The 137,962-nt window shown below is 52.4% G+C and overlaps 29 protein-coding genes across 30 annotated transcripts in view; 15 read left to right on the top strand and 14 right to left on the bottom strand.

Annotated features, from left to right (window-relative positions):
* Positions 1–24,766: 24,766 nt before the first annotated feature.
* On the bottom strand, positions 24,767–28,577 carry IUM83_01076 (putative C2 domain-containing protein; the record flags this gene model as incomplete). Its single annotated transcript, XM_067924905.1, has 6 exons — positions 24,767–24,960; positions 25,564–25,693; positions 27,919–27,975; positions 28,057–28,227; positions 28,308–28,391; positions 28,467–28,577. The coding sequence occupies 6 exons, from the start codon at positions 28,575–28,577 to the stop codon at positions 24,767–24,769; spliced, it is 747 nt and encodes a 248-aa protein (XP_067797251.1).
* A 15,235-nt stretch (positions 28,578–43,812) lies between these two features.
* IUM83_01075 (uncharacterized protein) lies at positions 43,813–45,041 on the top strand (the record flags this gene model as incomplete). Its single annotated transcript, XM_067924904.1, has 2 exons — positions 43,813–44,647; positions 44,716–45,041. 2 exons carry the CDS (start codon positions 43,813–43,815, stop codon positions 45,039–45,041), a joined length of 1,161 nt encoding a protein of 386 aa, XP_067797104.1.
* Positions 45,042–45,334: 293 nt separating this feature from the next.
* On the bottom strand, positions 45,335–46,537 carry IUM83_01074 (uncharacterized protein; the record flags this gene model as incomplete). The annotated part of the gene is made up of 1 exon (XM_067924903.1): positions 45,335–46,537. One exon carries the CDS (start codon positions 46,535–46,537, stop codon positions 45,335–45,337), a length of 1,203 nt encoding a protein of 400 aa, XP_067797184.1.
* Positions 46,538–47,261: 724 nt separating this feature from the next.
* IUM83_01073 lies at positions 47,262–51,458 on the bottom strand (the record flags this gene model as incomplete). Of its 2 annotated transcripts, XM_067924901.1 has the most annotated exons (3): positions 49,906–49,930; positions 49,990–50,602; positions 50,684–51,458. In XM_067924901.1, 3 exons carry the CDS (start codon positions 51,456–51,458, stop codon positions 49,906–49,908), a joined length of 1,413 nt encoding a protein of 470 aa, XP_067797395.1. The 2 variants fall into 2 exon arrangements, with proteins under 2 accessions (XP_067797394.1, XP_067797395.1); XM_067924902.1 differs by having other exon boundaries at positions 47,262–51,458.
* A 4,873-nt stretch (positions 51,459–56,331) lies between these two features.
* Positions 56,332–57,954, bottom strand: IUM83_01072 (Major facilitator Superfamily; the record flags this gene model as incomplete). The annotated part of the gene is made up of 5 exons (XM_067924900.1): positions 56,332–56,419; positions 56,496–56,552; positions 57,213–57,595; positions 57,684–57,853; positions 57,918–57,954. The coding sequence occupies 5 exons, from the start codon at positions 57,952–57,954 to the stop codon at positions 56,332–56,334; spliced, it is 735 nt and encodes a 244-aa protein (XP_067797106.1).
* Positions 57,955–58,257: 303 nt separating this feature from the next.
* Positions 58,258–59,891, bottom strand: IUM83_01071 (Major Facilitator Superfamily; the record flags this gene model as incomplete). The annotated part of the gene is made up of 4 exons (XM_067924899.1): positions 58,258–58,372; positions 58,437–59,545; positions 59,617–59,795; positions 59,876–59,891. 4 exons carry the CDS (start codon positions 59,889–59,891, stop codon positions 58,258–58,260), a joined length of 1,419 nt encoding a protein of 472 aa, XP_067797392.1.
* Positions 59,892–62,670: 2,779 nt separating this feature from the next.
* Positions 62,671–63,092, bottom strand: IUM83_01070 (Major Facilitator Superfamily; the record flags this gene model as incomplete). The annotated part of the gene is made up of 2 exons (XM_067924898.1): positions 62,671–62,758; positions 62,851–63,092. 2 exons carry the CDS (start codon positions 63,090–63,092, stop codon positions 62,671–62,673), a joined length of 330 nt encoding a protein of 109 aa, XP_067797105.1.
* Positions 63,093–64,534: 1,442 nt separating this feature from the next.
* Positions 64,535–66,207, bottom strand: IUM83_01069 (Major facilitator Superfamily; the record flags this gene model as incomplete). Its single annotated transcript, XM_067924897.1, has 4 exons — positions 64,535–64,652; positions 64,733–65,844; positions 65,924–66,093; positions 66,153–66,207. The coding sequence occupies 4 exons, from the start codon at positions 66,205–66,207 to the stop codon at positions 64,535–64,537; spliced, it is 1,455 nt and encodes a 484-aa protein (XP_067797497.1).
* Positions 66,208–66,568: 361 nt separating this feature from the next.
* IUM83_01068 (Major facilitator Superfamily) lies at positions 66,569–68,251 on the bottom strand (the record flags this gene model as incomplete). The annotated part of the gene is made up of 4 exons (XM_067924896.1): positions 66,569–66,680; positions 66,755–67,863; positions 67,933–68,111; positions 68,179–68,251. The coding sequence occupies 4 exons, from the start codon at positions 68,249–68,251 to the stop codon at positions 66,569–66,571; spliced, it is 1,473 nt and encodes a 490-aa protein (XP_067797498.1).
* Positions 68,252–71,776: 3,525 nt separating this feature from the next.
* Positions 71,777–73,153, top strand: IUM83_01067 (uncharacterized protein; the record flags this gene model as incomplete). The annotated part of the gene is made up of 4 exons (XM_067924895.1): positions 71,777–72,256; positions 72,324–72,677; positions 72,749–72,976; positions 73,070–73,153. The coding sequence occupies 4 exons, from the start codon at positions 71,777–71,779 to the stop codon at positions 73,151–73,153; spliced, it is 1,146 nt and encodes a 381-aa protein (XP_067797729.1).
* Positions 73,154–73,794: 641 nt separating this feature from the next.
* Positions 73,795–74,771, bottom strand: IUM83_01066 (uncharacterized protein; the record flags this gene model as incomplete). Its single annotated transcript, XM_067924894.1, has 5 exons — positions 73,795–73,826; positions 73,899–73,978; positions 74,049–74,083; positions 74,163–74,261; positions 74,328–74,771. 5 exons carry the CDS (start codon positions 74,769–74,771, stop codon positions 73,795–73,797), a joined length of 690 nt encoding a protein of 229 aa, XP_067797596.1.
* A 658-nt stretch (positions 74,772–75,429) lies between these two features.
* Positions 75,430–79,079, bottom strand: IUM83_01065 (uncharacterized protein; the record flags this gene model as incomplete). The annotated part of the gene is made up of 8 exons (XM_067924893.1): positions 75,430–75,816; positions 75,879–76,190; positions 76,259–76,445; positions 77,806–78,005; positions 78,082–78,287; positions 78,370–78,399; positions 78,486–78,503; positions 78,974–79,079. The coding sequence occupies 8 exons, from the start codon at positions 79,077–79,079 to the stop codon at positions 75,430–75,432; spliced, it is 1,446 nt and encodes a 481-aa protein (XP_067797597.1).
* A 3,621-nt stretch (positions 79,080–82,700) lies between these two features.
* On the top strand, positions 82,701–83,321 carry IUM83_01064 (Myb domain-contaning protein; the record flags this gene model as incomplete). Its single annotated transcript, XM_067924892.1, has 1 exon — positions 82,701–83,321. The coding sequence occupies one exon, from the start codon at positions 82,701–82,703 to the stop codon at positions 83,319–83,321; it is 621 nt and encodes a 206-aa protein (XP_067797119.1).
* A 5,430-nt stretch (positions 83,322–88,751) lies between these two features.
* On the top strand, positions 88,752–90,066 carry IUM83_01063 (uncharacterized protein; the record flags this gene model as incomplete). Its single annotated transcript, XM_067924891.1, has 4 exons — positions 88,752–89,180; positions 89,269–89,601; positions 89,668–89,736; positions 89,848–90,066. The coding sequence occupies 4 exons, from the start codon at positions 88,752–88,754 to the stop codon at positions 90,064–90,066; spliced, it is 1,050 nt and encodes a 349-aa protein (XP_067797223.1).
* A 2,408-nt stretch (positions 90,067–92,474) lies between these two features.
* IUM83_01062 (uncharacterized protein) lies at positions 92,475–93,884 on the top strand (the record flags this gene model as incomplete). Its single annotated transcript, XM_067924890.1, has 2 exons — positions 92,475–93,404; positions 93,465–93,884. 2 exons carry the CDS (start codon positions 92,475–92,477, stop codon positions 93,882–93,884), a joined length of 1,350 nt encoding a protein of 449 aa, XP_067797730.1.
* A 1,802-nt stretch (positions 93,885–95,686) lies between these two features.
* IUM83_01061 (uncharacterized protein) lies at positions 95,687–97,126 on the top strand (the record flags this gene model as incomplete). Its single annotated transcript, XM_067924889.1, has 3 exons — positions 95,687–96,292; positions 96,365–96,580; positions 96,662–97,126. 3 exons carry the CDS (start codon positions 95,687–95,689, stop codon positions 97,124–97,126), a joined length of 1,287 nt encoding a protein of 428 aa, XP_067797499.1.
* Positions 97,127–98,737: 1,611 nt separating this feature from the next.
* On the top strand, positions 98,738–99,477 carry IUM83_01060 (uncharacterized protein; the record flags this gene model as incomplete). The annotated part of the gene is made up of 2 exons (XM_067924888.1): positions 98,738–99,376; positions 99,466–99,477. 2 exons carry the CDS (start codon positions 98,738–98,740, stop codon positions 99,475–99,477), a joined length of 651 nt encoding a protein of 216 aa, XP_067797598.1.
* Positions 99,478–99,544: 67 nt separating this feature from the next.
* IUM83_01059 (NAD(P)H:quinone oxidoreductase, type IV) lies at positions 99,545–100,147 on the bottom strand (the record flags this gene model as incomplete). Its single annotated transcript, XM_067924887.1, has 1 exon — positions 99,545–100,147. The coding sequence occupies one exon, from the start codon at positions 100,145–100,147 to the stop codon at positions 99,545–99,547; it is 603 nt and encodes a 200-aa protein (XP_067797214.1).
* A 249-nt stretch (positions 100,148–100,396) lies between these two features.
* On the top strand, positions 100,397–101,857 carry IUM83_01058 (uncharacterized protein; the record flags this gene model as incomplete). The annotated part of the gene is made up of 2 exons (XM_067924886.1): positions 100,397–101,639; positions 101,712–101,857. The coding sequence occupies 2 exons, from the start codon at positions 100,397–100,399 to the stop codon at positions 101,855–101,857; spliced, it is 1,389 nt and encodes a 462-aa protein (XP_067797213.1).
* A 424-nt stretch (positions 101,858–102,281) lies between these two features.
* Positions 102,282–102,842, top strand: IUM83_01057 (ADP-ribosylation factor family; the record flags this gene model as incomplete). The annotated part of the gene is made up of 1 exon (XM_067924885.1): positions 102,282–102,842. One exon carries the CDS (start codon positions 102,282–102,284, stop codon positions 102,840–102,842), a length of 561 nt encoding a protein of 186 aa, XP_067797209.1.
* A 258-nt stretch (positions 102,843–103,100) lies between these two features.
* IUM83_01056 (uncharacterized protein) lies at positions 103,101–104,999 on the bottom strand (the record flags this gene model as incomplete). Its single annotated transcript, XM_067924884.1, has 2 exons — positions 103,101–103,877; positions 104,010–104,999. 2 exons carry the CDS (start codon positions 104,997–104,999, stop codon positions 103,101–103,103), a joined length of 1,767 nt encoding a protein of 588 aa, XP_067797208.1.
* Positions 105,000–107,010: 2,011 nt separating this feature from the next.
* On the top strand, positions 107,011–107,970 carry IUM83_01055 (Acyl-CoA desaturase; the record flags this gene model as incomplete). Its single annotated transcript, XM_067924883.1, has 1 exon — positions 107,011–107,970. The coding sequence occupies one exon, from the start codon at positions 107,011–107,013 to the stop codon at positions 107,968–107,970; it is 960 nt and encodes a 319-aa protein (XP_067797211.1).
* A 305-nt stretch (positions 107,971–108,275) lies between these two features.
* On the top strand, positions 108,276–109,791 carry IUM83_01054 (M96 mating-specific protein family; the record flags this gene model as incomplete). The annotated part of the gene is made up of 4 exons (XM_067924882.1): positions 108,276–108,908; positions 108,975–109,286; positions 109,357–109,475; positions 109,590–109,791. The coding sequence occupies 4 exons, from the start codon at positions 108,276–108,278 to the stop codon at positions 109,789–109,791; spliced, it is 1,266 nt and encodes a 421-aa protein (XP_067797210.1).
* Positions 109,792–109,837: 46 nt separating this feature from the next.
* IUM83_01053 (uncharacterized protein) lies at positions 109,838–118,616 on the bottom strand (the record flags this gene model as incomplete). Its single annotated transcript, XM_067924881.1, has 5 exons — positions 109,838–110,436; positions 110,519–110,551; positions 110,623–110,635; positions 117,705–117,881; positions 117,954–118,616. 5 exons carry the CDS (start codon positions 118,614–118,616, stop codon positions 109,838–109,840), a joined length of 1,485 nt encoding a protein of 494 aa, XP_067797217.1.
* Positions 118,617–119,554: 938 nt separating this feature from the next.
* Positions 119,555–121,028, top strand: IUM83_01052 (Protein kinase; the record flags this gene model as incomplete). The annotated part of the gene is made up of 2 exons (XM_067924880.1): positions 119,555–120,157; positions 120,222–121,028. The coding sequence occupies 2 exons, from the start codon at positions 119,555–119,557 to the stop codon at positions 121,026–121,028; spliced, it is 1,410 nt and encodes a 469-aa protein (XP_067797260.1).
* Positions 121,029–121,657: 629 nt separating this feature from the next.
* IUM83_01051 (uncharacterized protein) lies at positions 121,658–123,319 on the top strand (the record flags this gene model as incomplete). Its single annotated transcript, XM_067924879.1, has 3 exons — positions 121,658–122,407; positions 122,482–122,802; positions 122,876–123,319. The coding sequence occupies 3 exons, from the start codon at positions 121,658–121,660 to the stop codon at positions 123,317–123,319; spliced, it is 1,515 nt and encodes a 504-aa protein (XP_067797212.1).
* A 498-nt stretch (positions 123,320–123,817) lies between these two features.
* IUM83_01050 (uncharacterized protein) lies at positions 123,818–125,332 on the top strand (the record flags this gene model as incomplete). The annotated part of the gene is made up of 3 exons (XM_067924878.1): positions 123,818–124,432; positions 124,498–124,821; positions 124,895–125,332. 3 exons carry the CDS (start codon positions 123,818–123,820, stop codon positions 125,330–125,332), a joined length of 1,377 nt encoding a protein of 458 aa, XP_067797273.1.
* Positions 125,333–125,414: 82 nt separating this feature from the next.
* Positions 125,415–126,839, bottom strand: IUM83_01049 (uncharacterized protein; the record flags this gene model as incomplete). Its single annotated transcript, XM_067924877.1, has 2 exons — positions 125,415–126,224; positions 126,303–126,839. 2 exons carry the CDS (start codon positions 126,837–126,839, stop codon positions 125,415–125,417), a joined length of 1,347 nt encoding a protein of 448 aa, XP_067797176.1.
* An 8,317-nt stretch (positions 126,840–135,156) lies between these two features.
* Positions 135,157–137,962, top strand: part of IUM83_01048 (uncharacterized protein) — a gene marked incomplete at both ends in the record, with an annotated part of 10,618 nt that continues 7,812 nt past the window's right edge. Inside the window, 2 exons of the mRNA XM_067924876.1 lie at positions 135,157–135,239; positions 135,541–135,593. Coding sequence (XP_067797539.1) covers positions 135,157–135,239; positions 135,541–135,593 — 136 coding nt within the window. The remainder of the gene's footprint in view (positions 135,240–135,540; positions 135,594–137,962) is intronic.

Below are 137,962 nucleotides of genomic sequence, written 5' to 3'. Positions count from 1 at the left end.
CCTACACGCCATCCCGGCCGACAAGATCGTCCGCGATCTTGCCTGCGTCGTCCATTGCTTCAAACTCTGCATGTGATAACCACTGCTGGTGTCTTGCCTAACGTCGCTGACCCCCAGGCCGCCACCACCGTCTCGAATCGCTCTCTCTCCAGCGTGGAGGGCGTCCGCACTGCAACAAACCCCACCAACACCGTCTGTACTCATTTCATCTCGCACGACGTGAAGTCGATCTTCACGCCGTTGCGCAGCATCCAATCTTCACCGAGGAGGAACTCGTCGGCAGCTCCTTCCACCACCAACGCGTCGACCTCCATTTCCTGGCCGTCAGGAACTTGAACCTGCTCATGCCCAGCACGCGCGCTACCGCCCCCGTAAAACCTTCAACGTAGTCAACTGGCGGAAGCACTTGTTGCAACACACCCTCCTCTTTCCACGCCTCACTGGCGACGCTATACCGCGCACCCGTGTCGAGCTTGATACTCTTCCACCCCGTCCTGGCCTTCACTATCGCCGTTGGTAGGGCGTCCACCGCCGGGGCATGCACTTCCCGCAGTCGTCCGACTCTCACAGGGTAGTCACATCCGCTAATCTTCTTCACGCTCGGGTCTTGGTACACGCTGCCACTGCAGTATTCGTACCGCTTCGCGTGCCCTCGCCGGCCACGCCGCTTGGCCACCATCTCTGTCGACTGTGGGGCCACAAATCCCACAGCTTCAGCTTCCTCACGCGTCAGGGCCCGCGCTGGTGTGTCCCTGTCGCGCCGCCATATCTCGTCGAACACGAAGTACGCCTCACTGGGGCACTCTCGAGCCGCTAGCCACGCGAGCAGCTCGCGTTTCGCCTTCGCCCGGGCCTTCGTGATCATCTTCTCATATCGTCCCCGCGTCCGGGAAGCGCGCAGGGCCGTGGTTGCCGCCGTCGCTCTCCCGTCACCCTCGCCGTATATCGCGGCCTCGCCAAGACCAGCTCTCAGCTGATGCTCCGTTCGCTGCAAAGCCTCGAGCACACCGGTCATGTACTCCCTCCACTCCGCCGCTTGCCAAAATTGCTCCTTGGCTAGGGCATCGTTGCGTCCGTCTGTGACCATCTCGGCCGTGTTCACGTTCCCCGTGTCCTCGCTCACCGCGTTCCCGTCCGAGGCTTCGGTCGGCAACCGTTTGCCATTCGCCGCTCCACTGCCGCCAGCACTGACGACCGCGTGTTCTCGATCGGCTCTTCGCTCACGCCGAGCCTTCGTCCGCTCCACCCGCTTCTGCCGTCGGCGCCGCTGCGGGTCAGTCTCGTGCGTCTTTACCGCCTCGTCTTGTAATGTGCTCGCCCCTGCCAGCAGCACGCGTCTCCTCTCGACGTCCTTCGCCTGCATCTCCTTTTCCAGCGCCGCTTGGACCTTGCTCGGCGTTGTGCTGCTTCCTGCGACTCCGCTGTCACCTTGCGTGCTTACCCACGCATCCCACTGCTTCGTCACCGCCGCTGTCACCTCCTTCTCCTGCGTCCCGCCGGTCACCCCGCCGTCGTACTGGCTGCTCTCGGCGTTTGCCACCTTCGTCTCCTGGCTGGTCATTCTCTTCTTTTCCGTTGCTGGCGTCTCCGTCGTTGCGCCACGGCACTCCGTCGCCTGTGCTGCGGGCCTGGCCGGTTCGCCGGGTCCGTCGTCGCCATCCCCAGTCCGAGGTCAATCCGCCGTCGCGTTGGTGGCTCGCAGCCGAGTAGTAGCTGCTGCACCATCCCCAGACTGAAGACCCACTGCCGCTTCCGTTGTCACCTCGTGCGCAGTTTCCGCCGCACCATCCCCACTCTCAAACGTCACTCTCCGCTGCTGGCCGTCGTACCGCTGCTCCGCCGGCCGTCGTTCTCCTTGCTTCGCCCGCACGGCCGCCGGTCTTCCTCGTCTTCCCGATCCCGGTTTAGCGAGGCGTAGGGTCGGGTCCCCTACGCTCGCTGCTCGTTTCCCTGGTCGTCACCTCGCGCCTGAGGAGATCCCGCTGCCGTCGGGGTGCCACTCGCCGCCAGGTCCGCCGCCTTCAAGCCACAGTCCCGGGCAAAGTGCCCTGGCTTACCACAGTAGAAGCAGAAGTCGGCCCCTCCTGCCCCTCGCCGCCTTTTCTCGCTCAGGTACCTCTCGCGATTGCGCAGGCGGCCTTCGCGCGTGGCGAGCGCAGGGTTATTGTAGCGGTCGCCCTGCCCCGCCGTACACTGTAACGGGGTTACACGTACAAGTGGCTGCAAGCCACTTGTGAATTTAACAGATAGGTTATCTGTTAAACGTTTTGGATACTTCCTCACATTGGTGTAAGACACACCGATGGATACATTGAAGTGGACCACCACAGTGAGTGGTCCACACATACCCAAAAGATCCTATTGGTAGAAAGCAGCATCTTTCTACCAATCAGAGGCATGCATATTAGCGGGGCTCTGACAGCCAGCCGCTGCCAACCCTTTCATAGATGATAAACAGTTTTAGCAGCTTTTAGAGGAAGATCAATTTACAAACAATACAGTTCTCATTTTACCTAATCTAAGTCACTTGGAATCCTCTTCTTACTTAACTTATATTTGTGTATTCAAATATAATTAACCTAAGTAATTACTAAGTACTTACGCTTCCTCCTACACGTTGCGCAACGTGTAAGCTAAAGTAGTGAGTCAAGTTAGACCCACTACACCGGGTAGCACTTTGTAGTCCGTCCAACGACCGACTGCTTGACGTTCGTACGCGGTGTACGAACGCGGAGCCGAGAACCACATGAACACGGAGGTGCCCATGGAGAGCTCCAACACGCCTGCAACGCATGTTGCACGCGCTGACTGCCCCCACCTGTCTGACCCAGAGTGGGAGGCCCTCCAACGACTGTCAACAGTCATTGGAGAAGCGGCGATAGCTACAATGCTGCGTACGCTATCGCCGACGGAGCAACATGGTGTTGCTCTGGGGTTCATCATGAAGGAGCAGCGTGATGCTGCTTCCTCAGTGACGGCGTCGTCAGGGACGACACCGCGTGCTCAGTCGTTGAAACTGAGTGTAAGCAATTACGTGAGAAGCGAGGGCGAGCCTCTCCTCCGATGGCTTGTCGAGCTCGACACAGCCATAGCGGCTCGACGCATCGTCGACCCGCTGTCGAAGGTTGCGTTCGTCATGTCCTGCCTTTGCGGACGCGCAAGGGGTTGGGCGTATGGACGCCGACTTTCCGATCCTATGTGCTTCAGCACGTACGAAGTATTCAAAGAGGAGCTCAAACAAGCGTTTGAGCCCCCGCAAAACGAGTTCCGGTCGAGGGCGGAGTTCCTCGACCTTCAGCAGGGTAAGCATGACGTCCATGCTTACGCGCAGCGCGCACGATATTTGGTATCAAATGTCGTGACTAACCCGATTGACGAGGCGACCAAGGTCGTCACGTTCATGAAAGGGCTTAGAGATGGGCCTGTGAAGACCTATCTCTTCCGAGAGTACCCGAGTACTCTCGAAGCTGCGATCACTCTTGCCATGCAAGAAGAGTTTAGCCTGCGGCAGGCTAAACTGCATGTGAACGTGCCGAGGCCGCAACCACGCCCGGTAGCGAGGACGGGAGGTCCGGAACCAATGGACCTCTCGAGCGCAACAACTGCTGGTCACCAGCAGCAGGGAGATAACGTGCGATGCTTCCGTTGTGGAAGGATCGGTCACTTTGCACGGGAGTGCACAGCTCCCATGCCCCCTGGAGGTGGCCGTCGTGGCGATGCCGGGCATCGCCGCGAACAAACAAAAAACGCGAACATCCAGTAGGCGCGGGGCGCCCTACTGGTAATGCAGTCGCGCGTGCCGACATTGGGCACTCGACACCGAGGACTGCAGCCCCCAGTGAGACCAGATCTCGCTGCAAGAAGCAAGATGACAGACCGAACCTGGTCATCTTGAAGGTAACGTCGAAGAGAGGAGTGACTCTCTTCGAGCTTTGGTAGATTCAGGCGCGTCGAACAACTTTGTTCGACTACGAAGCCTGCCGAGACTTGACTTCGAGGAGGTAGATACACCTCGAAGTCTTCTGGAGGTACGACTGGCAACAGGTGCCATCGTGAAGACCGAGAAGCGCGTCGTGAACGTGCGCTTCTCGTACAAACAACGAGTGTTTGTCGAACACTTTATCGTCCTGGACCTGGACGATAAGTTCGACGTGGTAATGGGCATGCCGTGGCTTGCACGGCATGATCCGGTAATAGACTGGAAGAAGCGCACGCTCGTGCGCTTCGGACGCGACAGCGGAACAGAGAGCGATGGCCCTGTTACCGCAGCGCGCGCACCAGCAGGTGCGCGCGGCTCACCAGTCGAGACAGCGCTTGATGCTGCTGTCCCGGAGTGCCCAAGAAGTGCGCGAGGGCGCGCACAAGTGAGACCCACGTCGGCAATGCTGCCGACGTCAGAAGAAAAAGATATGTTGGTTCCGGGAACCAACACCCACGTTCAAGCGTGTAAGGGACAGTCCCTGACCCGAAGCGGTCAGGTCGACAACGACGCGTCGGCTCCGGGAGCCGACGCACCCTCGGTCATGAGGGGCTCCGCCAATGAATGGCGTCGAGGTGACGAAGGCGTGTCAACTCCGGGAGTTGACGCTGCAAACAGTGCGGACGGTTGCAAACGTACCGCACTGACGCAATTTGCATGCTGTCGTGCAGCCGGGCTGCACGACGAAGCGCCATGCGATCAAGCCGGGCTTGATATCGAGCGCCCGCAGACAGGGTCTGCCGGCGAAGGGACACATTTCCGTGCAGCCGGGCTGCACGAAGGAAAATGCGGTCAAGCCGGGCTTGATACCGCGCGCCCGCGGACAGGGTCCGCCGGCGAACGACTGTCCACGGCCGGGCCTGGACAAGAAGAACAACTGTGCGGAGCCGGGCTCCGCACAACAAGAAGACGGCGCAAGCGGGGAACGCTGCGCAAGTCTCGGTCCGGGACCGAGACGCAACAAGAGCAGTCTGCTGGGCAGACTGCGGCGGTGACGCCGAATGTCAAGACGCTAAGCGTCTTGACGCGCACCGATACTGGATTCCAGTATCGTGAGATGGAACTCGCTAGTCCTCCGACGATGGCGTCGGAGTTGACGTCGCTTCCAGCCATGAGCTGGAAGCGCTTCACGCGCGACTTGCACGATGGACGCATCGAACAAGTCTGCGTTCTTTCGGACAGCGAAAGAACGGCGAGCGAGAGCGAAGAGCTGAGGCAGCTCTTCATGGGAAGTACCACTGAGAGTGAAGACACTCTCAGTGCGAAGACGAAGCGAGAGCGCTTCGAGGAACAAGGTTGGGACTCGCTGAAGTCGAGTCCCTATTACAAATTGTTGAGGGAGTACAAAGACGTACTCCCGGAAGAGATTCCTACGGAGCTTCCGCAGGATAAGGGCATTCAGCACGAGATTGATCTCGTGCCGGGCACGAAGTACTGTGTCACGCGGCAGTGGCCACTGCCGCGAGAGCAAGTGAAAGCGATCGACGACTTCTTTGAAAGTCGTCGTAAAGCAGGACAAGTGCGGGAATCAAAGTCCCCGCACAGTGCTCCGACGTTCTGTGTCAAGAAGCCACAGGGCGGATGGCGCATCGTTCATGCCTACAACAAGCTGAACGATGCGACGGTACCGGCGCAGACGCCGATACCACGAAAAGATGTTATCATCGATTCGATGGCCGGGAGCACCGTTTACAGTGCTCTCGACTTGCGAGATGGATTTTATCAAATCCTAATGCGTGAGAGCGACATCCCTCTCACGGCAGTGAGCACGCCAAGCGGCATGCTCTGGGAGTGGCTAGTAATGCCACAGGGGCTTAAGAATGCCCCTGCGACTTTCAACAGGTGCGTGACGCACTTGTTGCGCTCGGTGCGCGACTTCGCACCGAGCTACTTCGATGATGTATTCATCCACAGCCGGGCTGTGGACGAGAAGACCGACGTAGAGATGCACAGGGTGCATCTCCGGCAGCTACTTGAGCTTATGCGAAAGCATAAGCTCTACGCGAACCTGAAGAAGTGTATCTTCGGGGCGAGCGAGATACCCGTCCTCGGGTGTCTCGTAGGGAAGAATGGTGTCCGCCCTGACCCAGAAAAGGTCAGAGTGATTAACGAATGGCCAACGCCTTCAAGTGTCAAGGAACTGAGGCAGTTCCTTGGCTTGGTCACGTACTTGTGCAAGTACGTGGAGGATTATGCGGGCAAGATCCGCCCGCTGTCACAGCTTCTTAAGAAGGAAGCTGTGTGGAATTGGACAACCGATTGCCAAAATGCATTCGATGCAGTCAAGCGGGGCTTGACTGAGGCGCTGATCTTGGTAGTGGCTGACCAAGATCGCCCATTTCACGTCGTATGTGACGCATCCGACTTCGCGATCGGATGTGCATTGATGCAGCACGATCACGAGGGCCGTGATCATGTCGTCTACTACCGATCGTGTCAGCTGAAGCCAGCTGAGCGCAACTATCCGGTGCATGACAAGGAACTCCTTGCCATGAAATGCGCACTCGCAAAGTTCCGAGTGTATTTGCTTGGAAGTAGACCGTTTGCATCACTGCGCACTGCAGTGAAGTCACCACACATTTCACAAAGAATGGCGAGATGGCTCTCATTCTTTGCGGAGTACAACTTCCGGGTCGAATACAAACCCGGAAGATTGAATGTAGTGGCCGACGCGTTATCACGTCCGCCAGACTACGCAGAAGCTGCTGACGTCAATACCATTGACGTCACGCGATCGAGTAAACCCACATCGTCTCTGTTGGACGATGTGAAGGCCGCGTACGCGCACGACGCGGACGCGAAGCTCTTGCTGGCCTATGGCACAGCGCCTTCTGACAAGGCTCGTCAGAAGTTGCCCAAGCACCTTCGAGCGCGTGCACACCGCTTTCGTGTGCACGACGGACTGCTACTTTACAACGCAGTCGGCGACAACGCGGATCGCGTTGGCGTGCCGAATGACCATGACCTGCGACTCACGATCATGTACGAATACCATGATGCCCCGACTGCGGGACATCTCGGACGTGAGAAGACATACGTCCTTCTCACGCGCGACTTCTACTGGCACCACCAGTATAAGTGGGTGCGCAAGTACATCCGTGCTTGCGAGGTATGCCAACGCGTAAAGCCTGCGCCATTCGCGCAGGCTCCACTGCAATCACTACCGACTCCGTCGGAGTGTTGGAAGTCCATATCTTTGGACTTCATCTTTGGTCTTCCCCCGGACAGCGGAGGGAACACCGGTGTTGTGGTCTTCGTCGACCGCTTCAGCAAGATGGTACATCTTGCTGCGGTGCCAGCAGAGGTGACCGCGAAGCAGACGGCCCGTCTGCTCGTCGACATGGTGTTCAAACACCATGGCATGCCGTCCGACATCGTGTCGGACAGAGACCCGTGCTTCACAGCGCACCTGTGGCAAGAAGTGTTTACACTTCTTGGGAGCCAGCTTTCCATGTCGACTGCGGATCATCCGCAGACGGACGGTCAAACCGAGCGCGTGAATCGCGTGCTCGTCGATATGTTGAAGAGCTACGCTCACTCGTTCCAATACTGGAGCGAGTGCTTATCGATGGCAGAGTTTGCCATCAATAACTCAGTGCATGCCTCGACCGGGCATACACCGTTCTACGTGAATGCCATGCGGCATCCACGTCTACCGAGTTTACTCGGAGTGATGGCTCCCACTTTAAGTGGGGGAGGATCTACGACTGCAATACAGCAGCCGCAGAAAACCGCTGACACTTGCACAGTGTCAGCTGCAACAATGGACAAACCACATGAGTCTGCGCAGGGCGCAGACTCCCCCAACAACAAGGCCAACGACCACGGGTCTGCGCAGGGCGCAGACACCGCAAAGAACCACACAGAGGCCGGGCCTCTAGCGGAGAGCGACCTGAATGACTTCAGCTCGGATGCAATCAGTTTCATCACCAAAAGACAAGCCGTGATTCGGTTTGTCCAAGACACAATAGCAGCTTCTGTTGATCAACAGAAGCTGAACGCAGACAATGCGGGCAGAGGCAACACAAATGAATTTAAAGTTGGTTCATTAGTTTTGTTAGCTACACAAAACCTGCCTAGACATGCAGTTTCGGATTTCGGAGCAAGCAAGCTTGCTCCGCGCTTCATCGGGCCGTTCACTGTGTTGGCACGGCACGGCAACGCATACACGCTAGACATACCGTCTAGCATGCGCCTCCATCCGACCTTTTACGTCGGACGGCTGAAGCCATACCTGCAGCACGAGCCATCTAGCTCGGCTGACCCGAAGCCTCGGCAGGAGCCGAGGCAGAAGCGGAAGCCTTGGCCTCGGCAACGAGCAGCCTCTCCTCCAGCGCGCGGACGCGCTGGAGCAACCCCTTCATCTGGGTCCCCAGCCCGACCTGGATATTCAAGGCGGTCTGCGAGACCGCCGCGACCTGGGCCTTCTGGTTCGCCAGCTCCTGCTTCAGGGCGGCGAACTCAGCGCCCTGCAAACGCTCCACGGCGGTCACCCGGTCGTGGAGAGGCGCATACTGATCAGCCCGGGGCTGATCATACCCGGGGCGTGTACCCACCCCCGCCACCGCCGATCCGTGACGCCCGCGGCTCAACCCGCTGGATTGTTGAGCGGATTGTTTACCATAGTATCCCGAAAACGAACCCTCAAGGGGCTCGTTTTCGTATTCGTTGGAGAGGATTTCCTCCCCATCGAGATACATGGGAGCCGCGGAACGTCTTGCTGGAGGACGTTCCGGAATGGTGAGGGCGTACGAAGAGCAGTACGCGCTGGCGCAGCAGAAGTAACACGAGCGCTGCGATCATCGCTAGCGCCCGAACCCTCACGTGCTAAGAACTTAGCACGGAGCTCTTTGAGACTCTCGGGCACACGGAACGACGTGTACCCGTTCAGGTCGCGGTCGCTCAAGCGGACCGCGCCTGGAAAGCACTTCGTGCACTGAAAGCCCTCGGGCACAGCGCACGGCACATTTGCCTCCTCAGCAGCAACATGAAGTTGCTCCAGCTTTCCACGCTTCGAGTACGTCTCGAAGCGATCACGCGCTTGCTTAATCCGATCACGGTAAGCACTCGGCCTCTTGTTGAAGTTTTCAACAAAGGCGTTCCAGCTTTGACACAGTGCCTGCCATTCGGGCACTTTGCTGCGAGAAGAGGTCTTCTTGCTTTGAAACCATCGGAGCTCATGAAAGAGTCCGATGTACTAATCGCGCCTTTGATGCGTTTCCGCATCAAAGTGCAGCTCGGCAGCCACAGCGTCATCTTTGATGGCGCTGCATACAGCGGCACCTCATTCGGAGGTGCCGAGTTCTAAACCGGTCCGCGATCTCGGACGCGGACGGCATCCATGGATCGCGCGCTGCAGGCGCAGCGCGCGGAGAGCCTTGAGCTTTAACATCACGCGCTGCAGCAGCAGCGCGCGGAGTACTGAGAGCCCCAGCTGAAGCGAGTGGGGTATCACTCTCAGTACGCGAACGCTTCGAACTCGAAGCGTCCGATTCGTCCCCTTCACGCGGGCGAACGTTCTTGGCGTGAGGGTCGAGCGATTCGCTCGACACTGAGTCTTTACGCTTTGAGGGCGAGTCCTCCTCGCCCTCCATGTCTTCATCGTCGTCGTCGAAGTCGACGACGTCACCGTACTTCGCCTTCTGGCGTTCGAGTAGTCGTCGATGGAGAGATGACTCCCCATCGACTTTGCGGACTTCTTCTGAGGCGCGCTCATCGTTGAATGAGCGCGGATTTCTTCTCCAAACGCGGAGAATTGACGAATGGTCAATTCCAAAAGATTGACGTGCGGGGACCCCGCGCGTCTAACCTTAAGGGGGGGATGGTGTAACGGGGTTACACGTACAAGTGGCTGCAAGCCACTTGTGAATTTAACAGATAGGTTATCTGTTAAACGTTTTGGATACTTCCTCACATTGGTGTAAGACACACCGATGGATACATTGAAGTGGACCACCACAGTGAGTGGTCCACACATACCCAAAAGATCCTATTGGTAGAAAGCAGCATCTTTCTACCAATCAGAGGCATGCATATTAGCGGGGCTCTGACAGCCAGCCGCTGCCAACCCTTTCATAGATGATAAACAGTTTTAGCAGCTTTTAGAGGAAGATCAATTTACAAACAATACAGTTCTCATTTTACCTAATCTAAGTCACTTGGAATCCTCTTCTTACTTAACTTATATTTGTGTATTCAAATATAATTAACCTAAGTAATTACTAAGTACTTACGCTTCCTCCTACACGTTGCGCAACGTGTAAGCTAAAGTAGTGAGTCAAGTTAGACCCACTACATACACGCCCTCGATCTTCAGCGTCTTGGCCGGACGCTTCCCATCGTGTTCCGTTGCTTTCTGCCTCTTGTACCGCCCACCAGTCTGATCCGGTCCGTTGCTGGGCGTTTGAAATTTCAAACTGCTAGACGTGGTCTGATTGGTGCCGGTGGGTACCAGTTGGAACCCTGGTGGGATCGCCTTCCACCATTCGCCCGCACTGGCTTTCCCTCCGTCCACTGGTCTCCCTTCAGTATCGAACCGAGGCTGTTTCGGTGCCGTGCCCCACGCCGGGCCATATCCGGTCACCACATTCCCCAAGTTCCCGTCGAGCCCGGACTGTTCCTTGTCGTGCACACTTGGTGTGGTCGCCGCCAAGGGGCCGCGCCCTGCCGTGGCCTCCCTCGCGTCCCACGCTGCGATGGCCGCCGCCAGTCCGACTCCATAGCCTTCTCCATACTCCCCACCTGCGGGGTCGCCACGTTCAAGGCTTCGTCGAGCGTCCGGGGTCGATGGCCGCGCACGTGTGTCGCCCCCGCCACGCTGCTCATGCCTTTGAGGAACGCGCTTACCTTCCCGTCGTCGCCGATCTCCCCTCGTTCCGCGATTTCGCGCAGGGACTGCGCGTAGTCCACCAAGCGCTCTCCGCGCATCTGTCGCCGCGCATTCAGCAGATCAACCACCTCCGGGCCGGACCTCTGCGCCATATATTTCGTCCTGAGCATCCCCGCCAAGGTGTTGATCGTCTCCTCCTCCGGGGGCACCGACTCCATGACCGTCGCGAACCAGCGCTTCGCCTCGCCGTCGAGGTTCAGAGCCACCTCGTGGTACAGCTGCGCGTCGGTCCACTGCACGCCCATGGCCACCGCCTGCCGGCGCACCTCGGCCCTCACCGTCTTCAGCCACATTGTCACGGGCATGGTGTCGTCCAAACCCTTGAACTTGGTCAGCTTCAGGGACTTCGGACGCTCGCGGACCACGATCTGCTGCGGCGTCACTCCTGCCGTGCCGCCCATCGCTGTCGCTTCCACCGCCCGTCGCGCAGGTGGTGCCCAACCTGATCCAGCTCCACCGTTGCCGTACGTCGTCCTAGTTGGCCTACCGGCCGCTTCGCCAGTTGCGCCAGACGGCGCGTCCCCACCGTCACCCCCCGTCTGGGCGCCGCCTTGACCGCTCGTGGGGCGTCCACCGTGACCACCGCCGGCTTGATCGCCGCCCCGGTTACCAGACGCTCGTCCTCCGTCGTTGCCGTTTGACGCGCTGACGTCGCTAGGCCCCGCTCCGTCGCTGATCGTCACGCTTGTGCCGCTGGCAGCCCCCATCGGCGTGTTGCCGGAGGCGCCGCGGATTTCCTCCGTCTCCAACGTCACGGTGCCGCCGTCGTCCGCGTCCACAGTGATCGTAGCCTGCTGCTTCGCCCGCTCTGTCGAGCGTCGCTCGGCGCGCTGGTCGCGCGCAACCACTCCCACGTTCGTAGTCATATCTTCCGTTCCCTTCCGTTAACCTTAAATCATACAACACATTCACACTTAGCTACCCGTTTCCGTCCTCCTTACGTACTCCGGTTCGCCTGCGGGGTTAAGCCTCTGACGCCAAGCCCGCAACAACTAGTCCCCATAGTTGTGCCCGGAAGGCGCCTGTCATGACCACCATGTAGCTTTCTCCAACCGCACTTCCGTTCCCATTGCACGTCCACCGTGCCCTTTCCGTTGTCTCAGCAGAGTTGACCGTCAACACCTAGGTCAGCGAGTAGGGGCCGACTGCCAGCAAGCGCGAGCCGTAGTAGTCAACCAGACAGCTACTGGCCCATCGACCAGACGCCCTCGAGATAGGGACGGCAAGGAGGGAGCGTTTTCGGCACCTGGGCTCCGGTATCCACAGGCTGCCCCCAGCAGGTCCAGTCCGGATATACAACATGCACATGGGAGGAAGAGGTCCGTCACCACGTACCATTGCGGCTCGCTCGGGGCTCTTCCCACTCGGCCAAGGTGCTCCTCATCTCCAAGCGTTCCTCGTGCCCCCGTGGTCTCTCCCCACGGTCCCGCCACCCTATTCGACTAACATACGCTCCTTGTGCGCTGCCCGCCACTATCGCCTACCTCACTGTTACTCCGTGCGCTAGCCGACCTTCCCCGCGGTCGCAGTACCAGACGCTGGAACCCGTGCTCTTGTGGCGCAACTCTGTATTAGCTGAGACTAGTTACAAGTCTGTAACCAAATCGCAACTGAGGGTCGAGCTGCAGCCGCAGCTCGGTGCCCCCACTTAAACTACCCCCCGTCGACCTACCCACTCCTACCTACGGCGCCTTCCTACTCCTACGATCTGGACCTCTCCCTCCCGGGGTCTCATCCCCGCTCTCGTCGCTTGCTGGCCGCTCGCTGCGGTCGCCGATGTCGCCTCGCCTTCGTCGATACTCGCTCTCCGTCGCCGTCCGCCGTTCACCTCTCCTCGCGATCTTCTGCCGTCGCCGTGCTTCAACTTGGACCTCCTTGCTGTGGTTCGAGCCAGCTGGCTCGCTCCAGTCACCGTCCGCCGCCCCTGCCACTCATGTGGTCACCGTCCGTGCCGCCGCTCGCCATGTTACTCGATCGTCAAGTCGATCACCGCTGGTGTCGACTCAGACTGCTCACGTTGGCCGCCGTCACCCGAATGACGCGACTCCTGCCTACAAAGTCTTCGTTTTCGCGATCGAGCGCCTTCACAGCGATTCCAGGAAAGTTGTTCTCGATAAGTGCCGTCAGCTGCGGGGGGTCGTCCTTTGGTGGTGCGTATGTGCTGCTATCGTTGTCGATTATGAGCTTGGGCTCGCCAAATAGGTAGTTGTCGACACGGAACTCGCCAGCATACCTACGCACGAATTAACAGTGTCACTTCATGAAAAAGACAGCAAAAGATAGACGTCTGGCAAGATATTCGGACGGAGGACACGTACAGAACCGAAAATGCGGCACCCGAGTGCAGCATGTGCTTGGATAGCATGTCCTTGAAGAACGCCGCGCCAGTTTCGGAGAAATACCAGCCATTCGTGGTGATGACATAGGTAAAGAGTACAGCCTTCTCCTGGCGTCTACCGTCGCGAATGAGCTTGAAAAACTCGGCAGGCGAGGAAATCGCGCCGTACTTGGTGTTCTTCGGGCCGTGCGTGTAAATCACGGCATGCTGTGTCATTATCGCCTATCGAAGCACGGGCGACGCTGGGTAATCAGGCGAGAAGATGCGCTGAATCGTCGGGTAGTTCTTGTTCCACTCGTGGTCCGTCGGCAAAAACTGCGAGACGGTGTGCAGCTGGATGTGGTACGCCAAGGATTCGATCTTGGCATCGTTGGACGTCGACATGGTCATGAGACCCGCAGTTACGCTCGAGTGCACCGAGTAGCGCACAGGTCCCACTTCGTGAAGCAAAACCCGGCGCATCGGCTCCACCGAGTGCGACTTGACCTGCAAATTCCAAAAATCACAACAAAAACTTGTATCAACTTGTGCTATCAAGAAATAAACTTCTAAAACCGCACCACCCTCAGCGACAAGTAAACCATAACTGGTCTCCGTACGAGACCGTCACCTCTTCACCAGGATAGACATCTCGCACGGTGACTGCCACCACGGTCAAATGTCGGCCGGTTTGCACTTCGTGGAAACGCGCAGCAGGGTTGTAAGAGTGATTCAGTAGACGAAGTTTCCCACCTGCGCGGCGTGTGTCGATGCCAACAAATTTGTTACGGTACTTTTCGTCTCGAAGTGCATTCGGTAGCCGTGATTCGGCGGGCCGTATTTGTACGGTCGCCCAAACAATTCCATGAGACTGAAGTACTGTCCAATGATTCCAATGATTTCGCCGGCTGGTATCGGCTTCGTGGCGGTACTTCCTCGCATCCCCGTACGAAGGTTTCTGCTAATCGCCAATGCTGGACTCTCACGTAGTGCATTCCCACAGACCCCGCCAAACGTGCAATTAGATTCGGTGCAGAATCGAGCGGATTTAGCGTTCAGGCAGGAATATGCATTGCAGCGAACGTTGCAACCACATCCAGTCGCACGACGGGTGCCCGAGCTCACAACAGGAAACTTCAAGTTACGAGGCAGAATCTGCGCTCGCAGAAACTCCACGTCAACCGGACAAGCCTCCGAGTGCCAGTCATCTCTTGCCGAGTTCAACGCCGTATCACCAACCACAATAAAACCTGGAGAACTGTCCACGGAGGTTGCCATCGAAGTACGGCGTGGTCTTGGGCAGGGCGTTGCAGGATCTTGTGACGGTGGTCGGAATGGCGCCACGGAAGGATAGGTAGACACAGGGCCAGGTTCTTGAGGAGGTGTAGCAATGAGCGCTATCGATTCAGAGTCACAACCATCAGACTCAAAGACCTCAGCGAACCACGTGGGAACAGGTTGATGGCCAGTGTATCGGTATCGATGGGGAACGTCAAGGTTCCCACGCTGAGGTGTCCACGGAGCAATAGTGGATGCCTGTGAGTCTCCAGCGTCTGAATCCCACCTCTGGGGTGTCCACGGAGCGGTAGTAGATGTCTGGGATTCTCCCGCACCAGGCGATCCAACCTCGGTCGTGCTGGTCCCTGGGGCAGCTGGTGAAGACTGTAAGGAGGCCTCCGTGGTCGTAGTTGATCGACTTGAGCTGCAGCTCACAGCGTTCTGCACGGGTGCCAACTCCAACGCCGACAAGGAGTGAACTTGGATGGTAGCAGATTCAATTTCAAGAGGATGAGCAAAGCGCGTCCGGAGCGAAGCCATGGCCACGAGACATCAGGAGGTTTGTAGGAGACCTTCGACGACTTGGGCTGGTCGGATGGCGATGCCGCCGAACTTGCAATGGCCACTTCGCCGAGAAGCTCGTCTTCGGCGTCGTTGAACACCACCTTTTCGTTTCTTTTTGGCTTTTTTTTTCAACTTACTCTCGTGCACGGACGCGAACGCTTAGCACGACTTTCAGTTCGCTGTGGGCGGTATCCTCAGTCTGGTGAGGCTGCTGTGCCTACCGGCGGTCATCATCTCTGAACGCGGTGACCGCTGTTCCGTGGAGGAAGCCGAGTGTAATGTCGCGCGATAAATCGTCAGGGCGTCTGCCATGTGCTGCCACGTCTCCATTTCTTTGGCGTATCCGCCCTTGTAGGGCTCGTCACCGATGATTTTAGCGCACCATCGGCGTCCGTGAAGTTCTTGCGCTTGCTGTCCACAATCGCAACGCGTTCACAAGTGCTGAGGTTCTGGTTGGCGAGCAGGCCGCAAGGATGGATGTTGGTGAGGGTAGTGAAAGTTGTCACCAGATTTGGCGTTTTCGCTAGGATTTTGTAGAGAAGGTTTAGGGGAAGCGGTGTTTTAAACACCGTTTTTGGTGGTAGTGGTAGTGAAAGCCCTTTCGAAACCTCTCTACTGAAGGAGGTATCTCGATTCGATCTTGGCGTCGACATGGTCATGAAACCCGCAGTGTGAACCAGAGTACAGACTACGATGCAGAAATCCGACACCACTGAATGTCATCCCCCATAGAAAAATAAATATAATTCTCCGTCCGACACCACTGAATGTCATCCCCCATAGAAAAATAAATATAATTCTCCGTCCGACACCACTGTAAAAAAAAACGTTAGCACCACATAAAGCACACATAATGTGTCATAAACTACACGGAAGTTCATAAAAATACTAAAAAGCAGATGGGATACAAAAACAAGTGTAATGATCAGTTCTGATTGGCTGGAAATGCCTTGCTGTGCATCACGACGGATTCTTTTGTGTCTGTCGGATTTCGTTGTCTCAAGTTTTGGTCCCGGGATTCCCACAGGCGTGGCGTACAACAGAACATGTAGCGCTATTGCGCGAGGAAGCCACAAGATATTTGCAGGTACATTAGCTACCACTTGATAATCTGGATCATCAACTATGATAGCATTATGCCATTACTTAAAGTCGGGCCAACGCATATTTTACAGTGGTGACCGACGGGGAATTATCTTTATTTTATTATGGGGAATGGCAATCAGTGTTGTCGGATTTCTGCGTCGTTGTCTGTACCCTGGCTCACACTGCGGATCTCTTGACCATGACGTCCAACGATGCCAAGATCGAATCCTTGGCGTACCACACGTCTCGCGGTTTTTGCATACTGATGAGGAATGTGTCACGGTAAACGATATCTTCAGGCTTGAGGCTACAGTACCGGTACCTATCCAGCCTCTTTGAAAGTCTCCCAGAATTAAAGCATGGACACTCACTAACGCAAAATCAGAGAAATGCTTACAGGGTCCAAGGAGCAGGTTTGCTTTCTACAGTACCCTGTCCGTGATTTGCATCGTGTTACAGTGAAGTATTCTGTAAGGCAGAGGTCGGAAAAAAATAGTGCAATAGAATAAATAATCAGTTTTTTCAATATAAATTTTTATTACTGGACTACACTGACCTCAATACAATATCAAATTGACCCAATTATTGGCAATAAATTTGTAAAAAGTGCCCCCACTGGCAAATACCGAAAGTCTAGCCAATAAACCTCCAGTCTATAGGCCAGGGTCACTATCACCACTGGCGCAGCACTGTGTGCGCCCTGGCTGCCGGGCTATAGGCTGCTACACATTGCTTCTTCGAGTGTGATCCCGTCCAGGTGTTGTGGCAGAACCATGGGCTCCAGATTTTCGATGCTTCCTGGGGTGAAAGCTGCTGATCTTCCCGTCAGACCGCGATCTCTATGACAAATGGCGCCATCTTCGTGAGATCCTTCTATGGCGCATCCACACAGCCATGCGTATCCGGAACGATATCTAGTTCCACGGTGAGCGTGCATTCCCCGTTTGAGCTGCTCGTTTCAGCTACACTACCAGCACCTCTATCGCCGATCAACCGAGTTTGATCTTGTTTCCCTGAACCTGTTGATGACGACGTTCAACTCCCAGCTAGCACCAATAGATTGAGCCTCCTCTCTTGAAAATTGCGATCTCAACTGCTGTATCCCTCTGTAAAGTGCTATTAGTTGTACCATTTCAGTACCAATACAATATAAATTGCGGCAATTTTTATTATTGCTTAGCTTGAAATTGCAGTTTTTATTAGTGGCAGACGGTGGACCCAATTCAATATCATACTGTATTGGCGGACCTCTGCTGTAAGGTGACGCTAGTTCATGTATTGACGCGATACTTTGGCAATTTGTCTGATGTTTCGCTATTGCAGTGTCTTTCGGCGTCGTGCGATGTTGCGCTAGCTACGTAGAAACAGTTGTAGCTATTCTTCCTTTTGTTGTGGTCAAAATTAAAGGAACGGACGAGCCGCCTCGAGGCTTGCGTTGAAGTTCGCGTCGATGAAAGGGACCTTGGCCTTTTCCCCGAAATCTGTTCCGCTCAAAGCGTTGCGTGCCTCGCCGGTCATTTGTTCCCACATGACGAGATCCTGAAGCTCGCCTTTGCTCCTCACTGTGGTCGTAGTTACCGAGCTACCATCGTAGTAGTTGTCCACTCCGTATGCGAGCATGACACTGCTGCTGTTGATATAGTCAGTGAAGGGTGGATCGCACGACCAGCGACCGCACGCTGGTGGGGCGTTCTTCAAAATACGATATCCTCCATTCGGGTCTGAAGTCGACACGGCGAGAATCATCGGCGTCTGGACAGCAGGGTTGTCAAGCCACACAACGGCGCTTACCCACTTGTGTCGGTGGCCCTTCTTCGACCAGACCCCGTAGTAGATGTCCTTGGGGAAGTACCAGGCATACATGATGGCCCAAAGATCCTTGAACCAAACAGATCGACCGTACACTTGCGAGCCTAGAGGTGACCCTTTGCAGTCTCCATCGCGTTTTCCGGTTTTCTTCAGACCCCCACTCGTCTCCCCCGCGGCATTGACAGCAGGGTATGGATGGCACCCGTCGACGATTTGGAGACTCGGTTTGAACTTGACGGCGGCCTTCTCGGATATAGTGGTGGGTTCAGGCTGTGCAAACGGCTGCACTTTATCGTGGCCGATAGGGTCGGCTACGACAACGCTGAGCGTAGCGGCGGTAATGGTGATGAAAAGCAGCGACTGCAGGTTCATGGTGTGCAGTTCGGAGGAGGATTGAAACTGAAATGGTCGCCGGTGGCTGTGCTGGCTGCAGGCAGCCACGAGCAGAAGAGAGTCGGTTGTACTGTACACCCGCGACACTTTGCAAGTTGGTAAGGTACGGGAAGGATCATCATTAGGATGGGACCTTCGTAAGTTCCATTTCTGCCAAGCTCCGTAGGGAAGTCAGTCTTACTCAAGCACGGCATTCCCCCCCCCCCCCAAATATTTTTATGACCAAGGTCTTTCTCCATTTTGGGATCAATGTTATACAACAAAGTACATGTATAATTCTAGTAGGATTGAAATATATGTTAATGGTGCATACTCTATTGGCATCCGTTTGAAAAATTATGTTGATTATGCCATTCTATACAAATGTGACTATGTGACTACCGATGGTAATCACTTTACGTTGTGCTACGGATACCGTAAACCGTGATAAAAATATGGTGGGATTGGCGAACATGCGCCAGCCCAAACAATGATCGATGCCTACTGTTTCAACAAGTAAGCTTCGAGATACCATGCGACGGAACTGAAGTGAGCCTTGCCTTTTTGAGCTGGTTCTGGAGGGTTTGCGCACATACATGTAAGGCCACTTTCATTCATCCATTGAGGATCTTGTATAATAACAACACACTGGGTTTGGTTGGGTGGTAATAATAATTCCCCCGAATGCGCGGCTTCTTACATCCACGATTCCAGGATTTCCGTATGTGTTCGCTGCAAGTCTTCGTTTTCGCGATCGAGCGCCTTCACAGCGATTCCAGGAAAGTTGTTCTCGATAAGCGCCGTCAGCTGCGGGGGACCGTCCTTTGGTGGTGCGTATGTGCTGCTATCGTTGTCGATTATGAGCTTGGGCTCGCCAAATAGGTAGTTGTCGACACGGAACTCGCCAGCATACCTACGCACGAATTAACAGTGTCACTTCATGAAAAAGACAGCAAAAGATAGACGTCTGGCAAGACATTCGGACGGAGAACACGTACAGAACCGAAAATGCGGCACCCGAGTGCAGCATGTGCTTGGATAGCATGTCCTTGAAGAACGCCGCGCCAGTTTCGGAGAAATACCAGCCATTCGTGGTGATGACATAGGTAAAGAGTACAGCCTTCTCCTGGCGTCTACCGTCGCGAATGAGCTTGAAAAACTCGGCAGGCGAGGAAATCGCGCCGTACTTGGTGTTCTTCGGGCCGTGCGTGTAAATCACGGCATGCTGTGTCATTATCGCCTATCGAAGCACGGGCGACGCTGGGTAATCAGGCGAGAAGATGCGCTGAATCGTCGGGTAGTTCTTGTTCCACTCGTGGTCCGTCGGCAAAAACTGCGAGACGGTGTGCAGCTGGATGTGGTACGCCAAGGATTCGATCTTGGCATCGTTGGACGTCGACATGGTCATGAGACCCGCAGTTACGCTCGAGTGCACCGAGTAGCGCACAGGTCCCACTTCGTGAAGCAAAACCCGGCGCATCGGCTCCACCGAGTGCGACTTGACCTGCAAATTCCAAAAATCACAACAAAAACTTGTATCAACTTGTGCTATCAAGAAATAAACTTCTAAAACCGCACCACCCTCAGCGACAAGTAAACCATAACTGGTCTCCGTACGAGACCGTCACCTCTTCACCAGGATAGACATCTCGCACGGTGACTGCCACCACGGTCAAATGTCGGCCGGTTTGCACTTCGTGGAAACGCGCAGCAGGGTTGTAAGAGTGATTCAGTAGACGAAGTTTCCCACCTGCGCGGCGTGTGATGATGCCAACAAATTTGTTACGGTACTTTTCGTCTCGAAGTGCATTCGGTAGCCGTGATTCGGCGGGCCGTATTTGTACGGTCGCCCAAACAATTCCATGAGACTGAAGTACTGTCCAATGATTCCAATGATTTCGCCGGCTGGTATCGGCTTCGTGGCGGTACTTCCTCGCATCCCCGTACGAAGGTTTCTGCTAATCGCCAATGCTGGACTCTCACGTAGTGCATTCCCACAGACCCCGCCAAACGTGCAATTAGATTCGGTGCAGAATCGAGCGGATTTAGCGTTCAGGCAGGAATATGCATTGCAGCGAACGTTGCAACCACATCCAGTCGCACGACGGGTGCCCGAGCTCACAACAGGAAACTTCAAGTTACGAGACAGAATCTGCGCTCGTAGAAACTCCACGTCAACTGGACAAGCCTCCGAGTGCCAGTCATCTCTTGCCGAGTTTAACGCCGTATCACCAACCACAATAAAACTTGGAGAACTGTCCACGGAGGTTGCCATCGAAGTACGGCGTGGTCTTGGGCAGGGCGTTGCAGGATCTTGTGACGGTGGTCGGAGTGGCGCCACGGAAGGATAGGTAGACACAGGGCCAGGTTCTTGAGGAGGTGTAGCAATGAGCGCTATCGATTCAGAGTCACAACCATCAGACTCAAAGACCTCAGCGAACCACGTGGGAACAGGTTGATGGCCAGTGTATCGGTATCGATGGGGAACGTCAAGGTTCCCACGCTGAGGTGTCCACGGAGCAATAGTGGATGCCTGTGAGTCTCCAGCGTCTGAATCCCACCTCTGGGGTGTCCACGGAGCGGTAGTAGATGTCTGGGATTCTCCCGCACCAGGCGATCCAACCTCGGTCGTGCTGGTCCCTGGGGCAGCTGGTGAAGACTGTAAGGAGGCCTCCGTGGTCGTAGTTGATCGACTTGAGCTGCAGCTCACTGCGTTCTGCACGGGTGCCAACTCCAACGCCGACAAGGAGTGAACTTGGATGGTAGCAGATTCAATTTCAAGAGGATGAGCAAAGCGCGTCCGGAGCGAAGCCATGGCCACGAGACATCAGGAGGTTTGTAGGAGACCTTCGACGACTTGGGCTGGTCGGATGGCGATGTCGCCGAACTTGCAATGGCCACTTCGCCGAGAAGCTCGTCTTCGGCGTCGTTGAACACCACCTTTTCGTTTCTTTTGGCTTTTTTTTTCAACTTACTCTCGTGCACGGACGCGAACGCTTAGCACGACTTTCAGTTCGCTGTGGGCGGTATCCTCAGTCTGGTGAGGCTGCTGTGCCTACCGGCGGTCATCATCTCTGAACGCGGTGACCGCTGATCCGTGGAGGAAGCCGAGTGTAATGTCGCGCGATAAATCGTCAGGGCGTCTGCCATGTGCTGCCACGTCTCCATTTCTTTGGCGTATCCGCCCTTGTAGGGCTCGTCACCGATGATTTTAGCGCACCATCGGCGTCCGTGAAGTTCTTGCGCTTGCTGTCCACAATCGCAACGCGTTCACAAGTGCTGAGGTTCTGGTTGGCGAGCAGGCCGCAAGGATGGATGTTGGTGAGGGTAGTGAAAGTTGTCACCAGATTTGGCGTTTTCGCTAGGATTTTGTAGAGAAGGTTTAGGGGAAGCGGTGTTTTAAACACCGTTTTTGGTGGTAGTGGTAGTGAAAGCCCTTTCGAAACCTCTCTACTGAAGGAGGTATCTCGATTCGATCTTGGCGTCGACATGGTCATGAAACCCGCAGTGTGAACCAGAGTACAGACTACGATGCAGAAATCCGACACCACTGAATGTCATCCCCCATAGAAAAATAAATATAATTCTCCGTCCGACACCACTGAATGTCATCCCCCATAGAAAAATAAATATAATTCTCCGTCCGACACCACTGTAAAAAAAAACGTTAGCACCACATAAAGCACACATAATGTGTCATAAACTACACGGAAGTTCATAAAAATACTAAAAAGCAGATGGGATACAAAAACAAGTGTAATGATCAGTTCTGATTGGCTGGAAATGCCTTGCTGTGCATCACGACGGATTCTTTTGTGTCTGTCGGATTTCGTTGTCTCAAGTTTTGGTCCCGGGATTCCCACAGGCGTGGCGTACAACAGAACATGTAGCGCTATTGCGCGAGGAAGCCACAAGATATTTGCAGGTACATTAGCTACCACTTGATAATCTGGATCATCAACTATGATAGCATTATGTCATTACTTATTAAAGTCGGGCCAACTGATATTTTACAGTGGTGACGGACGGGGAATTATCTTTATTTTATTATGGGGAATGGCAATCAGTGTTGTCGGATTTCTGCGTCGTTGTCTGTACCCTGGCTCACACTGCGGATCTCTTGACCATGACGTCCAACGATGCCAAGATCGAATCCTTGGCGTACCACACGTCTCGCAGTTTTTGCATACTGATGAGGAATGTGTCACGGCAAACGATATCTTCAGGCTTGAGGCTACAGTACCGGTACCTATCCAGCCTCTTTGAAAGTCTCCCAGAATTAAAGCATGAACACTCACTAACGCAAACTCAGAGAAATGCTTACAGGGTCCAAGGAGCAGGTTTGCTTTCTACAGTACCCTGTCCGTGATTTGCATCGCGTTACAGTGAAGTATTCTGTAAGGTGACGCTAGTTCATGTATTGACGCGATACTTTGGCAATTTGTCTGATGTTTCGCTATTGCAGTGTCTTTCGGCGTCGTGCGATGTTGCGCTAGCTACGTAGAAACAGTTGTAGCTATTCTTCCTTTTGTTGTGGTCAAAATTAAAGGAACGGACGAGCCGCCTCGAGGCTTGCGTTGAAGTTCGCGTCGATGAAAGGGACCTTGGCCTTTTCCCCGAAATCTGTTCCGCTCAAAGCGTTGCGTGCCTCGCCGGTCATTTGTTCCCACATGACGAGATCCTGAAGCTCGCCTTTGCTCCTCACTGTAGTCGTAGTTATCGAGCTACCACCGTAGTAGCTGTCCCATCTGTATGCGAGCATGACACTGGTGCTGTTGATATAGTCGGTGAAGGGTGGATCGCACGACCAGCGAGCGCACGCTGGTGGATCGTTCTTCAGAATACGATATCCCCCATCTGGGTCTGATGTCGACACGGCGAGAATCTTCGGCGTCTCGAGAGCAGGGTTGTCAAGCCACACAACGGCGCTTGCCCACTGGTGTCGGTGGCCCTTCTTGGAGACGGCCCCGTCGTAGATGTCCTTGGGGAAGTACCAGGCATACATGATAGCCCAGAGATCCTTGAACCAAATAGATCGACCGTACACTTGCGAGCCTAGAGGTGACCCTTTGCAGTCTCCATCGCGTTTTCCGGTTTTCTTCAGACCCCCACTCGTCTCCCCCGCGGCATTGACAGCAGGGTATGGATGGCACCCATCGACGATTTGGAGACTCGGTTTGAACTTGACGGCGGCCTTCTCGGATATGGTGGTGGGCTCAGGCTGAGCAAATGCCTGCACTTTATCGTGGTCGATAGGGTTGGCTACGACAACGCTGAGCGTAGCGGCGGTAATGGTGATGAAAAGCAGCGACTGCAGGTTCATGGTGTGCGGTTCGGAGGAGGATTGAAACTGAAATGGTCGCCGGTGGCTGTGCTGGCTGCAGGCAGCCACGAGCAGAAGAGAGTCGGTTGTACTGTACACCCGCGACACTTTGCAAGTTGGTAAGGTACGGGAAGGATCATCATTAGGATGGGACCTTCGTAAGTTCCATTTCTGCCAAGCTCCGTAGGGAAGTCAGTCTTACTCAAGCACGGCATTCCCCCCCCCCAAATATTTTTATGACCAAGGTCTTTCTCCATTTTGGGATCAATGTTATACAACAAGGTACATGTATAATTCTAGTAGGATTGAAATATATGTTAATGGTGCATACTCTATTGGCATCCGTTTGAAAAATTATGTTGATTATGCCATTCTATACAAATGTGACTACGTGACTACCGATGGTAATCACTTTACGTTGTGCTACGGATACCGTAAACCATGATAAAAATATGGTGGGATTGGAGAACATGCGCCAGCCCAAACAATGATCGATGCCTACTGTTTCAACAAGTAAGCTTCGAGATACCATGCGACGGAATTGAAGTGAGCCTTGCCTTTTTGAGCTGGTTCTGGAGGGTTTGCGCACATACATGTAAGGCCACTTTCATTCATCCATTGAGGATCTTGTATAACTAGTGGAGCATCACGAATACGTGTTGCTTGATGGGGCGACACCTCAAAATATGTGGACATATTTTTGGGCGACGCCGTCACGTTTCCTGGAACTAAGCCGTGCTAAAGCACGGAGAAGCTCTGGATTTTATCATGGAGCAAGTGCTGCTTCTTAGCTACACAGCCTCTCTATTTGTACTAGTACATCTTGAAGCATCGTAGGAAATCCATTCCGTTAGATAGAGTTCTTTCATCGTCTTAACTGGGGTCACATTACGGCGCCCGAACTACGGCGCCTGTATCGGACCACTATGAACAGAACCTCGTACGAATGAGAGAATGTCACCACGCTGTCAAGTGAAAGGAAAACAAACAGCCAGAGTCGATCATAGATAGAGACTTCGCTATAATTATGCAGGGCTGGAACAATACATATTGAAAATTGTATTGTCGCTGCCGGGCATCAATTTTTCAATCGTTGCAATCTATCGAACAATCCAACATACAATACACATCCGCAAGATGTACAGCAGTCTAGTCGTCAAACTCATTGTCACTTTCGTCGGACTCCACATCTGAATTGTGCCTGGCCTCGATGGTGGCTCTCGAAAGCTCGTGAAGAGAGAAGACCTTCTTGTTCTGCAGCATGACGAGCACGCGCTCGAATATCGTCGGCTCAACCACGTTTGCGTTTGCTCCGAGCTGCTCCTTGGGACTTCCATGCTGGACTATCAACATATCAAACAGGTCCCGTACGTCTGCGACCGTGAGGCGTGGTACCTGAAGTTGGTGGGTTGCATACGCAAACACCATGAGATCCTCATGCAGTTCGCACGAGAGACTCCATGCAATCTCAATCTCGCTACCGCAGCACAATCAATATTTTCATCTAATGATTACAATATATTGATGAGTGCAACAATTGTTTTTCCAGGCGCAGGTTCAACTGCATTTATCGACTAGGATACCGTACACTCGCCCTAGTAGTTGGTCACGTTGAGGTGGTCGAGTGCCATGACCTTGGCTCACGCCGAATTTAACAAGTGCCTGAAGATGCCCTCCTCCGAAGCGAACAGTTGCACCGCCTCCTTCGGCTTGGGCGCCGCCAGCAGCGCTAGGTCCGTGTCCATTGTGTACACGCCTTTCCCTCAGCCTTGTACTCCTTCTCCGGCACCTCCGTCCACGTCTCGTTCAGGAGCACATGGAATTACTCGTTCGACAGCGTGAGCGAGCCGTTGCTGTACGAGCCGCTGTAGCCCTTCGCCTTCTGCTCCGTGCGTTTCCGTTGTTGGCGTCCGTGCGTCCGCCCAGGAAGTCGATGGCCACGTTACCGACCAGGTCGGCCGGCGACAGCGTTGGGTACGACTCCTTCACAGACTCCAGCGCGGAGATGATCTTGTCCACACCACCGTTCACCGTCCAGTTCTTCTGCGGCGAGAAGCATCGTGGCGTTGCTGGGACCTGGTAATAAAGCCTAGATAGCTGAGTCCTGAGACGCGTTGCTGGGACTTGGCGAGACAGCCTGGATAGCTAGATGGGTCCTGAGACGCGTGATCATAGCCACACAATTCTGGTGTTGCTGGGATTTGGCAACAAAAACATAGATAGCTGAGCCCGGAGACGCCTGCTTGCAGCTACGGGTGCACGGGAGATCGTATACGACCGAACAACGTAGCCTCGGTTAGGGAGCATGGAATCGTAGGATTGTACTAACTGAGAATGGCATCGATCTATTTGTAGTCGGGCGAATATCTACTGCCAGGCCTCGTAACTTGAGCCCCTCATGAAAGTTAAGGCTAAGTGACTACAAACAACGTCCAGATTACCTTGTCACGCGAATGTCGCCCCTAAAAGACTCAGGCAACCCGCACTGGATAATATACTATCCGCCCATGTATAAAATCTAACAGGTTCGACCCGATACATTATTTATTCTTTTGTCATCTTATAAGTGATTCAGGGATCTGTGTTTGTATAGGGACTAGTACGCGCGCTTGTATCGCCCCAACTACTCTGGATAAAATCCAGAGAACATCATCCCCGCCATGGCGAAAATGATGACGACACCGACAGGCGGAGGCAAGCAACGGTCTGTCAAAGGAGGGGGCAGCGAACAGCTTAGCGGTGCGTACTTTGTACTATGTGGCTGTAGCGTGATACGGTGTTGCGTGACGCAAGAGCACTCGGGATCTACCGCGGCTGCTATCGAATTACTCTCGTCGCTCAAGCCGCATTCTAATGTCGTCTCTAATGGGTCTAATCATTCACTGATGCAGGGCGCTGTCGCCGAGGAAATGGCAGGCCTACATGCACAGGCAGCACTCCGCCGCAACCCCTCCTCCCTGGAGCAGGTTGCACAGTGGTGCACCTCAGTCGTAGTGCCCAGCGTGCACGATGGTCGCCGCTCGCAGCCGCAGACTTTTTACGCCTACTTCTTACGCTGCGCCGTTTTTACGAGATATATTAAGGATTGCAGCTTTTTTATGCTAAATCAGGTCCTATTAAGCGGTCTTAACAGACCTTCAATTGTGCTAAACTTAGCGATTTAAGCCATTTCTGTGGACCTCTATAGTGAAGGCGTTTTTTTCTGTTTAATAACTTCGAACCTTGCGTTAACGTCATCGGGTCACTGTCGCCGGTTCAGCTGGCGCAAGAGTACAACATTTTCAGCAAAGTGTCCCACTCCATAATGTTCGTAAACAGAGGTTTTTTGCAAAAAACGGTCTCTAGTAGACAAGATTCTAAATTGTACACCTAACCCATTCTCAAAACTGATAAGTCCCTTCGTAAAAACGTAAATCAGAATGGAAATCAGAGTAATGTACCACACACAAATCCATAAAACAGAGTCCATGATTATAGGGGGCTACGCCCCACTAACAACACACTGGGTTTGGTTGGGTGGTAATAATAATTCCCCCGAATGCGCAGCTTCTTACATTCACGATTCCAGGATTTCCGTATGTGTTCGCTGCAAGTCTTCGTTTTCGCGATCGAGCGCCTTCACAGCGATTCCAGGAAAGTTGTTCTCGATAAGCGCCGTCAGCTGCGGGAGATCGTCCTTTGGTGGTGCGTATGTGCCGCTATCGTTGTCGATTATTAGCTTGGGCTCGCCAAATAGGTAGTTGTCGACACGGAACTCGCCAGCATACCTACGCACGAATTAACAGTGTCACTTCATGAAAAAGACAGCAAAAGATAGACGTCCGGCAAGACATTCGGACAGAGGACACGTACAGAACCGAAAATGCGGCACCCGAGTGCAGCATGTGCTTGGATAGCATGTCCTTGAAGAACGCCGCGCCAGTTTCGGAGAAATACCAGCCATTCGTGGTGGTGGCATAGGTAAAGAGTACAGCCTTCTCCTGGCGTCTACCGTCGTGAATGAGCTTGAAAAACTCGGCAGGCGAGGAAATCGCGCCGTACTTGGTGTTCTTCGGGCCGTGTGTGTAAATCACGGCATGCTGTGTCATTATCGCCTGCCGAAGCACGGGCGACTCTGGGTAATCAGGCGAGAAGATGCGCTGAATCGTCGGGTAGTTCTTGTTCCACTCGTGGTCCGTCGGCAAAAACTGCGAGACGTTGTGCAGCTGGATGTGATACGCCAAGGATTCGATCTTGGCATCGTTGGACGTCGACATGGTCATGAGACCCGCAGTCACGCTCGAGTGCACCGAGTAGCGCACAGGTCCCACTTCGTGAAGCAAAACCCGGCGCATCGGCTCCACCGAGTGCGACTTGACCTGCAAATTCCAAAAATCACCACAAAAACTTGTATCAACTTGTGCTACCAAGAAATAAACTTCAAAAAAGTGTGCTCCGACCTTGATCACAATGGTGCCGGCATTTCTGCCGTTGAGCGAGATCGCCAGCTCGAATGTGGATACTGCACTGTCAGTATTAACTGCAGTGAACTGGGTCTCCCCCAGCTCGTCGTCGGCATTGACGTCCTTGCCGAACAGGTAGAGCTTGCAGAGCGAGTCTGGACGGACGTTCTTCAAATAGAACGTCTCGTTCCAGACCGGTTCCAGAGTCGAGAAGACCGGTGCGTCCAGGCCACTTTCTTGCCATCCACTTCGATGATCGCGTAAGCGTCGCTGGAGCTCAGCTGGCCTTTCATCAGGGCCATGACGCCCAAGTAGTCGCCGGCGACGATGTTCTGATCAGATCGGAGCAGATCAAGGCCGGTCAGATTTAGGGCTAAGAATGATATATGTTCTAAATTATGACGCACTTTGGCCGACACGATCTCGAGCTCCACGTCCAGCACGGCACCCTCCGGTAGGTCTAACTCGTCCGACGGCAGTGGGAACAGCGAGGGCGTCGCGTGGGCCGCGGCAGGCAGCGTGCCCTTGGTACTGGAAGGAGCCTGGCCCTGTTGAAATTTCTCGCTGTACACTGTACTGGGTCCTTGTTCGAACGCTTGCCACCAACGCGTTACCCAAGCACTGCTAAGGCTTCAAGTCTCCGTAGGCAGGAAGACTCGCCGCTGTTCCTAGCTTAGCTCGTTAACAATTGACACTCACTTGATCTGTCACTTGTTGGGTCCCTTGGGTTGCTTGTCGACTCACTTGCTGTGCACTGTACTGGATCCTTGTCCGAACGCGTACCAGCTGTGCGCTATCCAATACAGCTAAAGCTTCAAGTCTCCGTAGGCAGGGAGACTCGCCGCTGTTCCTAGCTTAGCTTGTCAACAATCAACACTCACTTGATCTGTCTCTTCTTGGGTCTCTTGGGTCGCTTGTGTCTCTTACTTACTGGCTGTTATTGCTGCGCCTTCCTTGCAGTATTAGTTAGTGGGTCGTGGCTAGTTTTACACTCCAGCAAGTGTCCCTTTGGTATATCGTATATTCTTGTTCCGCACGGGAGACACCCACGCAACAGAGGTGTTTCGTCGACCGCCGTCGACTCATCAGTCCACTCGGAATCCAACTACCCTCAGACGCATGTAAGCATAGCCTACAATATTCCCACTGAATTGAATCTTATCCTAGGCCCCCTTCGCGTGTGTAGAGTTTACCTTCTCGATCGCCCATTTCCCGTGGAGACAGACCACAAGAGCATCGACATATCTAAGCTGTCAACTCGCACCATAGTCGCGTGGGGCCGTGCCTAAGATACAATTCTACCTAACCTATCTGACTACTTGCTATTGTTTTTTATTTCCCTTTTGTGTCACCTTCGGATGCCTACTCCGTCGGCCTTTTTGACTCATTATCTTTATCTGTCTTTTTATAGAGAACCACTCCCCTTGCTTTTTTATTGGTATCTCCTTTCTTTCGGGATCTTTCTTTTCTTTTCAAACTACCGGCACGCTACCACTACTCTACTAGAGACCTGCGTTTCCATCTTGAGTCTTGCCTTGTTGTAATCCCTATATCATCCACCGAAATCATTCACTCGTAAATTTATCCATTCGTAATTCAAGTCTTGACTTTCTTCGTAAATCCATCGCGCTTATTTCAATCCCAAATTATTCTTTTCGACAATACCCATTGCCGTTCTAAACTTTTCAAACTTCACTCGGTCCAACGCTTTCGTTAGCGTATCCGCAGTCATTTCCTCGGTCTTATGGTAGGTGAGAATCACCTCCTCCTTATCAACACGTTCATGCACAAATCGAAATCGTACATCGATGTGTTTTGAGCGCTGGCTCGTTTCTTGGTTCTTTGCAATCGATATCGCGCCTTGGTTATCCGCATGTAGGCGAATGCCACGGTCAATCACATATCTTAACTTGAGATCAGCGAAAATCATCCTCAACCACAACATATTTTTCGTAGCTTCAGACAGAGAAATGTATTCAGCTTCCGCCGTCGATGCTGCCACAGTAGGCTGTTTCTTAGATCGCCACGTGATCGCTCCACCAGTCATGAGAAATAAAGAATCCAGTAACTGAGCGTCTGGTATCAACACAGTTCGCTCAGTCAGCGTCACAAAATCCTTCCAGTGAAATATTCCCCCCTCGATACCAAATCCCGTAATGCAATGTCTTTCTTAGGTATCGAAAAATTCTCATCACAGCGACCCAATGGGCCTCGCCAGGATTTTCGTTATACGAGCTGACAGCACCCACGGCTGCAGCAATATCGGGCCTAGTGCCTATTGCTAGGTACATTAGACTACCGATAGCCTGACGATACGGCACCTTTTTCATCACATCCTTCTCGTCATCACTTTGAGGGCATTGACTGACAGAAAGACGTAACTTATGTTCCATGGGTGTGTCCTTTCCACGCGCTGTTAAATGCGCAAACTTTTCGAGAATTGCTTGAGTATATGCTGTCTGACTAATAAAATATCCAGAGTTCACATTCGTAGTAGAGAGAGGTCGTCCAGCTGACGTAGCGTAACATACGTCATTGTTTTCCACATCAAATTCACACATTGAGGAGTCAAAATTGTTCATCTTAAATGGGTCAATGCCGTCACCATAGACAGCTGCCGAAGACAAAGTTTCGCCACTATAGGCGTCCGGAGAATCGAAGGCGACACCATAGTCACCAGCACCACTAGAATCAACGTCCAATTCGTGATGCGCGCGCAGTTCCCCCTGGGAACAGTCAGGTCCATCCTGACGTGAAGAATCGTCAATAGCCAAATTGGCCACAGCACTAAGTAGCTTACACTCATCAACTTGTTCATCCAGTCGATCATTCCTTGAGCTCGTAGACACCGTTTTTCCCCCTGGGATGGTACGGGCTAACCTCCTTGAATCTTGGACTTGATCTTCGATCCAGGTAAAGAGAGACTTTAAGGTTTGCGATTTCACTTTGGCCGGGTCAACTCTGTGTATTTCCATTCCCAAATAGTAAGTCAATTCACCACGATCCGAAATCTTAAATCGTCGACTGAGTTTTGCTTTAATTTTCGCAACGACGGCCAATTTGCTTGAGGCAATGATCAAATCGTCTACATATACACAGATGATGACCTGAGCACCTGAAAACTCGCCAAAATACAGAGCAGGATCGACTACGGACTTCTGGAACCCGACACTTTTCAAGAATGCATCCAGCACAGCATTCCACGCACGTGGGGCCTGTTTCAATCCATATAGGCTCTTTTTCAATTTACACACGTGTCGTTTGGACTTTTTCTCAAAGCCCTCGGGTTGTTTCATGTAAATAGTAACATCCACAAACCCGTTGTAGTGGGTCTAACTTGACTCACTACTTTAGCTTACACGTTGCGCAACGTGTATGAGGAAGCGTAAGTACTTAGTAATTACTTAGGTTAATTATATTTGAATACACAAATATAAGTTAAGTAACAAAAGGATTCCAAGTGACTTAGATTAGGTAAAATGAGAACTGTATTGTTTGTAAATTGATCTTCCTCTAAAAAGCTGCTAAAACTGTTTATCATCTATGAAAGGGTTGGCAACGGCTGGCTGTCAGAGCCCCGCTAATATGCATGTCTCTGATTGGTAGAAAGATGCTGCTTTCTACCAATAGGATCTTTTGGGTATGTGTGGACCACTCACTGTGGTGGTCCACTTAAATGTATCCATTGGTGTGTCTTACACCAATGTGAGGAAGTATCCAAAACGTTTAACAGATAACCTATCTATTAAATTCACAAGTGGCTTGCAGCCACTTGTACGTGTAACCCCGTTACACCATCCCCCCCTTAAGGTTAGACGCGCGGGGTCCCCGTACGTCAATCTTTGGAATTGACCATTCGTCAATTCTCCGCGTTTGGAGAAGAAATCCGCGCTCATTCAACGATGAGCGCGCCTCAGAAGAAGTCCGCAAAGTCGATGGGGAGTCATCTCTCCATCGACGACTACTTCGAACGCCAGAAGGCGAAGTACGGTGACGTCGTCGACTTCGACGACGACGATGAAGACATGGAGGGCGAGGAGGACTCGCCCTCGAAGCGTAAAGACTCAGTGTCGAGCGAATCGCTCGACCCTCACGCCAAGAACGTTCGCCCGCGTGAAGGGGACGAATCGGACGCTTCGAGTTCGAAGCGTTCGCGTACTGAGAGTGATACTCCACTCGCTTCAGCTGGGGCTCTCAGTACTCCGCGCGCTGCTGCTGCAGCGCGTGATGTTAAAGCTCAAGGCTCTCCGCGCGCTGCGCCTGCAGCGCGCGATCCATGGATGCCGTCCGCGTCCGAGATCGCGGACCGGTTTGGGAACTCGGTACCTCCGAATGAGGTGCCGCTGTACGTATGCAGCGCCATCAAAGATGACGCTGTGGCTGCCGAGCTGCACTTTGATGCGGAAACGCATCAAAGGCGCGATTACTACATCGGACTCTTTCATGAGCTCCGATGGTTTCAAAGCAAGAAGACCTCTTCTCGCAGCAAAGTGCCCGAATGGCAGGCACTGTGTCAAAGCTGGAACGCCTTTGTTGAAAACTTCACCACGAAGCCGAATGTTTACCGTGATCGGGTTAAGCAAGCGCGTGATCGCTTCGAGACGTACTCGAAGCGTGGAAAGTTGGAGCAACTCCACGTTGCTGCGGAGGAGGCAAATGTGCCGTGCGCTGCGCCCGAGGGCTTTCAGTGCACGAAGTGCTTCCCAGGCGCGGTCCGCTTGAGCGACCGCGACCTGAACGGGTACACGTCGTTCCGTGTGCCCGAGAGTCTCAAAGAGCTCCGTGCTAAGTTCTTAGCACGTGAGGGTTCGGGCGCTAGCGATGATCGCAGCGCTCGTGTTACTTCCGCTGCGCCAGCGCGTACTGCTCTTCGTACGCCCTCACCATTTCCGGAACGTCCTCCAGCAAGACGTTCCGCGGCTCCCATGTATCTCGATGGGGAGGAAATCCTCTCCAACGAATACGAAAACGAGCCCCTTGAGGGTTCGTTTTCGGGATACTATGGTCAACAATCCGCTCAACAATCCAGCGGGTTGAGCCGCGGGCGTCACGGATCGGCGGTGGCGGGGGTGGGAACACGCCCGGGTATGATCAGCCCCGGGCTGATCAGTATGCGCCTCTCCACGACCGGGTGACCGTCGTGGAGCGTCTGTAGGCGCTGAGTTCGCCGCCCTAAAACAGGAGCTGGCGAACCAGAAGGCCCAAGTCGCGGCGGTCTCGCAGACCGCCTCGAATATCCAGGTCGAGCTGGGGACCCAGATGAAGGGTTGCTCCAGCGCGTCCGCGCGCTGGAGGAGAGGCTGCTCGTCGCCGAGGCCAAGTCCTCCGCTTCTGCCTCGGCTCCTGCCGAGGCTTCGGGTCAGCCGAGCTAGATGGCTCGTGCTGACGGTATGGCTTCAGCCGTCCGACGTAAAAGGTCGGATGGAGGCGCATGCTAGACGGTATGTCTAGCGTGTATGCGTTGCCGTGCCGTGCCAACACAGTGAACGGCCCGATGAAGCGCGGAGCAAGCTTGCTTGCTCCGAAATCCGAAACCGCATGTCTAGGCAGGTTTTGTGTAGCTAACAAAACCAATGAACCAACTTTAAATTCATTTGTGTTGCCTCTGCCCGCATTGTCTGCGTTCAGCTTCTGTTGATCAACAGAAGCTGCTATAGTGTCTTGGACAAACCGAATCACGGCTTGTCTTTTGGTGATGAAACTGATTGCATCCGAGCTGAAGTCATTCAGCTCGCTCTCCGCTAGAGGCCCGGCCTCTGCGTGGTTCTTTGCGGTGTCTGCGCCCTGCGCAGACCCGTGGTCGTTGGCCATGTTGTTGGGGGAGTCTACGCCCTGCGCAGACTCATGTGGTTTGTCCATTGTTGCAGCTGACACTGTGCAAGTGTCAGCGGTTTTCTGCGGCTGCTGTATTGCAGTCGTAGATCCTCCCCCACTTAAAGTGGGAGCCATCACTCCGAGTAAACTCGGTAGACGTGGATGCCGCATGGCATTCGCGTAGAACGGTGTATGCCCGGTCGAGGCATGCACTGAGTTATTGATGGCAAACTCTGCCATCGATAAGCACTCGCTCCAGTATTGGAACGAGTGAGCGTAGCTCTTCAACATATCGACGAGCACGCGATTCACGCGCTCGGTTTGACCGTCCGTCTGCGGATGATCCGCAGTCGACATGGAAAGCTGGCTCCCAAGAAGTGTAAACACTTCTTGCCACAGGTGCGCTGTGAAGCGCGGGTCTCTGTCCGACACGATGTCGGACGGCATGCCATGGTGTTTGAACACCATGTCGACGAGCAGACGGGCCGTCTGCTTCGCGGTCACCTCTGCTGGCACCGCAGCAAGATGTACCATCTTGCTGAAGCGGTCGACGAAGACCACAACACCGGTGTTCCCTCCGCTGTCCGGGGGAAGACCAAAGATGAAGTCCAAAGACATGGACGTCCAACACTCCGACGGAGTCGGTAGTGATTGCAGCAGTGGAGCCTGCGCGAATGGCGCAGGCTTTACGCGTTGGCCTACCTCGCAAGCACGGATGTACTTGCGCACCCACTTATACTGGTGGTGCCAGTAGAAGTCGCGCGTGAGAAGGACGTACGTCTTCTCACGTCCGAGATGTCCCGCAGTCGGGGCATCATGATACTCGTACATGATCCTGAGTCGCAGGTCATGGTCATTTGGCACGACAACGCGATCTGCGTTGTCGTCGACTGCATTGTAAAGCAGTAGTCCGTCGTGCACACGAAAGCGGTGTGCACGCGCTCGAAGGTGCTTGGGCAGTTTCTGACGGGACTTGTCAGAAGGAGCTGTGCCATAGGCCAGCAAGAGCTTCGCGTCCGCGTCGTGCGCGTACGCGGCCTTCACATCATCCAACAGAGATGATGTGGCTTTGCTCGATCGCATGGCGTCAATGGCATTGACGTCAGCAGCTTCTGCATAGTCCGGCCGACGTGATAACGCGTCGGCCACCACGTTCAGTCTTCCGGGTTTGTATTCGACCCGGAAGTTATACTCCGCAAAGAATGAGAGCCATCTCGCCATTCTTTGTGAAATGTGTGGCGACTTCACTGCGGTACGCAGTGAAGCATGGTCGGTGTAGACCACAAATGGTCTACTCCCAAGCAAATACACTCGGAACTTTGCGAGTGCATACTTCATGGCAAGGAGTTCCTTGTCATGCACCGGATAGTTGCGCTCAGCTGGCTTCAGCTGACGCGATTGGTAGTAGACGACAAGATCACGGCCCTCGTGATCGTGCTGCATTAACGCGCATCCGATCGCGAAATCGGATGCGTCACACACTACGTGAAATGGGCGATCTTGGTCAGCCACTGCCAAGATCGGCGCCTCAGTCAAGCCCCGCTTGACTGCATCGAATGCCTTTGGCAATCGGGTGTCCAATTCCACACAGCTTCTTTCTTAAGAAGCTGTGACAGCGGGCGGATCTTGCCCGCATAGTCCTCCACGTACTTGCACAAGTACGTGGCCAAGGAACTGCCTCAGTTCCTTGACACTTGAAGGCGTTGGCCATTCGTTGATCACTCTGACCTTTTCCGGGTCAGGGCGAACACCATTCTTCCCTACGAGACACCCGAGGACGGGTATCTCGCTCGCCCCGAAGATACACTTCTTCAGGTTCGCGTAGAGCTTATGTGTTCTCATAAGCTCAAGTAGCTTCCGGAGATGCACCCTGTGCATCTCTACGTCGGTCTTTCCGTCCACAGCTTGGCTGTGGATGAACACATCATCGAAATAGCTCGGTGCGAAGTCGCGCAACGAGCGCAACAAGTGCGTCACGCACCTGTTGAAAGTCGCAGGGGCGTTCTTAAGCCCCTGTGGCATTACTAGCCATTCCCAGAGCATGCCGCTTGGCGTGCTCACTGCCGTGAGAGGGATATCGCTCTCACGCATTAGGATTTGATAAAATCCATCTCGCAAGTCGAGAGCACTGTAAACGGTGCTCCCGGCCATCGAATCGATGATAACATCTTTTCGTGGTATCGGCGTCTGCGCCGGTACCGTCGCATCGTTCAGCTTGTTGTAGGCATGAACGATGCGCCATCCGCCCTGTGGCTTCTTGACACAGAACGTCGGAGCACTGTGCGGGGACTTTGATTCCCGCACTTGTCCTGCTTTACGACGACTTTCAAAGAAGTCGTCGATCGCTTTCACTTGCTCTCGCGGCAGTGGCCACTGCCGCGTGACACAGTATTTCGTGCCCGGCACGAGATCAATCTCGTGCTGAATGCCCTTATCCTGCGGAAGCTCCGCAGGAATGTCTTCCGGGAGTACGTCTTTGTACTCCCTCAGCAATTTGTAATAGGGACTCGACTTCAGCGAGTCCCAACAAGCGCTCTCGCTTCGTCTTCGCACTGAGAGTGTCTTCACTCTCAGTGGTACTTCCCATGAAGAGCTGCCTCAGCTCTTCGCTCTCGCTCGCCGTTCTTTCGCTGTCCGAAAGAACGCAGACTTGCTCGATGCGTCCATCGTGCAAGTCGCGCGTGAAGCGCTTCCAGCTCATGGCTGGAAGCGAAGTCAACTCCGACGCCGTCGTCGGAGGACTAGCGAGTTCCATCTCGCGATACTGGAATCCAGTATCGGTGCGCATCAAGACGCTTAGCGTCTCGACGTCCGGCGTCACCGCCTCAGTCTGCCCAGCAGACTGCTCTTGTTGCGTCTCGGTCCCGGACCGAGACTTGCGCAGCGTTCCCCGCTTGCGCCGTCTTCTTGTTGTGCGGAGCCCGGCTCCGCACAGTTGTTCTTCTTGTCCAGGCCCGGCCGTGGACAGTCGTTCGCCGGCGGACCCTGTCCGCGGGCGCGCGGTATCAAGCCCGGCTTGACCGCATTTTCCTTCGTGCAGCCCGGCTGCACGGTAATGTGTCCCTTCGCCGGCAGACCCTGTCTGCGGGCGCGCGATATCAAGCCCGGCTTGATCGCATGGCGCTTCGTCGTGCAGCCCGGCTGCACGACAGCATGCAAATTGCGTCAGTGCGGTACGTTTGCAACCGTCCGCACTGTTTGCAGCGTCAACTCCCGGAGTTGACACGCCTTCGTCACCTCGACGCCAATCATTGGCGGAGCCCCTCATGACCGAGGGTGCGTCGGCTCCCGGAGCCGACGCGTCGTTGTCGACCTGACCGCTTCGGGTCAGGGACTGTCCCTTACACGCTTGAACGTGGGTGTTGGTTCCCGGAACCAACACATCTTTTTCTTCCGACGTCGGCAGCATTGCCGACGTGGGTCTCACTTGTGCGCGCCCTCGCGCACTTCTTGGGCACTCCGGGACAGCAGCATAAAGCGCTGTCTCGACTGGTGAGCCGCGCGCACCTGCTGGTGCGCGCGCTGCGGTAACAGGGCCATCGCTCTCTGTTCCGCTATCGCGTCCGAAGCGCACGAGCGTGCGCTTCTTCCAGTCTATCACCGGATCATGCCGTGCAAGCCACGGCATGCCCATTACCACGTCGAACTTATCGTCCAGGTCCAGGACGATAAAGTGTTCGACAAACACTCGTTGTTTGTACGAGAAGCGCACGTTCACGACGCGCTTCTCGGTCTTCACGATGGCACCTGTTGCCAGTCGTACCTCCAGAAGACTTCGAGGTGTATCTACCTCCTCGAAGTCAAGTCTCGACAGGCTTCGTAGTCGAACAAAGTTGTTCGACGCGCCTGAGTCTACCAAAGCTCGAAGAGAGTCACTCGCTCTCTTCGAGTAAACCTCAAGATGACTAGGTTCGGCCTGTCATCTTGTTTCTTACAGTGAGAGCTGGTCTCACTGGGGCTGCAGTCTCAGTGTCGCGTGCCCGATGTCGGCACGCGCGACTGCATTACCAGTAGGGCGCCCCGCGCCTACTGGATGTTCGCGTTTTTGTTGGTCCGCGGCGATGCCTAGCATCGCCACGACGGCCACCTCCAGGGGGCATGGGAGCTGTGCACTCCCGTGCAAAGTGACCGATCCTTCCGCAACGGAAGCATCGCACGTTACCTCCCTGCTGCTGGTAACCAGCAGTTGTTGCGCTCGAGAGGTCCATTGGTTCCGGACCTCCCGTCCTCGCTACCGGGCGTGGTTGCGGCCTCGGCACGTTCACATGCAGTTTAGCCTGCCGCAGGCTAAACTCTTCTTGCATGGCAAGAGTGATCGCAGCTTCGAGAGTACTCGGGTACTCTCGGAAGAGATAGGTCTTCACAGGCCCATCTCTAAGTCCTTTCATGAACGTGACGACCTTGGTCGCCTCGTCAATCGGAGTTAGTCACGATATTTGATACCAAATATCGTGCGCGCTGCGCGTAAGCATGGACATCATGCTTACCCTGCTGAAGGTCGAGGAACTCCGCCCTCGACCGGAATTCGTTTGCGGGGGCTCAAACGCTTGTTTGAGCTCCTCCTTGAATACTTCGTACGTGCTGAAGCACGTAGGATCGGAGAGTCGGCGTCCATACGCCCAACTCCTTGCGCGTCCGCCAAGGCAGGACATGGCGAACGCGACCTTCGACAGCGGGTCGACGATGCGTCGAGCCGCTATGGCTGTGTCGAGTTCGACAAGCCATCGGAGGAGAGGCTCGCCCTCTCTTCCCACGTAATTGCTTACGCTCAACTTTAATGGTTGAGCACGCGGTGTCGTCCCTGACGACGCCGTCACTGAGGAAGCAGCGTCACGCTGCTCCTTCATGATGAACCCCAGAGCAACACCATGTTGCTCCGTCGGCGATAGCGTACGCAGCATTGTAGCTATCGCCGCTTCTCCAATGACTGTTGACAGTCGTTGGAGGGCCTCCCACTCTGGGTCAGACAGGTGGGGGCAGTCAGCGCGTGCAACATGCGTTGCAGGCGTGTTGGAGCTCTCCATGGGCACCTCCGTGTTCATGTGGTTCTCGGCTCCGCGTTCGTACACCGCGTACGAACGTCAAGCAGTCGGTCGTTGGACGGACTACAAAGTGCTACCAGGTGTAGTGGGTCTAACTTGACTCACTACTTTAGCTTACACGTTGCGCAACGTGTATGAGGAAGCGTAAGTACTTAGTAATTACTTAGGTTAATTATATTTGAATACACAAATATAAGTTAAGTAACAAAAGGATTCCAAGTGACTTAGATTAGGTAAAATGAGAACTGTATTGTTTGTAAATTGATCTTCCTCTAAAAAGCTGCTAAAACTGTTTATCATCTATGAAAGGGTTGGCAACGGCTGGCTGTCAGAGCCCCGCTAATATGCATGTCTCTGATTGGTAGAAAGATGCTGCTTTCTACCAATAGGATCTTTTGGGTATGTGTGGACCACTCACTGTGGTGGTCCACTTAAATGTATCCATTGGTGTGTCTTACACCAATGTGAGGAAGTATCCAAAACGTTTAACAGATAACCTATCTATTAAATTCACAAGTGGCTTGCAGCCACTTGTACGTGTAACCCCGTTACACCCGTTTAGAAAAGCTGTCTTCACATCCATTTGATGGACATGCCAACCCAAACTGGCACATAGCGCGAGAACGATTCGTAAGGTGGTGAACTTGACAACGGGAGCGTATGTATCGAAGAAATCGACCCGTATTCTTGGTAACATCCTTGTACTACTAGTCGAGCTTTGAATCTCTCAACCAGGCTATTTTCCTTGAGCTTGATCTTGAACAACCACCGGCATCCTAATATATTTGCATTTTCCGGTGGAATCACTAGTTCCCACGTCTCATTCTTTATCAACGCATTAAACTCTTCCACACAGGCCGCCATCCACTCCTTCGAGTGCCTCCCAGCTAATGCCGCTCGGTAACTCTTAGGCGTCGGAATATGCAACCCGGGTAAAGCCAGTGCCTCCGCAAGCAGAGCATGGTACGTCGGAACGTCCTTCTCCGCAGTCGCGGCTGTTCGGATCCTTTTTCCAGAAGGTCTCATCATACCCTTCTCTCGGGCACGCTTGGAAGGAACAAACTCGTCGTCATCGGAGACACTCTCGACAAGACGCCCATGCTTTCCAGACACATCACTGGCCGGGACAATCTGTAAGTCCTCTGGCCCCGGGACCGTCGCTAGTACGTTCGAGGGTGTGTCTCTAGACTCCGGAACCTTTCGGTCCACCACTGCCAATTCTAAACTACTGTCTCTTAGTTTTTTGCGCTGGGAGTCTTGATCACGCGTGCCACTATCTTCAGGTTTCCGCTTTTTCTTCTTCCGCCGAACCAATTTTAGCTCAGCAGATTCATCGTTATTCTGCGGTTCCACTGGAGTGGGGCGATCAGGCATAGCATGGTTACTACCTGCAGCTTCGTCATCCGAAGAGTCAGAATCACTAGAGAAATCGCATCCTTCCGCGACCTTCTCCTGTTCAACGTCCTCTTTTAAACGCATGCTGTTCTCGTTAAAATCCACGTGCCGTCTTACGACTGTATTGCACGTCTCCAAATCATACAGTACATAGTCTCTGGAAAAACTACTGTACCCGAGGAAGAGATATTTATTAGTTCGCGAATCCAGTTTCTTTCGTTTGTCTCTTCGCTCGTTGTCTATGTAGGCGTAGGCATCACAGCAAACACCCGTAGATTTGTGATTTTTGGGTCTTTACCCGTCCAACGCCTGTACGGTTGTGCGTGCCCTATTGATTTTGATGGCAGTAAATTCCTAATTACTATCGCAGTGTTGACAGCGTCGCTCCAGAACTTGTCTGGCAGTCTAGCGTACTTGAGCATAATTCGAGCAGAATCTGCAATAGTTCTATTGAAACGTTCAGCAACACAATTTGTCTGGTGTGCGTCTTTCGCGGCATGAATCCAGCGAATACCCTTTTTAGCGCAGGCCGCAAGCAGCCTTTTGCTTTTATATTCACCACCACTGTCGCTGAGAACAGTCGCTATTTTCCTCTCATGCATCAACCCAGACCATGCCATGTACTCTAGAAACTTGTAGTACACCTGGGACTTCTCACTAAGCATGTATGCGACTCCATACCTAGTGAAATCATCAATAAAGCTGACGAAATATTTAAATCCATGGCGAGAGGTGCAACCTGCTACCCAGACGTCGGTTATGATCACTTCAAGAACTCTGTTTGATCTAGTAAGTACCTTGGGGAATCGTTTCCGTGTGGCGTGTCCCAATACGCAGCCTTCACAAAAGTCCAGGTTCCTAATGGGTGTAATCCCGAACTTCATTTTCAAGAACTTGAATAGCCTGTCACCACCGACGTGACCCAGTCTGCTATGCCACAATTTTAAATCTTTCATTGTGGTGTATGCCAAGTATGAACGGTTTACAGAGGTCGCTGGCTTTCCCATTACCAACATGACTTTATGAACTGGGTTCCATTTTGCGATGCAGGTCATTTGTCTTTATTGACCGCATACACCATCCGCGCATTCGTTTCAAGCTGATTCCCAAGTCCATCTATGTGCCCATCGAGAATAGGATGTCCGCTAATCCAGGGACATAGTAAACTTGTTCCAACAGATACTGTGTCGTTCCAAGGTCAAACATAACCTTGCCGATGCCCTCGACTGCAAGAGAGGCACCGTTTGCTGTTCGGATCGGAGGGATTCCTTCCACTCGGGAATAGCTGAACATTTTGCTTATGTCCTTACACATATGCTTAGAACTTCCTGAGTCGAACACCCAAGCAGTATCAGTCAAACCTGCCGGAGCGTCAGTTCTAGCCATGCGAGCAGCGTTAAACAGTGATCCACTGCTGTCAGAATCATAGTTTGTACCAGCGAGGTATCCTCTCTCCTCTCGCGGTTTGCGCTGCGGACAATCCTTACAGAGATGTTGGACACTTCCACAAATGAAACACCCTTTCTTGTTATCAGTCGATTTGTTGTTTCGCTTGCTTTTGTGCTTAAATCTCTTTTTCTTGCCAGTAGCCTTTGCCACCAGCGCCTTCTGTTCGGCCTCTAGAGAATTGGCCTGTTCACCACGGGTCCGTCGATTTGCTATCCTTACTCTCAAGTCGGTCCAGCTCATTCCTTCCAACTGAGTTTCGATTGTTGTGATGAACGACTCCCACTGCTGCGGCAGCGAAGTCATAGCCTTGTACATCAGAATCTCCTGCGAGAGACCTGCATGCACTCTTTTCATTTCATTAAACGTCCTCTCTAGATCGTTCAAATGTTTCTCTAGATCCTCGTCCGAATCCCACTTTGCATTGCAGAACTTAATCCAATAGCTAAAGTTTGATGACGCAGTATCCTTTCCGTAGCGGCGCTCTAGGTCCTTCCAGACCTCAAAGGCAACATAGGCCTTTTGATAGAGCGCTTTGATGTCATCCGACATATTGGTCAACAATCTTGCGAGTGCTGATCCGTTCTGCCTTTGTTGCTCTGGGGTATATATAGGGCGGGAGGTCATGATTTCTTTGTATTCAACTGTCTCATAATTCGGAATTTGATCCACAATCTCCCATTCGCCCTTACCCATCAGATAGGGTCGCATTACCTGCGCCCATTTCCTATAGTCTCTCTCACCCGTGAGAAATGGCAATGACCCTCCCATTCTGTTTGGGCTCATAACCTGTTGAAATTTGTCGCTGTACACTGTACTGGGTCCTTGTTCGAACGCTTGCCACCAATGCGTTACCCAAGCACTGCTAAGGCTTCAAGTCTCCGTAGGCAGGAAGACTCGCCGCTGTTCCTAGCTTAGCTCGTTAACAATTGACACTCACTTGATCTGTCACTTGTTGGGTCCCTTGGGTTGCTTGTCGACTCACTTGCTGTGCACTGTACTGGATCCTTGTCCGAACGCGTACCAGCTGTGCGCTATCCAATACAGCTAAAGCTTCAAGTCTCCGTAGGCAGGGAGACTCGCCGCTGTTCCTAGCTTAGCTTGTCAACAATCAACACTCACTTGATCTGTCTCTTCTTGGGTCTCTTGGGTCGCTTGTGTCTCTTACTTACTGGCTGTTATTGCTGCGCCTTCCTTGCAGTATTAGTTAGTGGGTCGTGGCTAGTTTTACACTCCAGCAAGTGTCCCTTTGGTATATCGTATATTCTTGTTCCGCACGGGAGACACCCACGCAACAGAGGTGTTTCGTCGACCGCCGTCGACTCATCAGTCCACTCGGAATCCAACTACCCTCAGACGCATGTAAGCATAGCCTACAATATGGCCCATGACGGGGGAATTCAAATCTGAGTGGCCCAAACAAGACAATGTTTACCGCTGTGCATCCAGTAAACATGGCTACATTTCAAATCTCAAACTATGCGTCATGGCTACATTTATAGGATTACCATAATAGAAATCGACTTGCACTCTACATGTACCAGTACCGTACACTATGGGGTGGATGCAAAGTTCTGTCGCTCGAATCGTCCGTCGGTGGGAATCCGTGCAGGTGGAGCTCAATGGCCACTATTCGATTGAAAGGTTCACATCTCTGAGCGAGTACAGTCGCTCTACCGGTTTTTGGCGTGCAGTGGCGATTCTACCATTGACCCCGTTGCCCAGTCTCGTCCTGGTAGCATTGATCGACGCGATGCCTCTGAAAGACATTGAAGAGGGACTGGCTCACAGCGGCACTGCGTGGGTGCGAGCTACGTTGACATGCTTCATCTACACACACTGCGCTATCGAGCAGATCCGACTGTACAGTCCGAGTCTGAAATTGCAACCGGCAGCCGCACTCGGCATCTCGATTCCAGCGGCGGTACTCACCAATGCTCTAGCGCTCGGATTGTCGTGGTTCGTGGGTTGGCCGCTGCCGTTCTCCACTGTCTTGATGTCGGGCCCGTGGCTGGGTTTCACGACCTTCTTTCTCCTACGCGTTTGTAGAGATCAGATGCGCGCCAAGCCGGAGGCTGTCAACGACGTGGTGCGGTTCGCCACGGTTTGCGGCGCTCAGGTCACGATACTGCTGATCTACGCCGGCTTCAGCTCAATTTTCACGAACCTGTCGCCGACGTACCAGCTCACGTTTGCCCTGGTGATTCCAGTGTTTAAAGTGGCGCAGAAGAACGTGCTCAGCCGAATTCTCTCCGGTCGTGACGACACCAAGCCGCAGGTGGTGATCCTGAACGTCGAGATCTTCAACTCGCTCTTCATTTCCTCCTGTATGCAGAACTCGCAATCGATCGGCACCAGCGTTACGCTCATCGCGGTGGATCTGTTGCAGGCTGCGATATCGCTGACTGATCTGTGCCGCATGATTAACGGTGTGAAGGGGATCATGGACAAGCTCGGTAGAGGCGGCAATGAGTTGATACTGACAGCCGAGCTTGTGCTCGAAAAGTATCCCGCCAAAGCGGACCGCCGCTTCACAGCGCATATGCAGAAATCTAATGCGTGGACTGCCAGCTTAGCACCTCGCCTGGCTCGAGTTTCTCTGAAAAAGAAGCAGGTGCTACCAACCATGCGCATGGAGGCTGGCGAATACGTGATTCCAATTCCGATGTCCCAGACGCTTTGTGTCCGGGATCCATCCCTCGTATCCTCTCAGCACTTCGGTTCTGTTGAGAAATTTGTTGAGGTTGCCTCTGCCAGACCGATAACCGCTTTGAGCAGGTTAACGAATCGAGAACACCATTCGTTGCTGAAGAAAGCGCTCCAAGTTTTGTTTCTAACCGAGTTTATGCTACTTGTCGAGTTCACGGAAGTTCTGGTCCCCGTTATCTACGGTAAGTATTAGAACTTGGATGTGAACATTGCTTGTTGCTTTCTGACGGCCATTTTTTTGTCGTGCTAGGCGGGTATTTGACAATCCTGTACTACCTGCCGAATCGGCGATTTTATCCGCAACTGGCTCATCTTACGGATAAAGAGCTGCAGCGTCGAGTTGGTAGTGTATTGGGATACGGAATGCTTGAGCTCGGGTCGCTGATACTCCTCATCATCGTGCTCAACCGCGTCGTGCATCGTCATTCGCTGCAGCAACTTGCCTTCGTTCTCGAGGAAGAGTTCCTCATGGTCCAGCCAAAACTTATTCTTTGGGTTACCATGACGATGCAGTCGTCGTTGCCACAGCTAGGTACGTACCGGCCGTTGATTTTTAATTTGAAGATGGCATTCTGACTATTTTGCTTGCACAGGGGTAGATTACAGCTTTAAGTTTGCATGGCTTCGCCACAGCAATACCAGTACTATCATGCAATAGACTCTGCGTAGCGATTCCAACAACAAAAATATAGCACAGCCAAAGCGATAGTGTATTTGCATTCGGTTCTAGCGTTGGCTCGTACGCATATACTATTTCGCCACTCTGCATGGGTTTCTGTACATCACGAGCAGAAGTGCACGTCGTGATACCAACATCCGTTGGTAAGTAGTCTCACTCCCTAATTGAGTCTCGTCTCTCGGTTTGACATTCAGTAGTGCTTCGCCATCACGCAGCCTGGCGTCGCCGATTTACAGACCTCGCAGATCTGGGAGCGATACGACCGCTTGCAACCAAACTTCGCTTTCGCGCAGACCTTGCTGTTCACGTAACACGGAGGGTTGCTGGCCGTGAGCGACTCCACTTTCGGTAGCGGCTTCATCACACCGCCATCGGAAGTCGTCGGATTTGCCTTAACCAGCTTGCTGTAGGCGGTCACGAGCTTCTCCGCGCGCTTGGCGTTGGCGTTGCTGTCGCCCGGGTTGGCCCAGAACTTGAGGCCGTCAATCCATGTGACTTGACTGCCAGACACCTCGACATTGAATTCGACGCCGCCGGCCTGGCAGAACTCCGTGTAGTCAGCGTAGGTCTTCCCCGTATTCGCGTTGACCATCGACGTGATACCCACGACGTCGTCCAGCGGGATGTAGCCCAGCACCTCGTACGAAAACGTGCAGGTCTCTCCATCAGGTTCAACACCGAGAGCACACATTCCGCCGGGGTATTGAGCACGACAAGCGTCGGTTTTACCGCTCCAGAGGCTTTGCGGGCAGCTATTGGGGAAGGAGAACCAGTAGTTGTGCGGGTACGGCGCAATCGGTTCGTTGTCCTGCAGCGTGCCGCCGACGCAGAAGCCCAGGTCCGGTTGGCCGTTGGCGCCGATGAACTGGTTGCACACATCGGGGAAGGTGCCGTCGGCGTTGGGGTCGCACTGGCCGCCGTCCATGGGCATGAACGGACAGTGCTCGACCGCGAACTTGTATTCGTTCGTGGCGTTGGCGTAGTAGGTCATGGCCGCGGCGGGCTGCACCACCGTCGTCTGGTAGAACACGACGTACTTGATGTTGTTCTTGCGCTTGCAGTCCGTGATAACGGGCTTGTTGATGCACTCGGCCTGCACGTACTTGAGTGCACCTTCAACTGCGGCCATGTTGACGGTGTCGAGCACGGCGCGGTACTTCTGGTCGAACGTGGTGTAGTATTTCGACACGAAGCGCTGCTTGTCGGCGTTCCACTGGGGCATGTCACCCTGGACCCGGGCTTGCAGCGACGTCACCTTCCGAAAACGGCTATCGACCGAGCCTCCGTACACGCGCAAATTGGCATTGATGGAGCTTGCAGCGTCGACAAACAGATCGGTCGTCGCAGCTATCGTCGCACAGATCGCGAGACCCAACGCCGACACGGTCTTCATGGCTGTTGTTGGTTACGTTGAAGTTGACTGGTTAGTGCAAAAGAGAATATGAGTGCGATATCCTTCCCCGGCGAACTTCGAGCTGCGCGCTTGTGAAGCACTCCATGGGATGATGGCTATCTCTGGAGGTTCGTGCCGGCTCGCCGCACAAAACCGAAGGTTGCAGTCCTATGGTTCGTTCGTTTCAGATATGTGATGGTTTACTGCCGGATGAAAGCAGTGGCCGGAGCGTTTGCAATGCCCATTGCATGGGTTTCACACTCGCCGCCAAATAAATGAACGGTCCGCCTTTCGTCGGAGTTGCAGCGCCTGTCCGCATTTGATGCATCGCCTCCACCCGGAATTCGGACACCAATTTGTCTGTTGTGAAATTTATCCCCTCAGCCCGAGAGAAACGCTCCAGTTCTGCTCAACAAGTTAGTGCGGGCTTCTATCGAGTAGTAGTTGACCCCAATGTACGAAATGATTCATTCTTCTTGCTTGACGAAGTGTGCAAGTTTCGAGCAGATCGAAATCGTTTTCTAGGAACGAAAAATAAACTTCAACTTTACGTCGCGGTGCTGAGATCACAGCATTTAGCACTGAGTGTAATAGCGTGACTCGCTTCAGTTTCGCACGACCATCGAGACGACGAGGCGTGCTTGTAGTAACGCGATAATGCATCCTTGACACCTAGTTGAATCCTGCTGTTCCGAGGGTGCGTCTGCATAACCGCCGGTTGCGGTCACTTGCGCATCGGGAGGCTGTCCTGGTGGAACCTGCGTCGCAACCAGTCCCTCACGGGCCCCAGCACCACGACGTGTTCGAACAGGATAGCGGCAGTCACGTTACCAAGAAGCAGCAAGAAATACTGCGATCGGAACCCCCACGGCATGGGGATATCTGGCAAAACCATCACATTTGTGCCACTCGAGATACGAAACAAGTCGCTGAGCTTCCCTGGCGGACCGAGAAGCAGATACGAATCCAACACAATGAGGGCTGCAAACAAAGTAACCAGAGCGTAGTTGTTCCAGATAGGCGCACGATAGCGTGAGCCGAAGCTGAACACCCACGCCGCGAGCTGTTGCTGCGTGATAATCGTGAAGAACAATGTCGTTGCTAAGTGGTTGTCGGAAAGGAGCCACCACTTAGCTAGATCAATGTTGTCGGGGCTGAACGGACAGTACCAGCGTTGCGACGTGAGCACGTGTATACCGGACACCAGGAAGGTGACGTTGATGATTTCTTGTCCCAGGATTGAAAGCAGTGTGGACGGCCCGATGAGGCTTGATGTCGGGCGTTGGTCGCCCAACTCGGGCAGTGGCTTCGACAGCGTGATCACGTAGGAAAGCCCCACGAGCGTGAAACCATCGGCCAGGATGAAGCACCACTCGGACAAAATGGTGGCGTTATACCACTGGAATAGCCGTAGTGTGGATGCGATGACGCCGTACATGATGAGGAACTTGACAGAGGCAAACGACGTGGCTAGGCTGCATCGCCCCTCACGACAAATATCCACCACGGATTTAATGGTCTTGGGTTTGCTAGTAAATGGCGACACTACTGATGCCTCCGCGTCGCTCAAAGCAATACCAGCGTGAGCAATGCGCAAAGCTCCGCAGTCATTTCCTCCATCTCCACACATGCCCGTCACCGCTCCAGCTTCCATGTGCATTTTGACGCAGTCTACTTTATCATCTGGAGTCATGCGACTGAAGATACGCACGTGAAAGAGAAGCTGGTTCATTTCTCCCATGGCCTTCAGTCGGTTGAAGGCGCTTCCAGTGACAGCGAGTTCCACGTCGTCTCCGTTCATTGCCATGTTCTTGACGGCTTGCTGATCAATTACCACTCCGCTATCCACATCTCGCCATTCGACATCGCCAACCTTTGCATTTGCTCCACTTCCAGTTCGTTCGGTGTCGCCAAGAATCACCCGCGAGTCTGCCGCCACCATGCCGCTGTTACGAGCAATGTAGCAACCACACATGGCATTGTCGCCAGTGATCATCACCACCCGAATGTCTCCAGCTTTGAGCTGGGCGATCGCATCGCTCGTGTCTTCCTTCAGCTCATTACGAAACAGAATCAAGCCTAGCAGGGACAAACCTTCGTCAATGGCGTCGCGATTCGACAAGAACGCGTCAATTTGGGCGTTGGTCCAGTTGCTTGGCAGCTGACGATACGATAGCCCCAACACGTAGCATCCCTCCTTGGCCAATTGGTCGGCCACAGCTTTGTAGTCGTGTGGAATGCTATCGGGTCTACTCAACTGCTGCATTCGCTCGTAGGAACCTTTGCAGAAGACGAAAATCTGACTGGTCTTTCGATCCCGCACCACGACACTCATGGACATGCGATGATGGTCGAAGTCGAAGCGCTTGATGAACTCGAGCTCGTCTCCGGTGGGCGACTTGGTCACTGGTTGCGATCCTTCCTGTTCGAGAAGCTCCCACCCAGTTGCCTTGAACATCCTCACCTCCACTTCGTTGCCGACTAGCTTCCCGTCTAGAGAGCCGACGGAGTGGCAAGTGGCTAACGCGTACTGGGTTGTCTTCAACATGTTGGTCGCTTCCTTGGTAATCGGAAGGAAGGAGTTCGAGATCAAATCCACGGGCTGCACTCCGAGGTAGTCCAATCCTTGTTTAGTCAGCGTTCCGGTCTTGTCGAAGCAGAAAACGCGAACTTTACCGCATAACGTGATTCGTTTCACGTTAAGAGAAAATATTCCAGCCTTCTGCAGTCTCGCACCGGCGTTGACTTGACCCACGGTGATTACTACAGGCAGTAGCGGACTCACAACCGCTGAAATCATGAAGATGCAGTAGCAGAATGCCGTCATCTTGTTGTTCAGCTTGTCGTTCCCTAACAAAAAGTTGATGCCGACCACACACGCCACTGCCGAGTAAATGAGGAGCAGCGCGATGAGAGCTTTGAGATGCTCGTCATACTTGAAGCGCATGGGAACCGGGAACAGAATCGACTGGATCAATTGGCCTTTGGTCGTGTGGGCACCGGTAGTCTGAACGACAGCATGAATTTCTTCGTTGCGGCCCGATGAAAGTACTCGAGTCCCTGAAAACAGTGTGTGTTTCCTGCCACGACCTTCAGATTCGTACACAGTGGTGCTGTGGTCCGGGATTGGGAACTTCTGGACGGGCATGGACTCACCGGTCAGCATAGATTCATCGCAAACTGTGGAGCCCTTCACGATCACCAAATCGCACGGCAGCACCCAATTCTCAGGAACTTGGACTAAATCCCCGGGAACTAGCATAGGCGATTCCAACACCTGCCACCCGTTGTCTCGATACACCGAGACCTCCGTTCGGTATCGCGTCATCTTGACGATGGCAGCCTGCATGTTGCGTTTGGTGTAGATGTTAATGATTGCGGTGCCCAGAACCACTGCAGTCATGACAATGCCCATGTTCCAGTAAGTGAAGTAGTGCCAGACGTAGTAGCACATGATTTGGTAGATGTAGAACAGCGTGAGGAATTCGTAAAGAACCGAACTCAATAGCGATGGCATGGCGACATCAACGACGTTCAAGCCAATGGTCTGAAGCCGCTTCTCCGCCTCTACGGTCGACAAGCCTGACGCTCCAGCAGCACCAATATCGGCGTACGTGCGTCCCATTGAAATCTCGGATGGGACAAACCTTCGAGCGTCGTCACTGTAAACGTATCGTAGATGCTGAAAATCCACGATGCGTTTGCCACCAACAGTCTCAACTCGCACAGTTTCCTGGTAGCCTCGAAGTTTTACTGAACTACTGAACCAATTCTCCACTTTGGCCACCAGCGCCGAGACTCCTGTGCGATCGGTGAGCATTATCTCCGTGTCGTCGCTCTTGAGGATGTGAACGAATTCACAGCTGTGCAGAGCACTTGGAACCTTGAAAAAGTTGGGCAGGTCTCTTTGATACGCCACAATCCCGATCATCCACAGTGCTGCAAAGAGCCAAACCAGGAAGAAGACGGTAGCGCTTGCGCTCAGCGGATCAAACAATGCAGGCGTGAAGCTGCCGTAGTAGTCGCAGATGATAATAATCAGCAGCACGTGAAGCAACACACTTACTACGACGAAATAGGCGAATACAGCTCTCCCCCGGCTCGACTGAGAGTACCCTGTCTGCACTAGCTGTTGAGTCTCCGTACTTGCGTCGTGGATAAGCTCATATCGCGGACGAGTGATAATTCCTTTGAGGTCAGCAACTCCACTCGACGCAAGCGTTTTCTTCTCGTCTTCATCCATCAAACAACTATTGCGGAAGATCACGTGACGGTGAAAGTTCCACCACACCAGCAGTGCGAAGCAAGTCAAGTACACGAGGTAGACGACGACGAGCGGGGCTTCAACGAAGCTCGTGAATTGAAAACCTCCCAGAAGACGATCATTCACACACGCGCTCTTGCTGTCTTCATCAACGCTCCCGTCAGCAAGCATGAGGCTGACACACTGTGCTCCAACCGGGAACGACGCGTTATTGTTTCGCGGGTTGGACGGCGACGTCCAGAAGACCGACGAGTCCTGCGAATCCTCCACGAGCGAGACATTGTCACCTCCACACTGCAGAGTTTGTTGCAGTTCTCCGGTCTCCGAATCGATCACCACTGTCTGCATACGACAGATCGACGCTGGATCGTCGTACAAGTAGCTGGGGGTGTCTGGGGTGTAGCGCACGTACGGGAAATTCACTTGTCGAGCTTGAGCCCACCCAGCCTGATAGTCCTCTTCGTAGCTGCCGCCTGTGGGTCTTCGGAACTTCGTGAACACCTCGCGGGTGCTGGTAGATGTAGAACAGCAGAAATACTCGGGCTGGTGGCGCTGTGGACACGCCGGATAGTCCATCGGGTTGGCTGCACCATCAACAGTGGTGACGATCGCCGCCAAGGCGAGAACTACCGCGACTGCAACCAACTTGTCTGGCATGGCGCACCAGTCGTCCGAACTGAGAATGGCAAAACTGTCCTAACGGCGACCCTGTCTAGGATAAGACCCACCGATCAACGGACCGACCAGCACCGCGCTGGCTACTGCTGAGCTGCGGATCGAGTGAGTGGGTACGCTGGGTATCAAAGCAGTTGAATTGTCGACAACGCGTATGGGACCGGGCTAAATGAAAAATCTATCATCACGCTCATCAACCAGTTTTGCGCTGGCCGTTTAGCGCTAACAGCATCACCGTGTTGTGACTCTGGAGATATCTACCCGTCCAATTTTCGTGCGCAAGACAGACTTCCTCAATATGCGGAAGTAGTTTGGGCTTCTAAATATATTGAATCGGGTCGACCACGATGTTATCTTCTGCAGTGGAGTGCTGTAGTTGAAAACTTGTGCTTGGACAAGAATAACGAGTCACTTTTGCTTTATTTACCGGTGCAAGCTGGGAATTCGTCTTCACTAGAGAGCTGAGCGATGGCAGACCAGCGGGAACCTCTCAGTATCTCTACACGAGACATCCACGAGTATTTGAGTCGGCGGTCGCAGGTACGCCGACGTTGACTGTAGTTTCCTACTCCGAATATGGTTCCCAACCGGGTTGTTATCTTCTGTGTTTAGCTGTGTGATTCTCGCATTGAAGACGCGTATATGCGACTCTCATCGCGCCACAGCCAGAGCAGACCAGCCTCGCCTGCTTCGTTCAATGGCTTGGAACGACGCACTTTGTCGTCTTCGAGTCTTAGTGCGCCTTCCCGAAAACACGTTACTCTGGATGAAGCCTTGCGGCCATCTTCAGCTCACGAGCGTAGACCAAACGACAGCATTTTTAATGGAAAACCGAAAGGGATTCTGAAAAAGACCGACTCCCCTGTATCCGGTCTAGGTTCGAGCCGCAACCGCATTGGAGAATCTCCGGACGAGTGGTTCCAACGAATTATGCATGTGAAAAAACTGTCACCGCTTGACCTGTGCGAGATTTTCTCGTATGGGGATGCAAGAAAGCACCCACTTGTGCCTCTGAGTCATGTGTGCGAGGTCCTCTTCGATCTCGATCCAGAATCGGCGAACGGCTCTGATCCTGTTACAGACGAAATGGAGGTAGGAAACGCGTTTCTCATGACCAAACGACATTTTTTTTATTTCTTCTATTCTGTTTCTATGATCAGGAATTCTTGTATCAATTTGCTACTGAGGAAAGTGGAGCGATCATGGTAAACGTCAGAGAGGCTTTGCGAGCGCTCAATATTTGGCAGTCTCGGGTCACTTCTTCATCTGCCCAAGTGGCCCCCTCAAAGTTGGCCGCGGACGCTCAGTCCAAGGCGATTATCCTGGAATCAAAGAACCAGAAACTCAAAGATGTCATCTCAAGCTTGCAAGACGCCAATTTACGGCTTAGTAGGCAACTGGACTCTGCAAAGCTCTCCATGAGCCCGAAATCAACAGAAGAACCGACCCCACCCGCGTGGTCACCGAGAAGTCGAGCAACTATGAGGCCATCGAGCGTCGAAGTTTCTCCTGTCAAGTTCAATGCCAAATCTCCTGCCAAACGAACGTCATTTTCACCCCTAGCTTCCCCGAAGTCCAGCACATTGCTGCAGGTTATCAACCTTCATGAAAAAGAGCTGGTTGAAATCGCGACCAAACTTCAGTTGTGAGTAAAGTCTCCGAGTGTATGCTGGTACAATTAATAGCTAACATTTCTGCACTCGTTTTGCTCTACAGCACAGGTGCGAAGCGGCTTGAGGAGCTGTTGATTGAGGCTGATGAAGATTCAACTGGATTCGTGAACTTGAAGCAGCTGTGCTACATTTTAGCGGACCAGTTCGACCTGAAAGTCAGCGAGACGCGGCTGATTGAGGTATGTTTGGGCATGAATTTCAACTCGCACGCTCAGCTCGACTTCAGGGAGTTCGTAGACGTGCTGATGGATATTCTCATCTACGCGTTACCGGACATTCGGGAGTCAGCGAAAAGAAAATCTCTCATTCGTCTAGATCAGTATTTGCAAAGTGGTTTCCCACCTGGACGCGAAGGTGCTCGACAGCTACTCGATGCACTTTGCTCGAAGTACGACCTGGAAGGAGACCAGGTTATCTCAGTGACAGATTTGGTGCGCGTGTTTCACCTGGACTTAGTAAAGCAGCACGCTCTGGAGCTGCCATTTCCGCTGGAGGAGCATGAAACAGTTCAGCTTGCACACCCATTTATCCAGCATAAGACACAAGACAAATCCTCTGATGGATTTTTATCATACTCGGAGCTGCTCGATGCGATTTTAGGTCCATTCCCGATGGAACCGAGCTCAGATATGACCGCCGCTAAATATTCAAAGAGGGCACTGAGATGGGAATTCTGGCGCGGTATCTACATGACACTGTGCGGTGGTGACACTTTAATGGAACAAAAAGTGCTGGCTCAACTAGGAAGGATCCTCACTAAGCTTGATCGCGAAGCAACGTTCACAATTTCTACGAGATACTTTAAGCGCATTTTCGAGCGTCACATTTGCTCGGATGACATGGAAGTAGCAATAGCAGCCCTCGGGTTGGATGGAACAGTTTCGGATGGCAGTGAAACTGGGGTGCTGTTGAGATACGACGTCCTATTGAAGATGGTATTCGGGTCGCCCGGACTTAATGACGATCATTTCTTCGCGAGTTCAATTCAAATGAAAGTTTTGCGCGAGCAAGATAGACTTCGGGCTTACGTAGCAGAACTGATGACAACGAAAGGGTCGTCACACAGGCTTTCGCTTCAAGATTTCCACGATACCTTCGTAGTCCAGGCAGACGAGCACCCGCTTGCGATGGCTGAACTACTTTACCTTTTCGGGAGTGTGGATTCAGGTCACGAAGGCAGTGTCGAAGTAAAAGCACTGAAGCATTTCTTGTCACGACGGTGTTGGAAGGATGATAAGCGATCTGGAGGCAATCGTACCGCTGTTACTGATGCTAGGAGCTCCGGTGGTTCATACGATGTTCAATCAATCAAGAAATTAGTTGCTAAAGGTTGCGCAGGCTACGATTTGTATCACGACCTTGACGTTCTTTCCCGTAAATCCCAGGGTTGGATTTCTCAGAGCGCCATGGTGAAGGAACTGATGAAGATGATGCACCAGTTGGGTTTTGCTGGTGTGCAGCAGGACGATCTCAAGAGTCTAGTGCAGCATATTTCTCACAAGACAGCAGTGAAGTCTTTAAACGCTTCATCGCGAGATGGCATTCATTGTGACGCATGGTTTAACGGGCTCTTCGACTGGAACTCGATGGCTAGTAGCTTGCGACTTCCTCACTCCTTAGTAGAGGTGAAGAAAGTGTTTGAAAAATTTGATTGGGAACACGTTGGCTCAATTCGGTGCGACGACTGGAACAAAGCTTACCGCCTCCTTTCTCACGACCAGCAAGCTATGGCTGACTGGGAAATCGGTGTGCTTCAACGTCGATTTCCTGGCCAGGGGCATCATCGCGAGAGAGACCTGAAAGTTGACTACGCCCGACTGATAGTGTTCTTGCTGGATTACCAGCAACGGCAGGCTAGGAAGTCTCTCCAAACCCGCGTTCTACAGCACTTCGAGGAGCGCTTCGCTATTGCCATGTCAACAGCCGAAATGGAGAGGTTGTACCGAGCCCTGGATGCAGACAACAAAGGATATTTCAATGCAGAGGATTTAAAGCTTTACTTGACTAAAGAATTCGAGCATGAGGCCGCTGAAACAAACCGGGAGCTAGAGTCTGACAGCACCACTACACTTTTGAACAACGCAGATGCGCTGGCTTCAGTAATGCGGCTTCTTGCTGGAGATAACGCCAATAGATCTCTGGGTCGTTCTCTAGGTGGAAGCTCTGCCCCACCAATTGTCGTTACGTTTGAGCGGTTCCGCGAGATAAAAAGCTCGTTTGGCTCAGTACGTCCAAAGACTCCATCTCTTTCTAACTCATCACGGTCATCAAGCCAATTTTCTCCTCCGCGGGGAGGAGTGAGTGACGATGAAGATGATAGTCACACCATATCGAGTCTTCGCGTTCTCGAGCTCACGATTTTGGAGATAGCAAGCGAGTTTTCAGATGCGAAAGGCAACGTTCTGCCAGCGCGCGCGTTTCGACATCTATCGATGGGATCTACTCCTACGACTAACGATGGCCCAAGGTCTACACCACCAGGTTCTCCGCTTAGACGTTCCTCGTTAAGTATCAGTTCTACAAGCCGCGCTACTAGTTTGTCCTCGACGGTCCATAAGAAAAAGCGCGAGTTGGAAGCCTCGACGCTCGATCCATTGACGCCTGCCAGATTGAAACAACTCCTTCAGATTTATCATCGGATTAATGTTTCTACACATCTCCTCAGCCAGTTTTTCCTACACATCGGCTCACCGTCAAAATACTTCCTCGACTTGATGCATTTCGCACAATGGGCGGCACCTCTATCGGTAGAGCTGCAAGTCAAAGTTCGAGGAGTGGTCAGGCAAATGATTGTCAAAGGAAAAGGTGGTGGCGGGAGGGTTAACCTCGACAGGTTTCTCGCTCTGCTTCAGCGACGGTTGCAGGACTCACCGCACTACGTAGCAAGCATGGGAAGTGCGGAGAATCCTCCACTCCAGTTCGTATCGATGTCGCTGCTACTGTCCAAGCTTCACCAACTCAACATTCCGCTGCACAAGCAGGAACTGATGGCCCTTCTCCGTCATTTTGGAATGGAAGACGACGTCGAGGCTGTAGACTACGCACTCTTCCTCCAGCGACTATACGAACTGAATACGGCAATGACTTCTTAACTGACATCATGTACTTTGATCGCATGATACTGACAAAGAGACTGGAATGACAACTTATTTTCTATTTGAGCATCATGACGCTGAATCCTTTCAATCTGTCGCTATTACCACTTCCTCTTGTTCGCTGTGAAGCGTGACAACCTTCGACTCGTGGGCATATCGCTTGTGTTCGCCGTCACTGATCAATCAAATCATCAGAGCGACGTTAGCGCAATCCTTTCTTACGAATACGAAATAGGGAAAACAAACCGTACAAAAAGCAGAACACGATAAACGTCGCGGTCGTCATGGACACCAGTATCCACTCTGGGCTAGAGTATAAATGCTTCGATGACTCACCATCAGTTGCACTTAAGTTTGTCCGTAAAAGTTCACTCAGAGTGGGCACCACGATAGCTGAGAGAAAATTCCCACTTAGCTGCTGAAGAGCTGCGACGGTGGCTGCGCTTGTCGGGAACGCGCACTCGACGCCTAATTCCAGTACAATTGGTTGCACTGGGCCCAGTACGAATCCAAGGAAAAGCAGACTGAGTAGCGTGGCATGTACGTGATTCTTGGGAACCAGATGAAAGAGCGCAATCCCTACGGCGATCAGCGCCAAGCAAACCTGCATGGCCGTCTTGTGATTCCGCTTCTCGTCAACATATCGGCTGATAACTTGGCTTCCAACCAGCGAACTGATAATAAACACGGACCCAAAAACTCCGATTTCCGTCGTAGAGAAGCTGGTAACGCTGAGGAACTTGGTCAGCAACGCGCACATGGCGTTGAGCACGCATTCCGCCAGGGAAAATGCCACCAAAGTGTGCCAAAATCCGTCGTGCGTGAACGCGTTTCTCCATTGACTCCAATCGTACTCGTCTCCTAGATGGGACTTTGGATGATCGTGTCGATCTTTAGGGAATGACCAGAAAAATAACAGCGCAACTGTCCAAGCCCCGCCAGCAAGCACCGCCATGGCGAAGTTGTACCGTGGAACTTCATCACTGGAAAACACAGCGAAAGGGGCGATGAGGTAGACAAGTGCAGTGCCCATCGCATTAGCGTTGACCGCAACACTCGTTGACGTCGCACGCATGGAAGGCGGGAACCAGTTCGCCGACAACACAGCGGGAGAGTTGACCATGAACGGCATCGCGATGGATGCGAGGACTTGGCCTAGTACCGTCACGTAGACTTCGTCCACTGCGTCGAAAGCGCACGCAAAGTAGCGCAAACTCGCCCCGACAGCCTGTAACAGTCCGCCGAGCAGGACACCAAAGCGAAGTCCGAACCTGTCCATGAGCCACGACCCGATGAAGGAGCACGGGATGTACGAGATGAAGTAAATGGTGATAAGTTGCTCCGTCCGGATCTGCGTGCACAAGTAGATAGCTAGAGTTTAGTTGTCATTGTCGATAAATGGGTTTGCACCAAGCACGAAAGCCTAGCTAGTTAATTACCCGCCTATGCCATCTCGCTTCGACGATGCTGTCGATCGGTGCGTACGAGTAGCAGATGGCCTGGTTGATGGCGCTGAGGACCGACAAGATGGCCAGCATGAACCATTTCTTGTACGAGTCCCCTGGTGGCACCTTTTGGGGGCTCCTCGGCAGCAGAGGACTGTAGCCTCCTGCGCAAGTTGATGCAGCGTTGATTAACCAGTTACTAGCACTATGAGAGCTGTTGCAGCGTACCTTTGCCTCTAGTCTCGTGGCGCACCGACGCGGTCATGTGTGTGCATCTGGAAGAGAGTGCTAAAGTGACAGTCGTGTGGATCGCGACCCTGCTCATTAGATCGTCCCCCGACTGATCAAAGTCAACGAGGACCGCACGTTCACAGCAAAGATCGCAGGCCTTTGGGTCCTCCGCGTTGCCTCCAATTGCCAAATATTGTCCTCCATGACCGATTGCTAGTCCCGATGATGCATTTTGAGTTGACAACGCCTGCACTTGAATTTGGGAATCATCCAGAAGATATTGGCACGTAATACTAGCTACGGACGTTGTATATAAGTTTGCCGAGCGCACTCGACATCAAGGCAAGCCCAAAATCGTGTCGTGAGGTGTCGAGGCGACCAGTACCGAGCCGTAGCTGTTGTGAGGTAAAACCATCTTCGACTCGTGGGCATAGCGCTTATACCTGCCATTGCTGTATCCAGATAGGACGAACAAGTTTAGTATGGAACAAGCATCGTCACAAGTGCAGAACTTACTAGAAGTAGAATGCAATGAACGTCGTGGTCGTCATGAACACCATGATCCACTCAGGGCTCGCGTAGAAATACCTCAGAGGCACGTGGCCACTGTCGTCCACGTGCGTTCTTCGGAGCATGCTCAAGCCTGGGATCATCACAGCCGACAGGAAGTTACCGCTGAGCTGCTGAAGAGCAGCGACGGTGGCTTCGCTGGTGGGGAAGGCACATTCCACCCCCAGCTCGAGGACGCTAGGCTGAATCGGTCCGAGTACAGCTCCAAGAAACAGCAGACTGACCAACGTGGCGTCCACTTCGACCTTGGGGACCATTCGAAACAAGGCCAGCGCAACTGCTGTCATCGTGAGGCACACCTGCAGCGCCGTCTTGTGGTTCCGCTTCTTGTCGACGTAGTGGCTGATGACTTGGCCTCCAACAAGCGAACTCACGATGAAAGTAGCGCCGACGACCCCGATCTCTGCCTTGGAAAAGTGTGCAATTCTGAGAAACTTGCCCAACAGCGCGCTCATAGCATTCAAGACGCACTCCGCCAGCGAGAATACCACAACGGTGTGCCAGAAGCCGCGGTGCCTGAATGCATTCGCCCACTGACTCCAGTCGTACTCGTCGTGAAGCTGCACGTCGGACACGAACGACTGCGTTCCACCAGATCTGGGGAAAGACCGGAAGAAGAAGAATGCCACCACCCAGAAGCCCACCGCGACCAGCGCCACGTACAAGTTCCAGGCTGGGACTTCGGTCTCCGAGAGCACGATGAACGGGGCGGTGAGGTAAACAAATGCAGTGCCCATAGCATTCGCGTTGACGGCGATACTAGTGGACGTGGTGCGCAGCGAAGGCGGAAACCAGTTCGCAGACAGCAACGGGGGAGAATTCACCATGAACGGCATCGCCAGCGACGCCAGCACTTGGCCCAGCAGCGTCACGTTCACTTCACCCTCCGGTCCGAGGAAGCACGCGACGTAGCGCAGCGTCGCGCCCAGAGCTTGCAAGAAGCCGCCGAGCAGAACTCCGTAGCGCAGCCCCCTTTGGTCCATGACCCACGACCCGATGAAGGAGCACGGGATGTACGAGACGAAGTAGACGGTGATCAGCTCCTCCGAGTGCAGCTACACACACGACAATTGGTCACTGCTCGATGACACACTAGCAACTACCAAGGTCACAGTACCTACCGTACCTGTTGCTGCCATCGGACCTCGACGATGCTGGCGATGGGCGCGAACGAGTAGCAAATTCCCTGGTTGATGGCCGTGAGCGCCGACAAAATCGCCAGCATGAGCCATTTCTGCTCGCGGTCTCGACGTGACGTGAGCTTCTGGTGGTGCGGGCGATGGAGGAGGAGAGACCCATAGTCGGCTGCGTGCAGCAAATTGACACGACGTTTTTTTACGTCAATTTCGCGAGGAAATCGTATGAAGGAAATGCTGGGGACGAACCTGCCAAGGTCGTCATGTCAGTGCGTGGCGAGCTTCCAGCAGCGGTTGAGGGTGAAATCATCATTTGATGATTTCATCAAATTTGGAGGTGGTGTAGGCAAGGATTCGTAGTAACGCAGACATCGGGGTAGTATAGAAAAGTGATATTGAACGACATGTTCTAATATATAATATTACCTATTTTAGGATGATAAAACCAATATTACTAATATTATATTGTTTTAATATGTATTAATATTTTCCGTATCATTAAGTACGATTGCAACAATTCACGAATATCAGGAGGTGCTACGCACAGCGAGTCGAGCGACAGCGGCGCCAAGTCGGTGGTCAAGCCCCTGCTGGTGATTACTTTGAGGCTAAGTGCAGACATCGGCAAGTCGCGTGCGGCAGTGTCAGTGAAGAAGCTGGCGGAGCTGAACCCTAGGTGCCTGTCCGCCGCCACACTGGCGAGATCACAGAGGAGTTCCTGCTCGGTTTTAGGGTGCGCACCTGACGATTACATCGCTGCCAGCGTCTGTGTACAATACTAACCATTTCGTGCGTTTGAAATGCTGATGTGTCATTGTGAAGGCTGTAGTTCTCGCCGCTTTCAGCGTCCTTGTCGACAGCCATCACTTGGTCAAAATAGAACGCCGAAGACTGATCCAGCGCGAACCCGTTATGCAAGAACAACTTCATGTAGTTCGTGATCTGCTAGCACGCGGATTTCTTGTGTTAGAGCACTTAGCATACCAAAACACGGCCGGTACCTTAGGGAGAGCTTTCAACCCACACGGCGTCTTTTCGGACACGGGATCGATGCCCGTCCCAACGTTCTCGCGTGGATCAGTCTCCGCTGGCGTAGTAGCCACACCCTGCTCACCACAACAGGACAAGTGTCTTTTCAGCTCGCTAACGCGCTTGAGCAAGTCCTGGTTCAACGCGACCAGCTCAGCAATCACACAGTTCTGGTTTATAAGTTTTTCTTCTCTAGTGATCTCATCACAAGCAGCATCTTTCGATATCTGCTCTTTCTTAGAAACTTGGCGTTGGACCTCTGAACCTCAGGCCAATACCCGTGAGTTCGGAATTCCAAGTGTCAACGGACACTCCCATACCCGCACAGCATACATACACATCGGGTATCGATACAGCAGTTCTGGTAGAAGCATCACAGTAGAGCCATCCACTAAATCCCGTTTTGAACATGATAAGGCCTTCTTAATAAGTCCTCCTTCCTGTCGTGAAATGCAGTGGCGCTCTAATGTTTGGGCCATCTTGAGTAACTTCTTTCTATTGAGGCTCGGTGCTTCGGGTAGCTGTCTAGCATCCAGTTTTTTACTTGCCTGTAGTAAGCATGATCGAGTTCCTTGTAAGTAGTTTGCCTCCTTGGCCCTCTATGAAAGCCAGATGAACAGCGAAGCGATCTATCGGTTTTACGAAGACAGTCCCGGTTTCATCTCTAAGCAGCGACAAAGCGATGGAGCCCACAGTGACACCTTCGTAGGCTTGACAGCGATGAAATGCGTTGATCGTAGTCTGTTTCGCGCGTTTCGAGTTGACCAGAGCAAGGTCCTGAACGCTCATGTCTTGCCCCTTGTTCTTTGGCGGACTGAATTTGAATTCTGCCGTGACAACGCCTGCACAGCTCACTATTTCTCGAAGTTATTCGTAGGCAAATGACTGAATATGCTCGTGCTACCAAATTAACTAAGATTTTGTATATAGCTCTAGCATATTTTATCGCACTTGCCGACATAATGCGTCGGCAAGACTGTCGGCAGCGGCTTACCCTAACCTTAATCAGTCCTACTGGTCGGAAAGGTGTATGTCTACGATTACCATTGGTACGTGTTGTCCGCCTTCTTCTAGTGCGAAAACTGATCTTGTTGGCAACCCGCAACTAATTCACCGCCTAGGAATTTATGCGGCAAAATAAACCGGGTAAATTCGGGTAACCGAAAATCGCCGCCGGGTCACCCTGGGAAAAGCGGTCGGGCGGGGTGGGTAACTATATGCAAACTGTGATATTTAGATACTTATTTCTAAGCCTGACCACGATCATGGAGAACGACAGAGCCAGCCGCTCCTGGACACTCCTGCTAACGTAGATCTGCCTCATCGACGGGGCGGTGCTCTTTGGGTTGTACCTGGTGCGTATGTGGGCTATAATCTACTCAGGTAACAAGAACCGCTACAGCATCAAGCGGCGACTAGGTCAGTAGATGGATCTACGACCTGAGACCGCTCTGCAAACCGTTAAGGCCACTGCCCTCCGCCGTCAAGGGTGACACCTATTAGGTGTGTCATCGCTGACGTTTAACAAACAAACTAGAGTGTCCAGTATTTTATATAGCAAGTAGTAGCAACCAGGCGTAACCAACTGAAGCTTTAGTGTCCAGAATATTACATTGGTTGATTTATAACTAAAACAATATTATCAGTATATATCTATCGATATTATATTACTAATAGTAATTCGTTGATTTTTTTAAATACTATAGTTATAATATATTAGTATTATATTACTATCGTTAGTATACATTGCAGTTACTATTAGTATTACTATTAGTACGAACCCCTGGATGTAGGTAGGTACACGAGAAGATCCACCAATTGGTATCTTGTGCGACATGTGTTGTGTTCGTCTAGTCGTAAAGATCAGATCGAGCCTCCGTTTTGACAAATGTTGGTACTCACCCACAAGATCACACTTTGCGTCGATGGTACCTGTCAACTTCAACCAGAAAGGAGCTCCTTCGCTCGCAATACGCTACGGTCTATCACACCAAAGCAAGAAAACTCACGTCAAGTCACCGATCCTTTCTTCTCGGTAGCAGTCCTCTATTGGTCTTGGGGGTGATTATGAGGCAGCACGATCGTCGTCTCGAAGTGGAAACGCTTGTGTTTGCCGTCGCAGTATTGCCAATACACAAACATAGCAGGTTAGTATTCGTGAAGCAATAAAAAAATGATTTTCAGCCATCACTGACAAGGAGCAGAACAAGAAGAACGTCACCGCCGTCATGAAGACCATGATCCATTCGGGGCTTGCGTAGAAGTGGCGGGGCGGTAATCCATCGGTCGCTGCAAAGTTTGTTCGTTGTAGGGCGCTCAGCCCAGGCACCACCAGCGCAGAGAAGAAATTCCCGCAGAGCTGCTGAAGTGCAGCTACCGTGGCTTCGCTGGTCGGGTAGGCGCACTCGACGCCCAGCTCGAGAACAATCGGCTGCATCGGTCCGAGCACGACTACGAGGAACAGTAAACAGGCGAGGGTGGCGTGTACTTCGACTTTGGGCACAAGTTGAACAGGGCGGTGGCGATCGCTGTCAGAAGCTGGCACATCTGCATCGCCGTCTTGTGGTTCCGTCTTCTGTCCACGTAGTGACTGATGACTTGGCTACCGATGAGAGAGCTGATGATGAACGCCGCCCCAACTAGACCAACGTGCACATTCGAGAACCAGGTGGCGCTGAGAAACTTGCCCAATAGTGCGCTGATAGCATTGAAAACGCACTCCGCAAGCGAAAAGGCCACGAGCATTTGCCAGAACCCACTGTGGGTAAACGCATTTTTCCCTTGACCCCAATCGTATTCGTTGTGTGCTGCTGAGTTTGGCACCGTCGAGTAGCCGTCGAGAGGTTTCGGAGACGAACGGAAGACGAAAAGAGCGACGATCCAAAAAACGACAGCGAAGACAGCCACGTACAAATTGTAGTCGGGAACTTCGTCGCTGGAAAACAAGATGAATGGGGCTGTGAGGTAGACGATGGCAGTGCCCAAATTGTTTGCGTTGAGAGCGAGACTCGTAGACGTCGCTCTCATTGAAGGTGGGAACCAGTTTGCCGAAAGCATCGCCGGGGAGTTCACCATGAATGTCATTGCCATGGAAGCTAAAGTTTGCACGAACATCATCAAGTAGACTTCCTCCACTGCGTCAAAACTGCATGCCAAATACCGCAAGCCTGCAACAACTGCCTGCAGAAATCCACCGAGCAGAAGTCCGAATCGCAGCCCCCGCTGGTCGATGATCCACGACCCGGTGAAGGAGCACGGGATGTACGTGACGAAAAAGATGGTGATGAGGTGCTCTGACGGAAGCTCCACATAAAAAATAGCAATGAAGAGAGGCTGTAATGGCCATTTGCGATCTCCAGAACGTAAGAAAATAAAGTATCGTACACGTTGTTGCCAACGATTCTCGACGATGCTGGTGATGGGGGCGTACGTGATGGGGGCGTACGAATAACAAATCGCCTGGTTGGTGGCGCTGAGGACCGACGAAATCGCCAACATAAACCATTTCTGGTAGCTTTGGGTCTAATCGTCCTTCGGGTGTCCACTCATTCGCAGCAGAGTACCATAGCCGTCTGTCGAATACAGAGAAAACGACTTCAGGCACTTTGACATCATTGAACGGGGGCATTTTGCACAGGAACCTTTAACATCAACTCCTTCGTACACCAAGGCAGTCATTCTCCTCTTCCTCCGCGAGACTCCCTCGTGCAGATCGATGATGGTCCGCTAGAAGCGGTGAACTCTGTATCTTGTGTGAAAGGTCAGACTCTCCATCGTTCATGACCGCACGTTTGCTCGAGATGCAGGCAGCTGTATTGTGTAGTAATTCCTGGGTGCTGCACAACTACGGTAGTATCTTGATAATGGATAAGACGCAGACTAGCCGAAGCATGCTGGCTCTTCAGACGTCGACGTATTGATACTCGTGACTTGGTCTTGGTCAACCCGAGGCAGGACGATCTTGGATTCGTGAGCGTACCGCTTGTACTTGCCATTGCTACACCATCAACACAAAAGAATTCGAGATCGATCCGTTAGTTCAAACAACCAGCCAGAACAGGACGAGATGACACGTACTAGAAGCAGAAGATGCCGAAAGTCACGATCGTTACGACCACCATGATCCACTCCGGGCTGACGAAGAAATACTTGAGCGATTCTCGACCTGTTGCGTCCAGGCTCATCCGTTGCAGAGCGCTCAGGCCAGACACCGCAATCGCCGACAAGAAGTTCCCACAAAGCTGCTGGAGCGCTGCCACGGTGGCTTCACTTGTCGGGAATGCGCATTCCACTCCAAGCTCAAGCACAATCGGCTGGATCGCGCCTAGAACGGCTCCAAGAACGAGTAGACAGACCAGCGATGCGTGGATCTCCGCCTTGGGAATCAGTCCGAATAGGGCGATCGACACGGCTGTCACGAGCAAAGATATGAGCGACGCCATCTTGTGGTTCCGCTTCTTGTCTACCTGCTGACTGATGATCTGGCCACCGACAAGTGAGCTCACGATGAAAGCGGCCCCGACGATGCCGATTTGCGTCTTGGAGACTGGCGCAACGCCCATAAACTTGTCCAGAAGCGCGCTGAAAGCGTTGATAATGGTCTCCGCCAGCGCGAACGCCACGAGTGTGTGCCAGAAGCCACAGTGCGTGAAAGCCGTCCACCATTGACTCCAGTCGTATGTTTTCGTTGAACTCGAGCTTGACGAAGCTGACGACAAATTCCTACGAGCTTTCGGGTCCGAGCGAAAGAAGACCACGGCGATCACGCACGAGACCAGCGACAACAACGCCAAGTATAAGTTCCAGTCCGGGATATCGTCACCGGAACGAACGATGAGTGGCGCCGTCAGATAAACCAGTGCAGTGCCCAGTGCATTGGCGTTGAGCGCCACACTAGTAGACGCTGCTCGCATGGACAGCGGGAACCAATTCGCAGACAGCAGCGGTGGCGAGTTAACCATGAACGGCATCGCCAACGACGCGATGGTCTGGCCGGCCAGCGTCACGTAGACCTCATCCAGAGGCTCGAACAAGCAGGCGAAGTACCGCAAACCAGTTCCCAGAGTCTGCAACACGCCACCGAGTATCACCCCGTAGGCCAGGCCTTTCCGATCCATGATCCACGAGCCGATGAAGGTGCAGGGGATGTAGGACACGAAGTAGACGGTGATGAGGTGCTCGGGGAGGAGCTGAGCGAACGCAAGCAACAAAACTACTAGGTTAGCCGAGCCACCTCGTTCTACACAGCAGAAATTCACGTAAACGTACTCGCTGTTCCCATCTCTCCTCGACGATAATGGAAATGGGCGCGTACGAGTAGCAAATGGCCTGGTTCACAGCGCTGAGCACCGACAGAATGCCCAGCATGAACCATCTCCGGTAAGAGCCTCGCGACAAGAAAGATCGCTTCTTCACAGGCTGCTTCTCCAGCAAAGTGGCTGCTCAAACACCGTCAGCAAAATCTTCATCCATCAATTCCAGCGGCAATGGCTCGCACCTTCCACTTCCACTTCCACTTCGACCGCAACTTCGTCCTGCAGCTCCACAGTCATGATCACTCACCAGATCTCCTGCCAACCGCCACCAAACGAATCGACGTCCTTAGTCTCGCCGTGACAAGTTCCACCAATTCCGACACCACCACCACGGTCGCTGCCAAGAAGCAGAGCCAAGATATCGAGTGCAAGACGTCGACGCACCTTTGATCGTCGCTGAAAGGCACCGATACTTGTGCCTCCCGAAGCGGTAGGCGAGATCTTTGGCCACCGACCGATCGGACGCGCTCGTGACCGCACGTTTCCACGAGAGGTTGTCTATGCTCGAATGCATCCAGGTGAATGAGGAACGATGAGCGATCCCGGCCGGTCAGTAATGGATTCAATGTTACGTGTGGATAGATGCGTATGGACTAAGTTAGAAGAAGCTCCCCGTGTCCCGGGACGTTCTAGTGATCAGGATGTGCTCGTTATTGCTGCGAGCGTTGGTTTTCTTGGACTCGTGGGCGAAGCGCTTGTACGTGCCGTCGCTGCGAGAAGCACAACGCGTTAGTGCATGAATAATGACCTTCAACACACAACACGACTGGATAACTACACGTACAAGAAGCAGAAGACGACGAACGTCGCGGTCGTCATGAACACCATGATCCATTCGGGACTGGCGAAGAAAAACTTGGGCGGCACGTGACCCGTTGCGTCCACGTGCGTCCTCCGCAAAGCACTCAGCCCAGGCACCACAATAGCCGACAGGAAGTTCCCACAGAGTTGTTGTAGTGCTGCGACGGTAGCCTCACTGGTAGGGTACGCGCACTCCACCCCCAGCTCGAGGACAATGGGCTGGAGCGGACCAAGCACTGCGCCAAGAAACATGAGACTCACGAGCGTCGCGTGGACGTTGACTTTGGGCACCAGGCGGAACGAGGCGATAGCGATCGACGTCAGCAGCAGACAAAGCTGCAGCGCCGTCTTGTGGTTGCGCTTCTTGTCCACGTACTGGCTGATAACTTGTCCACCGATGAGCGAGCTGACGATGAAGGCGGCGCCGACAATGCCGATCTGCGACTTTGAGAAGTGTGCGACGCTCAGGAACTTGCCCAGCAGAGCGCACATGGCGTTCAAAATGCACTCAGCGACGGAAAACGCCACCACCGTGTGCCAGAACCCGGTGTGCGTGAACGCAGTGGCCCATTGAGCCCAGTCATACTCGTCGCGTAGCTGGACGTCGGATACTATCGATTGAGCCACGCCAGTTCTAGGGTACGACCGGAAGAAGAAGAAGGCGACGACCCAGGACGCTGCTGCGACCAACGCCAGGTACAAGTTCCAGTATGGAACTTCGTTGCTGCTCAGCACAATGAACGGAGCCGTGAGATACACGAACGCTGTGCCCATAGCGTTCGCGTTGATAGCGACACTGGTGGATGTCGCGCGCATGGAAGGCGGGAACCAGTTCGCTGACAGCACGGCGGGCGAGTTCACCATGAACGGCATGGCAAACGACGCCAGGATCTGTCCGAGTAAAGTCACGTAGGCTTCTCCGACTGGGCTAAAAGCACACGCAAAGTAGCGTAGACCCGCCCCAAGCGCTTGCAAGAGTCCACCGAGCAAGACACCATAGCGCAAGCCTTTCTTGTCCATGATCCACGACCCGACGAACGAGCAGGGAATGTACGAGATGAAGTAGACCGTGATAAGCTCGGTTGAATGGACCTACGCACAAGGAGATTAGTCGTGATTGCTGCAAACAATGAAAAGATCGACAGTAGACACAAAACCTACTCGTTCCTCCCACCGCTTCTCGACAATACCCGCGATGGGCGCGTACGAGTAGCAGATCCCCTGATTTACGGCGGTAAGAACGGATAACATTGCCAGCATGAACCATTTCCGGTAGCAATCCCGAGGCGTTGTGGTGGGTGTCTTCAGTCGGTCCTTCTGGCCTAGAAAGCTGCCGTAATCTGCTTTGTTTTTGAGCTGTCAGTGTCGACATCTTCAACCATATGTGTAGCTTCTCTATGGACGCACCTCCGCTCTCCATGTCCTCGTAAATTACCGTCGCCATCTTCTTTTCGCCTGTCGTTTCCTGTAGCGCGAGCATGTCGCCGCTATTCAGTAGATTGCCTACTAAGCGACGCCCTGCGGAGCGCCAGCTCAGCCAGTTTTCTTTTCCGGTCGATCCCATGTTGCGCGACTAAATAAGGAGACTGGAACTGTGGAGACTGCATAGTAGCCCATTGAGGTTTCGAAACGACCAGTTGAAGCTGTACTGGATATAGTGACTCAACACGCGCAATGCTCGACGCGGGCGCCGTCACATGCCAACAGCATCTACGTCGACTTGTTGTCATCGCGGATAAGTACGAGAGTGTAGCACACGCCGATCAGACCGTGGTGAATGTGCAGTACTAAGTAGATTAAAGTAAGTGGATTTCTCGCTACAATACAAAGACTTCAGTGTCATTTAATATTTTGCCACCGTAGGAACACGCCAGGAGAGTGTATGTGTGGACCACGCACGTGGCACGCCATGTAGAGCAAGCCCGAAACCGAGTCAGGATGGATACTGCCACACCCAGAAGAAGAGATGCGACGCAGCCCAGAAGATCAACCAACAACTGAAAGCACTGCCAACTTACGGAATGGCATGTCTACCGACCAAGCGTTATCTAGTTCTGATCGGTAGCAAGCGACCACCAAACCCCATCTACGGCCCATTGTTCCTCGTGCTAATTTTTCTTGGAAGGACGCCTGATTGCCGTGCTGTTATTGTACAGGCTTGCTGTGGAGGATGAAGCTTGGCGAGATGTTCTGGATACAATGAAAGAAAGTGCTTCGACTGTGCGCGTGATGTTTACCCGTGGCGGCTTTTGTATACGAATCGTTCAACCCAGTGTGCTCCGCAGGGCTCACGAAGTCCTGAATGGCATTGATACTGGCGGATAAGCTTGAAGACTATTTCTTAACGGCCCACAAACCCTCACAGACCGAGTCATAAAATAGAAGCAAATACGATATTTGATCGCATGCGGCTAGCATTGCTGGCGCGAGTAAACATGACTGGGCGGAGGTAGTTGGATCTTATTGATGGTGGATCAGAGGCTCTTGCATTGCGTTTGTCAGCTACAGAATAGCCTGGCATATGCTGAAGCTCTAACCGAGGACATCTGCGCTCAAGACGGTTCATTGCAAGCGCAAACAGTGTTGAAACCAGGCCATGACGTAAACGGATTAGTCCTGAGTCAGCGCAGATCACAAAAGTTTTCCCGCAAAGAGCAACGACATCAGTAAAGGAAGATCTGCAAATTCGTGGATGGTCCGCATTCCTTACGCAACAACAACACATCGGGGAATCGAGCTTTTATAAGTTGCTTTCTTAGGTGCAAGTGACGGTGCCTCTTCGTTGTTCGTCCCGCTGCGATATGTGAGGTGTTCCGCTTTACCACCCGGACCGGCCCCTCGCTCCTTGGCGCTGGTTGCGAGAACACGTGGGCTTACAGTTCGCAGCAGCAACAACCACACAGCAATGCATCATACGTTATCTCGAGCATCATCATTGATTGAGCTAGGGGGGTTAGTCTTCCTTTGCTGTACCAAGCCAAATTTTGCAGTGCACGGCGTCTAGTCTCAGGTCAGAGCTACTAATCGGCGGTTTGCCCACAATTTAGCCGCTGACGATCTCAGTTCCCTACCTGCGCTGCCCCTCAAACACCTCCAACGACAAGACGAGCTATGAACACCAGCGCCCTCTACCCGCCGAACCACCGGTCCTTCAGTGACGGTGTCATCCGTGATGTGATCCAGCGCGAGAGACACACCCACGAAGTCGTTGCGGACCAGGAAGCCCATACTACTCCTTTCGTCCGTCCAGGAGCGACAGGTAGAACCGCTCTACCCAGTATCATCCACGCCGCCAACATCTCTGGTCGCAAGCGTGTGCTCCAAGCAGCGCCGAAGAGCGAGCACGTGCACTACAAGGCGCAGAAGACCCCGGTAGCTCTATCAGAAGCTGAATTGGAACAGAAGATCGCTGCCGACCTCGAGCTGCGACGGGAGCGCAACCGCATGCATCAGGCGCGATACAAGATGAAGCAGCGCAAGCTGCTGGCAGACCTGGAGGAATCCATCCAACACCTGCAGAAAGACATCCAGGAGCTCGAGGTGCAGTATCGACTCGTGTCCTACAGCGTCCCGACCACCTCGACGATCTGGGGCGTCACTGCAGAGTACTTTCGATTGTTCCGACACGGAGTCAAGGTCCCCATCACGACCCTGCCGCACACCAGCCAGTACCAGGCTCAGTGTGACTTTATCCAGGCCACGATGGCTCTGGACGTCACGGATGGCATGGTTTTCGGGGTCAAGGCGGTCATGAATAACTTGCAGCTACAGTCGCGCTGCTACCAGGAGATCGACACGTATCCTGTACGTTTGGACAACGGACCTGGAGACTCGCTGCTCGCCACCACTCGGAGCGTGCTCACCATCACCGAAGGCACGCTGACATACGGGTTCCCCCACCTGGTCCACGACCTGTCGCCCCTGGCCGCCAGGATGCTCGGCAAGCAGGTTACTTTGCACGGCTCCGTGCATTTCGTGTGGGATGCAGCAAGAGGCCGCGTCACGCAACTCCACTGGAGAGCGGACTTGTTGGCGGCCGTTCTGGGTCTGCTGGGCAACTTGGAAGACGTAGAGCGCGTGTTCGACGGTGCCCGCATCTCTCCTGACGGCAAAGTGATGGAGTAAAGGGCACTGTTAACATTTCTAAGAGACGTATGTAATGAATGCACTCGTTGATACATGTACATGAAGCGGCCCGGGTCACTAAAAACTCGCAAGTCCTATTAAGATACATACATACTTTTTCAGATGAAATTCCTCACTAAGTATTAGGCACAGCCGACTTAGACTTTTCATCAGTCCCGTGGAGGACGAGTTGGTTGCTGTGACTGTTTGTTTGCCTGAGTTGTGTTGAATGTGTGGAGGCGCGCCCCGTGTTGCGTAATGCATTAAAGGAGGAAGAATGGTCGATTACCGATTAGTGGTCTTCTCAATTTGCTAAATAGTAGTTCTATCTTCTTGTCGTTTATTCGATCAGTGTCTGGAATACGATGCCTGTCCGTTGGGTGAGATGTAGCTGAACATGACGTACTCGGAATATATCGTGGTTTCTTCGTTGGAACTCCCCGAAGAAACTGGATGTTGCCAAATGTTTGAGAATGCTTGTGAAGTTCTTTTGATTCGGCTTGTCGGTCTGTCTAAGCAGCCGACGGTAGTGAGCTCCGAATGTTGTGTAAATCGCGGCAAGGGTGGTATTGAGTGGTTCAGGGTCGATTTCCTCGAAGCAGAGCCGGTTTCGTTCTGTCCAGCGGTGGTGGAGGGTAATGCACCTGATCATTAATGGTTGCGTAATGCATTAATGAGACTCTCATCCTCTCGTTTTACTCTCAATATGAGAGTAAAACCTCTTTAAGATGCTAGTATTATATTAGCAAATACGAGAGGAAAATGTTCAGATCGCCAGCTGCGAGTCCGAAGACGAACATGCACAAAACCTCACAACGGAATGATGGTAACGTTGGGAAACGCTCACACGCGCCATTTGAAGAATTGGCATCGACAACTAATGAGTGTGGAGTTGCAATTTCCAGAGCCCGACGAGGCGCAGGCCGTTCTGCAAGACGTCCTGGCCTTCATCAACACCTGCGAAGAGCTCGACACATCCTATACTCCTGCTCGCGTTGGTGTTAAAAATTCGTTGAGCATTAGCAGAGACCGTGGCGATACCAAAAGGCAACGCGTGAAAGGCTATTCCCCAGTCTACGAGCGTCGACGACGAGAGAAGAAGAAGGCCGAGAGAGAGGAGCTCAGGACGCAGGTCCAACAATACGAGACGCAACTCGAGCTCCTGCGGCTTCAAAAGCCCGTTCGCCAAATACCCTGCAGTGAGTCCAAGTGGGGGTGGGTCCAAGCTGCTACAGCCGAAGAGGACAAGCGCCACAAGGCCGAAGAGCTGAATCAACAGCTTCGAGGACTGCTGGTTCAGCACCTGAGTGCTGCACAAATGTTCAAGGACCTGCTCACCCAAGAGTCAGGTATTCTTGAGGTATATTGTGGTAAATGGATTTCGTTTTTGGCATGATTCTCACGGTATCGTGTATGGTGAATTGCAGCGTGCTCAAACGGTTCTAGGTCGCTATCCTCTATGTGTCCCGCCGACGCCGTTGGCTACGTTCTCAGACCTGGCATCTATCGGTTCACACTTGAAGGGCATGATAGGCCAGCTTTACGCCGCGTCAGACTTCGTGTTCGACTCGGCTTCAATTTTTAAGGAAGATGCGAACTCACTAGGATCACTTGCGACCGCAGCTTCGCTCAAGTGGCAGGACCCTCTAGCTGGGCACTGTATCGAGGTGCTCAGCTCGACGCCGTTGGCGTGCAACTTCACGACAGCGGTGCAGTTGATGTGGGATATGATGGTAAGCAAGGAGGTATTTGGGCCTGCCGCAGCATGCTACAAGATGAAGGTACGCTGACAGAATTCTTTGGTTCTTTCAAAATTGGTATGTACTAAGCCTTGATGTCGTGCACTCGATAGACGAAGATAATAACGCAGAATTCGGCGGAAATGGGATATTCACTCGATTTTAAAGCTTCTGATGAGGGCGGGATTCTCGACGGCGTGACGTTGATGCATAAGTACGAGGAAGGGAACCGGGCCGTGTTGATATGGACGTCGATGATGGTGCAAGAAGGAAACCCATACTTCAGGTCGCAATGCTGGGTCTTTATTACAAGACAGTCGAGCAATCCTGAAGGAGAAGCTGTAGTTCGCATGTGCAGCCGTGTATCGGGCAGTCATTTCGGAATACCATGCAATGGAACTGGCGTTGACTTACCTGTTGCTCGAAGGAATCAGCTTCGTGCGAAGTCAAGACTGGAACGTGTTCAAATGAAAATGCTGGAGCGTGCCGAGGACCTCGTTAACCAGCCTGGTTATTAGAAAGAGCGAGTCGAAATGGAAAGTGAAATGCGTAGAGCTAACCAAATAAGTTTAGAAGTTAGTTGAAACGAGACTTCTTGTCCCTGAATTGCCGCTAATACTGTTTTATCCTGTTATCGTGGCTCCTTAGATACTTTGAAGTACTCAAGTTTATTAGATACTATGCCACTACAGTCTACTATCGACAATAACGGGGGTAGAGAGTAATACATGGTTGGACTGTTCGCCATATCTGCGGCCGTGCACGTTACTGCAAGAAACTCGCCAAGTCACCCCGACCAGTTCCCACGAGCAGTTTTTTCTGGAGCAATTGATGTTTAGCCTTCATTTTCGCTCCGATAGCTCCCAAAGCGTGGTTCCGAACTTGATCAATATGCTCGCCCTCAATATAAGTGCATCCTGTCGCTTTTTCAGCATTGAGACGGTAATTGACCCGCACTACAGACTCATCAGACGAAGGTGCTGATCGAGCCGCAGCCATCCACGAGCATTCTCGAAACGAGATTTTTCCGCTTTGATGAAACGAAATGGCAGCCCAAATGATCAGCTCGCAGTCGCCTTCGTTGTGTCTGCGCACAAGTCCTACTCCATCCAAACATTCATTAACCCTCGATCCACCAAGGTCGACAGAGAATTCTTTTTCAATTTCCCCTTCCGTGTAAGTTCTCTTCGCCTGTAGAACATGTATGTGTGTTAGGCTCAAGAATGCTGCAATACAAACTCAAGTCTGACCAGTTTAGCGTACCCGCGTCCTGCGCACTTTTAAGCTTGGCTCTGCGGTGTCCGGCATGGAGAACATCGACGACAGCAGCTCTCGTGCTAAGTCTAAGGTGCATTCCAACGGAGTCTCGGAAGTCAACTTTGTCGTAGGTCCCGCCTTCGGGTCGATCCGTACATTATAATGACATGACAGCTCCGGTATCGACGCTGCTGCTCGTGTCAACGGGTTCACCGTCGCCTTGGCTTCATAGTACAGTCTGTCCATCGTGACCATGATCTCTCTCCTCACCGCCGCGGGGTCGTCCCGCAGAGCTGCAGGATTGCGGTACATGATACTGGACGGCTTGCTCTGCGAAGAGCTCAGCATGGAGCTCGTCAACGACACCGTCTACAGAACAGGCAGACTCAACGTCAGAACCAGTCAAATCCACAAGCTTTACAATGTACTACGCACCTCCATCGTCTGGCGTTTATTCAGCACCGACAGCAGACTCTTGGACCACTTTACCTCGGCCGTCACCGCCTTCCGCAGCGACGAGTTCAGCAGCTCGGCCTCCACTCTCTGCTGCTGCAAGTCCGACGTGACGCCGGTTGAATCTCTCAATGACTCGAAGCTAGCACCACCGCCACCGCTCTCCCTCAATTGCGACAAGTACATCTCCAGGCGCTGCGCCTGCATCTGCAGCTGCAGTCGCTCCTCCTTCTGCCGCTGGCGCCGACGGAAGTCCCGTTCGCGGTTCTGCTCCTGGCGACTGCGCTTGACTCGGTTCGGGTCCTTGGCAATTGAGTCTCGTGCATCTGGTAGATCGCCCATAATGGGCATTTCATCACACGCGTCGATCATGGCCAGAGCCTCTTGCACGGTCGAGTCATCCTCCTCCAGTAGCACGAAGCTCATGCTGGTCAAAGCTGAGCTGGTCCGACACTGGCACTGTATGTTCCGAAACGTAGCTGCTCAAGACGGTACAGTGTACCGTTACAGGAGCCAGTCTCTGCTATGTGAGACACGCGCGCTTAATAAATTCTACAGTAGAGGAGCAAAATGCTCGTAAATTGTATAGGTACAGACAGTTTTACGGCGTCTGAGGAGGTGAACCCCATCCAAAGGATACTTTCGCGCACGCCACTTCGTCCGGTTGTTGCAGTTGCCGCCGCGGGAATGGATTTTGTGTGGCTGGCCTCATAAGCTTTGCCCCAGCGCTGCTGGGACAACATCAACAAAGCTTGCTTTTAGACGCTACATCCGCATTGTGTACGAAATATACTGTCCCAGGAAATAGAGAAAAATGACTAGCTTTTGTTAATCAAGATTGAGGGGAACGAGAATGATCGACCGCGTTCGTATGGATGTGTCTGCAAACTGCATTGGAAAACGCGCATATATGTATGGATGTTAGACTAATCATCGACCGAGTATTTAGAGATAACCGGTGGGCTAACGTTTAGGTTAAGCAATAATGTCGGAAAACTCTTAGCAATACGATCGCTTCATCACACCCACAGTTGCCTTTTCAGGAACAATAGTGATTAGTAAAGGGAATGGTACGAAACTCGATCTACGCTGCGAGCAGTGCTTGCTCGATGCCGCTCGTGACCGATTCAAACATTTTCTGATAGAGGGTGGCCAGCATTTCACAGGCTCGATTGAAAAAAGGCCGGGTTCCCTTGCTCAGTTGTGGAATCTGCAACGTGATACCCATGCACAGTTGCAACCGACAGAGTCCTGGTGACTCCTCGGTTAATACACACCAAGTTTTTTCCTGGCAGCAAACGCTATCCACAGCCTCCCCGAAAAGCTCGAGGAGCTCATGGTTGCCTGAAACAACGATAACCTCGCGCTTCTGCTCGTGATAATTGGTTCCCGTAAGTCGATATCGAATCTTGATATGCCCATTGACTTCCGCCGTGGTAGCGCGGGCTACAACGCTGTCCTGGAACTGAGACTACGAAACGAAAATAAGTTTCACCTCACGCATCGCTAGCGAATACTACGATGGACACCAACCTGTAAGTATTTTTCTTCACTGTTTTCCAGATTCGTCGCCATCCCACCCATTAGCGCCTTTCCGAGGACACGGAAATCGAAAGGTAACAAGTCGCACTTGAGAATCTCGATGTACGCGGTAGAAGTCGATAATAGCTGCGTGTTCTGCCGAGAAAAAGGGGTTCGAATGACGCTTAACCCATTAGACCGGAACACACGATCAGTGTCCCCAAACACGTCACCAAGTGTGCCACTAAGTTGTTGGAGTACGGAAAAGGTGTTGTCAGCATTGGTGTGCGTGCGCACGTTAAACAACCAAGCTGAACGCGGGATCTAAACACAGAACAGTCTCACCGGTCAGTGAATCACCGAAAGAAACGCGAGCGGGGTCAAACATCTACCTTGTCAATGTTCTGCCTTTGGAACAGCCTTTTCAGTGTCTTGACCGTCTTCACGTGGCCCTTGACTAGCTCTCGCAGGTTCTCGTTCTCATGCTCTGCTTCCCTCCGGAGCATCAGCTGCCTTTTCGCCAAGTTTTCACAGGCCTCGAGGAGAATTACGTCAGCCCGTCGAACCATCCCGCTGCGACTTGCAGGGGTGGCATTAGTGGTAGCACTCGTTCCTCTGGCGCGGCGTAGATCGTCTACTCGTTCTTGCAACGCCGCTGCTTCCACGCGCAACTCCAGCAGTTCGAGCTTCTGTAAGTCCCGTGACCGATTTCTTCCAGGGATCGCTAGTTTCCCTTTCATACGAGCGATTTCTTGAGCGTCAGCAGAGACTTGGTTGATTGGTGTTGTGCTCTTAGTGCTGAGGCGGCACCCTCCTTTCATGGGGATCATCTGGAGTGGGAAGGCAGAAACCTCGTGGACACTGTTTTCGCTGCAGTCGGAGAACTCATTGATCCCGTCATCGCACTCATCGATAAAGGCTAGCATCACCTCGAATGCTCTGAATTCCTCGTTATCCATATCTTGCATTGTGAATCACTTACGGTGAGTGATATGAACGCAGCGAAAGAGGAAGTGTCTTATCCGCCTGCTTGTTTTCCGATTAGGTTACGGTTATCGGCCCAAAGTATGCAGTCGTCCTCGCGCCTACATTTAAACAGGGAGAAACGATACATCTGTTGACCACTTATTTTCGATTAGTCCAGAAATGGCCACGTGTTTTTTGTGAGTCTGATGAGATTTGCCACTGATGATCCGGATCTCGCGTCTGGATTGTTTTGTTTTTCTGCGATGATAAAGCTACAGTATGTTATCGCTTGGCACTGGTGTTCAGCCGAGGGATTTCCATAATTCAGTAACAAGTACAGCTCGGCAAACTTCTGATAAAGTATTTATTGCAAATTGACATTTCCGACACCAAGTGGGCGAGCTGCATCGCAGTAGATGAACAGGATCAGACACCACCTACCGCGGTGTCGTTCGAGGTGCCAGCGAAATGCTTTTTGATGCCTGTGAAAGTTTGGCTACATGGTAGAAGCAGCTGCAGAGTTCGAGAACCAGAGCTTGCGAGATCTAGTTGAGGGTCAAGTGAAGACGACGAAGTCACTGAAAAGACTTCCAGAAACAGAATCTTGATAAGGTATGTGTTGCACATATTTGTTGGTCTATTCCTTACCAACGCTCAGCAGCTCATCTTTGTTCGACGTTGGCTTTATTTGTATCCAGACTCCGCTGAGCTTCACGAGGCTTGTAAATCCAGCTCCTCGCTATGACTCTCTGAATATCAAAATGTACCATCCATTAATCACTGGCAAACAAGTAGCTCACACTCGACATCTCGCTGAACTGAGTCGAACACTTCTTGCTTGAGACGAGCTAGCATCCCGCACAGTCTGTCGACGAATTACTGGGGCCCTGGCACCGCTGAGTTGCCTTCTACCGTCAACCCGATGCAAAGCTTCATTAAGCACAGACCTGGCGCTACTTCAGTCATCACGCACCAACACTTTTCGCTGAAGCTGACGCCATCCAGAGCGACTCCCAGTGCTTCCAAAAGCTGATTTTGGCCGGCGAGCACGAGCACTTCACGCTTGTGCTCCGAATACCTGATGCCAGCATAACGGTATTGAATCTTCACCCGTTCCTCAATCTCCACGGTCAATGCACGCGCCGCCACGTTGTGCTTTCGAGCGCCTCCCACCTCCAGTTGAAGCAAGGAAAACACAGCCTCGAATTACTACAAGTTTAGTGCAGATTACAGCGCTGAAATAACGCACCTTGTTGCTCTCGACTTCTTTCAGTCCACAACCGCTTGTTATTTTGCTGAAAAATCCTTTGGCCACAAAACGATAGTCGAACGGCATCCAAATGCACTTGAGAAGCTCAATGTACGTGCTGGTTGCTGAAAGCGGTTGCATGTTTGTCTTCGAATACGGATGCGTGATCTGGCAAAGTCCATTCAGTCGAAAGACCCGGTCGGTCTCTGCGAAGACACATCTGAGTGAGTTGCATACATTTTCTAGGACGGTTGCAGCCTCCGTATCAGCGTCGACAAAAGAATTCACGTAGAAATTCCGAGATACACATGCTGCTTTCTGGTGTAACAACGAAAGTAGACCAGGTAGTGTCAGTAGGTGATAATGGCGTGGTTTATCGTTTTAAGTGTAGATGCTACGCTTACCTTTACTGCTGCCTGCCTCTGAAACGCTCCCTTGAGTTTTTTTTTATCGTTTTCATTTGAGTGGCGTGGAGGTGTCGGAGACTATCGTTCTCTTCCTCTGCCTGTCTCCGCAGCCTCTTTTGTCGGTTAGCCAAACGTTTCCACGCGTCGTGAAGCATGGTCTCGGCACTTCGAGTTAACCCAAACTGCATTTGATGACTTTCTCCTTCGTGCTGAATAACCTTTAGAGAGAGGAGCTCATCGAGCTGTACTTGGAGTGCCGCAGCCTCCTCTCGGAGCTGGAGAATCTCCAGCTTCTGAAGGTCTCGTGAACGATTCCTGCCTGGCATGGCTAGTTTCGTCTTGATACGTGCAATCTCTTTAGCATTTGCACTGGTTTGGGTAGCAGAACTAGGCGATGGCCGGCTGTTGTCTGCATCGGCTTCTTGTATTCGCTGCGACGGTCTCTAGATGGTGCACACAGGCATCGTCGTCCTTGCTCGACCCACTGTCATCACTGCTGAGATCAGACGAAAACCCGTCGTCACAGTCGTCGAAGAAGGCCAGCGCGGCCTCAAGCGCCTTGAAGTCTTCGCTGGTCATCAGGTCCACCATGGCCGTGTTTGATTGCACGTACGTTTCGAAATATGAAGTGTGGACGCGGACAGAAGACGCTGCGGATCATAGCGCTCGACAGCCGGTTCGTTTAGGTTTATCGCAGAGAGCTTCAGAGTTGGAAACCCTTTACGCCAACAACTTACCCGGAAAGTGTCTGCACAACTGATGACCGCATGGTGTGATTAGTGCCTGGCTGTCGCCAATATTCTTGATCCCGTCAGGCTGACGGACCGTGTACATCACGTCGTCGTATTCTCGTCGAAGCGATACAAGCAGTTTCGGCCACTAGCATCTCTATTGTCAGTATATTCGTGTCAAGTTTGCATGCTTCACTGCATTTTGGCAGGACAAGAATGACAAAATCAAGGCGAAGATGCCATAACGAGCGATTACGGAGTATTGTCTTTTTTACGGATCGAGAGAATACAGATGTGCTCCGAGCAGGATTGTGTGCTGTTGCCACGCTACTACTCCAGCGTGTATCGCACGACCGTAGGTGTCACGTGGCTGTTAAGTGTCTTGAGCTCTTGAGTGAAAGTCCACAACTGAGTTTGAATTAGATGCTCGAAGTTTTATCTACGCTCCTCGTAGTCCTAGGATCTCTCGTAGTTCTCCTTACAAACTAATTCTACTTCAACATCAACATCAACATCAAGCATGTGCCAGAGCTTCGCAAAATGAAGCCTGGTAAACAGCAACTAACATGCAGCTGTGCTGGTCATCGAGACCAGCACGAGCGTCCTGAGCAGCACGTCACTGCGGCGGCTCACAGTAGGGCTCACCCGTCCACCCTATTACTAACGTAACATTGCGAGTAGTACAGCGATCCCGCAAGGTGAGCGGAACGGGGGCGATAATATCACCGCCGCCGCGAAGTGGCGGGGCTTGACTTGATAATAGTACTACACTACGATTCATATATTATTAATACAACTGCCGCGCAGCGTTGGCGCGTGGCTATTCGTGTACCGATTGTACAGTACGATGCGAGCATAGTGTCACAGGTGCGTACATGTACACACAAGGGCGCGATCGATTGAGACTTGTCCTAATCTGTCGCCTTTGGATGAGAGCATTCTCAACAACGAGTCACATAACTTTGGAGTTACCCAGTGCGAAGTCGTTATAAGTAGTAAGCGTTGCGGACTATCGCGACCTGTAAGTAACTGCGTTTGCCAATTTCGAACCAGAAGTAGAGAACAGGTTTCAATGCATGGGTAAATGAACAGGACGAAGAAGTAGACACTTTTGCTTTATCTCGCGTCGTTAAAATGCATGGGTAACACTGTCGTGTAGATTATGTGGCGAGGTATATGCAGTCTAGCACTAGTGTTTCCTAGCGTAGAAGCATTTTCTGCACACTTCGTTTGAGCGCTCTCTACACGCTGTGTTGCGGCAAGTTCGAAGAAACGAAATCGACAAAGCATGACTTCGGCTATGTCAAGTTACTGGTGCGCGGGTGCTCGGAGCCCGGTTGATATCGCAGCTCGGCGTTTTTGTGGTTGCTATCGCATTTAAAAAGCGGGCGGAAGACTGCAAGATTCCACCCAAAGCGATCACCTGGAAACCATTTCTCAGTAATGTGGAAAAATCTGATTGTATCTACGGTGAGAGTTGTGCCCAGGAATTGGTTTCATACCATGACCATAGTCGAGTCTTACAATATCGTCGCTAGCAGTTTTATTTTTTTTATGAGGCATTTTGTCTAGCTAACGACTCAGCCAATGTCCTTCAGCAGAAGCCTACACCTTCTGCCAGCTTGTTAGCTAACTGCTATGGCTGCTAGCACAGACATGTCCTTTGGACACGCCAGAGTGTGTGAGCCGGTAAGCGACGCCTGCCTCGTCAATTGGGTTCGGATGAGTGGCGAGCCAATAGTTGACGTCCCCTCAACTATGAGTTACCAGAACTCAAACTCAACTATGAGTGGCCAAATAAACTGCAACTCCTCGAAATCTGCCTCGAGCACTTGTATGCTGGTTTTGGTGCCCATTGCTTTGTTGGCAAGCACAGCAGCCATCATATGTTGGTATTTTTCGCTGTACACTAACAAACACTTTGCAAACGCTAGCGTTTGTTATACAGCCAGTGTTTGTGCGAACGCTAGTTAGATCTTCTAGCTTGCTGGTTTGTAGCGGCAAGGTGGTCAATGTATGAGGTAAAAGCCGACATGACGAGTGTGTGGCGGACAACACAGCAGAGTCCGCAAACAGAGGTTAACGGGTCACCCTACCCGACCGGCTGGTCTGCTTATCTGGTACATGTACCGGTATGGAGCTCCCGCGCCCGTCCGGCTACGAAGTTCGGGTACCTGTACCCGTTGTTTAAATAATAATAAATAAATATAGCCACCAAAACAATTTATCGCTATGGAGTAGATTATGATATGAGAAAGAAAAGATAACTTTGATCGAGAACTGACCTTTTAAAAGGCTGTAAGGTTGGGTCTCAGCTTAAATTCAGCCATCACGTCCTAACCGGGAACGACTGCAAAGCTTGGCAACCATCTGTGAAGAAGGTCGTGTATTCCTGCCGCTGTAGTGGCAATGTATACAGGCAGGGTGTACTGGGACTGTGCAGTTGCAGTTCTGTATACGGCAGTTGGCGTATAGTTTTTCAGGGTTGCCACCTTCGTGGTTTTCTCCTCCTCAATCCCAAAGTCGTTCAGTGGGAAACAAGTGTTCTTAGCGTTGTTTTCCTACCTACGCTGCTCCTACGAGCCAACACTCGTCTGCGCATCGTGCTACCATCTTCGGATCTATACCTGTCCTGGACCTACCGGGCCACCCTGCCCGCCCGCAAGGCCAATCGGATACCCGTACCCGTCCGTAGTGATTTCGAGCGGGTCGGGCCGGGCGGAACACAGACAGTAAAAATTCAATTACCGTTGGTAGGCGATACGATCAACTGAACACAGACAGTAGATACTGTAGTGAGAGCCACAACAGGCACTTGACCGAGGGCCATATGAAGACGGTGAAGCCAATTAAAAAGCTTTTCAAAAACAGAACACTTACCTAATAGCTGGTGGTAATCCGATTAGTCTGAATTTGAGATGAGACTAATCAATCAAAAATGGCCACTTGGGTTTGTCATTGTGACGTGTTGCCGTTTGAAGACACTAGAACACGGCAGATTGGGAGCTGGAACTCCCACCAAGAACAACGTGTATTGCTTGTTCCTTGGAGTGCTAGTTGAGAACTGATTCTAATCTACTACCCGCCCTCACCTGCCATTGCTGACAGTCCAGGAAAGCCAGGCAGCCAATCTCAAGCTCAATCCTACAGAATCCAGTAGTGGCGCCTAGTTAAGCTTTGCTCAGGATACAGGTACGCCAACCGTCACAGTCATGCGTGATCCGGATCTCCTGAGCTGGCCTGACTTTCGGTGATGAAGGCTCGCTTACCCCACGAGTTATAACATCTGGATAATAGCCAGGGGCGATGCATCTTCGGACGCGGCGGGTTGGAGGGGCTAAGCAAAGCACAAAGCACATGGATGCCTTCAATATGTCGGACAGCGTCTGGCAAACTCAACACGAGACTTACGAACGGGTTCTACGTGTTTGCTCTCATTTCAAAATTGACCCGTGACACGCGAAAGCGAAGAAACCCAGACATGGCAATCTCGGATATCGTCCAGAAGGGACTCTTCGAAGGGGACAGCGACGACCAACAGTTGATCCGCATCCCAATCCGCGCCGACGAAAACAATTGCACCAGACGGAGGCGCCAACTGCGCCTGGACCCTCCGAGCGAGCGCAGCCGCATGCTGTGGACCACCGACGAGCACGACCGCTTCCTCGAGGCGCTGGAGCTCTATCCCTCTGGGCCCTGGAAAGTCATCGCCGACCACGTCGGGACGCGAACCACCAGGCAGACGATGACGCACGCGCATAAGTACCGACAGAAGATCGAGCGCCGGAAGCAAAAGGAGCGTCGCGGAAGTATCGACAGTGCGCACTCCGAGTCCTCTCTGCTCAACACTGTCAACAGTACGAGCCAGACCAGAGCACCGTCCATGACGGAGCCCGTGGACGCACCACCGGCCGACGCGACGGAGCACGCCGTGTTGCTGGAGTTCCTCGACAACTTCCACCCGAGCGAGATCGACCACGCCAACCCGCTGCCATACACGCAAAATAGCGACTTCCTGCTCGACGTGAACGACGCGTGCCATGCAACTATATATCCGACCTACACGTCTGTAGACCCGAGCTTTGGATTGTGGTTCAGCTGAATATCCTTGGAATCGATACGAGTATCGTGCAAATGCGTTCCATCTCAAACTAGCGTGCCGTGTTACACAAGCAGCGTAGGGACAACTTGCAAGCGCGAACAAGTCGGTTGTTGGATCGATTGGGCACGTTCTCAGGTAGATGAACCGACTGCTGCTACGTTTTGTAGAGTAAACAGCCACAAGGCGATCAAATCTCAAACGGTGTCGATATGAAGGCTCACTTTCACGAGCCACTGCTCATTTCACGTAAATCCCGGTCCATGATATTGCGAAGCTGGCACAGGTGTAAATCTCTGTGTATGGTAAGGAGGTCACCGTATTTCAAGCCCAGCCCGAAGGGCACTCACGTCAAGAGACCTCTGCCATAACCGTAGCGACAGAGCAGTCACAAAAATGATTATGGATTGGAAACAGCTGCACATGGGATCGTTTACACTAAAGTTTTCGGTGTGTACAGTAGTGCCTCGTATTCAAATGTTTCAGGAGAAGCCATGAATGCCACAGATATGACTGTCGTCTCCGATGGCAAGGTGGACGTCCTCCAAGCGCATCCCAACGCTAGTACACACTCCTGAGCAAGACCCCCACTTTTTTCCCGGTTGATATGTGGCTTACAAAAGAGTACTTTTTTTCGTAATAAAGCTTGCAGAGAAGTAAATTAGGGTCGCCGCTATGTGCCAATGTTCTAGTAAGGCCTAATTTGCTTGCCAAAGTTGGGAGCCTGGGTGTGTTTGTTTATTTATGGGGACAGTTGTGCCTCCCCGAATGCGGAATGTATGGCTTCACAAACCTGGGCATTTCAAGTATGCCTGGTGATCCGTCTCAGGCTCTATGCAAAGTATTGTACGAGTTGCCAGTGCAAGAGGAAACAGAGCAACCTGCAACTTTTACGGTCTCCAGATACCATATGGTCCTTATTGTTCCTGGTATCGCAGCGGGCGTACTGTTCAGGGGAGCCGACACCGAAAGTTTTGTTTAGAGGAGTGGCATATCGCACAAACCGTTCACGTCCTGCTAGAGCAAAGCCCTTGTGCGAGCCGATTAGTATATTGACCTAATATGCGCTCGGACGAGTTCCTGGCTGGCAGCTTTCCAGCTGTCGCTCACCACTGGTGAAGGGATTCGTATTCGGAAGCCATACATATCGCGTGTGGTTTCGGCCGTCTTCCTTGGAAGACTTTGATACGCATTCTTGATTCTGACTTTGGCTACAACAATGGTCCTGAGCACACTTCTACCGCCCAACAGCCAGCAACTCAGCGACGAAGTTATTGGGCGTGTGTCACAACGCGCCACGCGTGCAAATCCGATTGTCGAACTAGTCGGCGACATTAGAGATAGCAAGAGTTCACCCTCCAACTTTCTGCCCAGTCAGAGTCATCCCGAATTTGAATCCTCACCGCGCAAAAGAGCTTTCGCGACAGACTCGGACCTCGTATTGTCAAGGTTCTCATGCAAGAAAGCTCGCTAGATCGATGGAATGGCCAACCCAAGCCACGACTGTGAAGAGAAGGAAGACCCTGCTCCAGAAACTAGATTGGCGAAGATATTCATCATGAAAGAAGCTCACCAACGAGAACTTCGACGTTTTCTAGCAGATACGCTACCGCAAAAAGAAGGACATTTTGGTGATGCAATTGGAAGAGACGACCGAGAAGCTACGAGAGAAGATCAAGGCGCTTGAAGAACGAAGGTCCTCTCTCGCGACTACGTTTCTGACACGCCAGAATGTGTGGGAGACTGCGCTGCAATACTTCCGCGTCGTTCGATACGGCATCCACACTGCCACCGCAGAAACTTGTGCTCAACGCGAATTCCTTTCTGCCGTCATGGCAGTTGACGTAAGTTTCAGCGTGGGGTGCGGAGTCGATACGATAGTGCAGCATTGGAGAGACCTAACCGGATTGTTCGAGGACTTCCAGCATGAGCTGACTGGTCTAGCCAAAGGACCTGATCGCCTCGACTTCCACGACCTGCATTATCACAGAACAAACGCTACAGAAGGTGTTTCCAAGGCTCTTCGAGCCTCAAGCCGGAGCCGATCGAAGGCGGAATGTGAGGCCACAACTCGCAGACACGATGATTGGTCAACGGATTGTTATGCGCGGATCAACTCAATTTGAATGTAACGAGTATCGTCGTTGAGGCGGATTTGCTCACGCTGGTGCTGCGCTTGCTGGGCAGCCTTGAAGCCGTGTCACTTGTGTTCGAGAACTCATTAATCTCCCTCGATTTTCAGTTGATAACGCAGTGAGCGTCCAAGCTCAAAATGCATGTGAATGTTTTACTTCCACCAATATTTCCTACAACATTTTTTTGCCTCTGGGAGAAGGTGACTGATTTACTTCGTGATCCGCGTGAACAATAACCACCTCGGCGGTACCTAAGTACCCACATTCAACCTATGCGGTTGTGTGATATTGCTTGCAACGTTTGAAGTCGTAATTTTTACCTGCCAGGAGCCCAATTTGGACCGAGGAGATTCTGGACTCAAAATACCTTCAACACATCTTTTAATATCTTAGGTACACAGTTTGGCGTCAATGTTTCCTGCAGCGAAAACATGTATCAGTTGGGGGCATGACCTTTCAGTGACTTTAATGAAAACCTGTCAACAATTTCACCTTTGAAAATTAAGGAACAGCACCTACAGCTTCTAGTAAGACTTTAAGGTATTGTGAGAGTGAGCTGGAGACTGCTGGCGTCAACAAGACGAAGTATTGGTGAAGCTTAATTAATATATCGCTGACAGTGACTGCGACTGGATTTTCATTTGGTTGTGGAAAAACGAATAGTTAATACACTCATTGGTGTCCGGGACTACTACCTCAGAACCTATGACCATCTTGTAATCTACTGTGTAAGATCGTGGACAATTGTTAGCGGTGCTTCTAGCGCGATAAACAAGCATATCTCCAAACTGCGTAGCTCCGACGATCACGATTTGTGTTTGGCGAAGGAACGCCCAAACCAAATAACCGCTGAAATTGGTGCCGAGGCCTTGAAATATAACTTCGAACAAATATTTTGCGGTGTCCTCTGTTCTCATTTTCGTTTGGTGCGTTCATACATGCCATTGAATTCCCGCTCTGTACAGCTGCTAAGGTTGTTTCTCTTTATGATAACACACATCATACTACATGTAGTGGAATCAAGTCCATAGGTGTTTATTCACTGAAGTTGTCGCCACTTGAAATCCGGGGAGATAAGAGCCCTCTCGAAGACGTAGGACACGTCATCCAAGTTGCCTAGTAGGAGCAGGACCGGGGTGAGCAGATCGGATTGGGTTGTTACCCTGCTGACTCGACCTAGGACGCCGTCCCACTCAAAACGCGCGGAACCACGTACAGTAATACGTTGGCCCATCAGCGTCTTTACAACGCGAGATCTTAAACCTCCTGACCGGTAACCGTTCTTCTCGCTTAGATGCGGGAAAACTTTCAGCATCGTACGCTCGGCAATGGTGAAACTTATCGTCGTGGAGGTGACCAGAGAGCTCTTGGAGCCCTTTACTAGGCTCTCTAACTCCATCTCAAAGTCCTTAAACCACAGAGTTTGACACTTCCAACCCTCCATAACAGCTTCCAAACCACGGCAGGAGTTGAACACCACGTCCTCGGTCATTGTCGCCAGTACGAGCTCGAGTTGGGGACTGGAAGAAACTGGCGGACCAGAATTGGACTTTTGATTCGACGCGCGTTCTTGGACGCCGTAGCGGAAGACCTGGTAGTACTTGAGCACAACATCCCACATATTTTGGCTAGTGGGAACCGCGATTGCGATAGCTCTCCGGCGTTGCTCTAGCTGCTCCACTTCTTCTCTCAGCTGTAGCGTGTCTTCCTCGAGCTTGAGTGTCAAGTCGAACTTCTTCTTCCGGTAGCGAATCTGCCTCAAGCGTCGGAGCTCGCGCTGGTGCTCCTCCACACTGGTGGTTGAGCTCTTTCGTGACAGGCCGCGCGTTGTCGTCGATTTGATGCTCAGAGATGGGTTTGCAACGTCGTGTTGATCGAGCACGAAATCTCTTGTAGCTCGGTGTTTCATTCTCCTCTTGCCTGTCATCTCGACCGGCCTAACGGCGTTCGGTCGGACTGGAGTGTTTTCCGATACATCCGCCGGTTGGTATTGGTTCTCACGGCGAGCTGGGGTGTACGCAGAGAACTGGGGTCTCATCGGCGGAGTGTGGAGGTCACCAGCATCCTCGAGGTTGTCCGCTTCATTGCTGATGTCACCGTCTCGCACCCAGGCGCGTTGCACGACGCTGCTGATGACGCGGTCGCTGAGGTTCTGAGTGTTGGGTGGGAAGAGAGTGCAGCTATTCATTGCTGAGGTGCGGGTGTTGGCGGATCTGAGACCTTTTCGACGGCGTTCGGATTGCAAAATGAAATCGGGCGACAGCTCGATCATGACAGGATAGCCAGTCTGAAACGACGGTGGCATGATTCGTACTACCTGGGCATACAAAACTATCTGAAGATGGCAGCTGCTGGGCAATTTTTGATTAGTACAATGAGCTCATCACTCATCACACGGTCTCGGTCCCCGCTCTGCACGTGCTGGCAAATTGCAACATTGCCAAAGGCTCGGCCACGTGTGGCTGAGATTGTCATAGTCTAGCTACTCTTCCCACGTGACTGCAGGCTACTCTCATGAATGACTTCAGTCTGCAAGGGAGTGTCAGAAGGAACTGAGTGAGCATGCTACGACCGCCCTAATTGCCGTGTGCTGCGATATCAGAGTTAATTCCCGGTTCAGGTACCGGTACGCAATATTTCAAATTTTCAATTATGCAAGTATGTGTGTAGTGACAGATCGCCGAGTACTAATACGATATGGTACTCATATTGCGCAGAGGTGGCATAAGGCTTGGGGAGCAAAAAAAACGATGACGATTTGAAGTCAAGATGCAGCTCCACTTGTTGTTGCTGTTTACCAACGCAAATACAACTCACACCGGAAGCGGTGTTCGTTCAGCGCCGACACATTCCAGTAAACGGAGTGGGCCCATAACAATGTGCTAGTTCGTTTCCATTTACTCAGTATCTGACGGGTTCTTAGTCTTTTCGAACACGACACGCTGACGACAAAATAGTGAGGACAGTTCTGGTACAAGCGTATCCTGGATAGTTGCCGACAAAACACCAAAAACGTGATAGGCGACGCTTCCGTCGTAGCTTCGAGGAAACCTAACTCATATGAAACGTTTTATAGGGCATTCGGTTTATTTGAAATGATCGATGTTGTTAGCGGTGTCAGCGACCCATACTGTGACTCGGCTGTGTCTCGACTGTTCGTACCAGAATCCGTATGGAAGGCTCCGATTCCTGAGTTCCTTCTTCCGTCAATTTCTCCAAAGCAAACTGCGGTATCCGTATGCCCAATTTCCTTTATGTGTAGTCAAAAGTTACAATAGTTTTTTCGGGCGTCTGGGCCATGATGGCCGTCTTTGAGCTGGACGAAGTCACCGCGCTGTCTCTGCTGGAAGGCTGCGACTTGGCTGAGGACGTGGAGGCCATCCCGTCCGCCGCCGTCGACCCGCCCCCGGCGCAAACTACCCGAAAGCGCCAGTGCTGGCGCCTTGCGCGGCGAGACGAAGTGGTAGCGCTGCAGCAGGCAGAAAAACAGCTGAACATACAGTTGCGGCAACTGCAGCAGAATCTGCGGCTGAAGAGTCGCGCTCGGAAGGACCACCTTCTGGACGGAGCGCACCGTGTTTTGGCATGGGAGGATTTGTGCCAGCGACAAGCGGCGAGGCGCACGGAGAGCGAGGAGCGGAACAGGAAGCTCAGGGACCAAGTGCGGCAGAAGCTATGGCAGGCCAAGGCGCTGCTCAAAGGGTTCAAGCGGCGTCTTCGAAACGAGGTGATTTTTTCTAAATCTACTTTTTTGGGGAAAATATGTGGGGAATGAAAAAAAAGATGGCATGTTCATTTTTTTTTTTTTGCGGCAGGTGGTGGGCACTTCGATCCAGTTGTGCAGACAGTATGAGGTGGACGCGAGGGGTGTCACGCCTCCGACAGACAACGAAACTGTGTTTCGAGACCTCCTGCTGGGGATGGACGAGATGTATGCGGGCGTGGACGACTTTTTTGAAAAAGTGAAGATGGACGAACTGCCGTGTCCGGGGAGGAGGAATACCACTCCTGGTAGCAGGGCGGAGGGGAAGTTCGTGGAGTTGCTGGACTCTTATGCAGTTCCGTTCGGGCTCGACGACACTGAGAAAGCCGTTTGGAGGTGTCTCGGGGAGGAGGAGCCGCAGAGTCCGAAACCCGCATTTGTTCAGGTAAACGCGCGTGTATCTTTTGGTAATGATTCCATTTCGGTATCTGATCACAGTTTTTTTTTTCAGGTCTTCGATGAGTGTGATAATACGCTCAAGCAGAGCATGTGCAGCGCCTTCACTGCTGGAAATGTTCATGTCCGTGTCATAATGCGCAAAGTGGGCCGGAAATACGTTGAGCAAGACCGAGGCGTTTTTATTTTCCGAAGGCTGATTGAACCGGTGGCTGGCGTTCCCATCGCCTTTCAGGAAACGACGCGGCTCATTGTGCAGCCTGGGCCGCCGTCTGACCTCGGTCCCACTACGGTGATTCAGTCGCATCGACAGTCAACGGCTAACCACGATGCCTACTCACTTGCCGCGCGGAGAGTGCCAAGGGCTTTCATTGACATGGGCGTTGCAGCCTGGGAAGACTCGATCACGCGCTTCAACTATTTTGTGGAAGACACGTTAATTCGAGCGCACTGACAAATTATAATAGGGTTCGAACAGGAGTGGCCTTGTCATAACGATAACAGGAGTAGCATCGTAAATTACTGCCACAAGCGGCACTTTCACATCACCCGCCATTCGTGCGGCACTCGGTTCACGCAAGTGTTTCATTCCCCACAGCCAAGCCATTTCTCCTCCACCGGGTCACATGGGGGACTCACTCCCTTTTCGTTCTGAAAACGACGCAAGTCAATATAGCTCCCGTGGGCTGAGCAAGATATAATCTGCATTCGAATATTGTAGCAAACGACTATAGCATTACTTGGCAGCCTGCACTGCCGGAACAACTTGCCTCCACACGGGTCGATCGTTTCCTTCTAACGCCACTAGAAAAGAAATCCTTGTGTCGGATGGATTTATAAAGCATATAGCCGATGAAAATTTGTCAAATGCATTCTTCGTATCGACACTCCCGAGATAAGGAAGCACGCTGTTTGTACTATTCACGAGACATGTTCCTCGGGCGGGTACACGACTTTCGGATACCCGTTGCGAGCTCTGCTCCATAAGGCAGAAGTGATTCAATTCTAAAGCTTCTTCAGCAAAAAAACAAAGTCGATGAATATATAACCCAATTTTCTTTTATTGCCAGCGGCAGCCTGGAAGAATTGTGTAGCTCGATAGCTAAAACATACCCGAATATCGAGCAGCGTGCGGGCGTGTGGGTTCTGTCTACACTATCGCCTGAGAACCTAAAATGTACTTCGAAGTAATTGTTATTCCTTACACACTAGCCAGGGTTCCTCTATTGGATCGCATCGAACACCGACTTCTTTTTCAATCTGGTAGCATCGTAAAACGATGTGGTTCTCGTCGATGAGACACGCGAAAACCTGGAAACGCGTATTATAGCGCATCCCAGTGCTATTCCCGATATGACACTGACGAACTTCCCATCGCGTATGTTGACAGTGCCCAAGGTAGGCACAGTACTCATAATTGCAGCATCAAAGGGCATTGGATGGCAGACACTAGGAGCAGACATGCCGAATGTTGCTCGAGTACAAATACTATTCATATATGTAGATGCAAGTTGCGTCACTCACGAGGCTGGTTCCGCAGATGGGATCGACTTCCGTAGACTTGTGCTTACCGTGATGCCGCTGTTGAAATCGATACTGGACATGTCGCCGCTGACGAAATTTGTTGAATTGAGTATTACACCGGGCTGATATGTTGTAACGGGTTTCTTGGAACTTGCAACTTGAGCGACTTCCACTGTCGAGGCAACCCTGCCATTGGGTGGCCAAACGATGGGAGTTATTGAAGCTGAAATATCCAGGCTAGAGACAAACCTTAAAGGTGCGGCACACCCATTAAAAAGGGAGCCTTGCCAAGGTCTCGCGAATTCCCAAATGAATCATTACCAAATTTGGGAGATCGTTGAAGATATTGTCGGGGAGCTCCCTCATGTTCATACTGCCTAGCTTGCCTTCAATATGACTGCAGAAACATACAAGTTCCATAAAAAGACGCCGATGTTCCTTTGAGCTTACAGAGTCTCGAGATCCTTTAGTCCAGCTTAGCAAACTCTGTATGTTCGAATACATTAGTTGACTAGTAAATCCGTAAAAGAATAGAACGCATCATTTGTACATCTAAGATCTTTCGAAAGCAAAATGCTAACTTACATTGCTCGGAAGTGTTGGCATTTTTGCAGTTCCTCTGGAAACGCAGTCATCCGGCGATTGATAACTTGAATGGACTCCTACATTCCTCAATATGCGACCGCCTTCACTTTATCAAATGCGTCAGGAGGATGCATCCACTATTCGTATGAGGTCAAACAAAAGATGTCCTACCCATAGCTTCCGATTCTTGCCATAGAACGACGTAAGGTCCACCCAAACGGTGTGCGCTCGTTCATAGCTAGGGCCCGCTAGAACCGACCATGTCCTCGAATCTAACGTGATCCATTCCACTTTCAAGTAGCCTTCTTTCCAGTCGCTGAAGAGAAGCTATAGCAAGGATCTTCTCGCGCCACAGAAGCATCTTCAGTGCCGCGAACAAGTAGCTCAATCTCACTCACCAAACACACAACACCCGCCGTTATCAACGTGGGGTTCGCATCAATAATTAGCCAGAACTGTCCATTGTCGTAGTCGCCCGTGTATGAGCCAGTTGACCGCTTCGTTTGGCACCACCGACACGAAAATGAGCCATGGCGTCCAGACCAGACAGAGCACAAGTATGAGCAGCATCACAACCCTGAAGACGCCAAAATGCCTGCAGAAATGTCAAATTACAATGGCGATTATTTAACAAAAGTACTGGTATTAATTTGAATTTGTTGATTGCAACAATATAATTCATTCAAGTATAAATAATATTTTTAAAACGAAATTACACCTGTTTATCTCGATAATTTCGTCACATTTGTCAACATGGACTCGACCTCCACTACCTCCATTGCAGACCTGCTCGAATCGTCGCTGGAGCTGCTGGACGACGTGGAAGGCTTCGGCCTCTGCTTCTTCGACTTCGACGATGTCCTTGACAAGGCGTATACACCAGGGCATGCAGCTCTGGACCAAGACCGCGCGCTGATGCAGCAGCTGGAGCGTAGCGGAGACCTTGACACAAACCCGTCAAAGCTGATATATACCCTTAACGGCTCAATAGAGAGCGAACAGGACGCTGCAACCGCCGCAAAGCATTCTCCAGAGACCGACAAACCACAAAAGTCGACGAGGAAGCTGCGGCACCAACGCCAGAAAAATGAACTCGAATATTTGAGAAACCAGGTCACGGAACTCGAAAAACAGCTTGAAAGTCTCAAGAATTCGAGCAACGCTCAAGCGAAAGAGCAGGGGGCTCTGATGTCCTTGGGGGGCACTGTTGGTGACGAGGTTTCTTCGCTGTGGGAACGTGTGGCCAGGAACCAGAGAAAGGAGCGGGTGAAGGCTGAAGTCGAGAACGCAAAGCTCCGAGAGAGACTCGAAGGTCAACTGAAGATCGCCAAGAGTCTGGAGAAGTTGCTGCGTAAACGACCTGCAGAGGAAGATGGAAATAGGGGGCGCTCGAAGATGAGGATGCAGAAGATGGTGGGGCTCCGCGAGGCGGAGGTGTTCGCCTTGTTGTCTGTAAGAGTGGACACTTTGGCCGAGCGAGTGGATGCTGTGATGAACGAGGCGGGGTTTGCGGTTGTAAACCGCGAGCGAAATGAAGCTCAGGTCAAGCGTGACAACTCGGGAAGGGTGTGCGTGGAGTTGGTGGACGCCAAGATCCTGCCGTTCGCTGTTCAAGACGTCGGGAAGGCGGTGTGGAAGACGTTGGCCAGCCAACGCATTGAGCTGGACAATGGATACTACAAGGTAGGAGTCTTCACTCGGCCTATCAGTTGCAGGAGTAATACTTATGTTACGATTTTGCAGGCTTTGGATTGCACAGATGACACGGTGCGGGCGGAATTTTGTGTCACGCTGCGGCTCCGACGCGCAGAAGCTTTTGTGCGCATGCATATCCTTGGGAGGCGTATGATCCAGGAGGGCCGAGTCGTTATGGTGTGGGCAACATTCGGTCACACGGAAGGGGTCCCATTCGGCATGCAGCGCATTAATCTTAGTGAGTGTGGGTGGACGCTGGTGGAAAATATCGCGGGTGAAGCTCCAGGATGTAGAAGTGGCACCATTGTGCAGTCGTGTGTTCGTTTGACGCCTGAGTTTGGCGATGCCCATGCTCAAAACTCGCGTGCTGGAGTGTTATCCGATCTGGTCATTGGCTCGTACGGGTTAAACATGCAGACGTTGCACCAAGAAGTGGAAAATCATCTCGTCCAAGGCACGCTGCGGTAATATTTCACAGCTTTACATCGGTGCACCGGACCAATCGACACTTTGATGGCGGGAGGTACATGTAGTGGATTATTGACTTTGACGTAACTGTCTGTCACGACTGGTGTTTGTTTTTATTATCAAAGGTTCAACCCAGCTCCTCTTCCTCGGGTCCTCAGGGCCATTCAAAGAAAAAAAGACGAACGTTGATTATCTAGTTAGTGGATCTGTCGTTTTGCTAGCTACGGTTGGTTGTAAAAGCTAAATTACTGACGTGATAAACTTATTGGTTGAGAAGCCCAGTCGCTGAAGGACATTAACCCTTGAGTTCAGCAGAATGACGAAACATATACTGACAGTGAGCTCACCAGACTTGGCGTTCTCGGTTGCTCTCCTTCAGCGCCATCAAAGTGGATCTCGTTGCGAAATCTCTAAGTTCCATGAAACACGTTCGTTGTGTGGACAGTAGCAAAAATACTCTTCGGAATATCAGAAATTCGTCAAGGCCGTGAAATACATACAGACACGACGAATGGGCTCCTTACCTCGTTGTTCACGTTGAGGCTGCTTTGCTGGGCACAAGCGTTTTCGTAAGCTTCATTTCAATTATACGGTACTTTAGTACATGATCGGAATGACCTAACTGCGAAAAAGTACATTTTCAACTGGCCCAGCTTACAAAGGTCAATGGATTTGTCGTGAATTCTTGGTGTCAGCCTCAGCACACGTTACCCTCGCGTACATGCACAATATAAACCCGTTGCTTTCTGTAGCAACTTCTTTAGTACAGTTCTGCTCCAGTGTCTCTCACCTAGCGGCGGTGACAGATCTTATCGCCTCATTCTGCGCCACGCCAAGTGGTGTGCATGACGCATTCACTTTTGCCGTCACTGCGTTGATACCGTATCCGCGTTTGCGACAGGAAACTCATATGTTACTGAACCAGCCTACCATACATGTTTTAAGCGGAACAGTAGATTCAGTTCCCAGACGGAAATTCTTGTGATGTGATTGGATAAAAATTTGGACATGACTTTTTGTACGTGTTTCTGCTCCTGGTAAGATAGAACAATTTGTGCCAGAAATCACGGGCAAGTTTGCCCAATCGAGTTTGTTCCCGGGAGTCCGCCCGAAGTGTCCGACGACTATGGCGTGTGCGCGTTGCTTTAGCGGTGTTCACGCCAATATGTTTCGCATCTGTGCGCAGCACGTTGGGCGTGTTCTCACACTGAAGCTACCGCATCATGGCAAACAGCACGCGCAACCAGCGCGACGGCTACGTGTACTTTGCTCGGCCGATTCAAATGCGACGGGTCGTCTGTAGCCAACCTCCCCCACGTTTATTTGGACAAGCAGCGAGCACGCGCTCTGAGCACAAACGCAGGCTTAACCAAAAATCCCTAACCCACGCTGAGCGCAGAACACATTTCCCACCTTAGCAACTTGTTCCTTGCTCAGCAAGGGCCTAACTTGACAATCTATGCCGTGGGTGCTTGTAATTAGGGTTCGAGCATTGAACAAAATGAACATACACACCTCGTGGTAGTGCGCGTCCGAGAGGGCTGGTTGGCGGAAAAATTTGAATCTGCACAAACTTTTTTTCCGGAAGCAACCACAAGCGCCATCTTATTATAGTTACTGTGGTTATACAGTAGTTCCTCTGGTTTTGCTGCCGTGTTGTCTTATCGCGCGGATGACAGATCACATGCGGTGATCATGCGGGAAGGCGACAGAATTCTTTCTGGCCTAACTCCTCGCCCTTTGAAAAAGGGTTAAGCCGTGGTTGGTTGGACTCACTTAGTCATTGCTCACCTCACGTGACAATGGATTCCGAGACGCTGCTGCCTTCGCTTTTCGACTGTGACGTCCCCATGACAAGTGGGAGCGTCATGGAGGGCAACACTTGCTACCGCGATTCAATGGACATGGACTTCGCGGCAATCAACGCATTCCTGACCGAGGACAGTCCGATTGAGGCGCTGGGCGACACTTGGGATGTTCTGAAGTCGAAAGACGCAAGTTACGAGAGCTCTCCTTCATCAACTCACTGTCAGGTTGAAGAAGATTACACCGACTCCGCCCGTGTGGACGGAGACTCCATGCGCGCTGGGCGAAGCAGGAAGCGCGCTAAAACGCAGTATCGCTCTCCCAAAGACGAGGTGTCAAGTCTACGTATTCAGGCTGACAGCCTTCGAGCGAAACTGCTCTCGCTTCAGTACAAATCGGCCAGACTAGACTCGACAAACGATACGTCAGGGGCAGTGGTCTCCACGCAAGCGCAGCAAATATGGCGTCGAATGGCTCTCTCACAACTCGACCGGCGTCAGAAAGCAGAGGCAGAAAACGCTTCCCTCCGCGAAATGGTGGCGCTTCAAGTTCTTGAAGCCAAAAACTTGCGCCGTATGCTGAAGCGGCGAACACGGATTGAGGTGGGTCAAACCGAACTTTAGGTTTGAATCACTGTAGTTGAGGCTAACGATCGCGCATTCTGTTTCCCTCAGATGATGGAGGACATGCTTGGCGTGAAGGAGATGACGAGGATACCGAAGCCAATTCCTGACAACGAATCCAGTATTTTTCAGGAGCTAGGCCAAGCTGCCGACGCGCTCTATCTCAGAATCGACAGCCTCTTCGGGGCAAAGGGTATGAATGCTTTGCCAATCACTGGCCATTCTCGTGAAGCGAACCTCGACGTGATCAACGGAGTTTACTACGAGGTTCGACAGAAACGGCTTCTCCCTTTCAAATTTCAAGAAGCAGAAAAAGCGACATGGCAGTGTGTTTGTTATTTGGCGCAGGCCAATTTGCGTAACACTGGGATGCCGGAACTATGGTTTAATTCCTGCTGCGATTCCGTGGAAACAAATGAGAACATGCTCCAGACCAGTTTTTCTGTGGCAGTTTCAGGCATCGAAGATTTAGTCGGCACGTACAACCAGATGGTGGTGCGTCGATACAAGGACGACAAACGCGTCGTGTACATTTGCCGGGTTTTAGCCAAGCCAAGATTTCAGAACGGTCATCCCGGTGCCAGTGTTACGACAACCATGCATATCGTTCTCGAGCACGCAGAGGCGGATACAACCGTGATGAAGGTTTATTTCAGCGCCGAGCGCGACATATCTCCAACTACGGTGGATACTACCGCGACGGTGGCGATGTCTGCGTGGGATGTACTCGTTCCTCGATTTGCCGGTGATGTTGAAACCATATTGTTGGAGAGCAACAAACCCAGCAGGTTTAGAGGTCTGGTTACAGTTTAACATGTAATGGTGCAGGCGAAACACGGTGTGGGCTTCGAAAGCCATTAGTTACTTCATCGTGCAACTGAAACGAGAGGAAATGATGCGCCAAGCGTGTGCATACAGAAACTTTTATCAATTGTCAGCTGGGACACAAGTTCAGCGCATCGTTGCTTTTGTCCACTATTATATCCTCCTCCCTCTGTTATTGTTTCTTCGTCTTGCGTGTACGTTCTTAGATGCACAAACCTATGGCATCAGATACGTCACAGAGTGCAAATGCATTCCACGGCAAAGGTCAAATTAGTATTGGGAGAACTGAAGCCACGATTCATTTTTCCAGTCGACGGCGATTCAAGCTGGGACGTAAAGTCTCTCATACTTTTGCAAAAGTATTAATCTTTTCGCGGACAACGGGAGCATTCTGCCCCGATCGGGGCCCTTTCAAAACCTGGTAGGTTTTGCGATACTTGTTGATTGCTAGCATAACACGCATTTATACTTCAAGCCTACGCGCCCCCCGTATGGTAAGAGCAACTGCAGCTTAAATTCAATTAAATAACAGTAGAATTTGGTGAGAATTCTTCCGTTTTAATTCGTACATTCTTGTGACAAGCACTAAGTACCTTCCGATGCGTCCAAAGGAATGACCAAGGATAAGAATGCTGAAAAGATGAACCAGAAATCGAGATAAATTTTCAACCTCGTGCGATTTGGGACCTTCACACACTGCATACTGGCTTTGGTACAAACAATTTTCTAACTCTTCGGGCTTGGAAACGTGAAGCAGTTTAGGCAAGAGATAGTTGGTTCGAAAGGCATCAGCGCTGTCACGACTAGGGATCCCAAAACGCACCCAGACTGCATGCGGGATGTTGGGATCTAAAAGCTCAGATCAGGTTTCACCCTCAGTCCACAGATGTGTACGAGGATACACTCAGCTTCGTAGCAGCCGTAATGACCTCGCTGGGTCTTACCTGCGGAAAGAGGTACGGAGGTACGCAGACCAAGACCGCTCTGTCTTCAGTTCCCGGATTATCTCGGAGATGATGTTCAGCCATGCCGTGGGTTTTGTGATATAACCACCACACATGTCGATGAAAATCTGATTGGGTCTGAAACAAGAACTTTGACCAAACAAAACCCTACTGTCCCTGTGGCAGTGGCGAAGTTGGCTAGAGATGTCAAGGCAGCCGTAATTAACGAGGGATGCAGCAAGTCCAGTGTGTACCTATATCGGCGAAGTGCTGTTGGAAACTATCCATCGCAAAATCCTGGGTAACATCGGGGTTCATTGACACCCAAGTGAAACAAACGCGCGACACCTTCGTTGGACTTCACCATGGTTGTAGTCTATTGTAGAGAAGATAGTGGCCAGGCCCAAGCTCATGGAAGCAGAGCATGGATATCGATACCGAGTAACTCGCCCTCAACCTTTTCTACAGCCTTTTTCATATGCTTGTTGATAGGTGCATGGACAACTTATCGTTTATTTACCTATGCAATCAGATAAACCTGATGTATGTCTTAAAAAGCACGAAGCATGCCACCGAGATACTGTGCTAACATCAAAGTGGGGTGTCGTTGCCATTGACGAATTAATCTGGTGGCGAGCTCTCCACAATCGAAAACATGGACCAGCTGACCGACTTGTTGAACGACGAGAACGTTTCACTGGCTGAAGTCATTGAGATTATCGACTCGTACGACTTCGACGTCACTGCGCAAGACCCCTGCCAAGAAACCAGTACCCCCAGCGCGTTGGAGTTCTTGGACTCAATTGAACTCGAAGGTTCCCTTACTCCAAGTTTCGCCCTCAATCATGATCCACAAAAAGAGCTGGTTCCGACCGTCGCCGCACAAGTGTCAGGCACAGCAGAGGATATTGGAGCCGGGGCTCCAGTCGATCTAATCCTGCCTGAGTATGTTGAACGCGGACGCGTTCGTGAACGTGTTACCCGTTTGCGTGGAGTGGTGAAGCAATTGGAGCATCAACTTCACGTGCTCCGTGGACTGGACTATCAAGGACCTCTTGAGGCGGAAGGAGGCGCAGAAACGAAGCTGGACAAGGGGACCAAGGCGGTTCCGTCACACACTTCTTCATCACTAACCTCTGGCGACGTCGTGGTGTGGCGTGACCTAGCGTTGAGGCAGTACGCGGAAAGGCGGAAGGCTGAAGCCGAGAACACAAATCTCCGTGTGCGACTGGAAGAGCAGCTTCGAGTGGCGAAGCGGTTTGAAAGACTCGTTCGCGGCCAACTACTGGGCAAGGTGAGCTTTATCCTAGCAGTAAAAACAACATGACCTCTTGTTGCTAACGACTAACGTTGAATCTGTCTATATGAATTGCTATGCACCAGAGTGAATTATAGCGCAGGAGGGGCACGTTAAAGCGGCTTCCATTCTTAACTAAGTTGAAGTAGAACCACAACACTTTGCTTACGACGACAGCTTCTTGGTGATCTCTGCGAAGCTCTGGCCCTGGATCTTGGCGATCTCCAGCTCAATGTCCGTCGGCTGGCGCGATCCGTCGGCGTTGGCCAGTGTGCCCGCCCCCCATGGGCTACCGCCGTGGATCTCCTCGTTGGTGCCCACAAGCGGCGAGCGGTAGCCGAGCGGCACGAAGGTCATGCCGTGGTGGGCGATGAACGGGGTCATGCTCATGGCTGTGGTCTCCTGGCCGGCGCCGAGCGACGCGGAGCTGAAGAAGATGCCGCAGGGCTTGCCGATCAGCTCTCCTCTAGCCCAGAGCCCGCCGCAGGCGTCGAAGAGGCCCTTGACCTGCGACGGCAGCATGCCGAAGCGCGTGGGGAAGCCCAGCAGGATGCCGTCGGCGTTCTTAAGCACGTCCGGCGTGGCAATGGGCAGATCGGGCTTGGCCGGCGCGTGCAGAGCCTTGAGCAGGTCATCGTTCAGCGTCTCCTGCACCTGGTAGACGCTGGCCTTGACGCCGGGCACGGACGTCACGCCGGCCTTGATGGACGACGCCAGCTTGGCCACGTGCCCGTACATGGAGTAGTAGACGATGGCCACGTTGGTCATTGCGGTTGCAGATAGAGAGGAGTTGGGGCTGTGGGGGAGGACGCTAATTGAGTTGTGCGTCTTTCAATTGTGGACCGGTCTAGACCACGCGTGGTGAGACAAGTTGATCACGCACCAGCAATGAATACGGTGGCCAGTGCATGGCACCTTCGCTTCAACGTGGCACGGGCTGTGATTGGCTAAACATGCCAATCACGTTTTAGCGTAAATCGGTGGTTTTACGCTAATTCTTTGCAATCCAAGTCCTGCATGGCGAGCGGCAGCGACGAGCGCGGTCTCTCCCTGGACGATGTGGCGCTGTCGGCGGCGCTGCTGCCGAGCTTCCTGGACGAGCTGAACGATGTCGATCTGCTGTCCTCGGCGCCGTTGGGCTCGTCGTCTGGTTCATCACCGTTCGCGAGCTATCAAGCGTCTTCGGAGACGTCCCCCAGACCCATTTTCGGGCCGTTTGCAGTCTCTACCTGCGCCTCCGCGTCGTCTCCGACGCTGAAAGACATTGCAGCCTATGCGCCAACATCTACGCAGCATTTTGCGGCGTCCGGGGCTCAAAATGATGAAGGTTTGGCATCGAAATCGCCTAAAACAACGCTGTCTGAAGCTCAACTTGCGGCTCCCAAGCCGCCCATGCAGAACTCGACGCGCGTGCGCCAGAAGGAGGAGCTGAGCTACCTGCGCCATAAGGTGCAGGCGCTGGAGCGGGAGCTGGACGGCAAGCGGCGCGAGCTCATGGCCGGCAGCGCCGCCGACAAGGAGAATGGGGACGTCGTGCGACGCGGACGCGGCCGCTGGCAGCGCATCGCCAAGCACCAGTTGGTGGAGAAGCAGCGCGCCGAGATGCAGAACCTGCAGCTGCGCGCGTCGCTGCTGGAGCAGCTCAAGCTGGCGCGCAGTCTGCATCGGCTGCTCAAGAGGAGCGCGGCTAGGAGGGACGAGGGCTCGGAGGCGGCGCAGCTGCAGACGCGGCTCGAGTTCAGTCGCTACGGCAGTGCAGAGGGCGAGGACGCGCTCTACGAGACGCTGCTGGGCGATATGGACGCGGTGTATGCCGAGGTGGACGAGGTCTGTGCGAGACACCAGGTCATGCAGAGTCTCGAGGAGGGGTCAGACGTCTCCAGTCTGCATGCGGGCGAGACGAAGGCGTTGTACCTGGAGGCCACGAACTCCAAGGTGGTGCCGTTCGGGATGGAGGAGACGTGCTCCGCTGTGTGGCGCTGCTTGAGCCGGGAGCACATCAAGCTGGCGGACGGCACGTACCAAGGCAAGGCCTGCTCGCCGGACACCATTCGTGCCAAGGCGATCACGACGCTGAGAGTGGATGCAACGCAGGCACGGATGCAGATGAGGTTCGCCATGAAAAAATACGTGGAGAGAGGACGCACGGTGATCACCTGCGAGTCGGCGTCTGAGAGCGAAGGACCGAGGGATTTGTTACATGGACTCAAGATGATGCAACGCGCGTGGGTTGTGATCCGCCCAGTCCCCGTTGAAGAGGGTGATGACGGTGACGGGGAGGAAGAGACTATCATTCAGCTGTGCATTCGGCTCACACCATCGTTGTCGGCAGGCGTGCTGGGCACTCCAGGTCCTCGAACTGGTGCGGTCACAGAGCTTCTGCTTGCAGCCGTGCACCGAAATCTCGGGTGGTTGTTCCAAACCGTCGAGAACATCCTGATGGAGCACGATTTCGGCGCCGCACCGCTAGGCTTATGATTGTCGTGGGAACTCGGGGAGCTCTCGGAAGTCACGGGGTAGTGCAGTGGAGACTGTATTACTCGGCCAAAAGGTCGTGAGGGCCTCACGATGAGGTTGCTGGTCTTATGCAGCTTGTGGAGACGATGTGGCACGAATCAATCGCTATTGGTTCTCGGCATCGAAGTGTTGCGGCTATGGGCTGCAGCCACGTCAACATGACCCGATTCAAACCTGTAACGCTCACCAGCATGATCGCATGCGTCGTGCAACCAATCACCCACTGCCAGGTCAAGTTTGACAAGCATGACAGATGGCTACATTTCGATGTTAGGGGTTACAGGCGCCAATGATGGTCGGACCTTGAAGCGCTGCTGGCAGATTTGTTGTCGCCAGATCTACTTTTTCATCGACACAACCAGCTCTGCCAAATACCGACCTTGAAATGGGCAACCTCGTGTCACAATACCTGGAAGCAGCACTGGATCGGATGGCAAACTATTGGACGAAGCCAAGTCGCATTCTCCTTCTTGGGCTTGACGGTGCTGGCAAGACGACACTGCTGTACAAGATGAAGCTTGGCGAGGCAATTACGACGATACCAACAATCGGCTTCAATGTCGAGACCTTCAAGTACAAGAACATCGAGTTTACAGCCTGGGACATCGGCGGTCAGAGTAAGCTGCGCCCGCTGTGGCGCTTTTACTTCGAGGGTGCGGATGCGGTGATCTTTGTGATCGACTCGGCTGATCGCTACCGGATTGATGAAGCGGTCCATGAGCTGCATCGTGTCTTTGAGGACGACGCGCTGCGTGATTGCAAGTTGCTGGTGCTCGCCAACAAGCAGGACCAGCCGGACTGCATGAACGTCGAGGAGCTTCGCGAAAAGCTTTCATTGCATCGCGTGACCAGAAATCCGTCACATATCACGAAGACAGTGGCTGTGTCTGGACAAGGCGTCGACGAAGGCATGATGTGGTTGAGCAGAGCCGTCACTGGCAAGTAGCGGTGTTGTCATAGCGAGCCAGCTCAAATGTCGGATACTGTAACTTGCAAAATCTCTTCAAAGCTGCCCTCGTCGTAACAAAACATGCATTTTACTGTACATAATGCACACAACAAACCGTTTTTCCCACTATCTTCACCATCTTGCGTTTGATGCTGGCAAATGGAGTGCAAACGCAAGTCGCGATCCATTCACTTTTGGACTTCCGACGGCATCGATGCGTGATGATCCTGGCAGCGAATCCCAAACATTTGCGTTTCAGCCCAGCAGCGACCGAGTATCCTCGACGAGCAGCAGCTTCTCCAGCACGTGGTGCATGACGATTACAGTGCGGTGATAGCAACCGACCAACACATTTGCAAGCGTTCCAGCAGCAACGTCGCTAGCGTCAAACTCGGCTCGACCAAGCGGCGAGATGCGCATACAAGTCTGTGTGAAGCTCATAGCGCGGTTCGGGTCGACACAGGCTGCCGTGTACGTAAGTGGACGAAGTACATTCCAGCCTCGCTCCTGCAACCGGATATCCAGCGAGCCCTCGGTCTCCACCATGGCGTTCCATACGCAAATGATCCGCTTTCGGCCGTCGTCGGACCATTCGTAGAAGCGCTTCACAGTCAACCACACCGTCACGAGCGTGTCGGCATCGGGAAGCCTCACCAAATCCGTGATTTTCACTGCCGCGATGTTGTCCGAGACCTCGCGGACCTGGTACAACCCTGGGTGGAACTGGGCGTTCCTGTCTGCGAGGCAACACCACACAGCTTGATCCACGGCGTTGAGACTGAATGGGAACACCTTGCACTCGGTGTTTTCCAGGAAGACCCCTGTACTGTTTGGAGCTGAGCGTAGCGCCGCTGAACAAGCCATGTCGCCTTCGAAATGAGCAATCCCGGTGGTCTGGAACACGCTGTCGGTCTGCTGGTACTGCGCTTCGAGCTCCACCCGAAGAGAGTCGAAGATGGCGGCCTCACTGTCGAAGAGACTGCTCCGAAACAGCTTCTCCGGCCGGCACTTGGACTGCAGCGCGCGCATGACCTGGAAGCACACGACAGACAACAGGTATAAGGTCTGGAGACACGGGCGGGGCCGACGCCGGCCGCGAGGCAGGCTACGGGGGCTCAGTGGAAGCACTGTTACTACGGTATACACGCACGCCTACTGGCTTACAGCTCGAGGGTTGCGGAAGGCGACTTCGAGCTGCTTGAGCGCCCGCAGCTGCTGCTCGGCCATGGCCCGCAGGCGCTTGTTCTGCTTCATGGACTTGTCGTACTCGGCCTTCTGGAACGTGGCGATGCGCTCCCAGAGCCCGTCGCTGGACGCGACGCGGTTCCCCGTCACGGCGTCCACGGCGGCGGGGCTGCCCGCTCCAAGACTCACTCTGTCCTTGGAGGTGTGTGTCTGTGCCGGGGAGCCGGGCGTCCAGTCCGCCGAGCTGCTGCTGCTGGCGGGCGCGGCGAGCAGCTCCGGCTGCGGCACGAGGTTGAAGACGATGGCCGTCTCCACGGCCTTCTCGCGGTCCGCCAGCGCCTGCAGCCGCAGCGTCTCGAGCGTCTGCTCCAGCTGCCGCACGCGCTCGCGCAGGTACTGCACCTCGTCCTTGGGGTTCATGCGGTGCTTGGGCGTGCCTTTGGCCTCTTTGGCTTTGGCTTTGGCTGCCGCTTTGGGCTTCGTCTTCAGCGACGCAGGAGGAGCTGCTACAGTTGCTGCAGTTGCTGCAGTTGCTGGCGCAACATTGACGCTGACGCTGACGTCAGTGATGGCGGACTTGAGTCGCCACGGCTGCAGCGGCTGCTTGAGCCTGGCGGTCACGGCGCCGTGGTAGACGCCGCCCATGGCGTCCTCGTCGGTCTCGTCCCCGCCCGCGTCCAGCATGGCGGGGCTGCGTGGCGCCGCGAGCGACGTGACGCCCAGGCCGAGCTCGTCGCTGTCGGCGCCGGCGGCGCAGCGCTCGTCGCGTGCGCGTCGCTGCGAGTTGCGGCGGCCTCGTGGCCGCAGCGGAGGCACGTCCAGGTCCTCGTCGTCCGAGTCGAAGACGATGGGCGAGGCGCTGGCGGACGTGGAGCCCTCCACGGGCTCGTAGGCCTCGTCCACCAGCTCCATGACGTCGTGCAACACCAGCACGCCGTCCGGGTCGCCGGGCAGGTCGGTCACGCACATGATGCAGGCGCGGCTAATGAATGTATGGCAGGCGCACTGTGCGTATTAGACTATTGCACCGGTTAAAGCGGGATAGAGCTGGCGTTGTGGCTGTTGGCAGAGTGTGGTGAGAATGGAGTGAACTGAGGGGTTGTATGGATGAGGGTAGGGTTCCAGTTGCTGCGACCCGCAATGAGTGAGCCCACAATTGAAATTCAAGTTGCATCATAATGGGGGAATCGGAGGTCTCCCTCGCGCTTCTTGGCGCGCTGTGCGTCGTGCATTACAGTATTCTTTGTTTCTTGCCCTCGTGTGGCTACGGAGATGGCAGTATCGCACGTTATGGCGCCTTTCCAGAGCGTTCGGAGCCTCGCGCCCTGCATTTCTGCGTGGAAAGTGGCAGACGCGGCGGCTGCACGAGTTCGTAGACGGCGTTCGTGTGCACCGTAAACTAGCGATGCAGCCCAGTGTGGCTGGCTCGGACGCTGCCAGCGATCGCCCAGCCCGTCCATGCAGTGGTTAAAGCGGTTGATTCCTCACTGTAAGACAAAGCCACGCACGACCACAGCCCTGGTTGTCCCTTGTCCAGTTGAGACGGCGACGGATTCGTCCACCGTTGGTGGATGGCGTTCATCGGAGGACGCCCAATGCAAGCTGCATTGCAATGCGGCAATGCAGCCAATACGCTGCTTGACAACGGGTTGCAGGGACGTCGTGAGGTGATCGGCTCGACGAAGCAGCTAACGAAGAAGGTCCGGGCCCGGAACAAGGTCCGTTGGTTGCTGCTGCCGCAGCCGTACCGCACTTTGCTGACTAAGGCGGCAGCGATCTTGGTCGTGTATCCGCGGCGCCAAGGACAAGCTGCGAGCCTGCTGTTGGTGATCTGCCCGAAGCTCGGAGCATTCAAGTCGTCGTGATCGTCGATCACTGATCGAGAGCATTCAACTCGGTTGGTGCTCTGCTGATCGATATCGGTTGCGGTGCAGCTTTTAGCTTGAACGGTTGGTCTCTACAGCATGAGCGAGGGCTGTCCAGGTGCACGACGTCACCTGGATCGGTTCATTGGTAAGTTAGCCTAGCCTTATCGAACCAGGTAGGATAACCCCAAACTCGGGCACCTCTGTATTCGTCCTTTTCGACGGCGGATCGAGTGACCGCGACCACCAAGCCGGAAAATGCACCATGCGCCTATGCAAACGCGCAGAACCGAAGTATTCGGGCGATCATGCCTCCACCGCAGGAACAATGGTCACTAGGCCTCCAAACCATGCTGTCGTGTTGTTCATTCGGCGTCGGTGGATCCACCGGAACCCGATTCTCTGCACTGCCAGAATGCCCCGGCGCTATAGAAACGAGGGTCCATTTTGCCCGAGCTCCGAGCTCCGTGATGTCATGGCCGAGGCGATCGTGGCAGGAGGATTCACCCCGGGGCTGTCCATCCACTACACAATGCGTAGTACGGTACCGGTACACACAGCCTCGACCTTGATACTGTGCGTACCGTGATCCATGTGTGGCCGTGCTTGAAGTGGTGTCCATCGGATGCCGTTAGAGAAAGCCCAAGGCTTCGAGGCACGCGCCGTGGCGCAAGCAGCTCGAGCCATTTCGGCGCTCCGTCCGCCCATGGATGGCCCTCAGCGAGCACCCTGACATCATTGCGATTTCCGGCCGGACGTCACACTGCTTGGCCATGTCCCCGAGCCGGGTAATGCCGTCGCCGGCACTTGTGGCGAGTATGGGCGCCAAAGACATGCACCACCAGCATTGGACGGTTCAGCCTGATCCCTACGGGTGCCCTTCAACTTGGAGCGTTAAATGCCCATGACACCCGGCCAACACGGCCGTGACATCGACTGGTGGTACTGTACCCCCCGAAGTTCGGGTGGGCTGGCCGCCAGGCATCATCCGCCCCCGTGCATTGCACGTGCAAAGCCGCCAGGAGCACCGACGGATGCAGGTAGAGCCCCGAAGCTCATTGTTCAATTTCCGTCTTCGCACGCAGTCAAGGTCGACAACACTAGCAGCAGCAGCAATGGTGAACTGGGTGGAGAACTACCGCAACGCCAACTGGCCGATGGTCTACTACATCACGCTCGTGCACATTGGCGCCGTCGTGGGTGCCACGTGCCTGCCGGAGTGCCAGACGCAGACGTACTGGTGGCTCTTCGGGCTCTACGTGCTCAACGGCCTGGGCATCACCATGGGCGCGCACCGCCTGTGGGCGCACCGCAGCTACAAGGCTTGCGGACTCATCCGCTTCCTGCTCATGCTGTGCAACGCCATGGCCAACCAGGGCACCATCTTCCACTGGAGCCGCGACCACCGCGTGCACCACAAGTACTCGGACACGAGCGCCGATCCGCACAACTCGGGCCGCGGCTTCTTCTTCGCGCACATGGGCTGGCTGCTGGTCAAGAAGGACCCCAAGGTGGTCAAGGCAGGCGAAGGGCTCAACTACGACGACCTGTGGGCCGACTGGACCGTCGTGCTGCAGGAGAAGCTCAACCCGTGGGGCAACCTCTTCATGTGCTTCGTGTTCCCCATGCTCGTGACCATGCACTTCGCCGGCGAGACCTGGTTCAACGGACTCTTCGTGTGCGGCTTCCTGCGCTACGTGCTGGACCTGCACGCGACGTGGCTCGTCAACAGCGCCACGCACTTCTACGGCTCGGCCGAGTACGACGACACCATTTGCCCGCGCGACAACTGGCTCGTGTCCGTCTTGGCGCTGGGCGAGGGCTGGCACAACTGGCACCACAAGTTCCCGTACGACTACTCGACGGGCGAGGGCGAGTTCCTGCAGTTCAACCCGACCAAGCTCCTCATCGACATCTGCGCGCTCTTCGGGCTCATCACGGAGCGCAAGCGCGCCACGGCCATCTGGCACCGCATGCGCGACGCGCGCGCCAAGGGCAAGCTGGCCGAGGTGGTGGACCCGGAGGGCGACGAGCCGCTGCGGGCCTTCGCCGAGCTCAAGTCCAAGATGCTGTAGGGGGTGTAGCACGTCTCTCTCGACGGGTAGGCGGCTCTGCAGTCGCTCTCGCTTGTTGTGAGCGCAGCAAACAGCAGCACCGCGTAATATACGTAGTATGTCATTTCACCCTTGTCCACCAACGTCCTCTTTGTATCATGCTTCAGACAATATCAATGCTGCTGAGACGGAGCATCAAGTTGAAGTGCACATACAAACGCCAAATCAACCTTACAATCATCAAGTCACACGGGGGGTCTTCTATTCGAGTTTGACCAGCGACCATCACTCCTGACTGTACCCATCTGGCAGTCGCTCACTTCGCCATGGCTTCCCCGCCCCTGGCCGCCGCTGGAGGCCGCCGCGGCGCCGCGGCGCTGGACGTCTCGCTCTCCGACGCATCAGACCTTCTCGCGACGCTCTCCAGCTCCACGCCGACCCCTCTCTCGCCGCTCTCCGACGTCTGCAGCCCATTTCCGGCGCTGCTGGATGACGTGCCCAGCCTCGACGAGCTGTTACTGCCTAATATGAACCCTCCGCTGGTCGAAATGGACCCGACGCTGCTGTTCCCCGAGCCGACGGAGCTGCTGGACCAGAGCCAAGAGGCAGACGCCACCCCCAGCGCCTCCAGCGACGCCCAGACGCCGCCTGCTGCTCCTGCTGCTGCTCCTCGTCGCAAGCGCCGCAAGGACGAGCTGGAGTTCCTGCGACTGAAGGCTCGAGAGCTCCAGCAGCAGCTGCAGCAGCTGAAGGAGCGCGAGGACTCGGCGGTGGCTGGGGCTGCAGAGGAGCAGCACAAACAGACCAACGTGTCGGCCTGGAGACGCGTCGCTAGACGCCAGTTGGAGGGCAAGAAGAGGGCCGAGAGGGAGAACGAGAAGCTGCGCGGGATGGTGGAGGGCCAGCTCTGCATCGTCCAGAACCTCGAGAAGCTGCTGCGGAAGCGGTCGGCGCTCGAGGTGAGGGAAGTTTAACTATTATTATTATTATTTATTTATTTATTTATTTGCTGTGAGGGGCTGTAGGAGTCGGGGGCGTGGGCGAGCGAGCGGAAACGGGTGCGAGTGGAGAACGAGGCGGAGACCGTCGTGTTTGACAGGATATTGGGGCGGCTGGACGACCAGTACAAGCAGACGGACGCGGCGTTCCTTCAAAACAACTTCGCGCGCAAGATGACGGATGGGCATCACATGCAGGTCAAGCCGGACGGCGCCTATGGGATGTTCATGGAGTTTCTGGCGTCGAAGATCCTGCCGTTCGAGCTGCATGCGACGGCGACGCAGTTCTGGCGCTCGATGGCGCAGCCGCACCTCAAGTTGCGCGATGGCCACTACTCGGTGCGTCGCCAATCTTCTGTTGGATTGGGTCTTTCAAACGCTAATGGTTGTGTGATGGTGGGTGGTCTAGCTAATTGATGGCTCGGAAGACACGCTTTCGGCGAAAATGGCATTCACCGTGCAGCACAAGAAGCATCAAGTGATGAAAGACGCATGGTTCGTGGTCAAGCGCTATATCGAGGAAGACAGGTGTGTGTTTGTGTGGGCCTGCGAGACCAAGGTCGAAGGAACACTCAGTGCAGCGCAAAACATGCGCCATCACGACACAGGGTGGACGTTGGTTAGAAGACACTCTGGTGATAGTTCAAAGGAAAATTCGCTGGAGTCGACGATTATCCAGACATGCGTACAAGTTCGGACCGAGTTACCTGAGGTGATGCCAAGCACTCAGGAAGAAATGGCGATACTTACAGACATCGTGACTTCCTCTTTCCTTGAAAATCTGGACGGCATCCACCAATCTGTCGAAGACGCTCTCGTGGAAGCAGCGATGCAACTGAGTTGAACGATGAAACATGGTACAACTGATATGTTCATCATACGTGCAATTCCTATTCACTGTAGCTCGGTAATGTTTTACCAGCTTCCTCGAATAGAATATTCTCAAGTATCGGAAATGCTTTGTCCACCATTTCTTCTCGCGTGGCGATCATGCCATCAGTTATCAATCCACATTTCATGTGATGTCCGCGCGGAGAAATCGTTGAGAACTCCTGTATCACCGTTGCCGCTTGTCCTGGTGCGGGCGAGAGCACAATCCAGCCCTTTTCAACGAATTCAACGCCGTTGGCACCAGCGGGCAAAATGACCGACTTCCGTACGATCACAACACTGGTTCCTCGAAAGTACCGACGCATCGACTGCTTCCCTTGTAAGTTGGGGACACCGTTGTTCTTCTCGATCTCAATGCCGTACGTTCGCAAAATAGTATCGTCTTGCTTCTCCTGGTGGTCGTGGTTGTAGTGGTTCGAGCTGATGCCTGCTTCTCGCAAAAAACGCCACATCGCTTGGTTCACGATGTCAATGGTGAATGGAAGGAATCTGCTATCCTGAAATTCGAGGTATTCTCCGGTCAAAATGCGCTTAATCTGCGCGTCTCGAACGTGTGGGGTGCCCAAACATGCAACTGGCGTCGCTCGAACGCTGTTATCTGTTCCGACGAAAAGGTTATCCATACTTCCCAACAGGGCTGCAAATCCGTCATCGTCTACGCGTTGTACATGCAGCTGCACCTTTGGTCTTGAACCGGATAATACAAGCTGTGCCTAAATCGCAAATGTATGGTGAGAACACAGAACGCTACATTGGTGGTAAGCAGGCAAACACATAACCTTACCAGGCCCGCCTCCCTGCTTTGTAAGGTTCGAATCAAACTCTTAGCCATACGAATTTGGGTGTTGAGCTTTGAGCGAAGCTTGATGTTCCTTGCTTCAGCCTGCTCACGTTGTATTTTCTGTCTAGCTGCAACGCCCTTCCACAGTGGTGGGTCTCCACCCATATTAATTGAAGACGTTGTCCGTGTTAGCGCCGGGTGCTTAACCCTCGTACGTAATTCTGACAGTTTGCGCTGCATTGTGCAAACTTCATCGCGTAGGTCTTCCAGCTCCTGCCGTCGAGAGATTCCACTCTTCCGCGTAGTATGCGTCACGGACTGCGCGACTTTGTTTTCGACACCGGTTCCGGGTTGTGCAGCAAACAGCTCTACATCAGGGGTCTTGGTATTCTCAAACAGGTCCAGATATGTAGTTGGAGCTGCAGGCACGTCGAAGGGGTCTTGCAGCACGGAATCTAGGTGTGGACTAAAGTCCTCCTGTTCATCGTCGTCAAAGTCCATGTCGGCGATAATAGCCATAGCATCCTGAAAGCTCGAAGTCTCGTCGAGCAACGCTACCGTCATGCTGCCAGTGACACCTTTTGGAGAGTGAATTGATTAGCCACCCCGAAGAACAGAGAGCGAGGCTGGATTTGGTGGCGCTGATGTCTTATGCTTGCCATCTGTGGTCATTGCCAACCAGAAGGTGAAGTCGAAAGCCCACCCGATCTCACACCAGCGGATATCCAATAATCGCGAATGCATGATGAGAACACAGAACCCACTTTGGTGGTAAGCAAGCAAACACACCATGAATATGAATACTCAGAAAAAACAAGCTATTAATAATTCAGTCTGACCTGACGCAGTGCGATCCGTATACAGTGTTTTGCCTCAATAGCGCAGCCATCACATCTAATAACCTCGCAGACTATATATAATCACCCTGTTTTTCACGAACAGCAAGATTCAGCCAATCACGCCATCGACAGTATGGTTCCGCCAATCAAATTACCACAACCGAGGACATAGGGGAAAACGTCAAAACAAAAAGCGTCACACTCATGTCATTGCGCGCCAAGATCACCTTGGTCGGTCGGAGCGACCGGAGCGACTCGCTCCTCATTCTTTCATTAGCCAAGCCTAACCAAGTCTACAAGTTCTTCTACGACAACGTGCCTCGGGGCTCAATGTGCATCCGCGAAGCTCCTGCTTTAAAGCAGAGCAAGTCACGCATCACCCTCGCCGTGTGTACCAACGCTACTGATACCCACAAACTACCTCTGCTCTTCATCGGCAAGTCCCGGCAGCCGCGCTGGATCAAGAACAAGCCGGACGACATCGACTACAAGTCAACGGCCAAGGCGTGGATGGACACGGAAACGTTCCAGTCGTGGCTGCCGGGACTTGATAAGATGATGCAGGGCCAAAACAGGCACGTGCTGCTCCTACTTGACAACGCTTCGTCGCATAGTGAAGAAGGCGTTCCACTTACTAACGTCCGAGTCGAAAAACTCCCCGCAAACACGACTTCCAAGTTGCAGCCGCTCGACCAGGGGGTCATTTACTGTCTAAAACGTGCTGTGCTTCGCACCAAAATGAACCATGCACTGGAGAAGATTGATGAAGGTGTAGAAAACCCATACAAGGTCGGGATGCTTCAGGGTATCAAGTGGTGTGCAGCAGCATGGGAGGAGCTTTCCGGGGCCACGATTGAACATTGTTGGCTGCATTCTACGTTAATCAAGAAGAGTGACATAGGATTTATTTTATCGTAGTCGACTAGTAAAACCTCTGTCACCCCATTTACTTGAGAAATTGTATACAAAGTACGACTGCGCTATTGAGGCAAAACACTGTATCTATGTATTACGAGCTTGGTATGTTACATGTCTATAATAAATGTGTTGTAACATGTGTATCTACCTATCCCAATAGTGATCACAACTCCCTCAAGGTGCCATTGTAACCATGCAGTTCCATCGTCAGCTGTTCCTTCACACCTGGCCTCACTGTGACAAAACGCTGTGCCAACATAGAGAGATCGACTCGGCCTCAAGTCAACGTTCATGTGCGCTTAGTAGCTTCTTCAAGGAGCAAGTTCTCTACGACACTTTCGTTGCCAACCTCGCTTTCCTATCGAGACTGCAGCATGAAGTCCGTCAGGGCTCCAACTTCCCACTGCGCGTCGAGATCGACGTCCGGAGTCAAAGTCGAGTACGACTGGATTAGGGTTGTTGGCCCTGAAGCCGAGACCAAGCCTGTCACGTCTTTCAGCACAAGCCACCCAACGTCGCGGAATGCGAGTCCTCCTGTAGCTGCATCGGCTATTTCCACTCGGTCGATGTTGGAATTGCGCACGATAACGACTCGGTCGCTTTCGACACATCGTCGAATGGCCTGCCTTCCGCTCATCTTGGACAGGCGATCACCCTGCCTGAGCTCGATGCCGAACTTTCGCAATACCATGTCGTCGCTAACCTGAGCAAGCTGCTACAGTGTACACAACATCGTCAGACCAAATTCAGAGCCAAATACGAGGTTACTGAGTGTACCTCCTCGAAGTATGTGTCGAACCTGATGCCCGGTTCACTTATGTGCCGCCATGTAGCTCGGCTAACGGCAGCGACGTCGAATGGTACAAGTTTGCTGTGCTGAAACCTGAGAAACATGCCGGTGAAGTCATTGTGCTTTTATACATGTCATGCTGGCCGACCAAAAGCACACACAAACGGCAGCTTACATATATATTAGGTTGAAGGTTGCTTAGTCGCTTCCTCGATCAGTAAGTTCTCGATGATCGCGTCGTTCCCTACTTCAACGTCCTCCCGGGACTGAAGCACGACATCCGTCAATGCGCCGATCTGCCATTGAGCATCCAGGTCGATATCGGGTGACATGGTCGAGTACGCTTGTACCAGAGTCGCCGGTCGAGTGCCAAGCACCTCGGTGGCTTTTTTCAGTACGATCCAGCCAGACTCGCGAAATGTTAGCCCATCGGTGGGCACGCCGGACAATTGTATCTCATCGACAACCGAGTGGCGAACGAGAACAACTCGGTCGCTTTCCTCGTATCGACGGGTAACTTGCCTTCCGAACAAGACGGCAACACTGCTGCCATGTTTGATCTCGACACCAAATGTGCGAAGCATGGTGTTACCACGCTTCTCCACGTGCTACCCAACAAGAAGCATACGGAAAAGTTAGCTTCTATCGATACGCTCGAAGTAGCTCAACCAACCCTAAAACGTACCTCCTCACAATATTTGTTGAATTTGTGGCCGGTCTCGGTTAGAAAGCGCCACTTGGCTCGGCTGACTGTGTTCACGTCAAATGGCCAGATCTTGCTGTCCAGGAACTCGAGAAACATCCCAGCATCGTCGCTGTATTTCACATCCCTTTTGCGAATGAATGGGCTCGACATTGATGCAACGGGGCTGTTGGCAATATGCTTGTCGATTTCCAGATAGAGATCGTCGAGGCATTGCAGCATCTCGCCAAACAAACCTGTGGTGCTGGTTACACATTGCAACAATGGTTTTGACCGCTTTGGAGTCTTGAAGCCCTACAAAAATGAGAAAACGTGAGGGGTCAACTGGAATAAAAGCTCATCGTTAGTCTTACCTGCTCTTCGTCTCGTGTGCGCTTGCAAAGGACCCGCTTCAGACTTTTCGCCATCCGAATCTGCGTTTTCAGCTTCTCACGCAGCTTGGTATTCTCAACTTCCACCAACTCGCGTTGATTTTTCTGTCGCTCAGCCATTGATTTCCATAGGGCAATAGAGTGCTCGGTGTGCACGGCATTTTCAGCCGTGTTGTCAGATTGGAGAGGTGGTGATTGGTCGCAGTCGGGTTTTTTCTTGAGATCCCGCAGTTTATCTTCCATCTCTTTGACTTTCAAGCGCAGATACTCGAGCTCTTCCTTGCGAGTTACTCGCGGGCGCCCTGCCATCTTTCTCGCAGGGTTCGAGAATGGGGCAGCCTCCGGAAACGTCAATGTCTTCAAGCACTTAGCGTTAACAATACCGTCTCGCAAGTAAGGTTTGGCCGCATTTGTAGCTGGATGCTCAAAGCATTTGAGCGGTGGCTCTGTCTCTTCACCGAATAACCCCTCGAACCAGGCATCATCCGTCATTTCTAGTTCTTCGTTGGGTCTCGAAGTTTGGAGTTTCGTGGCGCTGGCCCCACCACCCCCAAGGCCAATGTCGCGGACGAACGCCAGTAAGTCGTCCAGTTCGACGGGTTCGTGGTGCAGGTCTAGTGACATGTCCTCAGGGTCAGAAAAGTCGAAGTGCGAGGCTTGCTCATTCAGTTTGACCAGACGCTGTGTGATCCGTATATCTATGTACTAGTATTACGAGCTTGTATGTTACATGTCTACAATACATGGATTATAACATGTGTATTGCAGTGGGTTTGCCTATCCCAATCGTGATCACAGCTCCTTCCCACTGCGCGTCGAGATCGACGTCCGGAGTCAAAGTCGAGTACGACTGGATTAGGGTTGTTGGCCCTGAAGCCGAGACCAAGCCTGTCACGTCTTTCAGCACAAGCCACCCAACGTCGCGGAATGCGAGTCCTCCTGTAGCTGCATCGGCTATTTCCACTCGGTCGATGTTGGAATTGCGCACGATAACGACTCGGTCGCTTTCGACACATCGTCGAATGGCCTGCCTTCCGCTCATCTTGGACAGGCGATCACCCTGCCTGAGCTCGATGCCGAACTTTCGCAATACCATGTCGTCGCTAACCTGAGCAAGCTGCTACAGTGTACACAACATCGTCAGACCAAATTCAGAGCCAAATACGAGGTTACTGAGTGTACCTCCTCGAAGTATGTGTCGAACCTGATGCCCGGTTCACTTATGTGCCGCCATGTAGCTCGGCTAACGGCAGCGACGTCGAATGGTACAAGTTTGCTGTGCTGAAACCTGAGAAACATGCCGGTGAAGTCATTGTGCTTTTATACATGTCATGCTGGCCGACCAAAAGCACACACAAACGCAGCTTACATATATATTAGGTTGAAGGTTGCTTAGTCGCTTCCTCGATCAGTAAGTTCTCGATGATCGCGTCGTTCCCTACTTCAACGTCCTCCCGGGACTGAAGCACGACATCCGTCAATGCGCCGATCTGCCATTGAGCATCCAGGTCGATATCGGGTGACATGGTCGAGTACGCTTGTACCAGAGTCGCCGGTCGAGTGCCAAGCACCTCGGTGGCTTTTTTCAGTACGATCCAGCCAGACTCGCGAAATGTTAGCCCATCGGTGGGCACGCCGGACAATTGTATCTCATCGACAACCGAGTGGCGAACGAGAACAACTCGGTCGCTTTCCTCGTATCGACGGGTAACTTGCCTTGCGAGCAAGACACCAACTCTGCTGTCATGTTTGATCTCGACGCCAAATTCGCAAAGCATCGTCAAGTCATTGCAGCATGTCGTAAAAAAAAAACTGTAGTGCTGGTTACACATCGCAACAATGGTTATGACCGCTTTGGAGTCTTGAAGCCCTACAAAAATGAGAAAACGTGAGGGGTCAACTGAAATAAAAGCTCATCGTTAGTCTTACCTGCTCTTCGTCTCGTGTGCGCTTGCAAAGGACCCGCTTCAGACTTTTCGCCATCCGAATCTGCGTTTTCAGCTTCTCACGCAGCTTGGTATTCTCAACTTCCACCAACTCGCGTTGATTTTTCTGTCGCTCAGCCATTGATTTCCATAGGGCAATAGAGTGCTCGGTGTGCACGGCATTTTCAGCCGTGTTGTCAGATTGGAGAGGTGGTGATCGGTCGAGGTCGGTTTTTTTCTTGAGATCCCGCAGTTTATCTTCCATCTCTTTGACTTTCAAGCGCAGATATTCGAGCTCTTCCTTGCGAGTTACTCGCGGGCGCCCTGCCATCTTTCTCGCAGGGTTCGAGAATGGGGCTTCCTCCGGAAGCGTCAGTGTCTTCAAGCACTTATCGTCAATATTATCTCGCAAGTAAGGTTTGGCCGCATCTGTAGCTGGATGCTCAAAGCATTTGAGCGGTGGCTCCGTCTCTTCACCGAATAACCCCTCGAACCAGGCATCATCCGTCATTTCTAGTTCTTCGTTGGGTCTCGAAGTTTGGAGTTTCGTGGCGTTGGCCTCACCATTCCCAAGGCCAATGTCGCGGACGAACGCCAGTAAGTCGTCCAGTTCGACGGGTTCGTGGTGCAGGTCGAGCGACATGTCCTCAGGGTCAGAAAAGTCGAAGTGCGAGGCTTGCTAATTCAGCGCAGTGTGATCCGTATATCTATTACGAGCTTGTATACTACACGTCTATAATACATGTAACCTGTGTATTGCAGTGGGTTTGCCTATCCTAATAGTGATCACAGCTTACTCAAGGTGCCATTGTAACCATGCACTTCCATCGTCAGCTGTCCCTTCACGCCTGGCCTCACTGTGATAAAACGCTACCAACGTAAAGAGATCGATTTGGCCTCAAGTCAATGTTCATGTGCGCTTAGTAGCTTCTTCAAGGAGCAAGTTCTCTACGATACTTTCGTTGCCAAGTTCGCTTTCCTCTCGAAACTGCAGCACGAAGTCCGTCAGGGCTCCGACTTCCCACTGCGCGTCGAGATCGACGTCCGGAGTCAAAGTCGAGTACGACTGGATTAGGGTCATTGGCCCTGAAGCCGAGACCAAGCCTGTCACGTCTTTCAGCACAAGCCACCCAACGTCGCGGAATGCGAGTCCTCCTGTAGCTGCATCGGCTATTTCCACTCGGTCGATGTTGGAGTTGCGCACGATAACGACTCGGTCGCTTTCGACATATCGTCGAATGGCCTGCCTACCGCTCATCTTGGACAGGCGATCGCCCTGCCTGAGCTCGATGCCGAACTTTCGCAATACCATGTCGTCGCTAACCTGAGCAAGCTGCTACAGTGTACACAACATCGTCAGACCAAATTCAGAGCCAAATACGAGGTTACTGAGCGTACCTCCTCGAAGTATGTGTCGAACTTGATGCCCGGTTCACTCATGTGCCGCCATGTAGCTCGGCTAACGGCAGCGGCGTCGAATGGTACAAGTTTGCTGTGCTGAAACTCGAGAAACATGCCGGTGAAGTCATTATACTTTACATCCTGCTCTCGAAGTAGCGGCTGGGAGCCCGTCGCTACAGGGCAAGTCGACATTCTCTCGTTCGTCATAGTGTAGAGTGCCTCAAGATTCTGCACCAGCGCGTCGAATTCGCCCCCTGAAGAACAGTATGCTCCTTGAGAGAGCTGCTTGAATCGTTTGGGAGCCTCGGATGTGATCTTCGTACACAAAGGCACAGGAATGGGTGAAAATCAAATGCAATCAGGCGTAGCATCATCCGCGCAATGTACCTGCTCGGCCGTTCGTTCCCGCTTGCGTAGGATCCTCTGCAGACTTTTTGCCATGCGCACCTGCGTTTTGAGCTTCTCGCGTAGCTTTGCGTTCTCCGACTCCACCACTTCCCGTTGACTCTTCTGTCGCTCCGCCATCTTCTTCCAGAGCGCAATAGATTGCTCGAGCTGCATCGCAGCCTTCTCATCCTCGGGCGTTGCAGGCTTCGCCGGGGCAGGAGACCCACCACCTTCAGCGTTGTTCTTGAGCTGCTTCAGCTTGAGTTCCATATCGGTGACCTTCTTTCGCAAGTACTCAAGCTCTTCCTTGCGACTAACGCGGTGTCGGCGAGATGTCTTCGCAGCCCCAGCATTGACGTCACCTGTGCCCTTCGACGAGGTTGCTGCCGTGCTAGTCGAAAGCAACAAAGCTTGATGTGGGCCAATCCCTCCGAAACTTGTGGTAGGCGAAGGTCGTCGACCGCCATCGCCGAAGAACTCGGGCAGCTCTCCGCCATGGCCTTTGCTCTGCTGATCTGCCGTGGGGACATCGTCCTCCATCCAGTCGTCGCTGTCATGGTTGGCACTCGAGGCGTCTTCCATCTCGAAGTCGGCGATGAAGGCCAAGACATCTTGCAGCCCCGAGGGCTCGTTCTCGAAAGCGGTGGGGGTCAACCCGCTCATAGTTCGCGTCGAGTTCGTGCGTCTGCCGCGCCCTGCACTTTGAATTGTGGGGCGACCACCAGCGTCTGTCCCAGCCATGTGGAAACAAACGCCTCTCTTCCTGGCACAAGAGCGGTGCTCCCAGTGCTGTGCAAGTACCGTGTGCGCTGCCTTCTGGTCGGTTGCCAGCCTCGAGACCTTATGAGGCCGCAACACCGCTACTGCTGCGTGGCCCAGACACGTGGAGGCCGAGAACAAAATCCACCCGCGACCAACTGAATGGGGAGGAGATGGCGAGTTGATGAGCCTTGGCAAGCGACCAACGCACAGCCGTAAGCAGATCTGTCCGTCCTTGACTCAAGTTGACTCGCCCCCAGCGGCCGCAGGGACTTTCGACAGTGTCAGCGGTGACGCGATGCGTGACTGGAGCAGGCGATGGATTTTCGTGTTGCTGCTGCCGTCGCCACCCAAGCTGTTGACACAGGAACACTTGGCGTAATCTACACACGCATGATTCAACACATTTGTCAATGTGACGAAAGGTGTTGCATGTACATATTCGCGGGAAGCCTCACTTGGTGCCCCACCTCAAGCGAATTCCACCGCTGCAGCCCACACCCAGTGGCCGAACTATGCTGCATGTATTATGCGGGATACATGTAGTAAGTTGTGCATGCAGTGCGTGTTGCCACGTAGTGCACTGGTGTTCCTGCGGTCGATAGCCGCAGTCAAGCAGTCCTGTGTACAGTACAGTAATCATGCAGCGAGGATTTGCCAAAGCGCTGCACCGTGCATGCGGGACGGCCATCTGTGCTGTCCGGCTGGATTCTCCTCCACTGTCCCAGAGCCGGCAGAGATGTACTGTAAACCCCACGCTGATCACTAAGGTCGAGGCTACCTCACCTCTCCAGTCATCGTCAAACTCCGCAGTCGAGTAGTGTAATTCGAGTCGACCCACCATGCTGGACGAAAGCGAGTCACTGGACGTCGTGTTTTCGTTCCTCTCGCAGATCGATCTGCCGCCCGGTTTAACAGCGCTCGAGGACGAGGGGCTCAACGGCCAAGAAGTGCTGGCGCCAAGTCCTACGGAGCTTTTCGCTTCACCTGCGGAAGCGATCGTCTCGTTTGAGACGCTCCTCGATGTGCCGCTCGATGCATTTTCAACCGATGATTCGAGTGTGCGCTTTGATTCCACTGGGGTGACAAGCCCCACGGCGTCGTCGGATGACTCGTCCAAGGGTGAGGCTGACAACAAACCGAAGCGAGTTCGCATTTCCCAGAAGAAGCAGATTGAAACTCTACGCGCAACGATTCGAGAGCTGAATGCGGAGCTGCAGAGTTTGCTGCCGCAGTGGAAGCCAAGTAGTGGGACCTTGGTTAGGGGCGACGACGGGCAGCTCGTTCCACGTCGAGCGTCGATGTGGGAGGAGATCGCAGCTAGGCAGCTCCAGCGACGACTACAGTCCGAGGAAGAGAACAAGAAGCTTCGCGACATGCTGCAGATTCAGCTGCACGAAGCGAGAAACCTGAAGCGTGTGCTCAAGCGTCGAACGAAGATCGATGTAAGCTGCTTTAGAGGCGGGAAGAAGTTTATTTCGATTTTAACGTGTGTCTTGTTGGTGCCAGATGATGGAGGACATGTTCGGGATGAAGCGGTGCAAGATGCTTGAGGACGGTTATCCGGAAGACAACGCCCAGGTCTTCGAGGACATGCTGCGAGATGTCGACGAGCTTTACGTCGGTACCGACGCTCTTTTTGCCGAGAAGGGTTTGTACGATCTACCGTGTCCTGGACGCCATCGAAATGCAACGCGCAATGTTACCAACGGTGCATTTCTCGAACTTATGGAGCGACGCTTGGTGCCTTTCGATATCCGGACTACGGAGAAGGCGATGTATAAGACAATGCGCCGGATCTCGTTCCAAGGCTTGCGCAAGATCGAAGATTTCCAGGGCCGTGTCCAGTTCCGCTCTCATCATATCGAGGAGTTGAGTAATACCATCAAGACCAGCTTCCTTGTCGAGACGACGGATCTAGGGAATGTCAAAGGGGCTCAGTTTCGGCAGGTGGTTCGAAAGTACGTGGAGAAGGATCAAGTGGTCTTCATCTGCAAAATGCTGATGGAGCCCGTGATCGCCAAAGTAGGTAAGGCGTCAGGTTTCCTCACGAGAACGACGTTGCGCATCATCCTCCGAGAAGAAACCCCTCAGTCAGCGAAGGAGAAGCCAGTGACGCGGATCGATAGCCTTTTCACCGCAACGCGCTTCGACCAAGGGCTCCAAGGTGCCAGAGGTATTCGCAATTCCCCCAACCTGGACTTAGGCATTGCGGTTTGGGACGAAGCTATTTCTCGAATTGCGTATCAAGTTGAAAGCCTAGCGATTGACGACTCGTCCAGGAAGCTGAGCAGCCCACCTGTTGCGCTTACGTGAAAAACAGCGAATACTATATTAGCACTCGTATCTCTACAAGTTGACGTTGATCTGTGCAAAATATCGGCCCAAGTGTAGGTTTGGCTGCGCGTAGAGATGCACTGCAGCAATCAACACCGCTGCCGCGAGTTCCTCCGTAAACACCCGAGAAGATCCACCAAGCCATGGTGAGGTGAGTGCAAGTCCCCATTGCACTCGTCTTCACGACGTACTACCCTCTATTGCCTGGTCTTGTCGTTGATTGATACCTCTTTGTTTTGCTATTCTGGCAAGTATCAGCTTCTTAGTTGCACCATCAGAAAGTTTAAAGTAATTTTGACTTCTTTTTCAACTCTGCATATTGATTATACTGACGTAGGTATGAAAGTAGAATTATCGCAGGTAGGTTGTTACGATGATTGTGCCAGGCAGCCGACACTTTCGCCAGCGTAATCGCTCTGTAATCGCCCTATGGTCCGCTGCTCTGGCCACCTGCACCAGTAGTACTAGTACATGACACCCAATCCGCAGGAAGGCGGAATGCATCAACAATGGCCTGCAAGCCATCAACAATGGCCTGCGAGTCCGCGTTCAACTGCCACTTCCGAACTCGCTTCGAGTTGCTCGTTGTTCCGCCCCCTTAATCAAAAATGCCGCAAGACGAAGTGGAGACGCTCGAGGCAGCACTCCACTTCATCTCGCAGTACGAGCTGGCCTCGGCTGCGTCAATCGACTCGGGAGGCGATGCCGTGGACCTCACTCTCGCCTTCGAGCACTCGCACAAGTTGAACAAGTCGCACTCGCTCGAAGTGCCGGAGCAGCGGCACGCGCTCGCCCACTCGCACTCGCTCGAGATCCCAGAAGAGGAGACCGACGACGACGACGCATTCGATGCTGGATTCCACGCAGCCGAAGAGCTGCTGCACGACTTCAAGGTCGGGAACGAGCTGTTCGATGCAACGCTGTCCACGGGATCAGATACAGCTATGCAGGACGTAATGAACCTGTCGGTGCGGCCGACGCTGACTGCACCAATTCCTCAGAAAGGTGGCCAATCGATTCGCGCTGCTACTCCGTCACCCGCTTCGGGGCCGCGACGCCGTCACCGAGTATCGAAGAAAGAGGAGATCAACGAGCTACGAGATACCGTGGCGGAGCTTTCGCAACAGCTCGATAAATTGCAGGCGTCTTCGGCGCCGAACTCCCCAGCGGAAGAAGAAGTGCACGTGAGGTCGATCCTGTCGGAGCCGGAGTCGCTGTGGCAGCAGGTTGCTACGAGGCAGCTTATGCTTCGACAGAAGGCCGAGGATGCCAACGCTCACTTGAGGACGTTAGTGGAGACTCGAGTACGGCAAACTAAGAACCTCAAGAGGATGCTGAGTCGCCGGAACGACTCAGAGGTGAGATGATGAATTGTTGCTACTGTAGTTGAGTTAGATGGCGAGGACTTACGTACTTGTGGATGCCTTCGCAGACACTGGAGCTCATTGGATTGAAGCGCCGCAAACAGGTTTACACGCATGGGCCTCCACCAAAAGACAACGAAGACGTATTCGCCAAGCTGCTGAAGGGAACGGACGAGCTGTATGTGGGGCTGGATAAGATGTTCGCCGACAAGGGCATGACGCAAGTGCCGTGTCCAGGCCGGAAACGCCAAGTGCAGCGCAATGCAGTGAACGGCGCGATCGTGGTCTTCCTGGACAAGAACCAGGTCCCGTTCGACCTGGAGAAAACGGGGAAGGCCGTCTGGAAGTTGCTGGCTGACCGCCACCGCAAGGACGGACCGTACAAGCAGGTATGTCGTCGGCAATGGCAAACTCATTTCTGTGTATCAAATCTCACTTTGCGTGCGCTTGCTTGTGCTCCAGGGGAAAATCGACTACGAGTCACAACAAATTGGCAACACGGTCACGAACTTCGTGTCCTTCACCTGCGTCGCCGGTGACCTGACCGCCCTGCTGCAGGTGCGGGAGGTAGCGAGGAAATACGTCACGGACGACCGCGCCGTGTTCATCTGCAGGTCAATCATGGAGCCGACCACCGTCGGTGAGAGAGGCGCAAACGGACTCAAGTTCCACGAGACCATGACCGTCGTCGTAAGGAGAGGAGAGCCCTTGTCTTCCGGCCAGGAGACCACCATCATTGAGAGCTATCTCTGCGCCACGCGACAGGATGAGGGCACTGAGATGGCGCGCAAGTTCCGCGGAGAAGTCTACGTGGACATCGCGATCGAAGGGTGGGAACACACCCTCGCCTCGAACAACCAAGACATCGAGAACCTCTTGTTCGACGAAGCGGTCCACGTGAGATAAGCTTAACTCTTTAACATGTGAGTTCAACGAGCTCTGTTCGTCAGAGCTCTTCTCTCTACCATGTACAGTACTGTAATACAGTCGAGCCTCCACCAGCTGCATGCACCCCATCGATCGTTGCGTCGTCAGGAGAGCTGCCACTGGCGTAAGCAGTGGCCAACTGCATGTGCCAGACAAGCGGAGAGCTTACCGAAACACATGGTTGAGTTGTCGTCGCCTCAGCTGAGGCTCAGCCACTGAAGTCGCATGTGCAGCAGGCGCGACGCGCGATTCGCTGTTGCAAGACCGGGCGATGAGGGGAGAGGCCGACGTCATGATGAGGCTTATCGCCCATATCGCTGGTCTCTGCCCCTGAGCCAACCTTGAATCAGGATGAGTGAATCATGCGTGATCCGAAGCGGGATCTGCTTTGCGCTCGCTCTCGCCTCGTGCTCCCAACTCACGCGAGGGAGGATCATGCTCAGATTTTGTCTAACGATTCGATAACGCCTCGCTCGCATGGCTTTCGCAATTGGGGCCGAGGTCGAGTCGCTCCAAGCCACGCTCGACTTCATCGCTGACTACGACCTGTCGCCGACCGGAGATGAGACTGCAGTGCTGGACGTGATCGACGAAGACAGCGCGCTGCTGGCCTTGGGAGACGACCTGGAGTTCAGTTCGGAGGACGACGTGTCCCGCAGCACCTTCACGACGGACAAGTTCCGATTCGGCGACAAAAGTGCCGTCGTCAAAGGCTCGCCGACCTCCAGTCACGGGGACGTCACCAGCCTCATCGCCAACGCCCCGTGGCCTCAGTTGTCCCCACAACCGAACAAGCGGCGTCGCCGAGGACCCCCGCGGAAAGAGGAGATCGCGGACTTGCGCAGGTCGGTGACCAAATTGTCGAAAAAGCTCGAGACTCTGCAATTGTTCGCGAAAGTGGATGCTGCTGCTAGCGTGAATGCGGAGTCGAACGCGGAGGACTTGACGCTGTGGAGGGGACTCGCCTCGCGACAGCTCGCGCTTCGACGTAGCGCAGAGTCGGTGAACGCGACGCTCAGGAGTGAGATCGTGGCCCAAGCCAAGTACGCCGCCAACTTGAAGCGCATGCTCAAGCGTCGATACAGCGAAGAGGTTTGTCTGTTCGCTCGTACTGCTGCTCCAAGAGGGATCCGAACTAATTGCTGACTTTTGTCTAGATGCTGGAGTTGGTACCGATTGTGAACCGTGGTCGAACTGTGGAGCACAAGGCGTCGGGCGACAACCAGCGCATACACGACAACCTCCTAGAGGGGACAGACGACATCTACGCTAGCGTCGACGCCCTGTTCGAGAAGAAAGGCATGGATCAAGTTCCGTGCCCAGGGACGACCAAGCAAACATACACGAGCACCGTGAACGGCGTGTTCTTGGAATTGATGAGCAAGAACCAGGTGCCGTTCGACCTGCGGAGCACCACGAGAGCCGTCTGGAAGTCTTTCCAGGGACAGAAGATGCGCGACGGAGACCACGTCCAGACAAAGGTAGGGATTGATGCAACCCAATTGCTAGTTGGACGCTCGCTGATCTGACGTGACTTTGATTCTGTATTGCCAGGTATGTGTTCAGGACGTCAAACTGACCGACAGCGTTATCACTAGCTACATGAGCTACACCTGCAACGCGGCTGGCCACTCTTCGTACGTGCAGGAGCGGCGAGTTGCGCGCAAATACGTCGAAGCAGACCGCTCGGTATTTGTCAGTCGCTCGTTGACGGACCCAACAAGCCGAAGTGCTGGTTTTCTTGGGTTGCTGTTTCAAGAATCGCTGGTGGTTGTTGTTCGACGAGGTCAGCCACTGGCCTCGGGCCAAAAAACTTCCGTCATCGAATGCTACCTCTGGGTCACGCGGTGCGACGATGGCAAGGAGGAGGCAGTACAGTTCCGCAAGCCGAAGTTTACGGACCTCGCAGTCAGCGGATGGGACAGTAAGCTCTCACTTTTGAGCCAGAGGATTGAGAACATTTTATTTGACGAGCCTATCGGTAGCATGTAATGTATACATACACTCGAATGAAGTGGTTGCTTTAAAATTGCTGCCGAACATTTGTATTGCATCATTATTCGTGGCTGAAGCTTTAGACACACTCAGCTCGTATCTCACCCTTTGTAGCGCACAAGTCGTCGATCAGCAGGCTCTCAATTTCCGAAGGGATGCATGAGACCAGCTTCTCCCACAACTCGAAACCGGCGTCCATGTGCCCGGGCTGGCAGAATTTCGCGCTGGTTGGAATCACCAAGTCGTCACGAGAAGCGCTGAAGTGAATCAAAAGCTGCGTCGATGAATCGCCACACACCGTCAGAGTTCCGAAAGAGCGCATGACTACTTGTAAAGTTGACTGCAGCTGATAACCGACGGACGCCCCGCTGCCTCTGAGTTTAGGCTCTGCTAGCATCTTCCAGATGAACACAGCGCTGTCTTCTTCGATGTACATTCGCATGACCTTCCGAACTTGAGTGCCACTGGAGTATTCATGGCTGGGTGTTACTGCAAAGTAGCTTGTCGCAATTGTATTACGCGTTTCCTTGGATTCCTGGGCGTGAAATTCGACAAGTGTGTCGAGGTCCTCTATCCTTTTGAGGCCGCTACTCCCCAGCTCGTTTAGAACCCTTTGAGCTGCCTTCTCCGTCTGGCGAAGACCAAAAGGCAGCCGATTTAGCTGGGCCATCTCGAACACCACTCCATGGATGACGTTTCGATGGATGTTGCGCTTCTGACTGGGGCAAGGGAGGTCAGAGACTTCCTTCTGGGCGAAGTGGCTATCGACACGAGCGTACATGTCGTCAGTTTCACGAAGCAGTCTCATCAAAATCTGAGAATTATCGCTCGGAACCGAAGACATGAGCGTCTTTTTCCGCCGCTTCATCCCTAGCATGTCCTCCATCATCTGATGGAAGCAAAACGAACACTAGTAAGTCCCTAAGCAGCTCCTAAAGGCCGTCAAGTATAGCCCAGTCGGTCGTACCTGAATCTTCGTTCGTCGTTTGAGAATGCGCTGCAAACATTTGGCCTCTTGCACTTGCATCTCCAGCATCTCCCGCAGCTTAGCGTTATCTCCTTCAGCTTTGCGCCGTCTTCCCAATTGTCTGATCGCAGCATGCTTCCACAGTTGTGTAGTAGCAGCACTGCCTGGGTGCTGCAGCGGGTCTGTCTTCAACACCTCGAGTTGATCCGTTAGGTGCTTGACGGAGTTTCGGAGATCCAGGATCTCCTCCTTGCGAGACTTCCGCTGGGTCTTTTTGAGCTTCTTCATGTACTCATGACTTAACTCATCCGTGTCTCCAAGTTGCCAGCAGGCGCCATCCATCGACGAGTCAGTAGATGCCTCTGATATGGCGCCGCCCGCGATAGCCGCCGCTGGCTCGGTGTTGCTTCCTGTTGGTGGTAAATGGTTGAGTTCTTCCATCCAAAACGCGCTGCTTGCGCCACCCGAGCATTGTGTCACAGGAATTGACACGTTGGCTTCACCCAAGAACTCGTCGACGTCGAAGGAGTCGACCATTTGAGCTGCGGTATGGATGTCAAGGTCTAGTTCAGCGTAATCGAGCTCAGACTCGAGACTGTTGGGCTCGAACTCGAGCGAGTGCGATCGAACAAGTTGAACCGGCGAGGAATTGAGCGACTGGGAAGTTGTGGGTGGATGCATCGTCAATGTACTTGACACGGCCTCTTTGGAGAAAATTCAGGAATGACTGATGGTGATAAAGCGAGACAAATCGTGGGTACTGCTCCCCCTCTGTCAGGGGAGTGGGCCCCACTGTATGGCGGTCGACTGTTTGTCGCCACTTGGAGTGATACACACTGTGTGTGTGTGTCACACAGTAAGTTAAAACTACGGTAGGTATGCATTATGTGACGTGGGAACAGTGGAGTGATCTCACTATGACACAACCCAGAGCGCAGTTTAAAAGTATGTTTTGCTAAATCTTGTGGGCAACAAGCGGTTCTCTTTCCACACAGCTCTGCTAGAGCATTATCATCGACTGTAGTGCAATACAAGGGTATCGAATGCGTGTGGCGGCATACTGGATCACCGACTACCGTCAAAACAATTTGTGAAATAAGCGGTAACTTCCAGAAATAGTCGCGACTATTATTTCTCGGTTATATAATATATATATATATGTGGGATAGTAGCTGGATACCCAATCTACCAATAATCAAACAAAATCTTTACCGCACGGGACATTTGAAGGGACTACTACAGCCATTTCAAGCGATAATTCGAAGGTAGTTGATTAGGATGTCAGTGCGAAATCTGTACCTATTAATACCTGCTGTGGCCTGCCAAGGGCAATGTTTACTCTGTGTTTGACTGTTAGAGTAAACATGCTTTTTCCATCGTATGATGCTCTTTAACCGTAGGTCCGCTCTTCTGCTGCGAGGTCATAAAGAGCGGATATGCTCTTATACTGTATCCCGGATAAAGCACCGACCCGAGATACATGTATACACTCCTGGCCAAATTAACCACCCACCCTCTTAAGTGTAACTCACTCAACGTTTACGCTCTGGCGCTGCGCTTTGGATATGTTGTTCCTGGCGTATGCATTAGCACGGTGTTTGTGCTAACAACGCAGTTTTGCGGTTTGAGGTGTAGCTCCCAAACAATAAACCGATTTGTCAAAGTGGCCCAAACCTCCGGCACTGTCACCATAGTTAAACCAAGACACATGTACTAAAATGATTGTATTAGTGTGATTTGCCTTCTCAATCACTTCGATGCAGCGTCGCGGCATCGACTCAATCAACCTCACTCGCGTCGCATGATCGATGAAATTCCACGCAGATAAGACAGAACTAATTAGCCCACCAATATTCGCGTACTGCCGTCCATTTAGGTACACCTACCAAGCGAACAGCGCCCATGGATTTTCTATAGGGTCAGGTCGGGTGAGCGGGCATGCCATTCGAGCAAGTTGATCTCCTGCTCCTCGAAAACCTCCGTGGTCTCCTTAGACGTATGGATCGATGCGTTGTCTTGTTGGTAGACAAACTCTACACCTTAGTTTCGATGAGCATAGGGCATCAAAAACTGTGATACCGTGTAGATGTAGTATGTTGAAGCAAGCTTGTCTGCCGGATAGCACCGACTTTGCCCTTGGCACTAAAGGAGCCCCAAAAAATCACCGAACCGCTGCCATATTGTCGCCGCACCGTCGTCCTTGGCGGTCGCCGCACGTCGCGCGTTGCGCAGCAGCAGTCGCTCCAGTCGCTCCGACACGATCGGCTTGCGGCCTGGCTGGCGGCGGTTTCGACGTTGTGCTGCTCGAGCACGCTTGACTGAGTTAGAATCCTTGCAGTGGTTCTAATTGAGAACCCTCCTTCCATCAGCCCGCACATACGCCCTCTCTCCTCGTCTCTCAGCCACACTGGCAAACCATGGAATGACCGCGAATGAAGACTACCCAAATAAGCTAACAGCAACGATGCTATCGTCCATCAATTCCGTGGTTGGACAGCAATTAAGGAGCATAGCTACAATCATTTTAGTGCATTTGACTTGGTTTAAATATGGTGAGAGTGGCCGGAAATTTGGGCCACTTTGACAAATCGGTTTATTGTTTGGGAGCTACACCTCAAACCGCAAAACTGCGTTGTTAGCACAAACACCGTGCTAATGCATACGCCAGGAACAACATATCCAAAGCGCAGCGCCAGAGCGTAAACGTTGAGTGAGTTACACTTAAGAGAGTGGGTGGTTAATTTGGCCAGGAGTGTAATAGGGGGGGGGGGGTCAGAATTGGCAAATGGTGCAAAAAATATCACGACTTGAGCGTCCACAAAATGATCAAACTATTCTCAAAATATCACCCGGTCAGATATGAGATAACAGGTCATTTGATAGCCTCCGAAAGAGGTCAATGCCAGGTCAGGTCTAGATAGGTCAATAGACATCTGGTTGGATAGGTCAATAGACATTTGGTTGGGCCTCTACACATACACATCATATGTCAGCCAAAAAAAGACATTTGCTTAGTGTGTAATAAATGTTGAAGCACAAATAGAACGAACACACGCATTTGGTCGGACTCACGTGAGTGTGCCACCGTGTCAGTGGTTCCCAGAGCCGTCTCGCTTTCTACCTAGCTGTACAGCTTGTGCAAGGTACGAAATATAACGCGAGGCAAAGAATTTTGTTTTTGCTCATTTTAATATATCGCTATGCAGATTTGTCTAGCTAGTCCACAAACAAATGTTGTCGTTGGATGATTTACATACGTTAAAGCAGATTGTTTTGGATGGAGAACTTGGTAGTGTAAACTACAACCGTGAGCTTATTGCAGCTAAACTTGACGACTCCATTAGCTTTTATTGCGACACCGAATTCACCCTATCGACACTAAACTCAACCAAAAATCCATTACTGGTATTTCGTGATGCTCATCACAAGATTGTCCTTTCGGAAAAACTTACGCCAATTCCTAAGACACCTGCTCATCTTTACGAAGCCTTGGGTACCGATGACGTACCGACTTTAATTCACCAGCGCGCTATGGTCACCAGAAGGCAGGTGCAAAGCGCGCCACCCGATCAGTGTACGTGGCACATCGGTGCATACAAAGACGCTTTTCGCTTGGAATTAAACCAAGGATATTGTTTCGCTAGAGAGTGTTGGCTACAAGCTGGTAATAGGGAGAGTCCTGGGCACATGGATGCTGGACGAGTTTTGGCCTATATACCACCCTCTCTACAACACACATTTAAAATTTGGATTGCTTTCAAGGACTTTAAAAGTGCGAAATTGTTTTCGTTTGGATGTGATAACGAGGCTTTCAACAGAATGACTTCATATCCAAACACCGTGATCATCGTGCAGCGTCCTGGTGATGTGGTTTATGTCGGTCCATTAGTGTACCATTCTGTAATTCTTGGCTACGCACCTGGGACACCTCCCACGAAGCAATGGGGTATCATAGACGGATTTTTTATTTATTCTTCGAGAGGATAAATTATTTTCCTATCTATACGCCACTCAGGCGAACACGGGTACTCGTAAAAATTCGGACACTTCATGGACTCAAGTGCTGGGGGCCTATTGCGCGATGGATGGACGAGCCTTTAATTCACGAATGTTAAGGAATGAAGTAAAGGCTTTTACGGAAGACGTGATGGCCAAGAATCCAGAATTTGCGAAGAAGAGCACTGATGGCGCACACGCCGGGCAGAGATCGAAAAAGCGCAGGCTAAGTATTGCTCATGCTCGAACATATATTAAAAAATAAAGATTTTAAATTTTACTGAATAATCCTTATGATCTTTGTGATTTGAATGTCCACAAACGTGTCATATCAGTTCGACATGATATTCCAACAGATACGCCATTGAAAATATTGCTATGATAGGGCTCTGCTGTATATAATAAGAATGTTCACATTCATACTACAATTCTATCAGAGCCGATTCGTAATTTATGAGTGTAAAGTTTCCGGCAGTGGCATAATTCTGCCGTTTCGTGATTATAGGGTGTTGAAGTATAGATGTAGCACTTTAGAAATGGTACCCCGGTGCGAATATTGCTCGGTTGGCTTCTGTGTTTCGCTAGCTATGCATGTTCACACTAATACAACAATTCTATCAGAGCCGATTCGTAATTTATGAGTGTAAAGTTTCCGGCAGTGGCATAATTCTGCCGTTTCGTGATTATAGGGTGTTGAAGTGTAGATGTAGCACTTTAGAAATGGTACCCCGGTGCGAATATTGCTCGGTTGGCTTCTGTGTTTCGCTAGCTATGCATGTTCACACTAATACAACAATTGTATCGGAGCTGATCTCCTGATGGAAAAACTAAAATCTCGTATATCTCATATTGGTTATGAAACGGACACTAGCTTAAGAGGCGCTACAGCGCATTCGTGGTTTCGCACAATATCAACAGATGGAGCTGCGCTCCCGTAGAAATCGTGGGGTAGCCCGGCGTACCGGAGAAAATGGAAGGAGGGCGCGGCGCCGATCACCTGCCAGACCTCAAAATCTGAGAAACCGGCGGGTGGATTCAGGTAATGTGAATAGAGTTGAAGTGCCAATTTTTTCATAGCTCACATTCGCCGTGTGTTTTGATGTCGTGGATCTAGCGCAAGCACAAGATGGAGGCCAGTTACAGAGTGATATCGCTGATAGGGCGAATGTCTCCGAAAATCAAGTGAATACAACTAGGAGTTTGGCTTGCACGATGCAGTTTATCTTGAACCCCCTCCCGTTAGAGATTTCTCAGACAAATGGAAATTTGGACGCGCACACGCAGTCCGTATCGAGTACTCCCTCGAATTTTGACGAGGACTTTGAATTCAGATTCGACGAAGGTGATGAGGAATTACGCGCTATGAATCCTCCAAACATAATCACGAATTTGGCGGCCCATTTTGATCAGCGACCGGATACAGACAACTCTGACAGCAACCGGCCGGCGAACCGGACGGACAAATGTGTGGGTTGGTGGATACAAATACACGATATCGAACAAGAATCGTAACAAAATATTCTTGCGCTGTAGTCATTACCGGGGTCGTCATGGTTGCAAGGGAAAATGTCAGTATGTGGTTAGTGGGGAGCGATACATTAACTTCGAGCCGCACACATGTGGTCGTGGTGCACTCCCAGATGGAAATGAATCTTCACCTCCCAACACACATGTTGACGTATCTGAAGAAATGAAGCGGTACGTTGACCATCTGGCTGTAACATCTACCGCAACCCGGAACGCAATCTGGGACGCAGTGCGAGCTAAGTTTTACGGAATTGCAGATACGAACGTATCTTTCACCGGTTTGCGTAGGGAAGAGGTCTTGCGCCGAGTAAACCGTGCCCGTACCGAGGAGTTTGGCGGGTCGGTGTACGGTCAAATTGAGACTTCACCGTGGTGTCACGTTCTGGACGACTCGGGAGCAGCTACTGAAACAAACTTCATGATGTTCCACTACTCGTACTACGACAAGCAAAGCAAAAAGCGTGAGCGGTTGTTGGGTTGGGGCCATCCCTCACTATTGAACATGCTTAAGCAGAAGAAGACAAACGTGTTTGTAGATGGTACGTTTCGAACAGTTCCACCAAAGTTTAAACAGTGCGTGATTTTTTCGACGTATGATCGCCCCACGAAGGCATACTTCCCGGCTGCTTTCGTTTTGTGTACATCCAAGAAATATGCGATGTATTTTCACGCAATGAGATTGGTGTTGGACGAGACTGACTACGCTATGGATCCGGAATTCATCTACTGTGATTTTGAAGCGGGATTGATTCGGGCGATCCGGGATCATTTCCCTGACACAAACATTGTTGGCTGCTTGTTTCACTTTAAACAGGCTTCCAGACGCAAAATGAAAGCGTATGGCATTTCGGATCGTGAATGCAAGATCGCCATGAGAGCTGGCGTGCTGGATATGCTCACAGTAATTAAGCAGGAACAGGTCAAACCCAAGGGTATTGCGTGGGTTAAATCTACTATTGCCCGAAAATGTGCGGCGGGGGGTATTTCTCTTTCATCTTCTCCATGGGCAAAATTCTGGAGATACTTTGAAAAAACCTGGATAGAAAGATTTCCACCAGTTTTCTGGAATATCGAGCCGATTCGCCGGGACGCGGTGAGCCGTACAAACAACCCTTTAGAGAGATTCAATCGTGAAATGAATGCAGCATTTCCAGTACCGCATCCTAACTTGCCCGATTTCGTAGTTGGATTGGAGAAACTTGCGAGACGTTACGCACATTTGAAGTATGACATCGACATCGGAAGAGCTTTAGCCCCCAAGCGACTTCCGATTCATCTGCCAACACCGGTGGTGCTCCCTGATACAACTCCAAATGCAGATGTTGAGATTATTTCTGCGGCTGATTCTTACGAAGACTCAAGCGATGAGGAAGGTGACTACACTATTCGAGCAGATCCCAGGAACGTCATATGGCGGCGTTTACAACGCGTGACGACTGGTGATTTAAGCCACATCCAGAATCTTCAAGGATACTACGACGAGATTGGAGATAGTTAAGATCAGCAGCGCTGGTGATCGATTCCAAGCTGAGGTGGATGTATTTCTCATAGGTATATTTCCTGCAAAATCCTACAGTAAATGCATGAATATATTTCTTATCTTACACATTCGACGATGCAGGAAATCTTCCAAAGAAGCGGTGGTTTGGCAGTAGTACAGGCGGATCTGGGTCCTCCACTGACAATTCATCGCGCAGGTGTTGGCGTATGTCTTCGAGACTCTCCTGGTAGTTCCTCTTTGCTTGCATAATTCTGGCGGAAGCAAACTCAGGAGAAGGAGCATCGCTGCTGTAATCTGGATCCGGTGATGACGTCGCAGCCGACAGAGCTCCAGCAAGAACGTCAGAAACTCTTGTACACACGGCTTTGAAAACGGCTTCGGGGGTCTGACAGTTATCCTTCGCGCGAGCAAGCAGGATGGCGTTTTGAACGCCCGAAGCTAGAGAAGTGATCACCCCGGTCATGTTTCCGCGATTGTATGCCGTATCTACTCGCAGATTCTCTTCCTCACAAACTACTTGATGGTAGGTTGACCGATGTTTCTTCAAAAGCTGCATTTTTTTCTTGAGCACTTTGCTTCCTTGAGGCTCTCGATCGACATTGGTCTGTCGTAGAGGTAAATTCCGTGTACTGGTGTCTGCCCGAGACGGTTGATGGCTCTCTTCTTGATTTGCGGTTCCATTTTGAGCAGCCCCTTCCGGTTTTTTCCTCGATTTCCTGTCATCTTGAATTCCGTTGAACTCTCCTTTGAAATCATGATCCGGATGAACTGCGAACCAACGCTTTTTAGCAGCTTTCGGAAGCTTCAGCCATGCTTCTCGTAGTCGTTGACCACCACGACCACGAAGCCACTTGGAGTCTTGAATACGTTTTTGGTCAGAGTCAAAGAGCTTTCTTTTCTTGGCATAGGCACGGGCATACGCGTTGCCCTTCGTTTCAGTATAAAACCAGACCGCTAGATGGACCTTCATCCGAATGATGTAGCGGAAGATGCAAATTGAACCCAAAAACGCTGAATCGACCGGGGAAATCCCGGGCCGCTATTATTATACAATAACATCGAGGTCAGACACTTCCGAGAGTACTTATCTCGCAATAAGAGTATTTTTGACTAGCACGAATCCGTAGTAACGTTAATAGCAAATACAAAAGCCAACCGAGCAATGTTCGCACCGGGGTACCATTTCTAAAGTGCTACATCTACACTTCAACACCCTATAATCACGAAACGGCAGAATTATGCCACTGCCGGAAACTTTACACTCATAAATTACGAATCGGCTCTGATAGAATTGTTGTATTAGTGTGAACATGCATAGCTAGCGAAACACAGAAGCCAACCGAGCAATGTTTGCACCGGGGTACCATTTCTAAAGTGCTACATCTACACTTCAACACCCAATAATCACGAAACAGCAGAATCATGCCAACGATGGTAATTTCAACGATTAAATTGTTGGAAACGAGGCGTTTGCTAGCTTGATGACGGCGCGTTTAGAGTTGATTCTTAGGACTCGCCTCTAATAGAGCTTGTGTACGTCGGTGCACTTCCACACTTTTGTGGGGTTACATTAGTGCATGTTCCACATGTACAGTAGTACTGTAGTACTTTTAACGGATTGATGTGTATTCCAATAGTCGTACACCATCTGATGCAACAGCTGTGACTTGACCTGCATTGACCTGACCTGTCATTGACCTGTATCGGGCTCTTCCGGTCATTTCTATCGTACAAACACTCTGCACAAGCCCGAAACTTCGACGCTTGAGCACAACAGCTATACCTCGCGTCTCCTACCGCCGACAGCTCATTGCGGACCTCATCAACGGCATGGCGGCGGCGGCGCTCGACGAGGAGGACTACGAAGACTTCCTGTTTCTCGATTGTCTGTTTGACATTGACAAAGAGATCTCGTTGGCCTCTATTCTCGGCGTGGATTAAGGTCTGAGGATGGATACACCGACGGACGATCTCGCTGAAGTGCTGATGCTGGCTGAGGTCAACCGATGCCTTTCTAGCGCCAGCTCTACGACAAAAGCCGTGACATTGCGATTAACTACTTCTTCAATTTGCCCGTCGACAGCTTCCGGCAGCTACGCGCATGTCAAAAGCGTCGTTTCTGTTTATGCTCTTTGAGGCTGAAGAGCACACCGGCTTTCACAACGATATTCCTCATCCACTGCTGACGTCGCACTGCTGCTTGCATCGCCTTAGAACCTACGGGAATGGCGTCTCGCTCGGAAAGACGCTCAAGCTATGGGGAATCGGTAAAGGGACATGTGTTCTCTACACGACGCGTGACTTGGAATCTTTGAACGACCTCGCATCAAAGTGGCCTAACAAGCGCATTCGCAAGATGAGATCCAGGCGAATGGCAGCCACAGAATTCAAGGGCTGTGTGGGGTTCATTGACGATATGACGCTCCTACTCTCTCAGAAGTCTGATGTTGATGGTGTGGGGAGGCAACGCCGCCGGAAATTGCACCGGTAGACCCGGTTGCAGTTGCCATCGCAAGGTCTCGGGGTTTTCGGTGAAATGGAACTCCGACCGGCGATTGACTGTGTACTTTCCCTGCGGCACAGCGACGAGTAGTGACAGTTGCCTCGGCTGGTCTAATATTGTCAATTCCGGCCAAATTTGTCTGTCGTGCCCGATTGGTCGAATCGTTCCCAAATCTACGACGCGATGTGATTGGCCAGGAGCAGTTGCAGTTGAAGAGTGCGGATCCCGCACTGCGGAATTGCGCCAAGCATAGATCACTGCAGCGCAGCTCCGTCCACAGTCTGCTTCCGTACACTCATGCGCAAAACGCGCACCCCTCCCTTCGTCAAGAAGCGTAAGTGCATCCTTCTAGACTAGCTCCCGTGTCATGACTGGTTAATTAATCACTGTCTGAATGCAAACCTTCGTGTTCTATTGATGTAGTGTACTGGCGTTGCCTACCTCCACCAAGCATGCAAGACGCCGTCACCAAGCAGCATGCATATCCGAACACAGTGCTACATTGTCTGTATGGGTTCTACAACCTCGGTTATTCTCGTAAGGAGCTTGCGCATGTGTACAACAAGTGCGAGACAACAATTGGCAACTGGATTCGCGTTTACGATGCTACTGGGACCTTTGAACGAGCGACGAAGTCCATCAATAAGAAGTTCACAGTTGCTTACAGAGAATGGCTGTGTGGTTTTTAAAGCAAAATCCACTCGCCTACTTAGACGAAGCTCAAGATGCCTTCATGCAAGCCCATCATTTCGCGATCTCCAAGTCATCCATTTGGCGCATCTTTCACGAGTACGGGATGACGTGGAAGGTGCTAGAAAGACGTGCAATGTACATCAAAGAGCAAGACATTTTCCGCTTTATAGATGAGTTAGCTCAAATCGACACAATTTAGTGTTCCTAGATGAAGTTTCATTCGACAATCGAAACATGATCAGGAAGCGCGGGTACTCACTCAAAGGAGAGAAGCTTGCAATTAGGGGCGACTTTCAACGCAAACCCAGGGTGTCGATGTTGGCCTTCATCGGTGCGCGTGGTCTGATTGATTATTTTGACACTGAGGAACATTTGACCGCGTTGAGTTTGTAAAGTGCTGTCAAGACTTCGCCTACTTAAACCGTGGAGAAGTGAACTCGTCGATATCCTGGTACACATTCTGTGTGAATCCTGGACGATGCTTCGATACACAGACACCCTGAAATTGTCCATTTTCTAAGAAGTATCGGCATCGTTCCTATATTTCTACCTACTTACTGTCCGTTCTTCAACCCGATTGAGTATATGATCGGGTACGTGAAGAAGTCGTTTCAGCGTCATTACAATGAGTCGAGCGGACGAGACCTTTTGCCGTTTGCAGTCCAGACATTTCGTCGATTTGAGGAATTCAACATGACGAGGGTAATTGAACATTGCGGCTGGAAGGCCCAGGGATATCTCGACCCTAACCGCCCCGTGTCATTGAAAAATCGACAAGTTCCAGATATTTAGACAGGCGGGTGTAGTCCAGACAACAGAGAAGACTAATTAGGATTTAGAGTGAGAGAGGAATGCATCAACTAGGATCCAGGCAACTCGCTATTCCGCATTCTCGAAGTCATCTAAGTTGATGAAACTAGCCACTGATTCCAAGCCATATCAGTCTTGGTGCTGTCGACAAGGTGGTTATTTAACTTGAGCTGCATCACCTTGAACCACTGCGCCTCTGTTGAAACTTCGACGGACCAATTGCCATCGTGTTTCACGGCTTGTCCTTTAACGCGATGACCAAACTTCTCCCACATCTTGTGCATAATTTCATTGAATGTAGCTCCATTCATTGCAAAATTCTCGAGAACATAACCTGATGAATCTCGCTGGCTAATCGTGGATTTAATGGTAGGTCGAACCACTAAATTTAAATTGATGCGATCCAGTGTGCGGCGCCGTAGGTGCAATCAACGCCTGGTGACGCTCGGGTTGCTCAACCGGTGATGCAGCTCGCGGGGTCGACCTAGGGAGATAAGTTTGTGAGGTTTGTACTGTACGTGCAGCTGGAGCTGGGTGTACTAAAGCTAGCGCATTAGAAGAACGTGACGGATCAGGGGCTGGAGCTGTCCGGCTTCGAGCTGGTCCATGCAGAGAGCGTATTGGGTCAAG

The sequence above is a fragment of the Phytophthora cinnamomi genome (genome assembly GCF_018691715.1).
Source record: "Phytophthora cinnamomi strain GKB4 chromosome Unknown Contig14, whole genome shotgun sequence".
Classification (NCBI taxonomy): domain Eukaryota; phylum Oomycota; class Peronosporomycetes; order Peronosporales; family Peronosporaceae; genus Phytophthora; species Phytophthora cinnamomi.
The sequence above is the reverse complement of the archived record's forward strand: the minus strand, read 5'-3'. Positions and strand labels throughout refer to the sequence as shown.